General features: G+C 35.8%; 1 protein-coding gene across 1 annotated transcript; it reads right to left on the reverse strand.

The window, feature by feature from the left end:
- Nucleotides 1-264: 264 nt before the first annotated feature.
- On the reverse strand, nt 265-103,150 carry LMBRD1 (LMBR1 domain containing 1). Its single transcript, XM_028509840.2, has 16 exons — nt 102,874-103,150; nt 96,296-96,472; nt 88,417-88,477; nt 69,069-69,166; nt 65,971-66,038; nt 59,867-59,955; nt 56,497-56,570; nt 44,711-44,836; nt 36,517-36,669; nt 28,569-28,633; nt 28,127-28,229; nt 27,489-27,593; nt 25,653-25,802; nt 21,836-21,914; nt 957-1,048; nt 265-821 (listed from the first exon to the last, which is right to left on the reverse strand). The coding sequence occupies exons 1-16, from the start codon at nt 102,946-102,948 to the stop codon at nt 705-707; spliced, it is 1,632 nt and encodes a 543-aa protein (XP_028365641.1). The 5' UTR covers nt 102,949-103,150; the 3' UTR covers nt 265-704.
- Nucleotides 103,151-107,275: the final 4,125 nt, after the last annotated feature.

Here is a 107,275-nt window from a genome sequence, read left to right on the forward strand (position 1 = left end):
TATTCTTGACAATACTTCCATTTATGCTGGGATACAAATTTTGAGGTTAGTTACCTATAACAATGTATATGCCTTATATACTGTAGAGGTAGTAAGAAAATATCTAATTGGTTAATAGCTTTATTGTTATTGATTAATAACAATAAAAATATTACACATCTTGGAATGTCATGGTCTTACAGAACCAAGTAGCTAGACATCTGTTCATAAAATCTATTTGAATGACACTAGTGTTTTAATGTGGAAAATAGAAAACAAGATGCATAGGAGAGAAACATTTATTTATCAGCTATACTGTGAATATTATTTTTAGACAATCAGATATAGACACTTTAAAATTCCACATTACTCAGAGATCCAAAGGCACAGACACAAGTGATTTATTGTTTTTAAAAAGTGACAAAAGGGAATATTAATTCTGAGAGATTTTTAATCAATTTAACACTATTATATACTAGAGAAAAAAATTCCACAAACATTCCCTCACAAAGCTGGTAGTTTTATATTTACATAGTGCTTTACAGCAATTTCAAATGTTTATCTATAATACAATGTTACTTCAGAAAACATAAAAAATATAGTTTTTTTAATAGTCATGCTCCCATTTTTGATGAAAGCTATTCAGTTTATCCTAATGTAGTTTAACACTTTAAAATTGCATGAGATATTGCAGTCAGCTTTATAAATCTGCAAGACAGAGGCTGTCAGGCGGAACAGACAGAGGGCTCATCATCACTTATGTCCGAATCATCTTCATCAACACCTTCAATCACTGATTTCTTCCCTTTACAACAGGATACAATTAATCCGATCAAGAAGACCTGTAAATTTAAATAAACCATACGTTATTTCCCAAATGTAAAGTCATTCAGAGAATACTGAATTTAAAATCCCATGGCATTACTATGCTACGAACAAGCTAAGGGTCAGATAATGCCTGGGATACCCATACTTACCCCAAGAAAGGCCCAGTTACCAAAATAGTAGGCAGCGCTAAAGAACCAGAACTTGTGGAGGAATAGGTAGGTCCGGGTAACAGTACACTGATCTATAAAAGCAAATAAAAAACTATTGTGAATTAATTTCTCTTTTGAAAGGAACTATTAATACTATATCTGAAAAGTTATTAAAACTAATAACCAAGGTCAGTCAGTAAATATTAGAGATGACACTGAAATCGAGGTCTATCTCCAAAGACCCTTCTTTCAATCCCCTATTATAGTTTAAATTACCGACTAATATAGCATATTTTGAAAAACAGATGCCACCAATGTAATCCTGGCTCTTATGTATAAAAAAATTATATTGGCAGTTCAATTTATTTAAAATAGAAACAGCATTTTAACCAAGAGTGTCAGACATGTTCTAAAACAAAACAGGTCAAGTTTTCCTAATGAACATTAAAAGAAAAAGACTATCAGATGTGGTAGTAGTAAGCTGCACTATTCCAATTTTTAGAGCAGCTCAAACCTGAAAAGTTCTTTGAGCTTTTCTTTTTTCTCCTAAAAAAATACAAAAATTATTACGTACTGAACTTTAAGTAAAATTGTAGCTTGAATTAAAAATAAATCATATACTTTTGTCTCCCCCCCCCCCCCCCAAAAATGTACCTCTTAAAGGAAAAGTGGCAGACTGGTTATTTTGATATTTGTGTCAGATGCCATACTGGTTTTACCCGAAGACTTTGTTTCTACCAGGTTACAAAGTCCTCTATGTGTCTTGACATACATCAAGCAAATGATGTCTAAGAAAATACTTGTTTATTAAAACCATTCATAAAGGTCTGGGTGGCACAATATAATGTAACTGACTTGAAATTATATATGCTGCATTGAATATAGGATTCCAACCTCACATATTTCAAAGGGCCTTTATTAATTACAGAAGAAAATCCTTGCTCTGGCTGGTGTGGCTCAGTGGACTGAGTGGTTCAGTGCCTTGTGAACCAAAGTCTTGGGTTCAATTCCTGGTCAGGGCACGTGCCTGGGTTATGGGCTAGGTCCCCCACTGGGGATGTGGGAGAGGCAACTGATCTATGTTTCTCTCACATATCATTGATGTTTCTCTCCCTCTTTCTCTCTCCCTTCCCCCTCTCTCTAAAAATAAATAAAATCTTTTTATTTATTAAAAATCTTTTTTTAAAAAGGAAAAACTAAAAAAGAAAACCCTTATCTTACAAAGCAATTTCTTTTCAGTCTATCAATTACAGAGGAGATTATGATTTCTGCATATTTTTATCCAAAATGCAGAGTGGCAAAACATTTTACATGCAATTAGGAGACTAACATCATATGCTATTGCTAAGAAAATACACTGTTGATTTCTAATTTTATAAACTCTCTTCTTAGTTTCAATAAATAAATACTATTTTGTCTTAAAATGTCAAATTGAAGGGAATTTTGTAGTCCAGTTCACTACACAAAGGATCTAATACACTTTATTTTTTGGCTGTCACATGGTTTTCTGAAAAGTAACATTTAGATTATATTCTCTCAAAATACAAGACTGGCTATGTAAAGCTTTAGATATTATGGAAATATTTAGATACTCTAAATCTTACCTATTCTAACTCCTTCCACTTTACTTCAATATTTACTTCTATTGCTCAATACCAAACTGTACAAAGCAGTTTAATAGAGAAGCAACTTATTCTTTTCATATGCAAGGACCATGGATCTAAAGCTGACCTATTGATACTTCAAGGGCCTCCTTCATATTCTTTGCTCTTTCTCAACAGAAAAATCTAGAATGAATATTCAGGCTCCCTAAGAAAAAACAAAAAGGCTTGATGTAGCAGTGGCTGAACAAATGTTTCCCTCCTCTCCTACAGTGAACAGCACCCAAGATTACACTGGGAGTTCAGTAGAGCGGCAGAGACTCCCAGACAGGACACTCGTTACTCATTTATCCTGCTCTCACTGCATGTTATTCTCACCTCCATTACAGATCTTTCTTCATGGCAATACGCCACTTCAAATAAGCACCTTTTCAATTAGATAAGCCTGTGTATTCCAAAGAACCTATCAGAGTGCCTGACACTCAATTATTATTGAAGCAAACCAAATTTCTAAAGAACAAACTGACAGTGACCAGAGGGGGTGGGTGGGGGAGAGCAGGGGATAATGGGGGAAAGAAGGGGAGGGGTCAGGTCAAAGAACATGTATAAAGGACTCATGGACAAGGACAACGAGGAAGGGGGAGAGGACTGAATGTGGCAGGTGGGCGTGGGTAAGGCAGGGGAGAATAATGGGGAAATAATGAGGACAACTGTAACTGAACAATAAAAAATTCAAAAAGTTAAAATGAAAAAGAAACAAAAAGGGGTATTTTATTTAAAAATTATATTACTAAATAATATATTTTCCAATTCTTTTGACTAAAATCTGACAAGATTCCATGGGTGTCAAAACAAGACATTTGCATGTGTTTCAAAAATGAAAGTATAGTCCTGGCTGGCATAGCTCAATGGATTGAGTGCGGGCTTCGAAGCAAAGTATCGCAGGTTCAATTCCCAGCCAGGGCACATGCCTGGGTTGCAGGCCATGGCCCCCAGCAACTGCACATTGATGTTTCTCTCCCCCTCTCTCTCCCCTGCCTCTCTCTTTCTCTCTCCCTTCCCTCTCTAAAAATAAATAAATAAATAAATAAATACAATGAAAGTATAAGATGTCCAGCATAGTGAAGTCTTTGAAGAGCTCAGACTGTGACAGACTTGGTGTCAAATACCATTTGGCCACTTCTCTGGCCTGTGAGTGGGCATCAGAGTTCCTTACAGGGTCATTCGAAAGAACAAATGAGGCACAGGTGTCCTTTGGTAAACACAGAGGATTGGTTTCAACACCCCTGCAGATACCAAAATCTGAGATGCTCAAGTCCCTTATATAAAATGACACAGTATTGCATATAACCTGCATTTGCACGTAGGCTACAGCAGGGTACACCTACACCTCACTTCAATCACATGGATTCTGCACAGTGCTCACCACATGGCAAATTCAGGTTTTGATTTCAGAACTTTCAATGATATTTTTTGAAAATATTTTTGATCTACAGATAGTTGAATCCATGAATATGAAAACACAAATAAGGCCAACTATATATCAAAACCCTCATGCAAAGTGACAGTTAAGATTAATTTTCTTCTTTATTTCTTTCAGGGTATAACTAACCCATGTTAAAGAACACAATTCTCAAGAGATACTCAAATGTTAGCAAGAAAAACAACTAATCTGAAGATTTTAAAAGTGCACATCCAAGAACAGTATGAAAAATAATTACTTAGGCATTAGTATCATGACTATTTTGTACACATTCATTATTTTTCTTTCTTTAAAATCAAAACAGATACAAATGAATTTATTGAAATTCAAACGTGTATAATTTAGTAACACATAACCTGCTAAATAGTTATATACCTTTAAATAAAAATAACCAATGTGAATGTTTCAAAAATGAAGACAGACTCCATTTTGTTATACAAAAATGCCCATTTACAATTATTTAAAAATCAAGAACAGTATCTCCCATTGTTTAAGCATTGCATTAGCTGCACTACACAAGTATAAACTTGTTTGAAAAAAATCACTCACCCTTCTAAACATTGTTAACACTATAAACTTTAAAAGTAAAATTTTTATTACTCATTTTCATACTTAAAGATATTTTGGAAGTCAGAGCTTGACTAAATTCAAAATTTCAGGGCCAGATCAGGGATTACAAGTAAAAATGGAGCTGGCAGAGCAAGTAAATGCAAGTGATTTTTCCGAGAGGTCTAATAAGCCACTCAGTGACATTTTAAATTGCCTCAGACCCACTGATTCTTCTCCCACCACTCACACATACACACTCACACAAACCAAGTATTTTTTCTATCCCATTGTTTTTCTATCACATGTCCACCATTTTAACATAGATTTAATACAAGCCTTCTAAAATAAAAAGGTGAAATCAAGCCCTGGCTGGCGTAGCTCAGTGGATTGAGCGCGGGCTGGGAACCAAAGTGTCCCAGGTTCGATTCCCAGCCAGGGTACATGCCTGGGTTGCAGGCCATAACCCCCAGCAACCATACATTGATGTTTCTCTCTCTCTCTCCCTCTCTCTCTCTCTCCCCCTCCCTCCCTCCCTCCCTTCCCTCTCTAAAAATAAATAAAATCTTTAAACAAAAAAAAAAGGTGAACTCATTGTTAGTGTTATGCTTTATTGTTGAAAAAAATGACACTAGACCGTAAATCCACACACCCAGTATGTATCAGTTTTTTATAGTTATCTTTATATGTACATATGTTTACATTGAGTATCATGGCCATTGAAGAATTTTGGTTAATAGGTCCCACGCATATATTTTATACTCTGGCAAAGATTCCACAGTGAAAAATGGAGGGGAGCTTCCTCCCTTAGCATCTGCCATCTTCCAGCTGCTTACCTGAATCACATATATCTAGGAGGTGTTTCTACAGTTATCTACAAAAAGTTAAGTGAGTATTTTGAACTTTGACCTTCAAAGTAAATTTAAGTTGCTGGATGTTTCATCTAGGGACTGTGTTCTAAAATCAGAAGTGCTCAGGAGACTTCTGACTCTTGCTTCACAGAACACATAAAAGTTCCAGTTAAACTAAAGAGTACAATTAACAATGGAAAAACTAAAAATAGGAGCTCAGATGAAAAATTTCTCTTCTAGTCACAAGATGGCCATACAAAATAAAATAAAAATAAAAAATTTAAAAGCCTAGAAAATGCACTGCGAGGACACGAATAAAATCAGACTTTTGAATCATGCTACTACTACACTTCCTCCATATCTTCTCACTTATCATCAAACTAGATACGTAACCAAGTGCAAATAAACCATTACTTTCAGGTAATAGTAGCCTTTATAAATATACCTAATGATTGTTATACAGTTCATTTTTCCTTTTAGACTACTAGTATGTCATTGTTGATGTATTCTGATTGCTACTGAGACAGCTTTAGTTATTATGATAAATGCACCTTCTATTTTAAATATATTTTTTAAAAACAGCATTTTGTGGTGATTTAAGCTACAATTAAGTCATCATCATGTTGTATCTTCACTTGAAATCAACTTAGAATTACACTCTATATCTGTGCTTTATTTATAAAATCAATCCTTATATTATATATGCATATACAGAGAGGCACTTGAGAAAACTCATGTGCCAAGGCAAATACATTTTAAAGCAAATATTTTGTTTGACGAGTGACAAACTGGCAGGACGGACTGGACTATTTAGAATGTCACTTCATTTCTCATGCTTGTCCATGATTACGCAAACTTTGGTTTCTCATCAGGGTCTTGCTGCTATCGAATATTTATACTTAACTGTATACTGGCTAAAGAATTTGGATGATATTGTGACATGATAAGAAATTATTTATCAAATAATTTCTGTTTTAAGAAAGGGAATTACATGAGTGGAATGTAGCTTGACAGTGAGCACTAAGTGTAAGAGGTTCACCAAATCAGAAGACACTCCAAATGAAAACACGAGCTGTCAAAATAGAGAGGAAGGTTGGATCCAAACACCATCTAAGAGGTGTTTGGAAGTGAAACCCTAATTAATCATAGGTTTTACTGTCAAATGAGTTTATAGCCTATGAAATATACATACATACAAAGATTTGAGAAACTAGCAATATACATCCAAATAAAAAAAGGGAGGGCAAATAAAAATTAATACATAATAAAATCAAAGTTATATATTTACCTTAACATTTAACAAATGGCATACAGCTAAATCAATGTTTTGCTAAAGCTTACTGCAGAAGCTGGGTAAAAAGAAAAGACTGTTGAACATCAAAAACCATAGAAATTCTAAAAGAAATTTATTATATATGTAAAAATGAAAAATATGTCTTTTATTTTACAGAAAAAAACTCAATGGATTTTTTGGCCACCCAATATAAATATAAAAATTGTATCAGGTCAATAAAAATAGCACTTGCCAGATTTTTTTGCACTAAAGAATGAGTTTTACAGTGATTATTTTTAAGAGCTAGCATAGTTTGTGTTTGGCTCTGAAAGTTAAATTTAAAGTGTTTCTAAAGTGCTGAAATATGTATTGCTTCTTTAAGAAAAAATACTCCTAATTACATCTGTATTACAATTGGCCATCTAAAACTTAGAGAAGGGAGTTACAGAGGCAGGCACTAGCGCCTCACCTATAGAAACAACCACGAACTGTATGAGTGAACTCTAAATTAATGAGACTTATTATTTACTAGTCTAACTGCCCTAGGCCAGTCAAATATCAAACAATTATTTTCTGTTTATCTTTTTTTATAAAATAACAGTAGTTTAAGGGGTTTGGTAGAGAATATTAAAATTAGAAACAGAAAATTGAGATTTCATTCTTGAGTCTGCCACTTATGTACCATGTGATTCTGAGTGAGTCATTAACTTCTAAGTATTGGTGTCTTTGTAGGTGACATTGACACAGTATCTGCTTGTGGTAGATAGTGACAGGATAGACTGACCTTCTGAGAATTAAATTTAGAAAGAAATCTACATGTGATTAAAAAAAATGAAAGGTGGATGTTTTTAAGAGTTAGTAACCTTGAGTAAGAACCTATAAATACGAGTAAGTGGCTGAGAAGTTTCACAAAATTACCTAGGGTGGCTTTGGAAAATCCAGAAAACCTGAAAACTTGTACCTAATTAACTTCACTCTATTGTCTTAGTTGAACTTTTAGCAAAACAATCAAAATGTCAGCTAGCAAAGAACTTCAACACCAAGTAACTTTCTAGATCTCAAGAAAAAGCAGGAAAAATGGTGCTCTGATCAATACTCAGTTTTCTGGTCTGAATGGCAGCAGTGGACACAACACATCAGGCTGTTGCAGCTGGTGGTTCCAGCCAGTATCAGTGAGGCCCTTTTTCTGACTACGTCCCACCTAGAACCTATGGGACAATAAATTTGGCTTTCCATACGTATGCTTTGATGACCGCTGCTTCACAACAGTTAAGCTAACAGCACTGTGTAGAGTGGATTAGAGTGGAGCGCTAGTTGAAAGGTACAGCAATTCATGTGAGATGTAATTCATATGAGACGTAATTCATATGAGACGTGTGGGTTGTTGTGGAAACAGACTCTGCATCCCTTAGACACTGCTGAGGTGTGGAGAAAGAGTGAATGAGGGTAACTGTGCTTTGAAGAATAGTGAAAGAAACAGTGAAGTCAGTAAGTATACTCCAAAGTCATTTTGTGCTGTCTTCCCCAAGAACTATGCATTTTAAACACTTTCATACACACATTGCCAAAATAAGACAAGGCTCTGTGTATTACTTTCATAAGATTGGGCTCATTTAGGGCTACCCCTAGATAGCTAACAGGCTAACATCTTTATTTTGCTTTAGTCCTTGACCATGAGGTAATGTCCTAACCCTACAAACCACATATTACAACTATGTACATGCTCTCAGCTAAAACAGAAACCTAATGAAAAAGTGTGCAATGACCAACGATGGGACTGAGAAATTATTAGGTTATTTTACTAGTTCTCAATTTACAAAGGAATACCAAGAACAAAACAAAGGCCAACAGGCTCAAAATTTTTAAAAAATAGAAAAGAAAGTATAACCTTATTAGCTGCAAATAGATTTTAAGGACAATTATTCTAGATAATATCAAAAGTAGAATGTAAAATATTAAGCAACATTTTCTAATTAAGACTCTAAAAAACACAGCATCTAAACTCTAAAAAACCAGGGCATCACCCTTGATGTCTCTCACGTCCTACCCTAAACCCCTCAGCACATCGTACCGGCTCTACCTTCAAAATACACCCAGAATCTGACCACTGCTTGCCACTTTCACCACTACCATAAGCTCTCCCTGGATACTGCAAAAGCATCTTGTCAACTTACTTTTGTCCTTGGTTTACTATGATCTGTCTCAGGGGTTGGCAAGCTAAAACCCAAAGGGGTAAATTTAGCCTAGCACTTGTTTTTCTAGGTTTTACTGGAACACAGCCACAGGCATCCATAATGTACTGTCTACAGCAGCTTTTGTGTTGCCACGGCAAAGGGGAAATAAGGCTATCAAAAATTATCACAATTCTAACAAAGCTGATTTATCCTTATCTTATAAACTAATCTAACTATCTTTAACTTTCCCATGTCCACCCCCAAATTTGCGGACTATAAAACAAAAGACCACGCAGTACTTTTTAAAGGCCACTGCCCCATGTTCTTGAGTTTGAGGGGAAGAATGATGTACCTTCTCTGAGCTGGACCTTCTTGTTACAAAATTCTAGAAAGTTAAAATTATTAGCTTCACTTAATACAAGGTAGGAGGTATTAAATTAATAATCCACATTTAAACCTGTCTTTTAAACAAACGCAGAGTCAAGGACTGTTTTCATTTCAAATTACCTTTATGGACCATCTACTTGGGCAAATAGGCACCACAGGAGATACAAACAAATACTGTATCACAAAGCACCGATGTACTTTTTAATCTCAATGCTTCAGGTTTAGTTTCTAATGAAACCCCTTGATCACCTTCATTTTTAGCTTGTTAAAATTCACTTTCATTAATATGAAGATTTCAGACAGTTGTTAGGGGTGTGGTTGGGGGGCTGGGTAGGGCAGTAGAGGGACTAAACAAAAAAGAAAACAAAAATCATGGACACGGACAATGGTGTGGTGATTGCTGGGAGAGGGGGAGAGGTGGCAGGAAGTAAAGGAGGGTATAGGGAGGATAACTGGTAACAGGCAGAGGCTTGAGGGGGTGGTGAACACACAACACAATGTACAGTTGGTGTGTTGTGGAAATGTGCACCTGAGACCTGTATAATTTTGTTAACCAGTGTCACCCAGTAAATTCAATAAAAAGGGAAAAAATTAAAAAATAAAAATGTGTAACCTGAAAAAAAGAACATTTTATTTATAACTGTATAAATGAAAAATCAGTCAGCTACTATAGTAACTCCTTTAATAACACTGGTTTTAAATAGAAGTCTCTCCTACAAAACACATTTTTTCAACTTTTTTTTTTTTACTTAGAGGTCAAAGCATGGGTTGGAGAGTAAAAAAAATTAACCTGAATTCATTGTTAGTGACAGTGTTAAGTGCTGGAGTAGTATTGCTTATTTACTTAGATTTCTAAATAAAATTTCCTTGAAACCTCAGAAGTTCAAGTAGAAATATTCCATATTCTAAGAAAAAGATGGTATCAAGAATTAAGAATTTAGTTTTTTCAAAGTCTCAGTAACTATCTGCCAATCCTACTTTCAACAAACTATAAGGAAAAAAGTCCTCTCTAAAGTCAGTATCTGCCCTGGCTGGTGTGGCTCAGTGGACTGAGAACCAGCCTATGAACCAAAAGGTTGCAGGTTTGATTCCCAGGGCATATGCCTGGGTTGCGGGCTGGGTTCTCTGGTTGAGTGCACCCAAGAGACAGCCAATTGATGTATCTCTTGCACACTGCTGGTTTTCTATCTCTTTCTCCCTTCCTTCCCCCTCTCTCTAAGAAGTAAATAAATAAAATCTTTTAAAAAATCAGTATCTATGTGGCAGATGAATGCCACTATCTTATCTCATTTCTTTTAACCATAAAAAGGTCTAACAATGTTTTTTAACTATAAAAACTATTAACAATGAAAAAATACAGTAAATATTTATTTACCTTTACTTCAAATTTCATTTTCCTGAGGTACAGCTAGACTTTTAGATGATTTATGCCACAAAAGCATAAAAAAGAATTAATAAATACATTCTTCCACCTCCTATATATGACATATATATATTTTTATGTTAAAACATATAAAGCTATATCCTTACATATATTGTATGTGGCATAATTTCAAGTATCCTCATCTATGGGTAAACATCCATCCAGTTGTTTCTTTGTGTTTGCTATTTCTGATCTGACCATGATGAGTCTTGGAAACTGGTTAGCTTTTAGAAAAACCAAGAAAGTGTGAATACGATTTCAAGATTTCCATGTAAGGAAATGTTTAAGACAGAGAAAAGGAACAGGACTTCTTCCACCCCCTGATATGAGGATAAGTGGAAGAGGAAAGGAAAGTCCAATCTTGGTTTTGAGGGGTTGCCAGGACATGCACTTCCACACAGCTAAACTAGCTGGCAGTTAGAAAATAAGACAGACATTTAAGATTCTGATATTTGATTAAAATATTGAATTCCCTCTTATTCGGCAGCAAAGTTAGGCTTATTTACTGTCAGCTGTCAATTCTGCAAACCACCACTAGCAATCCTCACTGTTCTGGTGGAGCTAAGCTTATTTAGATGGCAATGAGGGAATATAAGAAAGGGAAAGACAGGGAATAATTATAAGGCTTATAAGGTTGGAGTGGGCTGTGCCACTTTAATCAGTATCTTACAAGGTGGGGAACTGGTTAGAATTGAACTAAATTTACAAGTTTTGGATCGATGGACACAATGTAATGAGATGTCTTGAAACAAGTCTTACTGAGCAAGTAATCTTGATAAGTAAACTATTTTTTTTATTTCCTGGAGTAAGCAGATAAATGACTTTTGCTTGTTCTCAGTATTATTTAACCTATGGGCAGGGAAGTGAGTCTGTGTCCAGAACTGGTCAACATTAGCGACATTATCTTGGTGTCAGTTCCCCACCTTTCTTGGGATTAAAGCATTTTAAAATTTACTGATTGGTATTAGGGAATAGTTTAAGACTTTAGACAGTCTATTAGAAATTTTAAAATATGCTACTTGTCCATATGGAATGGACAATACGGTGGAGTTAACAGAGTAAATCTGGAAAATAACCAGAAAGACGAAATCTAGGTTGCTGACACTATCACAAGAAACTACTTAGATCACAAAATTCACCTGTTTCAGCTCATAGCTTTCAAAGCAAAAGGTTCACATACAATAGAAAAAATGATCTATTGAAAAATACAGGTGAAGAATTTATATAAAAATCTTAAATTGTTTAAGAAAGATGGAGTACATCACCAAATACAGAACACCATTTTGCATTTAAATTGGTGGGTTATTTATTTTACAATATTTTTTAAATTCTTCAGTAAATTTTAAAATAGTATATGCCTTTAGAAAAGAGGTTTAATTTTTGAAGTTTTTAATGTTCTTTGTGGATCTAAACTGTTCTGTATTCCTCAGAATGGAATGTGCCAAATGGATGGTCCAGTGGAAACACAATTCTTGATTTGACTTAAACTTTTGTCAGTCTCTTGTGCCCTAGGCCCTTGAAGTCTGCCCTGCTCATAGTCTGAGCTCCTTCCAGAACAACCCCTTCTGGCTGACCTCAGGGAAAAATATCCACTGATTATCTCACCCTGTAACTAACAGCTGGTTCTTTCTGGCCTTGTTTACACCTTCCTGGAGAAGAAAAGCCCCTTTCTGTCTCATCTTTGAAACGTTTGAAGATGTCATAGTCAGAGAGTTCTCCCTATTGCAATAGTCCCCCTTTTCCTATTGTAATAATATCTTTGAATAGTCTCTCCATTTTCATTTGCCAAACCGCAGCTCTTGAAATAGTTGATCATTCTTCCTTGTGCTTACAGGAAACTACATTAATCTATTTTTCCTCCTATCTCACTGGTTGTTCCTTCTTACTTCTCCTTTGCTAGTTGCTCTTCTTTTTAACCTCTTAACAATGAATAGTCACAGAACTTATTCTTGTACTTCTTCTTCACTTAAACTTATCTTGCTAATTTCTCACCTAATCTCACAGCTTTACTCCCCCATCTTCCCCTGACCAAGCCAGCATAAACTTCTCTGACCTCCACATCCAACCCAACTGCCGATATAAGATATCACCTGATATTTAATGAATGACTCAATCAAAAATATCCAAACCTAAACTCTGTTCTCCCTCAATGCATGAGTTAGGGAAAAAGATATGTAGAATTAAGAAAACATTCATTTTGCAAAGAGACTAAAGAGAACTTAGCCCAATAGCAAGTTTCTGAATGCACTTTAGAATGATCTCATACTAAAAATTACATTTATATGCAACTTAAAGTAATATCTATGTGCTTTTAATTTACAGCCCACTTAACATGTGGCATTCTTAAAATCTATTTAGAAAGCATGGTAAAAATCCCAGACAAAAACTACATGAAGATAAGGAATTTCCCTCATTGTTAAATCTTTTCACTTAATTCTCTACTACTATAGCCCATACTACCCTACTAAAACTTTGTTCTTCGGATATGTCCTCCCATTGTGTGGGTTCTTTTTATTTTGTTGATGTTTTCCTTTGCTGTGCGAAAAGATTTTAGTTTGATGTAGTCCCATTTGTTTATATTTTCTTTTGTTTCCCTTGCCTGGGGAGATATACCCCATAAAATATTGCTATAAGCAATGTCCAAGATTTTGCTGCTTATGTTTCCTTGTAGGATTTTTATGGCTTGGGGTCTAACATTTAAGTCTTTGATCCATTTTGAATTTATTATTGTGTGTGGTATAAGAAGGTGGTCTAGTTTTATTTTTTGCACATATATCTGTCCAATTTTTCCAACACCATTTATTGAATAAACTATCTTTAGCCCATTGTATGTGCTTGCTACCTCTATCGAATATTAATTGGCAATATATCTGATAAGACATTAATATCCTAAGTTTATAAAGAATTTACAAAACTCAACACCAAAAAAACCCAAACAACCCAATTAAAACTTGGGCAAAAGACCTGAATAGACACTTCTCCAAAGAGGACATACAGATGGCCAAGAGACACTAATCATCAGAGAAATGCAAATTAAAACCACAGTGAGTTATCATCTCACACCTGTCAGATTGGCTATCATCAATAAATCAATAAACAATAAGTGCTGGCAAGGAGAAAGAGAAACCATTTTGCACTATTGGTGGGAATGTGGATTGATGAAGGCACTGTGGAAGCAGTATGGAGATACCCCCCAAAATTAAAAATAGATCTGCCTTTTGACCCAGCAATCCCACTTCTGGGAATGTATTTGAACAAACCCAAAACACTAATTTGAAAGAACATAAGCACCCCAATGTTCATTGCAGCATTATTTACAATCACCAAGATCTAGAGGCAGCCCAAATGTCCACCAGTAGATGAGTGGATAAAACAGCTATGGTACATTTACACAATGGAATACTGCTTGACTGGAAAAAAGGAAAATTTTATCCTTTGTGACAGTATGAATGGACCTGGAGAACATTATGCTAAGTGAAATCAGCCAGTCAGAGAAAGAAAAATACCATATGATTTCACTCATATGTGGAATCTAATGAATAAACTGAACTAATGAGCAAAGTACAGACGCATAGATAGAGAGCAGGATGACAGCTGAGGGGTGAGGGGAAGTTAAGGATGGAAAGGACGAGCCAAAAGGAAAAAGGAATCATGGACAAGGACAATAGTGCGGTGATTGCCAGGGGAGGAGGGGAGTACAAGGGGACAAATGGTAATGGAGAAAAATACAATAAAATACAATTTTTTAAAAAAAGCTTCATTCTTAAAGGCTTAAGATTTGCTAGTTGCTAAATCTGTCCTTGAAGCTCTGACACTCCTGACCTCTGGACACACATGCTCTTGGACACTATAATGCTATAGCATTCTGGTTTCTCTCTTGCTTCCTAGACTCTCATGTTTCTCCAATAACCTTGTAGCTTCTAGTTTGCCTTTATATTATCAGTGAATTTCATTCCTTCATGGCTTGAAATGATTACTTCCTTTATATTAAAAAAGAGGTAATGCCATTTTATTTTTTAAAACTTAAAGGACAGATGATGCAAACAAAACACTAAAATGTTAAATGTAGAAAAAATGACACTCAGAATTAGGACACTTGCATTAAAGTCATCTCATACTATCTGTGAACTTTTAATTTCTGTGTTAGGATCTTAGTTTCTGCATCTGACAAAAGGGGGATTAACTATTCAGATGACCTTCTACAGGTTCTGTTTTCTTATTTTCACATTCTAGTTTATATTTTTAAAACTGTTTATAAATTACGTGTCTCTTTATGGCCTTTATTCCCATTTTTACAATTCTTATACAGAAAGTGAGAGGGAAAAACATTCTCTGTCTCTGACATAATATCTTAGATCAATGTTTTCAGAAGAATAGGTTCTAGAGGTTCTGTGGAAACAGGTCCACCTGTTTACTGCTGTCAAAGGTAAAACAGCTTGGCAAACAAGTTTTATTTATAGAGGAATGTATTTTGAATCATTCACAGGCTTGTTTATTCTAGAACTTAGTGTTCAACCATTTTCCAAGACACTGATGTGCATTTTACTTTATTAATTTTTCCTTAACATTAGTTATTTAAAATAATTATCACTTTTCCCCTCTGTACTTCCTCTATATAATTATAATCTTGCACTAGCATTTTAGTTTTCAGTCTGCTTAAATAATTCATGTACTTTAGCTTAACACCTCAGTTTTTATTCAAGCATCATCTACTAACTTGAGTCATCTTAAAAAACATTTGTCCTTGTAAAATTAGATCCTAAAGTTAAAATCTAAAGTTATATATCATTTGATTATTGCTAAGTCTATCTATACATATGAACAAATATACTTCAGCAGAATAACCTCCCCAAAATTAAGTATGATATATACATATCATTTCAATCCCACTTACTTTAATATACAAATAAGAAAACACAAGTTTCTTATTAGGGTGATAACTGTTAAGTTATATAAATGTCTGGTCATCATGTTGTATGCCTAAAACTAATATAAATGTAAGTCAATTATAACTGATAAATTCTAAAAATAAAAGCAATACAAGTTTACTTCAAGAAGAGTTAAAAGAAACAGAACAGGAGAAGACTTTGGATTCATGAATTTTAAAAAATGATCATTCAAAACATATTACCTTGCTTTGTCCCTCACTGTATCCCCCAAATATTTAATGCTCCCGCCACAGTTTACTGTTACAATAACTTGCCAAATATATACATGTCTGTATGCCTGGTTAATGAAGGTTTTTTTCAGCTTAGAATATCCTCAGTGTTTTCAGTTTGTTTACTTAGATTTATCTTATGCTTCTGGGCTCAGTTAAAATGTTCTGGGCAGAATAAATCATTATCCCCTTTTTATTTCCTACAGTATTTTGCTTATAATTTCAACACAGCTTGCTATTTACTTTTCCTGCTATTACCATTATTTATTTTCAGATCCAAATCCATTAAGCTGCATGCTTTCGGAAGGCAGGGGCTGTAAGTGTTGACACTTACACTTTCTCTGACACTTTCCCTCCAAAAATCCACCCCAGTACTTACAATGGCTGTTATGTTTCCCCATTAGGGAACAATGATCTTCCATCTTCCTATTTTGACTCAAATAATTATGCCTATTTATGTTACTCTTAATAACTCTGTTTTTTAAACTATTTTATTCCCATTAACACAGCAGATTAAGTAGCAATTAGAGAATATAAAACTAGAAATGCAAAGATCCTTTTGCTATAATGGCACATGAAATTTAAAATAACTTCTAATTTCCCCAGTTGACTAATTTTTACATATATACTATGCATTACCTGTCAAAAGTAAATTAAGTATTCTCATTTTAAGAGAACTTTGTAAAGACAGTACAATAGGCATTCTTTATAAATTTGCTAAATTGTTCTATTCTTTAAGATGTTATTTTAAATACAACTATTTTTAGGTGAATAATCCTCTTTTGAATGATAAACATTATACACTGAAAACTAGGGTTTCAGTAATCTTTTCCATATGTTTAATAAATGCTAGACAACACCAAGTATTTATATAAACATAATATTACTTAAAATGTACTTAAAATTGATCAATATATGTAGTATTAGAAATCATGCTTTAATAGTTTTCGGAAATAATTTTAAGTATACCACTTAAACTATAAGTGAATTATAAGTAAATTATAATTTTTGTTTCTAAATCTAAAACTGTTCTCCAAAATTATGTTATTTGCAACAGACACACAACAAAGATGCCATCCAGTGCCAGAGGTACTTATATTTATAGCGTCATCTACTCAAATCAAATGTTCCCACCAAAGTGTCACAAACAATAGTGTTGATTTTTATTCTCCACATGCTGAGATTTCCTAGTTCATGTTTAAATAAATATTGTCACACGAGTCCATCACCACACATACCACTCCATCTCCACCCATATATCAAATCTCGTACTTTAATTTGCTTCTTCATTTCTCTCCATCATTATTTTTATTTAAAGTATTCTCTTTAAAAATAATCTACCCTGCCACTCCAAATTCAATGATCATATTTCTATCATTCTCTTCCAACTATGCACAGGTAAAACTAAATCTGGAGATAAGACTGATAACAGAAAAAAGTTGAAAAATATAAATCAAATCCACAAACCTAAAGGGTATGTTCTTGTACTGCAAAGTAACATTTCAAAGGATAAGTCAACTGAAATGATTAAGTATTAAACAGTTCAAAGGAGGTCATTTTAAGCATTGTAAATTAGATTAGACTGAAAAAGAAAAATGCTGAGTGTGATTCATAAAAAAGTTATTGTCAAGTATCACTGGACTAAAGCTTATTGATCCATAATACAAATTCACTCAGCTAAAGGCATTTTTTAAAGCCCATTTTACGTTAAGTGCAACATAATTCTGAAATCCTGATTTTTTGTTGTTGTTCAAGTTTCACTACTACTACAAGAACTTAAACAGAATCTATTTTAGATCTTCAGGATCACTGTCCTCTTACTTCAAAAATCACAAATCAACTCAACAGGAATTTTTTCATTCTATTTGCACTCAGTAAAAATGACAGCCCAAACATTTTAACGATGAACCCTATTTGTGCTGTACGTGTATGCACATTTTAAAGTAAAAAATCAGGGACTAAAATCATTAAAAAGCAGAACTGGAAAGTCAAGTATATTTATATTAGAAATACTTTACTATTATTTCTTCAGGCAAAAAGAGGCATCCCTACCATATCTGTTCTTCCACATCTTGTCCTTTTCTCCCAGTTTCAGCCTCTTCTCTATTTCCCTATACATGGTGGACTCCATGGTTGGTCACTTTATTCCCTACCTCTCACCTTGTCCTTTGCTTTCCATCCTACTTCAATCTTAAGTCACCTTCCTCAGACAACCTACGCACTGATGGAATATAATCATACAGATCTGCTCAACAAAAATATAAATTAATAGTTTCATCTCTGTCCCGATATATTTATCTAGCTCTATTTTATCTTCCTTTGGTCAGATCCCTCTTCCATTCACCTTCACAGTCTATCCAAAACTTTTGCTACTTTTTTCAATTCTTGTGCCCTCTACCCCTTCAGTTTTCAGCAGATGACATAAGCTTAACATTTCACAGAAAACTGAGGCAATCATACAGAAATGCCAACTTCTTGCCCACCCTCACTGAGTTCATTTCATTGCTTCCTTCCTTGCAATCTTGAAAAAGCATTCTCTTTTTTTCCAAGTGTATTTTACTGCTCATGCTATAACAGTTGTACCAATTTTTTCTCTTTATTCCCCTCTGCCCTGTACCCCTGCTCCCACCAGCATTTCCCCACCTTAGTTTATGTCCATCGGTTACACATGTAAGTTCTTCGGTTCTCCATTTCTCATACTATTCTAAACCTCCCCCTGTCTATTTTGTATCTACCACCTATGCTTCTTATTCTCTGTATCTTTTCTCCTATTCTCCCCCTATCCACCTCCCCACTGATAACCCTCCATGTGATCTCCATTTCTGTGATTCTGTTGCTGTTCTAGTTGTTTACTTAGTTTGTTTTTGATTTTGATTTTGTTTTTTAGGTGTAGTTGTTGATAGCTGTGTTTGCTGCCATTTTGCTGTTCATATTTTTGATCATCTTCTTTTTCTTAGATAAGTCCCTTTAACATTTTATATAATAAGGGCTTGGTGATGATGAACTCTGCTAGCTTTACCTTGTCTAGAAGCACTTAATCTGCCCTTCCATTCTAAATGATAGCTTTGCTGAATAATCTAGGATGTAGCTCCTTGCCTTTAATGACTTTGAATACTTCTTTCCAGCCCCTTCTTGCCTGTAAGGTTTCTTTTGAGAAATCATATGATAGTCTTATGGGCACTCCTTTGTAGGTAACTGTCTCCTTCCTCTTGCTGCTTTTAAGATCCTCTCCTTATCTTTAATCTTGGCTGATGTCATTATGATGAGCCTTGGTGTGCTTCCTCTTGGATCCAACTTCTTTGAGACTCTCTGAGCATACTGGACCTGCATGTCAAGTTCCTTTGCCAGACTGGGGAAGTTTTCCTTTATTATTTGTTCAAATAAGTTTTCAATTTCTTGCTCTTTCTCTTCTCCTTCTGGCACCCCTATGCTTTGGATATTGGAATGTTTAAAGTTGTCCCAGAGGTTCCCCAGCCTCTTCTCATTTTTTTGAATTCTTGTTTCTTCATTCTGTTCTGGTTAAATGTTTATTTCTTCCTTCTGTTCTAAATCCTTGATTTGAGTCCCAGTTTCATTCCCTTGTTGTTTCCCTATATGCTTTTCTTTATTTCACTTTGTAAAGCCTTAATTTCTTCCTTTATTTTGTGACCATACTCCATCATTTCTGTGAGCATCCGGATTACCAGTGTTTTGAACTCTGCATCTGATAGGTTGTCTATCACCTCATCACTTAGTTCTTTTTCTGTAGTTTTGGTTTGCCCTTTCATTTGGGCCATATTTCTTTGTCTTGGTGCACCAGTCTGGATGAATGTTTCCTCTTTAACTCCTTCATAGCCAGATTTCCATACTGTTTGATTTCCTGGCAGTTCTGGTTGTTTTTTGTTTTAAAACTGGTTGTTATCCTTCTTTTGGTTGTGGAAAGAAGTGAAATGTATCTACCTATGCCTCCATCTTGGCCTTAACACCTCAGTCTGTGTTAATATTCTTAGTTATCATCTCCTCAAAAAATGAATTATATTGGCCCATCATTCATTCATCCTTTGATATATTTATGTGACCACTCCCACTCCATTAGTTTTATCCTGCCATCCCTAAGTCTCTCGTAATCTTAAAAAAAAAGGCCTTCTATAGTTTCCATCCAATCTCTCTCAATCTCTAGAAAGAATTTCTATGAAAACTAATGTAAATAAACTCAGTCACTACTTTATATTCTTTTTTATTCAGTGCAATTAGTTTTTATCTCCATCATTAACATTTTTTGCACTTTTCTCTGTACCTTCTTTACCTGTTTTGCCCTTCGATTTTCCCCAGACTTCCAATCTTCATGCTCTTCTCACTATCTACCCTCAGAATTCCTTATATACACATCCAACTGCCTATATAAAATCTCCACCTGAATGTTCCCTATGGATCTCAAGTCACATAAGTATTTCTTACACTTTTCTCTGATCTTAGTATGAATTTTTATCTCAGCTTAGAGATACCAAAATTTATCAAACTATTCAGTAACAAGAGGGCCATTCTAGAACCTCCTATATCCCTTGTCACTACTCTAAGCAGTAAGAAATTACTTAAATTAACCCCATAAATTTCTTTCTTCATTTCACACCCTCATAACCACTGTTTACTTCAGGCTCTCAACATCTCTTTTGGGTTATTATAAATAACTGTCCCTGCAAATACCTCCCAGTTGATTTCTATGTTCTGGTCTCAATTCCTCAAATCCATTCTCTACATAACTGTTATAATTAAGTTACTGAAAATAAATCAGATCAGAACCTCTACTTTATTATTTAAAACTATTGGCTCTGAAGTTACTTTCAAAGATCTTTTGCAATCTGACACCTAACTATGCAATCTCATTTCCTCCCTCTCTCCAACCCCCTACCCCCATAATGTAAAAAATGAAACAATATTGTCTTAAATTCTCTTAGATATATACCCATAGAGCTTAAGATCATTTGATCTGTGCATTTTGTTCCTCCACCTACAAGTCTTCTCTTGTTGCACATACTTGGTCAATTCTTTAACCCTGAAAGAATACAGGGGTTAAGAATAAAGATACAGCTCTGGTATCTCTTTTCTGAAGCCTTCTTTCTGACTACCATCCCACAGTGCTCTCCCCTCCAGGCAGAGTCAATTCTTTCTTCTTCTAGGCTATCCCTAAATTCTGTACCTATTCCTGTTACTCCATCATATTCTATAGTTGACCCTACTAAAAAAAAAACCTCAGAATTTATCTTTTTCATACTGACACGCATGAATGATTTATGAAGAAATATACTATATTTGACATATTACTTGACCCTGAAATAAAAGCATTTGAAAGCAGAGTAGGAGAAAACTTTGCAAATTCTGAAAGAATAAATACAGAATCTGTAATCAGGACAAAATATTGTAATACTGAAAGAAAAAAAATAACCTTAACATACAACATATTAGAGAAAAAAGTGATTCTCTGAAAATACACAGTTTAAGAGCACAGGATCACAGAGGTGTTTTCCAGAATACACATGAGATACTTAGCAGAGTGTGTGGAGCACACTTATACATTTTTAAAACTTACTGTTATTATTGCTAACATTATTAACTCAAGTAACTAGACTTAGATGAATTAAAAGTTGTTCTAGGTCACAGATCTTTGATCTTTGTCCTAAAAATTGTAGATTCCACCAAAACTTTTGAGTTTCTCAAGGAAAAAAACAATTCATTTAATAGTGACTTCTTGTACTAGTGAATGTGATAAGTAGTAACTACCTTCATTACTTCATAAGTAACTAATTCTTAATGGCCTTTTCCCTAATTAAAATTATTATGTCACCAAGATATTCTATTGAAGACACTTATCAATTTCTTTTTGCTAAAAGTTCCTTTGTCACATGTTAAAACAAATGCATCAAATGATTAATGGCAAAATGCAAGGCAATTCTTTTCTTACAGAGTAGTAATTTCTAAAACAGTTGGTAACAGTTGCTTTATTTACCTTCAGGGGCATCTGCATCACATCTCTTTGGCACAGAAAGGGTTGAATTACCTTTATGGTCATTGTAAGTTATATTGGTCTGAAATATGAAAATATGGTTAAAATGTAATTATATTAAAATTATATTTTGATTCAAAAGTAATAACATTAACTTTATACTCTGTTTTCTATTAACTTACATCTAACTAATATTCTAAAAGGTAAGTTTTAAGATAAGTTTAACGTGAGGACTTTTTTGCAACAATCTTTGGGTCCTATGTTAAACAACAGAGCTTCTTCCCAGAGAAAGGGCCTATTTATTTTTCCACAGTATATCTTTGTTTTATGCAAAAGCATGATCTTCATTCACAGAAAACTGTTTAAAAAGCATGCCCTAGAGAACTAGGTGCAGGGGATGAAGCAGGAAGAGAGTAAAAAAGGTGTAAGAAGGGAGATGGATTCAGGTGATCTAGCACTGTGGTTCCTGAGCACAGGTCATTCCTATATCTCCATCATGATTGTTCTACCCACATTGTTACCTAACGTTTTTCAATCAACTACTTTTCAATACTTAGCAATATTATGGGTGGTATTAATTGAAGAGTTGATGTGCTAGTTAGATGTTTTTTCTTCCTAATTACATGTTAAAGTAAAAAAGAATGGAGGAAGCAGCACAGATTGAGTCAGATGTGGTCAAAATATTTTAAATTGTCAAAAACCCCAAACTAGCTACCCAGTTACAACTAGGAATCTCAGCTGGTATCTGAAAGATCAGTATCAAGAAATCAGTGTTAGAGGTAAGAGAACACCCATCATGTTAAAAGAAAGCCCAGTTACCCACAAATGACATGTTTATAAAGCATCTCCTGTGAGATTAATGGTACTTATGAACATACATATTTTGCTCACCAAAACTTTTGGGGAACCACATTAATAAAATTCTTAAAATGTTTTTTAAAGGAAATGTTATAAGTTTTAATAAAGTGCTGAGATAATGCTCAGTAGCTTGGCACCATGGGATCTATTTAAAAATTATTTTAATAAAATTCAGTATGTTAGTTTTAAAAAGAATTGGTATGAAACAAATATAAGTATGTTCAAAAGTGGAATGAAAAAACAGCTTTGCCAAAATTAAATTTAATCTGATAAGCTAATATCTTCTGTCAGCCTCCACAAATTAAAAACTGCTTTTAAATATCAGTATCTTTAAAATATCAAAATAGTGACGACTTCTGGTTAGGATGTCACCATAAATAAGCATGGTTCACTTCCTACATAACCACATCAAAAAGACAACTAAAGTATGGAACCACCATCACTCAGAACCATCAGAAATCATGTGAATGGAAGTCCAACAACAACAGAAGTAAAGAAACCACATCCATCCAGACTGGTAGGTGGGATGGAGATGCAGAATGGGCTGGTCCCACATCACAGGTGGTGGAAAGTATTTGGAAGGGATATTCGGAAGCAAGGAACCTTAGCCCCACACCAGGCCCCCTAGCCCAGGGTTCCAAGGCAGGAAGATAAGCCCCCACAACTTCTGGCTGCAAAAAATCAGAAGGGATTGAGTTGGTAGAAGAAAGTACTAGAGTCCCAAACAGTTCCCCTTAGAGAACCCACACACAGACTTATTCAGACTCAATCCCTCTGAGCCCTAGCAGCAGGGTAGCAGCTTGAAAGGCCAACAGTGGTGTGCGTACAGGGAGGAAGTGAAGTGTCTGACATCAAGGTGAGAGCTGGGGGACAGCTTTCTCCCAGACAGAAGGTAGGCAGAGGGCAATGTTCCTTTTCTGAACACTCTCCCACAAAGCTATGGAGCCACAAGCTAGTGCGATTATCTGAGACTCGATCAACCTTGCTAACACTGTTTGCTCCACCCTAGAGATACTCAGAGACTTCCTCCTATCCAACTTACGGGTCCATGCAAGCTACTTTTACATATGAGTGGCTGGTCCTGGCTCATGGTTCACAACTTCCTAAATCCTCTCAAACAATTAAGAACCAGCCTCAGTAAGCCCCCAGACTCCATACTTCTTGCTAAGTGGCCCCAGGTCTGGCACTAGCAGCAACCAGCCTACGTTCACAGCTTGGCTTCACCTGGGAATCTCCAAGCCCAGCACAAAGCATCCATTTCAAACTGCTTTATAGCTGAGGCAGCGTGGCCTGGGAAAAACACAGGTGGTGGCTGACATTCGCCTCTATGACCTGGGAAACCCCAGAGCTTGAGCACGCAGTGGACAGCTACAGACCACGCCAAAACACCTCTACCCTTCATCCAAACAGCTGATCCTCCACAGAGGACAGAGGTTGATGTTCAGTGGTCACACCAGTCCTTGCAGCTGACTGGCCTAGGTAAATGTTTCCCATTGACCTGCCAATGGCAATGAAGACTCAACTTACAGGAGAAAAGTGTACTCAGCCCAAACAGAAGGTGCACCTCAAGTACCCAGCTTGGGTGATAGAGGAGGCTGTGCCACTGGACCCCACAGGACACCTACTACATAAGCTATGCTACTAAGACAGGGAGTCACAGCAGCTCTACCCAATACATACATACAAACACAGGGAGGCTGCCAAAAGGAAGAGACAAAGAAACATGGCCCAAATGAAAGAACAGATCAAAACTCCAGGAAAAGAACTAAACAAAATGGAGATAAGCAATCTATCAGTTGCAGAGTTCAAAACACCAGTTATAAGGATACCCAAGGAACTTAGTGAGGACCTCAACAGCATAAAAAAGATCTGAGTCAGAAATGAAATCCAGGAAGTACAGAGAGTCACAAACAGGATGCAAAGAGGCCCACTCCAAGACACACCATAATTAAAATGCTAAAGGTTAAAGATAAAGACAGAACCTTGCCCTGGCTGGCTCAGTGGATTGAGCGCAGGCCTGCAAATCAAAGGGTTGCCAGTTTGATTCCTATTCAGGGCACATGCCTAGGTTGCACGCCTTGTCCCCATGTAACCAGTGTTACAATAACACTAGTTATAACACTATAACTAGTGTTATTGTAAGGACAATAATGCGTGTGAGGCAACCACACATTGAGGTTTCTCTCCCTCTTTCTCCTCCCTTTCCCCTCTCTCTAAAAATAAATAAATAAAATCTTTAAAAAGAGAGATAAAGACAGAATCTTAAAAGTGGCAACAAAAAAGCAATTACCTACAGGGGACTTCACATAAGAATGTCCGCTGATTTCTCTAAAGAAACTTTGCAGGCTATTGGCAAGCAATATTCAAAGTCTTGCAAAGTGGGGACCTACAGCCAAGATTGCTCTCCCTAGCAAAACTACCATTTAGAATCAAAGGACAGATAAAGAGCTTCTCAGAACAAGAAAAAGACTAATGGACTTCATCACCAAATCATTATTACATGAAATGTTAATGGGTCTTATCTAAGAAAAAGAAGATCAAAACTATGAACATAAAATGGCAATAAATACATATCTACTAACAACTGCATCTAAAAAACAAACTAAGCAAACAAGAAACATAGAGACAGAGTCATGAATATGGAGTGTTTTGATGGTTGCCAGATGGAAGTGGAGTGTGGGGGAATGGTGAAGAGCTAAGGGGATTAAGAAGTACAAATAAGTAGTTACAGAATAGCCATGGGGATGTACAGCAGTCTAGGAAATGGAGTAGCCAAAGAACTTATATATGACCCATGGACATTAACAATGGTGTGCATATTGCCTGAGGGAGTGGGGCGGTGCTGGGTGCAGGTGGGCAAAAGGAGAAAAACTGAGACAACTATTATAGTATAATCAATAAAATACAATTTAAAATTTAAAAGTACAATATAAAAATAATGAATTTTTAAGTTTGCACTTACCTCTGTTAAGTAATTTTGGCTTCCATACATAACATACTGGGGAGCAAGACTATAAATCATGTAACTAGTGTGGAGGACAATAAGCAGAAGTATCATACAGAGAAATAAGAGTGCCTGGGGTCTGGTTCTACCTCTTCTGATTTTATATAGCTGGAAAAAAAGAAGATGGTAACAGCATGTCGGCAACATGTTTTACTAGTAAGGCACACAGTCCTGCTCACGTGTGGGTAGTCAACAGAGTTCAATCAACCATGCCTTTCTTTAATTCAAAATAAACACTGAGAATTCTTAATCATTCCAAATAATTATAAAAATAATAAAGACAATTTTCTCCATGTAAAGCATTTAGGTTTAAGTATGTTTATTTTATAACCATGGCAAAGCATCTATATCCAAAGGAACCTATAAATGATTTCTTAAAAACACAGGACCTAGAGAATATATCAGTATTTACATGGTCTGTTTCCAGACAAATATTCTAAATTTATTATGCAATAGCATCTATTAGAAGTTTATAGAGCTAAGGAGAATTTTGAACTACCTCTAACTCTATCTAAAGATTAGAAGAATTAGTTTAAACTGTAAGTATTATTAATATATTTGTAATCTTATGTAATATTACTGCACAAGAACAGACATATCACATGTTTATATATACTCATATCTATAAAATGCTCATAATGTTCTCATACTGCCATAAAGTCTAGTTATGATAATCTGACTAAATATTTTCCTATGTACCTGTATTAGAGCAAAACTAAAGCATACAGTAACAAAAAGAAGGAACTGGGTAGCTTGCTCCATTTCAATGGCAGAGCATACTTTTACTTTAGCAACTAAGATATCACCTACCTGTTTTATGACTAGATTGCAGTACTATCTAGAGTAACAGAATTCTAATTCTGGATGGGTTGATGATATGATCACCTAAAATTTTACATTCCCCAGCTTCCCTTGCACCTAGCAGTGATAAAATACAGCAGTGATTAAACATCAAAAGAAAAGTTGAAATCCACTGGGGATTTCTCAGTAAGTCTTGCTTTATATACGTGTAACCCTTCCTCCCATCTACCTTTTCCTTTTGTAACATGGACAGGATAAGTGAAGCTGCAGCTGCCAAATTACAGTAAAGAGGGAGAAGCCAAGAGGATTACAGAGATACTACTGGGCTTGACATTTTTGAGCTAATAAAACAATGTTAGATTTTTTTCTATAGCAAGAAGTCATTCATTAGTTCAAGCCACTATTTAAATGGTTTTTCTTTCACTCACAGCCGGAAGTAGTCTCCATTTGATACAGCTTCATTTTAAAATTTTTAATTTATCTCAAAGTAAGCATAAGAAAATAACCCTTTCTCTAAACCATATAGTGATCTTTAACTCTTAGTAGGAAGGACCATCTTTCGAGCTAAAGTGTATCCATTTGTGCTTCACTATGTTTCCATGCAGCCAAGCCCTAAGAAAAATAATATAAATTGTAGACCAGAGTTTCTCAACCTTGGCACTACTGATATTATGGGCTGGATAAGACATTGTCAGACGCCTCCCTGTGCACTATAGGACTTACCCACTAGGTGCCAATAGCACCCCCTAGTATTAGCAAGTGAAAATGTCTCCAAATATGGGCAAACATATCCAGGTGGGCAAAATCACTCCTGTTTAATACTAATGCTCTAGACAAAAGCACTTTTATGTCAGCATACAGTGAAAAAGCTAATTTACCATCACTTTTAGTATCAGGATATTTATAACTTCTATATTATAATTCCAAGATAATTTTCAACAATAAAATTATATATGAAATGATGAAAATAGCAATACTGTAATATATACTTACTCTAATCCAAAAGAACCATATGCCAATATTCCTAATCCCCGCCATTGAAGTAAAAATAAAGTACATAATAATAATTGTTATAAGAATATAATCAAGAGGAAAAACCTGGAAAAAAAATAAAATTAAATTCAATACACAAACAGGGCTCTAGAAGTCATATAAAATTAACTAAAACTTCGTTATTCATTGTTGGCAAATTAATATATCAACCCTGATTCAGATCAGGCTACTATAAAAATACAAAAAAAGGATCCCCCCAAAATGATTACCAAACTATTTCCCAATTGTTTACTCCCATTATCCTAGAAAAATCCTCTAACAAATAAAGCTAAAAATTACATTTAAATATGCAGTAAAAAACTTCATCAAAAATTTAAACCAGGAAATTCTTAGAAAAGCTCACCTTAAGGTTTATATTGTATCGAGTCAAATTACACATAATTCAAGAGTTCAACTAAATATCTACATAGTAAGCCTTAAAGCAACATATCAATGTGGCAGTTACGTATAAGTAAAAAGCCAAATCAGCAGAGGGCACAAGCATATATTGCCAGGTATTAATAGGTTTTTCAACATAATAATTTGACAGTGTGTGAGAATGTTTGCTAGAGCACAAAATGACTTTTTTTTTTACTTACTGTTTGTAGTAAAGGCAAAAGCATGTTCAGCGGATTACTCAGATTAGCTCCAAAAATTACAAAACCAGAATCAATTCCAGCCGAATGAAGAGCTTTATCCAAACTGAATAGAAAAAAAATTATAGAGGGATTTTATATATTATATGACCATACTTTCAATTAGTTTATAACTTAAGCATGCAAATTCAACTGAATCAAAGAAAACCTCAAATAACAAATTAAACCTCACTTAAGTATCTTACAGATATTGTTCAATAAAGAATAAAGAAATACTATCTACTATTGAAACTTTTTAGTCATTCTTTGAGTTAATGCTGTAGAACACTTCAAGTAAAATAGCTCCTTAAGATGAATAGACTACACTAATGGAATTCAGCAAGAAAAATGTGTAATATCATGGGATTTATGTAAGTGCTTTACAAAATATGTCTAATGTACTTACTTTGACAGGAAGAGAGAAATTACAAACAGCAATGCAACTAAGATGAAAAATATTCCCCAAATGATCTAAAAGAAAACATTAAAATATAGTTCTAAAAGTTGATATTAAAAGCATGAAATCATTATGTTCAATACAAATTGCTAGTATATGACCATGACATAACTAAAATGATCTAAGATACATTTAATTTAGTATATAATCTTAGGCATTTGTCATCTAAATTTTCATTATGAGATTCTTTGAGAATATACACAAAAACAGACAAAGCATTCTGAAGTCTTCATTTGTAAATAACCAAATGAGACCCTTTGCTAGGTCAAATAAAAGGTTTACATTCAGTTATATTCATATGTAAGTTTCAAAATTAACTGAAAAGACTAATACGACTATATTAAGCCCTGGCTGGTGTGGCTCAGTGGATTGAGTGCCGGCCTGTGAACCACAGGGTCGCCAGTTTGATCCCATTCTAGGGAATATGCCTGGGTTGCAGGCCAGGTCCCCAGCGTGGGGAGAGGGCACAAGAGGCAACCACACACTGTTGCTTCTCTCCCTCTCTTCTGCCCTTCTCCCCTCTAAAAATAATAAACAAAAAAAAATTTTTAAGACTATATTTAGACTAATATACATATACAAAAAAAACCCCAAGAAACTCATCAGGTTATATTAACTTGTTAAAATATGGAATTTGGAATATTTTCCCACAATATATACACCTATATATGCCATATACATAATACATATTACATATACACCTATCTATACCATATATACTGTAAATGCTAATTAAATATATAAAATTATATCACAGCTCAGAAAAGACTATATAACTGATAATATTCCTGAAATAGAGTACTAGCATCACTAAAGATACTGTCATGTAAAACCATGTTTCTGTGGAGAAATGTGTTAAGTATTGTAATTGGTGAAACACATTTCCTTTTACTATATAAACTTCATATACTAGTGAAGATAGAAAACAGTCAAACTAATTACTGGAACTGGGTCCCTAAGAAATAAAATTTCATAGTAAAAAAGTGGGTAAAAATCTGTTCCTGTAAACCCTACCCATTCTCCCTTGAAATTTCCTCTTCTCTCCACTCTGGTCACTGTCAGCCTGTCCTCTATTTCAGTGACTTTGGTTATATTTTGCTTGTTTCTTTGTTTTGTTGTTTAGGTTCCTGTTAAAGGTGAGATTATATGGTATTTGTCTTTCACTGACTGGCTTATTTCGCTTAGCATAATGCTTTCCAGCTCCGTCCATGCTGTTGCAAAGGGTAGGAGCTCCTTCTTTCTTTCTGCTGCATAGAATTCCATTGTGTAAATGTACCATAGTTTTTTGATCCATTCATTTACTGATGGGCATCTAGGTTGCTTCCAGCACCTAGCTATTGTAAATTGTGCTGCTATGAACATGGGGGTGCAAAGGTTCTTTTGTATTGGTGTTTAGAAGTGGGGAGGGTTGGGTGGGTGGGCTGGAATAGGAGTAAAAGGGAGAAAACTGTACTTGAACAAAGATTAAAATAAAAAAAAGAAAAAAGAAAAAAAAGACAAGAGTTGTTTGTGAAGATCAAGAAAAGGGAACCTTTGTACACTGTTGGTGGGAATGTAAAATGGTGCAGCCGCTGTGGAAAATAACATGAAAGTTCCTCAAAAAATTAAGAGTACAGCTACCATATGAAAAAAATGGGTAAAAATCTATGTTACTAATAACCAAGGCTCTTTTTTTTCTTGACATGTTCCCAAGTTCCAGGGACAGCTAAGCTAATTAGTCCACAAACCCAAGGCCATGATTACTAAGAAAATACGTGTGCTAGGTAAGCCTTGTTCAGGCATGAGTTATACTGCTGTTGGTCGTAAGTTCAATGTTGATGAATCAACCATATTATCTTAAATAAGTTGTTCTTCAACACAAACACACAAAAAACAGGGTTAGGTATTGATCAGCCACTGATATCCAAGTTCCAGTGTCATCACTGGTATTTAACTAGATACTGATAAATAAAGATAGCAAAGGGAACTAGACAATGAACTTAATAAAATGGGAAGCAGGAGCCTGCTTGCTTAGCCAGAAATCTATAGCTTCACACCCCAGGGGATCACAGCTTTGCTCTACCAAAGGAATTAACACTCTTCCCTTCCTATCCCTCTAGTCCCAGATTGATGGTGGGCACAAGGGAAGGTGCTGGACCATACAGGCCTGTCAGTCTAATTAGAGGGTGGACCTATCAAAACCTGCAAAAGTTTGGAAAGTTGATTGGCCATTTTGAGAAAGCATCTGATCTGCCCTAAACCCAAGCTCCTAGTTATATTCCCAGAGGACTATTGCAACAAAGAATCAATCAATCAATCTCTCAATATCTCTCTCTTTCTCTCTCCCCACCGACCTGATGATGCACTCACCTGTTTGTTTCTGCACTCTCTTGCCTGGAACCACACAACTATGTGGGTCTAATAGCTACCAGACCCATAGCAGGTGGTGTGGACTCATAAAGGACTAAGTGCTTGCTCGCTCTTTCTCTCTCTCTTTCCCTCTCTCTCTTTCAGGAACCTGCGCTCACACAGTATACTCACCTGTTCTCTCCATGGCCATGCGGCTCTAGCAAACACGTGGCCCATGGCTATCCAACTCCTCTTGCAGGCTCCAAGAGGGAGCCTGAAATGGACTGCAGCTGGAAACACATGATAAGCTAGCCAGAAAAATAACCATCATACTCAATGGGAAAAAGCTACAAGCATTTCCCTTAAGATCAGGAAAAAGACAGGGATGTCTGCTTTCGCCTCTCTTGTCCAACACAGTACTCAAAGTCTTAGCCACAGCAATTAGACAAGAAGTAATAAAAGGTATCTAAATTGGAAAGGAAGAAGTGAAACTGTCATTATGTGCAGATGACCTGATACTATACATAGAAAATAACAAAGATTTCACCAAGAAATTAATAGAACCGATAAATGACTTCAGTAAAGTAGCAGGATGCAAATTAATATCCAGAAATCAGTTGCATTTTTATATGCCAATAATGAACTAAAATTGAAATAAAGAAAACAATCCCATTCACAATTGCTACAAAAAGAATAAAATATCTAGGAATAAACCTGATGCAGACTCTGACCAGCAGGGTCCATGTGTTGTGAATGTGACAAACAAATTCACACAGACTGCAGAAGTCCTGTGGAGAAAAAGGGACAGCATGGCCACTCTCTGAGTGAGAGAGAGCCCTGACCCCTGCCTGGACAGGGATCAGGTACATTGCTTTTCTCGGTACATTACATTGAGGATGGTCCTCATTTACTATGCATAGGTTAGCTTTAGGTGATTACCTTTTACAGATAACAAAGGAGATGATGTTGCTAAATACTTCAAAGAAAAGGATGTCTGCAAACCCAAGGGGAAAAGTGGTTGAACTGGCTACACTCCATCCTTGGGAGATTTAGTACAGACTTTAGGAAGTTACTTTAAAGATATGCAATAAACATTTGCTGCCTCAATTCAGGGTGAGGGAGTTTTAGCAAAAAGCAAGCCTCAAAGCAGCCTAGGTACAATGCAGGCCTGATTCCCCACAGGAAAACCGATCCATGGGCTCAGTTCCTGTGTGCCGACTGGCTCTTGCCCATTTTCTGAATCATGGGCTGGGCTACATTTGCCACTGCCACGCAGACTGGTTCCCTATATAAACCTAACCAAGGATATTAAAGACCTGTACTTGGAAACCTGTAAGACACTGAAGAAAGAAACTGAAGAAGATACAAATAAGTGGAAGCACATATCACGTTCATGGATAGGAAGAATTAATATCATTAAAATGTCCAATCTACAGATTCAACACAATTGCTATCAAGATACCAATGATGTATTTCACAGAACTAGAACAAATATTTCAGAAATTTACATGGAACCACAAAAGGTACCACATAGCAATAGCGATCTTGAGAAAGAAGACCAAAGTTGGAGGAATCATACTACCTAATATCACACAATATTATAAGGCCATAGTAATCAAAACAGCATAATACTGATATAAAAAGACCCATAGATCAACAGAACAGAATATAGAGTCCAGAAATAAATGCATAACTTTGTAGTCAATTAATATTTGACAGAGGAAGCAAGCATATATGATAAATGGTGCCGAGAGAATTGGGCAGATGCATGCAGAAAAATGAAACTAGACCGTTTCTATGCTACACACAAGAATAAATTCAAAACGGATTAAAGACTTAAATGTTAGACCTAAAATAATAAAAATCCTAGAAGAAAACATGGCTGTATAATCTGACATTGTTCATAGCAATGTAACTCACTAATTGATTAGTGAATTACCATTTCACAACTGTCAGAATGGCTACCATCAATAAATCAACAAACAATAAATGCTGGCAAGGACATGGAGAAAGGGGAACCCTTTTGCACTGTTGTTGTGAATGCGGTCACTGTGGAAAGCACTATGGAGATATCTCAAAAAATTAAAAATGGATCTGCCTTTGGACCCAGTAATCCCACTTCTGAGAATACATCTGAAGGAACCCAAAACATTAATTTGAAAGAATATAAGCACCCCTATGTTCATTGTAGTGTTATTTGCAATTGCCAAGATCTGGAAGCAGCCCAAGTGTCCACCAGCAGATAAGTGGATAAAACAACTATGGGATACTGACCCAATGGAATACTACTCAGCTATGAAAAACAGAAAGAAAATTGTACCCTTTGTGACTGTACAGATAGATCTGGAGAAAATCATGCTAAATGAAATAAGCCAGTCAGAGAAAGACAAATACCACATGATTTCACTCATATGTAGAATCTAATTAACAAACTGAACTAACAAGGAAAATGGGGACAGACTCATAGATAGCAGGATGACAGCTAGTGGGATGGGTGGGTGAGGGAGTAGAGGGATTGAGCAAAAAAGGAAAAAGGACTCATGCACATGGACAACAGTGAGGTCATTGATAGGGGAAGGGTGGTATACGGGGACTAAATGGTCATGGAAAAACATATAATGAAGATTAAATGTAAAAAAAACAGAAAAAAGAAATACTTATAAATTTATCAAAATACTGTATTTGCAAGTCCACCTCACTTAACACTACAAGTGACTGCTGAGAGTAATTTAAGATAACATAAATAAGTGCAAAGATATGTTCATAGACCTGAAGATTCAATATTAAAATAAAAGGGTGAAGGGTGTACAGGAACAATTATAAAGAACATATGGACAACAACAAGGGAGGTGGAAATGGGAGGGGGAGGTGGAGAGGGCTGGAATGGTGGGGAGGGGTGGAAGGGATAGGCAGACAACTGCTTTTGAACAACAATAAAAATAAATAAAATAAATAAATAAATAAAATATCAATTCTCCCCAAGTTTAACCTATCGATTCAAAGTAATCCCAATAAAAATTCCCATGAGTGCTTTGTGAAATTATGAGCTGACTCTAAAATTTACATAGAAATGCAAAGTTTCCAGCATAGCTAAAACAATTTTGAAAAAGGAAAATAAAACTGAAGAACTCACAAAACTGATTTCATGACTGCTTTGAAATCTCCAGTAATCAAGTTTTAATATAAGGATATATAAATCAACAAAACTGAAGACAAAGTCCAAAATTAGACCCTCACATATATATATGGTCAATTAATTTGACAAAATTGCCAAAGAAATTCAATGAGCAAAGGATAATCTTCAGAAAAAAAGTGGTCTGATATCCACATGAAAAATAAAATAAGCCTTTACCCTTAGGTCATACCATCCAGTAAAATTAACTTAAAATGAACTACAAATCTAAACACAAGATCTAAAAGTACAAAATTTCCAGAAGAAAACAGAGGAGAAAATGTTTGCTATAAAAGCTTTAAAAACATCTCTTTGACGTGTTAAGAAAACATAAAACCAAGTCATAAAGTGGGAAACAATATATATTTGTCTCCTACTCTGTATGAATATGCATATTCAAAATACATATATTTGACAAAGTACTTGATCCAGATACATAAACAATTCTTGCAACCCATTCATAAAGTAAATACCTAATTTTCAAAATGGCCAAAGAAGCATTTTAGAGAAGACAAAGAAATAGCCAATAAGAATAGAAGATGATATTCAATATCAATAGTCATCAAGAAATGCAAATTAAAACTATAATGAGATACTGTTACACACCCATTAGGAAAACTATTACAAATAATTACAATATAAAAGTTGACAAGGATGCAAAGAAAGTAGAAATCTTATATTGTTGTGGGCATGCAAAATGGTACAACCACTTTGGAAAATACTTTGGCAATCTCTTATAAACTTACACATATATTAAACATTAGACCTAGCCATTCTACTCCTAAGTATTTACCCAAGAAAAATATGAATGAAATGAAAACATTATCTACACAAATATTTATGCACAAATGTTCACATTGGTATTATTCATAATAGTCTCAAACTGGAAACAAGTCAAATCCACTAACAGGTAAGTGGATAAACAAATTGTGACACAGACACACACTGGAATGATACTCGGCAATAAAACCAGAATGAACAACTTCAAAAAAATGCAACAACATGGATGAATGTCAAAACCACTGAGCTGAGCCAAAGAAGCCAGACAAAGACTATACACTACCCAATAAGTTTTAAAAAGGTTTTAATTCTGTAATTCTATTTATACAAAATTATAGAATACATGAAACTAAAGTATAATGACAGAAGTACATTAGTGGTTTTCTGCAGTCTGAGCTCAAGGAAGTGGGGGAGACAAAGTAGCTTTCTGGGATAATGTGGATATTCTATACATACATACCTATATTTGGTAAAATCAACCTGCACACTTAATAAAGTTCATTTAAAAATCCATCTAAGTATATAATCAGTGAAATGAAGCAGAGAATGTTTAAAACAAGGTAGTTAATGTTATAGACTGGTTATAAATATTTATAAGAAGCTACAAACAATTTAGAATTAAGATAAGGTTGGGGAAGGTTTCTCATACCTTTGGTAATATGATGACAAATCACTTTGGGAAAAGAATTTAGCTAAGTTTTTAAAAAATTATTCTAACAGAAGGTTAAAATATGATACATAGAACTGATCATGGTAAAAGCTCCTTCAAAAGAGGAGCTTTTTGGGGTGAGCAGTCACTGCATTTCCTCGTTTCCTTTCTAATTATAAGAGGAAGACAATGCACCATAGAACTCAACCTGACTAATCTTTGATAGGGTTCTATAAAACACTTTTTTAAAAAATTAGTCAAAGCCCATTTATTAGCTTCATTTTGCTTAACTTTACTCAAACCGGTCTATTCACTGCGCTTTCTGATCACAACTGGCATTGTATAATTACGGTATAAACAATTCTGTTGTTTGAAATGCCAGATACAGAGTGGGCACAGACAAAAGTTTATGGCCAGCGGCTCTAGTTACTTTTTAGACTCAGGGTCATATTACGATAAGCTCAACTCAATTGAGATACTTATGTTTAGAAACCACAGTCCCAAGAATTCAAGGCTAACAAATGATGGCTCCCCCACCCCCCCAAAAGGTAATAGTATTCCATCTCAAATAATACCTTTTTACATAGCTTTAGCCACATATCATCTAACAGTAAAGCAGGTTCTATTACATTTCTGTTAGGGCTCCTAAGTTTTATTATGAGCCCCAGATCTCCTACTTACAGAAAAGTACGACTTGCAAAATATGCCAGCAGCATACTATATTACTTATCTACATTTTGATTTAAATCTTCTAACAACTCTGTCGCTATAACACTTACATTACACATGAGTAAATGAAGTTCAGAATCATGACAGAGCTGTGATTCAAAACTGGATTATTCTGACTCCAAAATCCACATTCTTAAGTACCATGCTGTAATACCTCAAAAGGAGAACTCAACCTCTCTGAGACGTACTATATAAACTTGGAAGAAGAGTTACAGCATAATTTTTAAAACTCCATTTACCTTCAGGGGCCGCAGAGCACCACAAAATTTTGTCCACCAGCTGTTTTCAATGAATTCTAAGTGCCTCCCTCTCTTCCTAAGTGTTCGTAACCTTTCTTCAAGTTGTCTTAAGGTGCGTTTATCCCTTGCTGGCAAAGGTCGACCATCTTTGCTCTGCAAACAACAGAACAAAAATAAAAATTTTTACTATTAAAGTATAATAAAGTAGCCCATCAGATTTAGCAGATGAAGCAATGAAAATTTTTTATGTAACTCCTTGGGAACATTTAAAAATTGAAAATAATTGACAAATTTTTAAAAGGTTTTACTATTTTAATTCAAATTACAACTTTTTTTTACTTTATTGCTATTCAAGTACAGTTGTCTCCATTTTGCCCCCACCACTCCCCACCAGCCCAGTCATCCCCACTTCCCACCCTTGATCCTATCCGCCTTTGGCTTTGTCCATGTGTCCTTTATAGATGTTCCCGAAAACCCTTCCCCATTTTCCCCCCATTACCCCTCCCACCTTCCCTCTGGTTACTGTCAGTTTGTTCGTAATGTCAGTGTCTCTGGAGAGCATCATACTACATAAAATAAGCCAGGTGGTGAAAGACAAATAACATATGATCTCACCTACAAGTGGAGTTAATCAACAAGACAAGCAAGCAAGCAAAATATAACCAGAGACACTGAAATCAATAACTGACAATTTTGAAGTGACAATACACATATCTGAACCAAGATCAGCATCAAAATGTGGGTGTATGTACATTTAATACTAAACTTCCTTTGGTCACTGTTTCCCAAATGTGTGATATAAAGTTATGTGGAAAGAGAGAAATACTTTTAAATAAAACATCTTTTTTATGGAATTTTTCATGTAGTACATTCAGTTACTCTTGCTTGCCTCCAAATTTTTCTGTCCCTTAACACATGTGGCCCCACTCCTTCTCTTTCTTTGGTCAAGTGACTGTGTTGTAGTGTACCTAAACCAATGCTTCTCAGCCCCTTACTCAAATACCAGCAGAGACATGTAATACTTGTATGTGGTATGCAGAGGTTTTTACAATTGCTGAAAATTAGCACTTCCTTGTTCTCCAAGTACATTTGCAAATGAGTCATATTTTCTTTGGTCAACCTAAGCTAATTCCCATCTATTTCTCTGTGATACTTATTGTAAACATGAGCCTACCTTCCTCATAGTGTCTCACAAATAACACTTTCCACTTAACTACCCTGCCCCTAAGTCTCCTTCAACTGGATACAACAATAAACAACAATAATAAGGCAACTGCCATATATAAAAAAGGTGAAATGTAAATTTGTTTGTTTTACCGGAAGGAACAAAAAATATTTATATCAGATTGCATTTTCAAAATGTAAAGAGATTAGATATGAGAATATTAATATCCTTATTAAGGTTAAATAGGTTCTCAGCAGATACATAACATATTGCTATCCAGCATATCCTAATGCAGCCTTCAACTAAAATCATAGATATAATGAAGACAATACCTGAACACCCTTTAATAAAGAGGTCGACACAATTACAATGATCTCCTGACATTGTGGCACTGCCATACTCTTCTGGAACTGGCCATCCTCTTCTATATCTCATCTTACTGCTTTACAAGCTTTATCATGCATATCAATCACCTGACAAATTTGTTAAACACAGATTTCTAAACCTCGTCCCGAAGAAAATATGATTTAGTAAGTCTTAGGTAGGGCCTAAATTTGCATTTCTACCAAATTTCCAGGAGATGCAGCTGCTACTGGTCCAGAGACCATACTTTGCACATACTGGACTATATTTAATCTTCACTCCTTTAAGTCAAGGACATTAAGTATTATCAAATTGTATCCCCCAAAAAGGAACCTTTCAGAAAGGTAGTTTCTGAAGGACAGAGGGATAAAATAAAAACTTCCTTTTAGAAGACAGATCCAGGTAATAATACTTCAGTGGTATGGTATGAAAAGGGCTCAGTACTTTAGATCTCAACCATAATCTCCATTCTATTATCAAAAAAACACCACCAATAAAGTACTATTATTTCACTGCTGGCTTTCAATATGTCAGGAAGAAAAATTAGTAAACTGATTTAAAGGTCCAATATAAACAAACTCAAGTCATTTGCCTACTTAATGAATGCTTCAGTGGAGTGAAGGATGGATGCCCAGTTTGCTTTGGCAACTGACCAAAACAAATACAAGAACAATTTTGGTCAGAGAAACAAACACTAGTACAGAAACCCAGCGGTTAACCAACTATCTAATTTGAAAAGAAAAAAAAAGTGGTTGTAAAGTATATAAATACATACCATTTGTTTAAAAAATAGTAAAGATTCCCTTTAATACTATCTCCAATTACCATTCTCCTTCCCTGTGGTTATCACTGTAAAGCACGCTGATCAGTATCCTTCTAAACATTTTCTATGTATTTATATGCATGCATATATGGAACACACTTATAGTTCTGTTGTAAACAACAGCTAACAGCCCTGGCTGGTGTGGCTCAGTGGTTGAGTGCTGGCCTGTGAACCAAGGGGCTGCCCATTTGATTTCCAATCAGGGCACATGCCTGGGTTGTGGGCCAGACCCCCAATGCGGGGCACATGAGAGGCAACCACACATTTGATGTTTCTCTCCCTCTTTCTCCCTCCCCTTTCTTCTAAAATTAAATTAATAAAACCTTCAAAAAATAGCTAACATTTCTTGAGCATAATTCTTGTGCCTAAAACTGATCTGTTACATTTATTCTCCTTGAATTTTCAGAATATAAGTTTGGGGTGGGTAAAAGTACTATAAAGATGAGATCAGGAAAATAAGGCTCACAGATATGTGCATAAGCTGCTGAGCCAGAACTTGAACTAACATACCCTGATTTTATAAGACGTATTCTTCAATCTGTATATAAATCTACCTCATTCCTTTTCATCACTGCATAGCATGTTATTATTAAAAGGTATGTGTTAGTGTGGATAAGCAATGTCACAACATTCAAGTTTTTTAAAAGCTTAACATTTTATATTCTCAGAGTATACCATTCCTAAATTCTCATTAACACCTGACAAAGGTATACATTTAAGATTTCCAAAGGATAAAGTAAATGTACTGAGTTATTCTATTTATCACATCTCTGATTACAAGGATGACCAGCATCCTGATTTTAGCACAGCAAGTCCCATGTTCTGGAAAACTGCTCAAGTCCTAATATCATATTGAATAAAAGTGGCAATAAAAAGCTTTCTGTTTTTCACCATTGAGTATGATGTTAGTTGTGGGTTTGTCATATATGGCCTTTATTATGTTGAGGTACTTTCCTTCTATACCCATTTTATTGAGGTTTTTATCATAAATGGATGTTGAATCTTATCAAATGCTCTCTCTGCATCTATGGAAACAAAAGTTTATTTCTCACTTTGTTAATGTGGTATATTACACTGACTGACTTGCAGATGTTGAGCTATCCTTGCATCTCTAAAATAAATCCCTCTTGATCATGGTGTGTGATCTTTTTAATATATTGCTGTATTTGGTTTGCTAATATTTTGCTGAGGATTTCTGCATCAATATTCAGCAGAGATACTGACCGATAATTTTATTTTTTTGTGTTGTGCTTGTCTGGTTTTGGTGCAGGATAATATTGGTCTCATAAAATGAGTTAGGAAGTGTATTCTCCTCTTCGATCTTTAGGAAGACTGAGTAAAACAGTTATTAAATCTTTGAATGTTTGGTAGAATTCACCAGTGAAGCTATCTAACCCTGAACTTTTTTTTTGAGAGGGAGAGGCAATTTTTGAATACTGTTTTGATTTCCTTACTAATGATCAGTCTATTCAGAATTTCTATATTTTAATGACTCAGTCTAGGAAAGTTGTACATTTCTAAGAATTTATCCATTTCTTCTCGGCTGTCCAATTTAATGCTATATAGCCTTTCAAAGTATTGTCCTATGGTCATTTGTATTTCTGTGGTATACATCTTAACTTCTCTTTCATTTCTGAGTTTACTTAGAGTCTTCTTTTTTTCTTAGTGAGTCTATTTAGAGGTTTGTCAATTTTGTGCATCTTCTTAAAAAAACAGCTCTTAATTTCATTGCTTTTTTAAGCCTTTTAAAAATTTGTTTTCTATTGAGCTTATTGGGGTGACATTAATTAATAAAGTTATAAGGGTTTCAGGTATACAATTCTACAATACATTATCTGTATATTGTATTTGTTCACCACCCCAAGTCAAGTCTTCTTTCATCACCATTTATAACTCCCTATACCCTCTTCTACCTCCTCCTTTCCTCCATTTCCTCTGGCAATCACCATACTGTTGTCTGTGTCCATGACTATTTCTTTTTTTTCTTTGCTTTGCTTTTCTGCTCTTATTTTTATAATTTCCTTTCTTCTACTTGCTTTGGGCTTCATTTGTTCCTCTTTTCGTAGTTCCATAAGGTCTAAAGTTTGAGATTTTTCTTGTTTCTTGAGGTAGTGCCATTTGCTATAAGCTCCCCTTTCAGTTCTGTTTTTGCTGTATCCCCAAGGTTTTGGTATGTCATATTTTTGTATGTCTCCATGTATTTTTATTTCTTATTTGATCCAATAATGCTTAATCTCCAAATATCTGTGATTTTTATAGCTTTCTTCTTGTAGCTGATTTAGAGTTTCATATTGTAGTGGTCCAAAAAGATAACTGAAACTTGTTTTATGTTCCAACATATACCCTTGAGAGTGTTCCATCTGAAGTTAAGAAGAATGTGTATTCTGTTGCTTTCAGATGGAATATCCTGTACATATCTAATAAGTCCCTATGATCTAATGTGTCATTTAAGGCCTGCGTTTCCTTGTTAACTTTTTGTCTATATGATCAATTCATTAGTGTAAGCAGGATGTTAAAGTCTCCTACTATTATCGTGTGGCTGTCAATTTCTCCATTTAGGTCCATTAATAATTGTTTTATATATTTTGGTGCTCCTAAGTTGGGTGCAAGATTAATGAATATTAGGTCTTCTTGAAGATTTGTCCTGCTGACTATTGTATACTGTCCATCTGTGTCTCTTGGTACCTTTTTTGGCTTTAAGTCTACTTTGTCTGAATAAGTATAGCAACACGTGCTTTCTTTTGGATAGCATTTGCTTTAAGTATTGTCTTCTACTTCTTTGCTTTGAGTCTATGTTTGTCTTTGGACCTGAGATGTGTCTCCTGATGGCAGCAAATAGGTAGGTCTTTTTCTGTAATTCATTCAGCTACTGCGTCACTTTTGATTGGTGAGATCAATCTGTTTACATTTACGGTAATTAGTGATATATAAGGACTTACTACTAATATATTATCTTTTGTTTTCTGATTGCTCTATATCTCCATTGTTACCTTTTATTTGTTTCTCCATTTTAGTTTAGTGATTTTCTATAATGCTTTTCTCTGCCTCTTTTTTTATGTTTTGTCTTATGATCTAGATTTTTGTTTTGTGGTTACCTTGAAATATATATAAAACATCACACAGATAAAATAGTCCTTTTTATTCTGATAACATCTTATCTTCACTTATCTACACAAATTCCATCCTTTTCCTCCTTCCCATAAGTTTCTGTTGTCATAAATTCTTTTTGTTGTGTTTGTTACCAAATTGAAGTAGCTATAATTACTTTTAATGCTTTCCCCCTTTTTAATCTTTATGCTGTAACTATTTAAAACCCTATTCTGTAACAGAGTTGCAGTTTCCTGATTCTGTGTTTACTGCCTTACTCAAAGATTTGCGTATTTTTCACTCTTTCATTTCCAGCAGAAGAGTTCCTTTATATATTTCTTGGAAGGCAGGTTGTATGGTGGCAAACTCCCTCATTTTTCATTTGTCTGGAAAAGCCTCTGTTTCTCCTTCATATCTGAAGGAGAGCTTTGCTGGATAGATTATTCTTGGTGGGCAACTTTTATCTTTCAATATTTTGAATATGGCATTCTACTCTCTCCTGGCCTATAGTATTTCTGCTGAGATATGTGATGATAGCCTAATTAATTTCCTTTGTAGGTCATTGAATTATTCTCCTGGCTGCCTTTAGAATTCTTTTTTTTTTTAATCATTCACTTTTGGCAGTTTTAGTATAATGGTGTCTTAAAGAAGTTTTCTTTCCATTGAGATAATCAGGTATTCTATTAGCTTCTTGTACTTGTTTAAGTTCAAGTCCAGTTCCTTCTCCAGGTCTGGGAATTTCTCACCTATTTTTTTCTTTAAATTGGCTCTCTGTCCCCTTCTCCCTCTCTTTTCCTTCTGGGATACCATTATCTTTATGTTGCCCTTTCTAATGGAGTTGGATAGTGCTTGTAGACTTCCTATGTATTTATTTGTTTATTTATTTATTTTATTCCCTCTCCTCTTTCACTTGAATATTTTTTTATTTCTATCTTATAGCTAGTTAAGTCTCTCTTCCATATTTTCTGCTCTATTTCCAATGCTTTCTAATGCATTATTTATCTCATTTATTCAGTTCTTCAGCTCCAGAATTTGTTTGGTTCTTTTTTTGTTAAAGTACTTCTGTTCATTAATTGTACTCCTGAGCTCACTAAACTGCCTGACTTTTCACTGATTTTCTTCATGACAGCTATTTTGTATTCTCAATCATTTAGATAGCAATCTTCTGTGACTTTCACTTTGGTTTCTGAAGAATTGTCATTTTCTTTTTGTGGTACCAGGTCATTCTGATTATTCATGGTGCTTGATAGATTTGTTCCCCTGCTAGTGCAGGTGAGCTTCATTTACTTTAACAATTCCACAGATAGGTTATTTAGAGGCCTTTCTTTTGTTTTCCGGTAGGTAGCTATACAGAACAAAGTTCTAATTTCCCTTACCTGAGCTGGCTATAGTTATATCCAAGAGCCAGCAATTTCGACCTTCTACTGTATATGCCAGAGGTATTGCAGGTACACTCAACACTGCTGCTTGTGCCTCTGGGGTCACTGGTACCTTGATGCTGTCAGTATCACTGCAATCATGGGTTTTGCTTACAATCATGAGCATCACCAATGGAATCACCAAGATGGCATGTGACCATGATGTTCCAGTCTGGGTGTTGGGAACTGCCACCATGGTGAGGGGATAAGGTGGAGCAGGAGAGCCAGGGTTGCAAGCCCTACCACACTGCTGCCCAGTTCCCCATGGCTGCTGGCATCACTGTGGCCAGGAGGCTGAAGTCCTGTGTATTGCATCCACTGCTGCTATCACACTCTCTGGTGGTTCCAGCACTGCCATAGCAGGGTAAGAGAGCCAAAGTCACACGTGCTAACGCAGCTTCTGCCTCTCTTTTCCTTCTCAGAGTCTGTGGTATGGGGCCAGAGCTGCAGGCTTAGCTGCCATGGCTGGGGAACCAAGGTCATAAGCACAATTCCTGCCATTTTCCTGCTTCCACCTTCCCTATGCATTCAATCCACCCACTTTCAGATGTACAGATGTGTGGATCTCTTAGGCACCCAATGTGTTGAGAAAAGGAATTTTTGTTGAGTTTTAGATGTCCCACTAGTTATAGATTGGAGGGAAGAGGCAAAGCAGGCATTTCACTTTACCATGATACTGATAACACAATTTTCCTTTTTATGTGATCTTATTGTTTGGTTTCTGTATCGGGATTATGCTATTTAGTAGAATTATTTAGAATACTTTCCATTTTCCTTATGTTCTATAAAGACTTATCTGTTATTTCAAGGTGATAAAGGGAAAAACTTTTATTGTATATTTAGACACACATTTAATTGGCCATATATAATCCTATTTTGGTCAGTTATAATTTTTATTTTACTATTTTTATATTTTTTATTGTATTTTTTTCCATTACCATTTATTCCCCTTATACTCTTTCCTACCTCTATCACGCCCCTCTCCCTGCAAATATAATCTTTAGCTTATTCAACTAGTACGTAAAACTTTAACTGACAATAAAATCTGATGCTACACATGAAATCAGCATGCTTGAGAATTAGCAAAGTTTTGGCCTAATGTAAGCAGAACTTTTGCTTTTTAGTTGTTAGAACACATAGAAATTCTCAAACTGACAGTATCTTACATTTTACAGAAGACAAATTTTTAAAAATATGGGCATGGTCTTGAAGTATATGTTGCAAAACAATTCAAACAATGTCAAAAATATGTGTTCCCCAATGTCTAAGTCACATTAGAAAGCAGATCAAAGATAAAGAAATCCTATACCTTCCAATTATAATAAAATACCAACTCACTTTTGATTTAATTGTTTGAATGTGTTGTTCCACTTCTTCAATGTCTTCAGTGTTTTCTAAACGTTCATAAGCAGCACTTCTAGTGCCTTTTATCAGATTTAAAGGTAATGCCGACATGCCATAGGCCTAAAAAAAACCAAAATTAAAATATTATTTAGTAATGTTTAATACTATTATTTAGTAATATTATTTTAAATATACTATACACAGTTTTCACATAAAAATGTCATTAAAGTAATTAGAGAAACAGTAAGCAATTGTAAAGGGGTACAGTCACTGAAGAACACAGTATATGGGAGCGAGTCATGATTATATGGCTTCATCAATGCTCCTGTCTATTTCCCACTTACAGAGCTATAGCTGTAATACTAACAATTCTTGGGATAGGTATATTTATTCCTCAAAGGGCAAGTTGCACAGTTAATGTACATGTAATACTTTATCAAAGAGATAAATTATAAGTTCAGGCTAATCAGAGGTAAAAACAGTGTGAATTACTAAAAACAATTCACAAAATTATTTTCTATGGGAAAAAGCAATGTTCTCCATGCATATATAGTAAATCTGTAGTAAAATGTAAGGATTTTAATAAAAATGTTATTTCATTAGCATACCAATTATCTGTATACACAGCTGTATAAATAATCTATTTAAGAGTTCTAAATATTTATAATCAATCTTTTTGCTAAATATTTTAAATATTCCTACAAGTAATTTTTACTAATATTCAGCACAAAGAACAAACATATTTTATATTACCCAAATCTATATTAGCCATTCCCAAATGATGAGTTTTTTTATTGTACCAATTAAAAACAATGGCAATTGCCACATGACCATTATTTAAGTCATTACTGACCTTAAATCTTTGTAAGCAAAATTGACAACTATTGCATCCTGTTGTAGTGACAGGGTCTGGAGCAGATACAACATTATGTATTGAAATATCTTTCATTTCCTCTGGAGCACACAGCCAAACTACTTTAGCCAGTCTCCCTGGCTTGTTATTCTGTGTTGGATGGATCTGGGTCTCGAAATATACCAACCTGCGTACTCAATACTATTTCCTTAAAAATCTGTTACTCTAGGCAATATTCATAATGTGGCCTTTACCTTTTTAATCTTTTGTATTTGTTAGTTTTTATTTAAAACCTTTTGCAGTTATACTTAACATGTAATATTATATTAGTTTCAGATATACAACATAGTAATTTGCATAGACATTTATGTAACTTACAAAGTGATCACTTCAGTAAGCTATACTCATCTGACACTATGCATAGTTATTACATTACTGATTATATTCCCCATGCTGTACCTTACATCCCTGTGACTGTTTTTATAGCTGGTAATTTATATATCTTAATCCCTCTCCCTTTTTACCAATCTCATCTGGCAATGATCAATATATACTCTGTATCTATGAGCTTGTTTTCTGTTTTGCTTATATTATTTTCTATATTCCACATGATAGTGAAATCATATGGTACTTGTCTTTCACTAACTTATTTCACTTGACATAATACTCCCTAGATATATCAATGTTGTCTCAAATGGCAAATTTCATTTTTTTATGGCTGAGTAATGTTCTGTTCTATATAAGTACCACATCTTGATGGACACTTACTGTATCCATACTTGCTTATTGAAAATAATGCTACAATCAGCCCTGGCTGGCGTAGCTCAGTGGATTGAGCGCGGGCTGGGAACCAAAGTGTCCCAGGTTCGATTCCCAGCCAGGGTACATTCCTGGGTTGCAGGCCATAACCCCCAGCAACCGCACATTGATGTTTCTCTCTCTCTCTCTCTCTCTCTCTATCTCCCTCCCTTTCCTCTCTAAAAATAAATAAATAAAATATTAAAAAAAAAAGAAAGAAAATAATGCTACAATCAATAGGAGTGCAAATGTCTTTTCAAATTAGTGTTTTGGATTCTTTGGATAAATACCAAAAATTGGGATTGCTGGGTTCTATGATAATTCTATTTTTAATTTTTTGAGGAAAACCCCATACTGTTTCCATGGTGGCTGCATTCCTTTGCAAAGTGCATGAGGATTCCCTTTTCTCTACAACCTCCCAGCACTTGTTTGCTGATTTATTGATGACAGCCATTCTGGCAGGTGTCAGGTGATACAACATCGTACTTTTAATTTACATTTATTCCCTGAAGATCAGTGATGTTGAACATTTTTTCATGTATCTATTGGCCATTTCTATGTTCTCTTTGGAGAAATGTCTATAGGAATGTGTGTGTGTGTGTGTGTGTGTGTGTTTTACATTGTAGGAGTTCTTTAAATATGTTAGATATTGACCCCTAATCAGATGTATCATTAGCAAATATCTCCTTCCATTCAGTATGTTGCCTTTTTGTTTTCTTATTGTTTCCTTCACTGTGCAAAAATTCTTTAGTTTGATGTAGTCCCAATTCTTTATTTTTTCTTTTTTTTCTCATGTCTGAGGAGCAAAGTGGCCATTAATTAGAGCCCACTGTCAAATACAAGATCATCTAAATTGTTTCCATTTCTGTTTTTCCATTTCCAATTCTGTTTCCATTTTCTACACTGTTTCCAAAGTGATCTGTCTCCAACACCCAAATCAGATTATGCCATTCCTTTAAATAACATCCTTTAAAATTCCCCAGGACTAATAAGAGTAGTCTTCAGAGTGTGCTGAGTAGGTGTCTTTAAAACCACTACAGAAGAGAGGAAGGCAAGCAGTGTGTGACACAGGGACCTGTTGCTCCTTTTCCAGAGCAAATTTACTTTGTTCATCTACTTTTTTACATAACAGAATTTCATCTAAGATTGTTTGGAAAGTTATTTAACATTGTTTTTCAGTGAAAGGTAAAATTACTGGTCTTGTGAATAGACCAATTATCTAATCCTGGCATACAAACCCCTACCTACCAACCATATGTCATACCTCTGCAACTGTTTGCTGTTCTTAAAACACACCAATTTTATACAACTTCAGGCTTTATCCAGCATCCACATTTTAGTATTGTACATGCAGTGCCCTCATCTAAAATGCCTATCTTCTCAGCTTACTTCATTAGCAAATTTCAATGCCCTTCAGGCTCAGCTTAATTACACCACATCTGGAAGCCTTCCTTGACTTATGTATGTGCCTTACTTATAACTCGATTACAATATACAACATTGTATATCAACATTATTGGTCCAGGTAATTGTTTTATCACTAGATCTACCAAACTTGGCCAATCAGAATCACTTGGAAAGATCTTTAAAATACAGATTCCTCAGCCACACTAGTAACAACTGCAGTAGACAATTTGGTATGTAAGTACTAGGTCTCAATTCTTTTTTCTCCTACCTTTATTCCAAGAACAAATATTTATTAAATTAAAAATAATTTCTCTGAGAAGATAATATTTAATCAAAACTCATTAAAAAGGATTTCTTTATTCATATGAACCTATTTCCTTACATGAAATTTATATATCAGAAAGCTGAACTGGGGACTTCCAGCCAAGATGGAGACATAGGTAGATACACTTTACCTCCTTGCACAACCTAAAAAAGGACAACAACAAATTTAAAAACAAAAAATAACCAAAACTGCCAGAAAATAGAACTGGGTGGAAGTCCGAACCAAGCAGTTAAAGAAATATTCATTCAGACCAGTAGGAGGGATAGAGATGGGCAGCTGGGGTGAAGAGGATGAATGGCAAGGCAGCAGCTGGAGGACCAGTCAGGCAAGGTGGCAGTTGGCAGACTGGGTGGTCCCACGTTTGCATGAGAATATACCAGGAGGAATAACTGGGGAGCAAGACAGTCCGCACAACCCAGGGTTCCAGTTCAGGAAAAGAAAGCCTCAAAACACCTAGCTATAAAAACCTGTGGGGGTTGCAGTGGGAAAAATTCTCAGCTTCACCGAGTTTGTTGGAGAGACAAACAGGGTCCTAGAACGTACACAAACCCACTCACCCAGGAACCCAATTTGCTTGATTGTAGCAGCAGAAGTGACTGGAAACCTGAAAGCCAGCTGTGAGTTGAAGAAGTGGCATTGTTCCCTCTTGGACCCCTCCCCCATATAATAGCACCACCATGCAGTGATGTGGGTTGCCCAGCCTGGCAAATACCTAAGGCTCCACCCCTTACTATGTACCAGATGAGCCATGACAAAAAAATATGGCCCAAATGAAAGAACAGATAAAAGCTCCAAAAATTGAACTAAGTGATCAAGAGATAGCCAACCTATCAGATGCAGAATTCAAAACACTGGTAATCAGGATGCTCACAGAAATGGATGAGTACGGTCACAAAATAGAGGAAAAAGTGAAGGCTATGAAAAGTGAAATAAAGAAACCACTTTATTTTTGTTCAGGGAACCAACAGTGAAGGGAAGGAAACCAGGACTCAAATCAATGATTTGGAACAGAAGGAAGAAATAAACATTCAACCAGAACAGAATGAAGAAACAAGAATTTAAAAAAATGAGGAGAGGCTTAGGAACCTCCAGGACATCTTTAAGCATTCTAACATCTCAATCATAGGGGTGCTAGAAGGAGAAGAGGAAGAGCAAGAACTTGAAAACTTATTTGAAAATATAATGAAGGAGAACTTCCTCAATCTGGCAAAGGAAATACACTTCCAGGAAGTCCAGGAAGCTCAGACAGTCCCAAAGAAGTGGGACCCAAGGAAGCAAACACCAAGGCACATCATCATTACATTATCCAAGATTGAAGAGAAGAAAATCTTAAAAGCAGCAAGAGAAAAGGAGACAGTTATCTACAAAGGAGTTCCCATATGACTATCAGCTGATTTCTCAGAAGAAACCTTTACAGGCAAGAAAGGGCTAGAAAGAAGTATTCAAAGTTATGAAAGGCAAGGACCAACATCCAAGATTACTCTATCCAGCAAAGCTATCATTTAGAATGGAAGGGCAGATAAAGTGTTTCCCAGATAAGGTAAAGTTAAAGGAGTTCATCATCACCCAGTGCTTATTACATGAAATGTTAAAGGGACTTATCTAAGAAAAAGAAGATCAAAACTATGGACAGTAAAATTACAATAAACTCACAACTATCAACAACTGAACCTAAAAAAAAAAAAACAGCCAACAACAACTAAGCAAAGAACTAGAACAGGAACAGAATCACAGAAATGGATACCATATAGAGGGTTATAGCAGAGAGGGGGAGGATGGAAGATGGGGGAAAAGGTACAGGGAATAAGAAGCATAATTGGCAGGTAAAAAATAGGGGGGAGTTAAGAGTAGTACAGGAGATGGAGAAGCCAAATAACTTATATGTACAACCCATGAACAGGAACTAAGGGGGACATGGATGCTGGTGGGAGAGGGAGTGCACAGCAGAGAGGAATAAAAGGGAGAAAAAATGGGACAACTGTAATAGTATAATCAATAAAATCTATTTTTTAAAAAGAAAGCCTAACTGAATTCCTAAATAGCCCAATGTTAATAGCTCAAAATTAACTCAAAGACTTAATTTTACTTTTTAAAAGATTTTATTTATTTATTTTTAGAGAGAGGAGAAGGGGGAGAGAAAGAGAGAGAGACACACACATCAATGTGTGCTTGCCTCTTATGTGCACCCTACTGGGGACCTGGCCTGCAAGCCAGGCATGTGCCAGACTGGGAATTAAACTGGTGACCCTTTGGTTCACAGGCTGGCACTCAATCCACTGAACCACACCAGCCAGGGCTCAATGTAAAATATTTCAGAAAAGAAAAATATGTCCTTGGTAATTAATACCCTCAGGTAACATGGGATCAGAATTCAGCACTTTTGTAAATTTTTAATTGTCTGAAGAGAGCAAGTGAAAGAAAGTAGACATTGTTTTGGTTCCCTAGCTTTTAGCTTGTTTTTGGATTTAATGTTTAAGTTTCAATAATTATCAGGAAACTTAACTATAATATTTAGATTACAATAAGCTTGATATAGCATATTATACAAAACATTTCATCTTCATTGATACAACTTCAAGATCTTGAAACAACAACCTTTTAAATTTAACCACAGAATTCTTTGGGAAAAAAATGTATGAAAATATCCTATTCAGAAAAAAACTTTTATTGCTTACTACTGCCCTCTAGTGAATTACTAGAAAATCAACAAGGCTGAAGAGATGATATTACTTAAAATGCTTTTAAGTTGCCCATAGTCGCCTTCATTTTATGTTTTAACTTCCAAATATAAATCACTACCTGTATTTTAAAACCCAAGATATTTTGAAAGCATATATATATAAACTACAAATATTTGTAATACCTTCTTACACTGTCAAGTTTAACACAGCACCTTTTCCCTACATCTCTCCTCTAGAATGATGGTTTCCACCTATGTGCCTTGGATTATTGCAAAGGAGGAACACCAGGAAATGTCTTTAAACCAAATGTCTTGTATGTCCTTATAACACCTATGATTCAAGTATATCTATGCCAATGGCTAATGAAACAATTCATTTAACATGTACTCAATAAGATTTCCCTCACACATATTTACTGATTCTAAGACATGTATTTTCTCACATTTAACATCAGTGAAATCTGAATGCATCTTATAATCACTGGCTGGGCAGAAGTGTTAATGACATAGTTGTTATTACCTGCACATTTACAAATTTCATCAGCTGGTTATAAAATAGTTACTTCTTTGGTTGAATTACATTCTTTCCTGGTAAAACTACTGCCACTTAAAAAGATTTTTAAGATATTACTATGGTTTGACATTGAAATAAAATGTTAATGTGTGAGGAAAAATGAACAAAAGAGCAAATAATTAAGCAAATATTCACTGGAACAATGAGTATAATTCTATGTTTTCTCACAAAGCAACAGTCAAGAATTTTATGAGCTTAAGAAAGGAAGTTACAGAAAATAGAAGCCATTTTGCTACTTAGGTAAATGCAAAAAGAAAGCTTTTCACATTGCGAAATAAGAAACAACTACAAAACAACAATGAAAAAGCTTAAATTTATACAATGGATATGTTAGCAGCTTCAAAGAAAATCTCAGACACAAGAGCAGAGCTCACAAGAAAAGCTGTGTCATCACTTCTCTGGATAGCATAAAATATAATCTTGTATGATAAATACATGAATAACTAATTCAAAAAAGTGATTCAGAAGCTTCACATTCCAGATGTCAAGTTTTAGGAATACATTTCCAATTTATTTCACTTATATTTTCCTTGTTTTTTATGCAGAAGAGTGATATGATTTTTAAAGTATTCATATAAGTCTAAAAACTCACTAAATATAAAACAAAAATTATAAATTAAAAAAAAAGCATGGGCAGGGATCTTTTCTTTATAGTGATACATAAAACACAGATGCATCTTACAACCCGTATCACAGACTCAGTGAAACACAGTATCACCTGGAAGGCTGAGAAATTTGACTTTTAAAAGGGATTAGCGTCTTCAAAGATTACTGAGAACCACTGCTGTCTTTATTTCTATTTTTGAATCCTTAATGTATCACTTTTTCTTTAATCCACTGATTTACAGTTTATGTAAAATATATATAAACCTACACACACCAATAAAACTCATAAATATCCCAAACTACAGGTTCCTTTTTTTACTGATAAGTGTATGTAATAAAAAATTCAGTAGTCACTGCTTCTGTAAGTACCTCCTTTGGTCCACATATTGCATCTTTTTATGAAAATATCATTATTCAACATTTCCCCACCTGACTGCACCAGAAAATGTAAGTATCTACATAAATATCTGTACCTAACAGGGTTTTTTTTTTATTTAAAAAGTAGAAGATTCTCTTTCAATTTAAACTGAAAATAATAGAAGGGCTAATATGTTTGACATTATTGTTCTTTTAAAATTGTGTGGCCAATTATTTGGCTATTCCTTAAGATATAATCTTGGTAAAATTTAAATAATCAACTAGTTTATAAACTAAACAATATTTATCTAAGAAATTGATATTCAACTGGCATACAATACAAAAACATTTCTAGTTTCAATACTAATAGTTACAGATTCTATAACAGACATGATTTTACCTTTAATAATTAATTCTTTGTACTCAGGGTCAAAATATGTTAAATATTAACTTCCCACTTTGGGTACCTTCATTAAATGAATCCTCATCTACTTCCCATGAATATGTACCCTGTTCCATGATCCACCATGGAAAGTTCAATTCTCAAGCTTTCATTGTATATAACAAGCTAGGAAATAATAATTAGAACTATTAACCACTTATCTATCTATAGTAAAACCATTTACCTATAAACAGTTGATTTTCAACTAGTTTTAAATAAAGTTTACATATTTTTAGCCAATTTTTACAGATGAAGAAGCTGGGGTTCAGATATTCGATTTTACATAAAGACACTCAGGACTAGTGTGCTCAGCTATACACGCCATGTTGCCCCCCTTAAACAGAGTCTCCTCTAGCCTACCCTTCTTCCTCTCTACACATGGGCCAGACTATGGGTTGGTAACAAAACATTCCTCCACTGAGTTTTGGGCATATCTTGCAGTGTTCTTTAAACAATGTTTATCTGTCTTTCCACACATACCCAAGTAACTACCATCCAACTGTGCATGCCTCTTTGACTTATCTTTTCCTAATAAACAGTTTCACTGATCTAGACACAACTGCTGTTAGCATCTGGTTTACTTTATCTGCAAGAGGAAAGAGGTGGGAACTTAACTTTGAACCATAGGGAAAGTGAATGAATATTCAACAATTTGAGCTACTAGTGACTACTAAATGGCCAACAGATTCCAAGACTTGGTGAACTGTTTAATTAAATCTTTACAACCTTATTAAATATTATTCTCATCGTAGCAATGAGTAAATTTAGATGGTAAAGTAGTTCAAGGGACCCATGGACTTAAGAGAGATCGACACTTAAATTTAAGCCTCTCCACTAAAAAGGATGTAATTTTATTCCTTATTAAATATATAACTCCTAGGTAGTTTGATCTTGACATGCTGTTACACTGGCCCCTCTCCCTTGGTTTTAGGTCATAAGTGGCACCTCCCTACCTGGTTACCTCATCCCCATCATAAGATTTTCTGATTGCTTTATCAATGTTCTTCAGCCCAGCCCTCTGCATTCTAGAAAAGTAAAGCTCTTCTAGGGATACCTTGACTAAGTATAATTATTTGGTTCAATTAATTATTTAAATGATAATTTTCACAGTTTCAATTAATATAAATTATAGTATTACTTTGAAATATACATATCTTTACAATGATACTGTTCCTACAAGAAGATCTCTTCCAAAGATTTTTAATAATTTCACATTTTTCTCAATCCCACTTATCACCCACAGCTTATTTATTCAGAGCCACCAGAGTAATACTGTTAAAATTTTAGTCAGAGCCTATTGTTTTCCTATTGAACACCTTCCAATAGTTTCTAATCCCAGTCAAGATAAAATTCAAAATCCTATAAGGCTCTACATAATATGGCCTCTGGTTATTTCTCATCTAAACTCCGGTCATTCTTCCCCTTGGTAACTGAGCTCCAGCACATGGGCTCTGCTTCCTTGCTATTATCTGAATACACACAAGAGCTCACCTCAGGGTCTTGCACTCACTCTTCCCTCGTAGCTAGCTCTTTCATTTTACTCAGCTATCTGTTCAAAATGGTGGAAAAACCACTCCTGATCTTTATAGCAGAATCAGCCTCCACTATTGCCTATCCCCTAATGCTGCCTTATTTTTCTTCCTAGCCATCTACCACTTCACTATAGGGAAGCAATTCTCCATGAGTCTCTCTTTTCTGCACATCTTGCAAGTCAGACACTAATTGCCTATTTTTTTTTCCTGTAATATCTTTTCAAGGATGTTTGTACTGCAAATAGCCTTGGAAGACAAAGATAACATCTTCCTCTGGAGCAAAGAGCAGGGATGTTTACTGTCTATTATAAAAGATTCAGCATCCCTAAACTCAAAGTTCCTTTCTTCTGTGATTGAGAATCACATAAAGTGATTCTCAAATTTTAACTAAAAAAGCTTCATTTGGTGTTCTTCACATTGCCCCATGGGAAAAGGGACAACATGAAGAAAATGCTTATCTTATGGCTCCTGCTGCTGTGATAAGTAATGCAAAGTTCTTTGTTTCTTACATCTTGGGCCAGCATCAATGAACCTGCAGCAGGCTACAAGTAGGGTAAAAACTCAGACCCTTCATACTTCTTGATGTTGACCTTCCATATTGGTTTCCTCTTTTCCATTCTTTTTCCTCTTAATGTTTTATCAACTGCTATATATTCATTTCTCCTTTAGTTTTCAAAGCACTTTTACATACAGTATCATCTGCCCTTCAAAATTCCTGAGAAGCATTTTCTATCCCCATTTAATAGGGAAGACACTGACCTTTTGACCTAATAGGTTAAAAGACAAACCCCAAGTTCATCATAACAACTCTGTCACAGAATAGTAATTACAGTCCAGGTCTAACTTCTGATTTGTTATTAGCTGTTGATTGCTTCTTAAAAGACAAATAACTCAGGTGCTATACACATATTCTGTGACATGGGAGGATAATTACCCAGATAACAGGTGGCAAATTCCTTGTATAATAATACATGAAAAAAAATAAAATTGACAATGAGTAACAAAACTGAGTGCCCAACTAAGCACCAGAAATATATTAACATGCATGTATTTTAGACTTCATTATAAATTATGACACATGATTATGTAAAAAAAAAACTAGATTCTATTATACTAGTAGCCCATTTCTTTTATGTGTAAAGGAAGATATATTAAAATAATATCAAAAAGGAGCCCTGACTGGTGTGGCTCAGTGGATTGAGCATAGTCCTACACACCAAAAGGCCACCAGTTCGATTCCTGGACAGGGCACATGCCCGGGTTGTGAGCTAGGTCCCCTGTTGTGGATGTGAAAGAGGCAACTGATAGATATTTCTCTCCCTCTCTTTCTCCCTCCCTTCCCCTCTCTCTAAAAAATGAAAATAAATAAAATCTTTTTAAAAATATCAAAGAGGTTTTTATTAAAACCAGTATTTTCCATCTTTGCAAGAATCAAGAACATTCTAAACATAAAATCTATTATTCTGAAAAGACTCCAAATAATTCAAAGCTTCCTGTACAACTCTCTTTGGGAGATAGGTAATGAAGCATTTATTACTGGCTTTTCCTCTATAATTTGAGCCCAAAATCTCAAAGAACAGTCTATATGCAAGTTTATCAGGCTATATAATTCTTACCTTTCCATTTCTAGGAAGATTGAAAAGAAATCAGTCTCCGAGAGTGTAAGATTGGATTCCAGAGAAATATCAAGCTATGTCAAATATCTGATTTTAAAAGCCTTATAACCCCCAATCAGGATAAATCTACTGAACCAATAACAGATACTGATCTACAATTCTGAGTTCTAATATGCTTATAAACCACCGAATCTATTAGTGCATAGTATATAACCTTCAAGGTTCATGAGTTATAACATTTGTTTCTGAATATTAAATCTCACAAATACAGATAAAATGATTGTGACTTAGTAGGTAAAAATTAACCCTCTTCTTAAGTAAATGAGAAAAATAAAGAAGGAAGCACTAAAATATTAAAGAAAGAAACAGGAATTAAATTCAATACACAGTGGGGAAAAAGTAGGTTTACAGTTGTTTGTATGGAAAGTATAAAAATAAACAAATAACAATACAAGAAAAAACTTTGTTTCATATACTCTCAACTATAAGCCTACTTTTGCCCCACTCTGTATATGACTAAGGTAAAAATAATTGCTTCATAAAGTGATTCTCAAATTTTAACTGAAAAATCACCATAATATAATACTTACTGTGTAAGTTATAGCTGCCAACATTCCAATCAAGGTCAGAGAACTAATGGAAAATGACAAGGCAGCTAAACCATCTGCAAAGGAAAAAAAAAACCACTTAAAAAAGTAGAGATATACTCTTCAAATGTTTATATGTAACAAATCAGTATAAAAATGTTCAAAAGGTTACACATTTTGAAATAATAAACCCAGGCCCTGGCTGGTGTAGCTCAGTGGATTGAGCGCAGGCCTGTGACACAAAGCATCACAGATTTGATTCCCAGTCAGGGCATGTGCCTGGGTTGCAGGCCATATTCCCAGTATGGGGTGTGCTAGAGGCAACGACACATTGATGTTTCATTCCTGCTCTTTCTCCCTCCCTTCCCCATCTCTCTAAAATAAATAAATAAAATCTTTGGAAAAAAAAAAGAAATAATAAACCCAATACGTAGTCCCTTATCCTTGAACTGCTAAAAGGGAGAAAAGTATTTTTAAAGGGCTCTTCACAAACTGATTTATAAAAGATCTTTCAGACTAAGATTTTCTTTCCTTCACCTCTTAAAATTAAAGAGGAATATTACTCATTTTTGAGCCTAAAGTGAAATTAGCAAAATATTAGGTACTCAAAAGGTAGCAAAAAAATTTTAATTTTCTGGTCTCTTTCAATGGCAGATCATGAGAAATAACATTACAGAAGAAAGCCACTGACCCTGACCCCTCAATCTTGATCCTCCTAGTTTCTTTATTACGAATTGTCATATAAGTGTTTAATATATAGCCTAAAACTAAAATCTTAAAACGTTTATTTCACTTTTTAACTTGAAAGGAGATAACCTACCCACCTGGCAGGAAAACAAACAAACAAACAAACAAACAAATAAACAGAAACTAGAAAAACAACACCAAAACAGAAAAACTATGTTAACAAGTTAGATTTCAGAAATCAAAAGCCAATGAGTGAAGAGCAGGGGTGATACTTTCCAACAAATATACCAAATTATGCAATAAAATACTATGCAAATTTGAATGTTCTTAAATGGGAGTAATACTAATTTTTTGAACTGATCTAGTTAAAATGTAGGCTCTGTGGAACTAAATAAAAATTTGCCTACCCTAGTGAATCAATATGAACCATTTCATAAATAATACTATAAAATTAGAATAATCTATCTACCTTCTTAAAACCCACATTTCAGTTTGTATATAACATTTACAGAGAGCATATTAACACATTCACAAATGATGTGAGGCAAATTTTTAAGTCTTAATTTTTTAAAAACTATACACACTACGTTTTATCAAATCAAAGACATTGATGCTATTATTTTCTTGATCCTACTAGGAATATGAACAGAAGGTATTCATGTGACTATGAGAGGTCTGGCATTTGGCTGATAGCAATTTTAAGACATTTACCATCACATATAAAATACATCCCCAAATGAAGGATATAAAAATGTGAAAAAAATGCATGTTAGACTTGATAAAATGGAGTTTTATGATAACATATTCAGCCAATTTAAAGTTAATGTCACTAATAATGGTAAGCAAAATATACTCTAGGATATGGTGTTAAGATTTAATATTAAAAAATAATGTTAAGACTAAAGAGAATGATATTACAGAAATTATAATAATGCTACCTATATAATCAGTGACTCAAGTTATACTGATACTCAAAAACTAGGATAACTTATAGAAAAATATTTAGGACAGAAGAGTAGAATAACTATTCAAGAGACCTGAAAGAGTTAACTTCAAGAAAAGAAGCAATTTCTCAGCAATAGGATCAGGTGCATAAATCCTGACAATTCGGGATTACTAGATGCCAGGCCTGCTATCCTTATTCTTGCTGGTATCAGCAAGATATTAATGGACCACAATTTACAAGATGAAATCTTAAGTGGAAAGCAAGACTATTAAGAAGTTGTACAGCAAGGACTCCAAGACTTAATTTAATCATTGTTTAATACTGTATCTATATAAAGAAAGAAATGCTGATCGAAGGATGTATGGTGCCTATAAAAAATAAAAAGCAACAAAAATTCTCAGCTTGTTTAGAAAACAAATATTCTAGTTTTCTTTAAAAATAAGTTATTATGTTCAAATGCACATAAAATTCTGAGTAATAAGTACACACTCTTATTTGATATCAGTTTCTAATGCCAACTGTATTTTTCAATGGGTGAACAACTTCCTTAACCTAACCTCCCAAACCTATTTGGCTGTCCTCTAAAACCTCAGGTCATGTTGATTAAGTAAAGAAATCTTCAGCAGGCTGACCAGAGGGGAGGGGGTGGGGGATAATGAGGAAAAGGATGAAGGGTTTACAGGAACAAATATAAAGGACACATGGACCATAACAAGGTGGGGTAGAAACAGGGGAGGGAGGTGGGGAGGACTGGCATGATGGGGGGGAGGCAGAAATCTGTACTTGAACCATTTAAAAAAAAAAGAAGAAACCTTCTAGAAAAGCAACTGCAAAATGTTTTGATGAGGTAAATCAATAAAATATTAATTAATTCACAGGAAATTTCTGCCACTTATAAACGATTACTCAATCATGATCAAACAGCATTATAGGGCTCTTCCACAGGGTTTATAAATATTAAAAAAAAAACAATTATCTAGCACATTTCTTTAAAATATTCTTCTAACCCTGGCTGGTGTGGCTCAGTGGATTGAGCTTTGACCTGCATGCAAACCAGAAGGTCGCAAAAGGTCACCAGCTCCATTCCTAGTCAGGGCACATGCCTGGATGGTAGGCCAGGTCCCCAGTTGGGAGTGAGCAAGAGGGAACCAACTGATGTATCTCTCACACTTCAATGTTTCTCTCCCTCTCTTTCTCCCTTCCCCTCTCTCTCAGAATAAATAAAGTATTTTTCCACATTATCCAAAACGAATTACAAACTGCAAAGTAATTATATCTTCATTGTTAAAATATTTTGAAGATATTTTCTCAACAAAGTAAAATGAAGAAGTCAAGAGATTAGTTACGTAAGAGCTACATGACTAAAAGTGAATCTTAACAACATAAACTTCCTAATTTGTCTAGAATATTTTTGACTACAAATTGAAAAAATTTTCTATTTTTATATATTTTTAAGAATTTATTTATTTTGTAGAGAGAGGAGAAAGGAGGGAGAAAGAAGGAGAGAAACATCAATCAGTTGCCTCTCACATGCCCCCAACTTGGGACCCACCACCCAGGCATGTGGCCTGACCATGAATCGAACCAGTGATCTTTTTGGTATGCAGGCCAGAGCTCAATCCACTAAACCACACCAGCCTGGGCTGAAAAATTCTTAACAGAGCAAAAATAGGCTACTCAAAAAGTCCCAAGGGTTGTGAAGTATGAATTATTATGGATTTCTTTTTAAAGAATACTTACGACTACTTCCAAGTTCTTCAAACAAGAACTTCACTTTTTCCCACTCTGTGGAATTTTTGTTATTGGGAACATTCAGTGGAACAAAAGCACTACAAAGGAGAAAATAGCTCTGTTTAATAGTTTTTAAAAAGATAAAAGATCAAATAAAAAGACATAGTCTGAAACTAAATTTTTAGTAATTTTGTTAAACAAACTTTCCCCCCAAAAGTATTAGCAAACCAAATCTGTACCACATAAAGAGGGTGTGAAAAGTTTCTTACCTATGTGTTTACTATATCACAAATTTGTTTTAATAGTTTTATTACTGAATTCAGTATAGTATCCTTTGTAATCCTATTTAATTTATTTTCCACACTCAAAAATATCTTGAGAAGGAGCCATAGACTAAAGGTGGTCAAAAAGCTCCTTGGCATTAAAAAGATCTCTGTGTTAAATCAGGAAAACAGAATATAAATATATGTAATGAGTTCAATATATTTATATGCATAGAAAAGAATAGAAAGGAAATATATCAAAATAAACAGTAAATATCTCATTGTGAGATTAGGGATGATTTTTACTTTCTTCTTAGTAACTTTTTTTCTGTGTCTTGCAAGATTCTACCTAGTACACAAAATGGAAGTAGTTTCTATTTATTTTTCAATCCACAGGTGAAGGGGGACCATGGTAATAAAACAGATAACTGGCTTCCTAGGATTGCTGTAGGAGCTTAGACTGGGCAAAAATGGAAGGGAAGGACAGAGGAAGATACTATTTTCTAGCTCAGAAACTAGAAGACAGTCACGACATTAAGGTAAAGGGCTAAGTATACCTTAGATTGTAAATGCAGACAATCAAAAAGGAACATAAGAAGTAACTCTAATGCTACCTTTCTTCAACCTAATTTTAATTGTAAGCAAAGCAGTAAGGTCTATCCTCTTCTGTAAAGAGGAAATAATGAATTAAGTTCAACAATACCTTAATGGTTAAGGATTCTCACTATAATAAATTTTGTGTGGTAGAAAGGTATAGATATTTTCTTAATCGTAGTCCTTCTTTAAAAAATGAATAGAGTATCTCAGCTTTCAAAAACACACGTTAGATCAAGATAAGAATTGGAGGCTTATAAAACTATAAATTGCTTTTACACTCCTGAAAATAGTAGAACTGAAAACTACTTAGTAAAAATATTTTACACCCAATCTGACTCAGTGAATAACCTTAATACAGATTATTTCTTCAGGAAGAGACAAAGGAAAGGCTAATAAATTTCAGTAGATATGAAAGTATAATACTTCAAGTATAATAGGATTTTCACCTCCTACACTCAGTCACCAAATCATATTTATCTTCCAAATAGCTTACCTGTCTCTTCCTCTCTGCTCTTTGCAACTACTTGAGTTGAGACCCTCATCACTCACCTGAACTATTACAATGATTACCAAACTGATTAGGTAATGGTTACCTAAATGGTCTTCCTGTCTACCATTTATATTTCACTTCTCCAACTCAGCTCCCAAATGACCCTTTCAATGAATCATTCTTCATAGTGTCGTAACTCTTAAAACAAATTCATATGTATTTACTTTCATGATTCACACTTGAAAATACATACACATCTTCGTTGTCCTTCAACTGCCAAGCAGGATAAAACTCAAAATTTCTTAAACATTATTATGTCATAGTCTGTCATTTGTCCACACAAATGCTTTAATTCTGCACATATTCAGCCTCTGTTACTGTATGTTATGGATTTAACTGGGTCCCTTACTAGCAGAATGCATATGCTGAAGCCCTAACCTCCAGATGGTAGTATCTGGATATAAGGCCTTTAAGGATGAAAAGTTAAATGAGGTCATAGGGTAGGACCTCAGTCTAATGGAACTGGTGCTCTTATAAAAGAAGGAGATACCAGATGGCACTTCCTCTCACCAAGTGACAGCACAGAGAAAAGGTCATCTGAGGACACACTGAGAAGGTGGCTGTCCACCAGCCAGGAAGAGAGCTCTCACCAGATACCCAACTTGCCAGCACCTCTATCATGGACTTCTATCTAGTCTCTAGAACTGTGAGAAAAAAAATGTCTGTTGTTTATGCCAGTTTAAGTGGACTAATACACTATACATGCTATTCATCTTTTTTCTTCTAGTCTGCTAACTCCCACTCCTTTTTTAATCCAAATATTACTTCCACTTAGGTCTTCCCTGATTCTGCAAGGCAGAATTCCTACTGCAAGAGTAGAAACTTACTACTCCACCATAAACACCTGGTATCTATCTCTTATTAGAGCACTTAAATATTGCAACTCAAGTTATGTGCGTCTCTACCCATCATGAACATGAAGGCCAGAGACTACAACCCTAAGACCTTGCCCAACACCCAATACACAACTGCTCTAAAAATGTTAGCTGCACTAGTTAATTAAACCTAGAACACATTTGTGCCATTAAATTACCTTCTGTTTTAGCAAAACTATATCATTTAACAAAAACTAGGAATATGTCACCTTCAAGAAAATTACAGGAAATTTAGTCAATCACTTAACCTAAATGTTTACCTCTTTCAAATATTTACATATGTTAATGGGAAGAACACTATCCTGGATAACCAAAACACTATAATCTTCTATTCACAAACTGCAGACTGTGAAATAAATACAGGAATACACATATCCTCCCCCTGTATCAGTGACCGAGCTGATGCCTCCACCTCAAATACCATTGAGAAAACAGAAGTCAATCAGAGAAGAATGCTCATTAGTACACAAAACCTATGACCTACCTGCACCTTTTTTCATTTTTATCCCTCTTATAACAATAGAGGAAATATCCTCCAACCTGAATCAAAGCCTTGCACCTACATGGGTGCTTTGTATGCCATTCCTTCTGGCCTGTTACATACTGATAACCAACATTCTCACTTCAAGTGCAAAAGGATCCTGGTACTGAGAAAGCCAGGAGGAGATACAGGGAGTAACATCTGGCAATCATTGTCCTATCTCTCATACTTTACAAAACATAAAACTTAGTGTAGATAGATATTGCTATTGGAAGAGCATAGACTAAAATTTGAGTTTCCTAATGCCTGGATCTGGAGACATACTCAGTATCTCTTCCTGAATGCCTATAAAACTTACCATGAACCAAACTAGGCTTTTGATATTCTCCACCAAACCTACTCCTCCTTCAGATTTGCCTATCTCAGGTGATGATGGCTTTGCCCTTCCTACATACTAAATAAAGAATTTGGCCTAGCCTAAAAAGAGGCCTGAATTTTTCCTGTGGTTCTGAGAGTTAAACTGCACCATACCTGATAAGGAGTGTCTTCCTTTAGGGCACAGGCTGGTCACACCCAATCTTAGGTACTGGGACACAAAAACCAACTACGTGATTTAGGGTGGGAAGATTAGATCAAGTGGCATCAGCTGACCAGGAGGCTAAGCTAACCCTGTAGACAATCAATAAATCAGACATGCCTGCATAACAGCATCCTAATAAAAATTCTGAGCACCAAGGCTCGTGTGAGCTTCCCTGGTTGGCACTAGTAGGTGCATATTGTCACAGGTCAATGCCGGAAAGGTGGCACGTGCTAAGAATAAAAAAAGCTTTATATTTGGAATCCTCCCAGACTGTGTCCTATGCATTTCTTCTTTTAGTTGATTTTAGCCAATATCCTTTATCTGTAATAAATAGTAACCATGAGTTTAACTGCCTCCAGTGAGTTCTCTGAATCCTTCTAGAGGATTGTCAAACCTGAGGGTGGTTTTACAAACACCTCAAAATTGCAGTTGTTTATCAAAAGTAAGAAAAGTGTTCCTCAAACTTTGTATTTTGGCTACATCCAGATACATTCCCAATTCCTCTTTCTCTCAGGCCTATCAGAAAATCTTGCCATCTCTCTCTCCAAATTACAGGCACAAACAAATTACGACTGCAACCATCATGGCTTGCCTAGGTTATCACAATAGCTTCCTAACAGATCTCCTGTTTCTACCCTTACCCCATAAAGACAAAATCTCAAAACACTACCCAGAGATCCTTTTAAAAGGTCAGATCATGTCACTCAATTACAAAAACCCCTCCAATAGCTTTCCAGCTCCCTCAGAAAAAAATGTCAAAAGTCTTTACAATGGCCTCCGATACCCTACTAAATTTGGCAGCTCTAGTAACCTCTGACCGTACCTTCAGCTACTCCAGCCTTCATTCATTCCACTCCAGCTACACTAGTTTCCTCACTTTGTTTTGAACATACCAGACACTGTCCTGCCTAAAAGCGTGTCCCTTACTCTTTTCTCTGATTAGAATGCTCTTTCCCACACATATGTTCATGGCTCCCTCCCTTCCTTCAAGTGTCTTCTCAAATACCACCCTCTCAGCATTGTCTTCACTACAATTTCATACCCCAACACAAACTATTTTTTGTTTATTTTCTTTCTCTGCCCCACTAACTCTGTCCTGAAAGTATGCTCCATGAGAAGAGTTGTCTTTTCTGTTAACTGCTGTTTCACCAGCACCTTTTACAGTGTCTGAAACATAATAGGTACACAATAAGTATACGGAAAATAAGTGAATGTTACAGTGCTCAAAATGTCTAGTCAAACTTTTGCTCCTTGTTATTAGTGTATTTGCAAGGAACCATTTGCTTCACTTTTAATATATTGCTTCTAAATAAATAAATATCATCTACAGAATCAGTTCAAACTTACTAGAATTGTGCAAAATGTAAACTTTGTAAATGAGAACTGAAGAGGATTTCCCATTAAAAAAAAAAAGACCAGCAAATTTCAGAATAAACTTCAGTATTCCTTTTGTTTCAGACAGACATTTTAGTCATTGTAAAGATGTATGGTTTTATTAATGGTTCTTAGTCATGCTCTAAATCAGGAATTGGCAAACTACTGACTGCCTGTGTTCACAAATAAAGCTTTATTGGAACTCAAGTCATGTCATTTTGTTTATTTATTGCCTGCAACTACTTTAGAGCTATGAGAGGAGAGTTGAGTAGTAGAGTAGCCACAGATACCACATCAACCTCTAACCTAAAATATTTACTATCTACCCTTAACGAAAAATTTGCTAATCTCTGTTCTAGATAATTTAGGTTTACAGACAAGCGATCTCCACATAACAAAACAAATGAACATAACTAGATTTAATTTTCTTTAAAAGGCCAAAAATGACTTTTAAAAATATATTCAATAGCTAAAATAAGTAGCAAAACCATTAAAAAGTGTCCTTTCAAAAAGTACTTTTTCATGACACATGCAGACAGGCAAAGAACTGGAAATATGCCCTGAGTACAAGACACCAGCATTCCAAGAACGCCTAGAACTACAAAAAGTTACTGCCCAGTTTTATTCCCATCATGGATTGTATTCAATAAGTGAACATTTTCTTTTACTGAAACTTCTAAGACCAAATATTAAACAGAAACTTTAAAAAACTTATTAGCACCTCATGAATTTCCTAACATAAAAAAGAATCAAGACTTATTTTAAAAAGAATAAATGTCATATTAAAAAAGACACGTTTTCCAAAGAGAAAATTTTAAATGTACTAAAAATGTGCAAAACTTTATTAACATTAGAATGAAGTTAAGGAAAAAGAACTAAGGAAAAAACTCATTGAAAGGTTAATTCAACAATTTAAAAACTGATATGTCAAATCTAAAAAGATGCACAGACAAGCATTTTCATCAAAGTATTGTTTATAAGAATGGGACAATTGCAAGCATCATAAATGTGCAAGTAATCACCACTAAAAGATCAAATAAATTGTTATATCTTAAGGAAATGCAACACAGACAAAACTGACAGACCTACATTATTCTGAAAAGATGCCTACCATATTTCAACAAGTAATTATCAAAAATTATATAAAATATAATCACATTTGTGTAAAATTACAACATGGAGGGTATATGTATGGGTGAGGGGCACTTGCATGTACCTTGCCACATAGAAAATGTCTAGATAAAACAATATGAGCAAAAAGGTTATTGTAGTTACTGCTTGGCAGTGCCATAAAAGGTGCTGTGTTCACTTTTTTACATTGTTACATTGTTTTTCTTCTTTTTTTTTATTAAAATAATGCTATTTTTATGCTCAGGGGGAAAAATCGACTTACCCAATTAAAAGAAGGAGTGCACAAATCACAGCAAACCCCAATGTATACTTAAGTGCTGTCTTAATTTGCTAGATGGCAAGGGGGGAAAAGTACACCATTTAGTAAGATCTTTAACATATAATAGCATTGCTACAACATAACAGTCTTTTCACATCAAGTGTATACTTATATTCCCTCTGTAAAGTTTCCCTTGTTAAAAAAATCTTAAATTTTAAAGAAAAATAATGCATATGCCACATCTTAAGTATCTTTGCAAACTACATTGGACTTAAAATCTTTTAAATGGGTAGACTTGTGAAAAGCAGTACACTTATAGCATAATTAATTCTCCAATAAACAGCTTTGTTAAAATTATTAGAATATTTAATAAAATATTCCCCCAAACAGGATGCAATCAGAATCTATAATATCCTCACCCTGTTTGGGAGAATAATATATATGTATGTATACATTATATTTAAAATGTGATCTATATATTTATTTAAATAAAGTATATTTTAAAACATAGAAATGTATAAAACATATTATCATAGTGGGACTGTTCTAAAAACTTTACATATGTTAAGTCATTTCATTCTCACAATAGCCCTGAAATAGATGTTCTCATCCCAACTTAGAGAAGTTGAGGCCCAGAGAGGTTAAGTAATTTGCTGTAAGTCACATTATCTGGTAAGTGATTAAACAAGAACCTGAAACCAAGAACTCATGTCTTTAAAATCTGTGTTTTGCTTGGTGCCCACAATGTAATGCAAATATAAAGAAAAACACAAGCTGAACATTCTAAATATGGAAGAAAAGTTAATCTCAAAGAAGTTGTTAAATCAGTTAGAAAAAACTATTTGTTTCTCAGCCTACTGAAGTCTCTAAAAATGACCTTTTAAAAGTTAAATTCATACCCTGGCTGGTGTGGCTCAATGGATTAAGCACCAGCCTACAAACAAAGAGTTGCTGGTTAGATTCCCAGTCAAGGCACATGCCTTGATGGCAAGCTCGGTCCACATCTGGGGGTGTGTGAGAGGCAACCACACACTGATGTTTCTCTCCTTCTCCTTCTCCCTCCCTTCCCCTCTCTCTAAAAATAAATAAAATCTTTAAAAAATTTTCTTTAAAAAAAAGTTAAATTCATAATTCATGTGATAAATTCTTGTTTGCAGAGGAGTTAAGATAGTCTTTAGGGAAAAAAATCATAAAGTAAAGGTAAGGAGGATATTAAGATCAACTAAAGAGCTGGAGAAGATGCACTTTAGAAAAGTGAATTGAGAGAGTTTATATCTCATGAAGTTTAAACATTAAATGTGTATTCAGTAACTTCACATTACATGCACTGGGTTTTCAAATACAGAGTTGAATGGTTATCTGCAAATAATAATTTTGACTTTCTTTATAAATATTTAAACATATTATTTTTTTCCTCAAACAAATTATGCTGATTACCACTCTGGGGATCATTTAAAATATTATTGATGTACTTGCTTCTGATCTCAATGCAAATGCTTTAAGGTTTTAATAAACATGATTAAGCATAATACTGTCCTTTGAGTCAATATATTTGTTTTTATACTTAAATACAAAACACAAACATGGCATAAGGCAAATTCCTCTAACTCAATAAAAAGACAAAACACATTTTATTCTTTTTATGCTGCTATTCTCCCTTAAATTGGAAAAATGTTCAATTTTGGCAAATACCTTTCCACATACAATTTATTCTTTGATCTATTAAGTTACTATACATTAATAGATGTGCTTCTCAGCTGGTGTGGCTCAGTGGGTTGAATGCCAGTCTACAAACCAAAGGGTTGCCAGTTCAATTCCCAGTTGGGGCACATGCCTGGGTTGAGGGCCAGGTCCCCAATAGGGGGCATGAGAGAGGCAACCACACATTGATGTTTCTCTCCCTCTCTTTTTCCCTCCCTTCCCCTCTCTAAAAATCAATAAATCAAATCTTAAAAAAAGAGAAAAATTAAACTTTAAAAAAATTATATAAATGTGCTAGTTCTAAACCACCCATGCAAACTAGAGATAGGTCCAACTAAGATATACTTTATTAATGTATTTTTAAAATACCCTTGCATTTGATTTGCTAATATTCAGTTAAGATGTTTATACCAATACTTGGTGATACTGGTTTGAAGTTTTGAACATGCAAATGTGCTATATTTATCAGGTTTTTGTTTACAGTGTTTTCCTGGATGAGTGAGAACAATCTGCAAGTGCTCCTTTGTACCCTAGAAAAGGCAGCAGCGAACTACATCTTGTGGGTCACATGTAGCCCACCTCCTATTTTACTGGATCACATCATATTCATTAAGTACCATCTCTGGCCACTTTCACACTACAACAGCAGAGCTGAGTAATTGAGACAGATAAAGACTGAAATACTACCTCACCTTTTACAGAAAAGTTTGCTGACCCCTGCTCTAGAACTGCTCCAAAACAATAATCACAAGTCACATGCATCTACTAAGCACTAGAAATATGGCTAATTCAGCTGGCATGTGCTGTAAGTGTAAAATACACTCTAAACTTAAAATAGTGTGAAAAAGAAATTTAATGTCTCATTAACGTTTTGACTCTAAGTAAAATGATAATACTTAGAACGTATGACATTAAATAGAATGCATCATTAAAACAATTTCATGTTCCTGAGTACTTATTTTAATGTGGCTACTAGAACATTTAAAATTTCACATGTGGCTCAAAATATACTTCTATTATATTAGCCTTGACTGGTGTGGCTTGGTAGGTTGGGTGTCATCCCACAAATCAAAACATTGCTGTTTTGATTCCTAGTCAGGGTACATGCCTGGTTTTTGGGCCAGGTCCCCAGTTGAGGGCATGCAAGAGGCAAGAGATAGATGTTTCTTTCTCACGTCAATGTTTCTTTCTCCTGCTCCTCCCTTTCTCTGAAAATAAAATTTAAAAATATATGTGTGTGCATGTGTGTATATATATATATATATATATATATATATGTATATATTTATATTTCTACTAGATAACATTGCTCTAGAACAAATTCAGTCACATTGATTTTTAAAAAAGGAAAAATAATCATTCCCTCCTCTACAATGAGAGCTCTAAATAATGATACTTACAGTACATTTACCAGTATCATCATCATCCTTTTCTTCATAATAGAAGTAGACAAAGGGGATCCAGAGGAACACACAGAATAATATAACAGAATATAAGGCTGTGGAAAGAAATAATAAACTGAGTTCAACTAAATACATATTAACTTAAAAACTATTTATATTTATATCTATACCTGTATCTATATCCATATATTCACATAGCAAATTCACTCCCCCATCTGACCCCTATACACCTAACTCTATGTGTATATGTAATATTCAAAATACCCTTTTCTGACCACTGTCCCAAGAAATCAGTAACACTATTAGATAACAAAGCATAATTCAAGTAAACTATGGAGCAGTTTTTAACAATAATAATCACAATAATTCTGCCAATAATACTTGTGGCTGCTAACATCTGAGCTCTTACTATGTACTCAACAATACAGTATTAAGAACTTCTTGTGAACCATCTCATTCAAATGAACTTAAACTTTCATATTCCTTCCAACTTAAAATCAAGTACAGCTGACACAACTGTTACAGTTGCCAGTCACTCAAATTAAAGAAACAACTACAATTATACTGTTGTTTTAATAAAAGTAATTTCCCTAATCTAAATTTCAAATATGCAATGTTATGAAACTTATCTTACACAAACCAAGATAGAGAAAAGTAAGTACAACAGAACAGTAAAATTAGATTCAAAGTTAACTAATATGAATTTACTATTTGTCTCTTTTAAAGTGATGCTGAATTTGAGATACTTTCAACCAGCAGCAAATCAAAATATTTCTTTTAAATCATATGAAACTTAAAATTCGAACAGCCAAAGACAGACTATAATTAATAGCATAAACAACTTTTTGAGACTTAACAAACCCACCCAAGAAACCTGTTTTTCAAATCTTCTGTGTACTTAAACGTATCTGCTATACATAAGTTCATGGAAAACACAGCAACAATGTAATTATGTAAACCAAACACAGGATGACAATCATTAAACTCCTTTGTAAAAGAAAGCATTTGTTACTCATGTATAATGAAACATCAATTATTTATTCTCATGAAAGGAATAACTGTATCGGTTATAGAATTTTTAAATATAATCTTAGTACTTACTAACACTGTACCTCATTTATCTGGAGGCCAGTTATAAAACAGCTCTCACTAAATCTAACATAGCTAAAAAACACAGAATGAACAAAGCCGTAAATAACTAACAGAAAGGTCAGAATTCATTTATACTAAGCAATCAGAAAATGACTGCCAGCATACTGAATTTTGCCACTACAGGTATTTGGTGAAATTTGTGCAATCTTTTAATGTTTTGAGAAACTAACATACAGTAAGGCATTAAGGATAAGGAATACTGTTGTTTCTACTATAGATCAGGGAATAGTTAGTACTAACATTTCCATTACAAATCTAAGACCCAATGGAAATAAACACATTCAAAAAAGTAAACAGAATAACTATTCTAAAAGCTTTAAAAAATTAAACATAAAAGAGACAGGACCATAAATTACCCTAAATGTCATACCACTATTATAACTAAAATAAACAAATAATTGGTTTATTTTAATATAAACCCTGAATTAGCATAACAGAGTTTGTGGGCTGATAACCACACGCCAGAAACTTTGATAAACAGATGCACTAAGGTTTGGGTTCAAGGTCAGTATGTCACTTGTCTCTACTACGTGGTGGATTTGGCATTTACCTAGCCAAAGAGCCTAATGACTATTTTATAAACATTCCTATTACCCCTGAAATTATGTGACAAATGATCTTATAACTGTGTAAGTTACCATTGTATTTAATTAGCATAACAAGATATAAAACTCCTGTATGCAATAAAATACAAATAATTATTTTTAAAATGGGCAAAAGACAGATACTTCATCAGAGACGATAAACAAAATGGCCAAAAAGCATACTTTAGAAGGCGTTCATCATCGTTCATCATCAGGAAGATACAAACTAAACTTATAATGAGATAGTACAGACCCCAAGAATAACTAAAATTAACCTTATAATACCAGGAGTTAACAAAAATGTAGAAATGATATTCCCGTACTTTGCTGTAGAGAGTGCAAAATGGCACAACATTCTAGGAAACTGTTTAGTAGTTTCTTAGCAAGTTGAACATGTAATTACCATATGACCCAACAATTCTAATCCTCTAGTACTGAAGTGAAACAACATGTGCAGAGTATTTCTGCACAGAGAAGCTGCCTGAGCTGCAGATTCCAAGGCTTTTATTGGGCACTTGTAATACAGACACATCTGCCTGGTTGACAATCTATGGTGATCAAAAGTACACATCTTGCCAAGAGGCAAAGCAAGTATTCACCATAAATCATGTTTTGCACAATCTAAACAACCTGGTACAGCATAGTTCACATTCAGTTGTACAAAACTACCTTATCAGTTAGAAACATAAGGAACAGCTCAAGGACTAGGTTCCCAGGAGTTAAGCAAGGGTCGGCTACACAAGCAGGCCTTCCTGAAGATATACAAAAGTAACACGTTCACTAGAATGTTCATAGCAGTATTATTCAGTGACAAAAGCTGGAAATGATCCAAATGTCCATCAACAGGTGAACTTATAAGCAAACTGAGTGTTATTTTAATAACTATTACATAACAATAAAAAAGTTATACATACATAAGATAAAGATGAATCTTATAGATCTTATACTGAATAAAACACCAGAGTACGTTTTCTATTATTGAACTTAATGAAATTCTAAAACTGGCAAAACTAACTGATCATGACACAAGTCAAAAAAGTGGCTGATGGGGGCAACAGCTCTCTGTAAAGAGCCATGAGCATGTACAGCAAGCAATGCTCCCGTATGCGCTGGTAGGAATAGTCAGAAAAAGACAGTTTCTAGAAATCAGCATGTGGAAGAAGTGGGGAACACACTATTCTGAGTGACTCTCAGCAGTCTGGGATTCAGAGTAAGAGTAAAACAACTGCTCTCAATCTTTGCTTCTCTGACCACATTCTAAGCTATCTTCCAGACTGTTCTTCCTGACTGTTCTTCCTCGGTGTCCTTTGTAAAGATTTCTGCCTTTAACCCACAAATGTTATACTATAAAGACAAAATTAAGTTAACATTTGTGTCTGTTTCACATCAGTTGGGCTTATATATCTGTAAATGGAAAAAGTGCTGCTACCACTTCCAAGAAACAGAGAAAAGTGTTTCAAGTTCTACTTCAAACTAATAGCTATTTTCAAGGGAAAATTATTCCTAACTCCAGGATATGAGTGATGACACATTCACATCCTGACATCTTTATAAAGTGTGCTTACTTTTAAATGTTTTTGTTAAAAGTCTACTAGTAAATAAAAGATAGACTATTTGGTTTAATTGTTTTGCTGACATCAAAGTAATATGTTAAGAAAAAATTTTAAACCCTCATGACCACAGACATTGGCAAAAATTACACTCATGGGGGCATCTGAGATCTGGCTCCCAGAATATGTGGTCAGTTTGGTTTAAATAAGCCCCTTAAAAAATCCTCTAAAAATTAGACTCACAAAACAAGTTCTTTTTCAAAACAACTTATCGCCCTGGCTGGTGTGGTAGACTGAGTGCCTGCCTATGAACTGAAAGTTTGCCGGTCTGATTCCCAGTTAGGGGCACATGCCTGGGTTGTAGGCCAGATCCCCTACATGTGAGAGGGGGCCTATGAGAGGCAACCAACAGTTGTGTCTCTCACACCACTCTTTCTCCCTCCATTTCCTGCTCTCTAAAATTAAATAAAATCTTTAAAAAAACTTATCAAAAAACTTACATAAACAAGTGAACAGAGAACCATGGAAAAAAGAACATGGACAAAAACTGTAGCAAACAGTAATGTAACATAATATTATGATTTTTTAAATGTACACAAATCAAACAACCTAGCTTTTAAAAACTGTTTATAATTCACATGAAAACTAACTTGGATAAATTAAGCTTTAAACCTTTATACATTCTGTATTCCTCCCAACTACCAATGGAAACAGAAACAAAGAATAACTTAGTCAGACTTTTGTTCAAGATGGTGGCATAGGTAAACAAACTTCGCCTCCTCACACAACCACACAAAAATTACCACTAAAATATAGAACAACCATCACTCAGGACCGTCAGAAACCGAGTTGAATGAAAGACTGATGACTATGGAATTAAAGAAACCACATCCATCCAGGAGGGACAGAGATGCAGAATGGGCTGGTCCCATGTCCACATGTAGTGAATAAAAATTCAGGAGAGGCATTTGGGGTTGAAGAGTCCCAGCCCCACACCAGGCCCTCAGCCCAGGGTTCCAGTGCCAGGAAGATATGTCCCCACAACTTCTGTCTGTAAAAACCAGTGGGGATTGAGTCAGTAGAAGAAAGTGCTAGAATCCCAAGCAGTTCCCCTTAAAGAACCCACATACAGACTTAGACTCAATCCATCTGAGCTCCTGCACCAGGGTAGCTTGAAAGGCACTAATGGCATACAGAGAGGAACTGAAGTGTCTGGCATCAAGGCAGAGCTGGGGGACAGCTTTCTCCCAGACAGAAAGGCAGGCATAGGCCAATGTCCCTTTTCTGAGCCCTCTCCCAGAGAGCCACAGAGCCACAGTGCCACAGGCTACTGCCATATCTGAGATTCCATCAACCTTACTAACACAGTTTGCTTCTCCCTGGAGATACTCAGAGACTTCCTCCCACCCGACTTATGGGCCCACCAAAGCTGCTTTTATATATGAATGGCTGGTCTTGGTTCATGGTTCACAACTTCCTAAATCCTGTCAAACAAGCAACAGCCAGCCTCAGTGAGCCTACAGCCCTTCTACCTCTTGCTAAGTGGCCCCAGGCCTGGCACAAGCAGCAGCCAGCCCAGATTTACAGATTGGCTGTTCCTGGGAATCTTCAAGCCCAGCACAAGTAGCAGCCTTCTCAGATTGCTTTATAGCTCAGGCAGGGTAATCCTGGGAAAACACAGGTGGAGGTTGACCTTGCCCTGCACCTCCCAAGAACCCCAGGACCTAACACAACCAGTGGAAAGTTACAGAATGTTGGACCACCACCACCCTGCATACCAACAGCTGATCTTCCATGGAGGGCAGAGGTTGGTGGTCAATGGTCACAGCCAGTCCTTCCAGCTGACTGGCCTGGGTTAATTCCTCCCACTGATCTGCCAACAGCAACAAGGCTCAACTACAAGAGGATGGTGTCCTCAACCCATATGGAGTAAGCACCTCCCAGCTTGGGTGATAGAGAAGGCTGTGTCACTGGACACTATAGGACACCTACTATGTTAGGCCACACTATCAAGACACAGAGTCATAGCAGCTCTACCCAACACATAGAAACAAACACAGGGAGGCTGCCAAAATGAGGAGACAAAGAAATATGGCAAATGAAAGAACAGATCAAATGAAAGAAAAAGACTAAACAAAATGGAGATAAGCAATCTATCAGATGTGGAGTTCAAAACACTGGTTGTAAGGATACTCAAGGAACTTAGTGAGGACCTCAACAGCATAAAAATAATCCAGTAGAAACTAAGGATACTCTAATTGAAATAAAGAGCAATTTACAGGAAACAACAGTACATTGGATGCAGCTGAGACTCAAATCAATGATTTGGAACATAAGGAAGCAAAAAACAACCAATCAGAACAACAAGAAGAAAAAAGAATCCAAAAAAATGAACATATGGTAAGGAGTCTTTGGGACAACTTCAAGCATTCCAACATTCACATAACAGGGGTACCAGAAGGAGAAGAGAAGGAACAAGAAATTGGACATATATTTTGAAAAAAATAACTTCAGAAAACTTCCTTAATTTGGTGAAGGAAATAGACATTCTAGTCCATGAAGCACAGAGAATCCCAAACAAGATGGACACAAAGAGGCCCACTTCAAGACACATCATAATTAAAATGCCAAAGGTTAAAGATAAAGAGAGAATCTTAACAGCAGCAAGAGAAAAACAGTTAGTTACCTCCAGGGGAGTTCCCATAAGAATGTCAGCTGATTTCTCTAAAGAAATTTTGCAGGATGAAGGGACTGGCAAGAAATATTCAAGGTCATGAAAAGCAGGGAACTACAGGCAAGATTGCTCTACCCTGCAAAGCTATTATTTAGAATCGAAGGGCAGATATAGAACTTCACAGACGAGAAAAAAAACAAAGGAGTTCAACATCACCAAACTATTATTATATGAAATGTTAAAGGGAATATTTTTAAAAAGATGATTAATACGATGAAAAATAAAATGAAAATAAATACATATCTGTCAACAACTGAATCTAAAAAACAAACTAAGCAAACAATAATAACAGAGAGAAAAGCACTGATACAGGGAGCATCCTGATGTTTGCCAGATGGGAGAGGGGTGTACAGGAATGGGTGAACAGGTGAGGGGATTAAGAAATACAAATAGGTAGTTACAGAATAGCCATGGGGATATAAATTGCAATATAGAAAATGGAGTATCCAAATAACCTATACATATGACCTATGGACATGAACAATGGAGTGGGGACTGCTGGAGGGAGTGTGGATTGCTGGGTGAAGGGGGGTAAAGAAAGAAAAATTGGGAAAACTGTAATAGCATAATCAATAAATTATAATTTTAAAAAAGAATAAGTCAATATTTATGATAGTATAATTAATTCTATCAATATTTATGATAGTATAATTCTTAAAAGGCTTTTTGTTTTAGAGGGTCAAAGTATGAAGATATTTTGGGAACTGTAAAAGCCTTCTAAAATTATCCCATTTACTCAGCTGAAGAAATCTGGGTCAAGACTTCTAAAGTGCATATCCAATACCCATTTTCCTTTACTTGGCATTCCCCTTTTTGTCCTCCCCCCTCCTCTTGCTTCCTGACTGAAATGGATACATTATAAACTCGAACCTTTTTGGATTCTGTAGTGACCTTAAGGTGGAAATCACATACTAAGGATAAAAAGCAGAGGCAGAATTAGGACCCTCATGATGCCAAGCGGCTGCCATACCAGCCCTGGACAGCCTATCTCTAGACTTATTTTAAGTGAGACTAAAAAACCACTATACTATTTAAGCCATGAATTGCCAATCTGTTCATAGCAGTCAGGTATATTTCCTGAAACACCCAAATATCCACTCCCGAGCTATCCTGAGCCCGTGGCGGTGCTGCCTGGGAGTAGTAAGTGTAATTAGATCTCAATTAACTTTTGCTAATGAACAGGGTAATCATGAGGTACAAAGAATCCCCTGGTTTCAACATATATTTCTCCTTGTCTCTACTATGTAGTATAGCAGCAACTCTACTTCCCTTAATAATCAGCATAAATCACTCCACCCAATGTGATAACTAGTACTGCCTATTCAGTCAATGGAAAAAAAGGAGGCAAAAATGGTCAGGTAGGAATATCTCCTCATTCATCCTTGCTGGAAGTACTCTCACAAAGCTATGAATTCTAAGCTAGCAGACTTCAGTAGCATGGTAAGAAGCAAATGATTTGTGAGTAGTTTACTAGGAATAATATTACAAACTTCCAGGTTCACTTAGTTATCAGTAATATGCATAGATTATGAGAGGAAGAGAAGCATAAAGTGGTCACTTGTCCACAGTATTCTCTAAAATATAGAAAGAGCACTTCTCAATTCATTGTATGAAGCTAGTAGACCCTTGACAGTCAAATCTGACAAGAGTAAGATAAAAGAAAATTAAGGAACAGTCTCACCTATGAATTCATATTTTAAAAAATCCAAAGCAAGACAGCAGCAAATCAAATCCAGCAAAATGTTTAAATACAAACCCATGCCCAAGGTGTGGCTTAGTTAGTTGGGCTTTGTCCCGAAAGGAAAAGGTCACCAGTTTGATTCCCAGTCAGAGCACATGCCTAGGTTTCAGGTTCAGTCCCCACTTGAGGTGTGTATGAGAGGCAGTCAATGAGGTGAGCTGTTTCTCTCTCACAATGATGTTTCTCTCTCTTTCTCCCTCCATTCCCCTCTCTTTAAAAATAAATAAATAACCAACCCACAATATCAATTACCAATCTGTATATCCTAGGAATGCAAACTTTAAGAACTATCTATCCATGTAATACATCAGTTGAAAAAACAAACAAACAAACAAAACCTCACATAATTATCTCCCCTGATAAAATATATTGAACTCAACAAATATCTACTGAGTATGTTTAAGGTATCATTCTAGGGGTCATGAATATGGAAGAATTGTTCACATATTCTGACTTCAAACACTTTTTTTCTCTTTTAAAGCATTATTGAGATGTAATTTATGTGATATACAAATTACTCACTTAAAGTATACAATGACATTGTTTTCAAAATTTTCAGTTGTATAACCATCAGCACAATCTGATTTTAGAACATTTTAGCGACTCTTCCCCTAAGTCCACTGGGCATCCTTATAACCAATGTTTTGAACTCTACTCTAGTAGACTGCTTGTCTCCATTTTGTTTAGTTCTTTTTCTGGGGTTTTGTTCTGTCTTTTCACTTGGGCCCCGTTTCTTTGCCCCCTCATTTTGGCAGGCTCCCCGTGTTTGTTCCTATGTATTAGGTAGAGCTGCTATGACACCCTGGCTTGGTAGAGTGGCCTAATGCAGCAGGTGTCCTGTAGGATCCAGTGGCACAGCCTCCTCTATCACCCAAGCTGGGAGGTGCTGATACGTAGTATCCAAGCTGGATACTCTAATTGCACCCACTGTGTGGGTCATGTACACTGTCCTCTTGTAGGTGAGGCTCGATTGCTGTTGGCAGGTCAATGGGAGGAATTTACCCAGGCCAGTCAGCTGTAAGGACTGGCTGTGACCAATGACCACCAACCTCTGACCACCATGGAGGATCAGCTGTGCAGGGGCCCATTCTATAGAGCAGTACTTTCTTCAATAAGGATCTGGTGCCCACTGAGTCTTCCCCTTGAGTGTTGTCACTTGTTGAAAAGGTTCCCTGTGGTGCTCCGACACAGTCTATAGCTGTCCACTGGTTGTGTAGGCTTTGGGGCCTTTTGAGAGGTATAGGCCGAGGTCAGCCACCATCTGTGTTCTGTCTGGGGCCACACAGCATAAGATACAAAGCAGTCTGCAGTTGACTGCTACTTGTGCTGGTCTTGGAGGTACTCAATCCACTGAGCCACAACAGCCAAGACTCCCTCCAGATGTTTATGTGCCAGACATGGGTGTGGAACCAGCCTGTTCCATATCTCTGCCCCTCCTACTATTCTCAAAGTGGTTTCTTTTTTAATTCTGTAGTTAGTTTCTTCTTTAATTCTGTAGTTGTAGCACTTCCATTCAGCTCGATTTCTGGCAGTTCTGAATAATGACTGTTTTGTAGTTTAGTTGTAATTTTGATGTGGTTGTACAATGAGGTGAGCTGTTTACCTATGCTGCCATCTTGACCATAAGTCTCTAATATTCAATTTTTTAATTGTGTCTTTAAGGGACAATAATTTTAATTTTGATAAAGTAGAACTTATCAAGTTTTCTATTATCAATAATGCTTTTGATGTTGTATCTAATAACTTTTTCTGTGTCAGCATCAAGAAGGTATGTCTTTCAATTTCTTCTGCAAGTTTTATACTTTTATAGTTTAGATCTATAACTGATTTCTGAGTAAATTTTCTGTTTGATGTGAGGTAAGACTCAGTGTTGTTTTCATTATTGCTGTTGCAGCATGTGGTTATCCAACTTATTCACAATTTCTGATTAAAATGAACTGAATTAAATTGAACTGCCACAGCTGCTGAAAAATCAACTGACCATTAATGTAAGGATCTATTTTTGGTCTCTTAATTCTATGGCTTTTTATACCCATGTCCATTTATGATATTAGTGTGTTGTTTACTGTGTTGTATACTAAGTTTAAAATACCAATTCTGTAATTTTCTAATGTTATTTCTTTTTCAAAAATGCTTTTGGCTACTCTAGGTCCTTTGTATTTCTACATAAATTTTAGGATCTACCTGTGAATTTCTTAAAAATAAATAAATAGAATACTGTGGGTCAATTTGATGGAAAATTGCTATAATTGCCATTTTTACATTATTATGTTTTCTAATCCATTAATATGAAATAAATCTTTACTTATTTAGATCTTCTTTAACTTTTATCAATAATGCTTTTTAGTTTTCAGGCTGTAAGTCTTTTTCACTTCTTCTGTTAAATGTAATCTCAGGTATTTTTTTTACTGTTCACACTCTGTGAATGGAACTGTTTTATTCATTGTATTTGAACTGTCAGTTTCTAATTTTCATACTGATCTTGTATCCTGTGTCCCTGCTAAATTTACTTATTGGTTCTTGTCTTTACATAATTCCTTGAGATTTTCTACCTATCAGATCTCATGTCAGCTGAGAAAATAAGAATCTTAACTTCCCCTCCAGTTTGAACACTTTTATTTTTTTATTTTTAAGTATGTTTTATTGATTATGCTATTACAGTTGTCTTATTTTTCCCCTTTATTCCCCACTGCTCTGCACCCACCTTCACACCCACATTCTTCCCCCTTAGTTCATACCCATGGATAATACATATAAGTTCTTTGGCTTCTCCATATTTCTTATACTATTCTTAACCTCCCCTTGTCTATTTTGTACCTACCATTTATGCTCCTTATTCCATGTAACTTTTCCCCCATTCTCCCCCATCCCCGTACCTGCTGACTACCCATTTCTCTGTTTCTATGAAGCAATCTTCATTTCTGTGATTCTGCTCATGTTCTAGTTGTTTGCTTAGTTTGCTTTTGTTTTTTAGGTACAGTTGTTGATAGCTGTGAGTTTGTTGTCATTTTACTATTCATAGTTTTGATTGTCTTTTTTCTTAAATAAGTCCCTTTAACATTTCATATAATAAGGGCTTGGTGATGATGAACTCCTTTAACTTGACCTTATCTGGAAAGCACTTTATCTGCCCTTCCATCCTAAATGATAGCTTTGCTGGATAGAGCAATCTTGGATGTAGGTCCTTGTCTTTCATGACTTGGAATACTTCTTTCCAGCCCCTTCTTGCCTGAAAGGTTTCTTTTGAGAAATCAGGTGATAGTCATATGGGAACTCCTTTGTAGGCAACTGTCTCTTCTCTTGCTGCTTTTAAGATTGTCTCCTTATTTATAATCTTGGGTAATGTAATGATGATGTGCTTTGGTGTCTTTCTTCTTGGATCCAACTTGTTTGGGACTCTCTGAGTGTCCTAGACTTGCATGTCTAGTTCCTTTGCCAGATTGGGGAAGTTTTTCTGTAATAGTTGTTCAAATAAGTTTTCAATTTCTTGTTCTTCCTCTTCTCCTTCTGGTACCCCTATGATTCGGATGTTAGAGTGCTTCAAGTTGTCCTGGAGGTTCCTAAGCCTCTCCTCATTTTTCTGAACTCTTGTTTCTTCATTTTGTTCCAGTTGAATGTTCATTTCTTCCTTCTGCTCCAAATCATTGATTTGTGTACCAGTTTTCTTCCTTGCACTGTTGGTTCCCTGTGCATTTCCCTTCATTTCACTTTGCATAGACTTCACTTTTTCCTCCATTTTGCGACCATATTCAACCATTTCTGTGAGCATCCTGATTACCAGTGTTTTGAACTCTGCATCTGATAGGTTGGTTATCTCCTCACCACCTAGTTCTCTTTTTGGAGTTTTGATCTGTTCTTTTATTAGGGGCATATTTTTTTTTGTCTTGGCACACTTGTTATATTGTAAGGAGCAGAGTCTTAGATATTCCCCAGGAACCATCAACCCACCAACCCTGTGACACTGTCTGTGAGGGAAGTGTCAGAAAGGGAACAATGCTGCTTGCTCAGCCTTCAGCCAGTTTTCAATCACTTACCCCACTACCCACAAGCAAACTGGGCCCTTCTGGTGCTGATTCCCAGGTGTAGGGGTTTGTGTATATTCTAGGACCCTGTGGGTCTCTCCAGTGAACCCACCTTTGAGGATTGGATTCCTCCCACCACTGCAAGGTTTTTACCACCAGAGACTTTGAGGCTCTATTTCCCTGCCCTATAGTGCTGGAACGCTGGGTTGCATAGTCTGTCTGACTCCCCAGTTGTTCTTATCAGTTATCCATGCACAAATGAGGCACCACTCTGTCTACCATCTGCCACCTCATATACCCAGTTATCCAGCCACCAGCTTGCTTCATGTCCTCTCTGGCCCGGCTTCCCTTCTCCACCTCTCCTACCAGTCTGAATGAATGTTTCTTCTTTAACTTCTTGGTTGTTGGACTTCCACACAGTTTGATATTCTGACAGTTTTGGTTATTTTTTGTTTTTAAATTTGTTGCTGTCCTTCTTTTGGTTGTGCAAGGAGGCACAGTGTATCTACCTATATCTCCATCTTCCAATCCCTGAATGCCTCTATTTTCAGATTTACTGCACTATGTAAACCCCATTATGATCTTGAACACATTAGTGAAAAGACATTCTTGCTTTGTTCCTAATCTTAGAGAAGAAGTATTCTCTTTTACCACCAAACATGTTAGCAGTAGTTTATTCATAAATGAGTGATCTTTCTCAGATAAAGGAAGTTCCATTCTGTGACTAGACAATTGAGGGTTCTCTCAGTACTGGATACTGAATTTTGCAAAAATAGATCATTTTTCATATCTATTGAGACAATTATGTGGTTTTTGTCTCTTATTCTATTAATACGGTATGTTACATCAGTTAATTTTTGGATAGTAAACCAACCTTGCATTCTGAAGACAAATCCCACTTTGTCATGGTATGTAACATGTAATGCTAAATTTAGTTTCCTAAAATTTTGTTAAGGATTTTGTATCTATGTTCATGAGGGTTATTTGCCCGTGGTCTCCTTTTCTTGTGATATCTTTGCCTGATATTGGTGTGAGAGTAATAATAGCCTCCAGAATGAGTTGGGAAATGTGCCCTCATCCATTTGTACAGAATATGCATGTGTAAAGAGTTTATAAAGTATCAGTATAATTTGTTTAAATATATAATAGATTTCAACAGTGAAGAAATCTGAGTATGGGGTTTTCTTTGTGAGAAGATTTTAAATAGCTAATTAACTTTTTTTACTTGCTACAGGGCTATTTCTTTATGAGTCAGTTTTGGTAATTTACATCTTTCTAGGAATCTGTCTACTTCATTAAACTGTTTGATTTGTTGGTATAAAGTTCTTTGTAAAATTCCTTTATAATGCTTTTAATTTCTATAAAGTTGGTGGTAATGCCCCTTCTTTCATTCCTTATTTTATTAATTGGCATCTTCCCTCTCTCCTTCCTGGCTCCCCTTCTCCCTTTCCCTTCTCCCCACCCCTCTTTCCCCTCTCCTCTCTCTCCCTCCTCCCTCCTTCCCTTCTCTCTCTCTTCTCTTTTCCCTCCTCTTTGCCCCTTCTCCTCCTTTCCCCCCAATTCTTCTCCCTTTCTATCAAGCTAAAGTATTTACCAATATTATTATTTTTCAAAGACCCTACTTTTCACTTAATTGACTTTTTGCTATTGCTTTTGTTTATTTCATTGATATCTGCTCTAACCATTATTTTCTTTCTTCTGCTTGCTTAGAGTCCAGCTTCTTTTCTTTTTCTAGTTTCCTAATGCATAAGTTTACAAACTTGAGGCTTCTTTTCTAATAGAGAAATTTAAAGCTGTAAATTATCCTCTAAGCACTGCTTAAACTGCATCTCATAAATTCTGAGGTACTGAATTCTAATTTTTCATCAGTTCAAAACATAGCCAAGTTGGGGAGGAGGGGATTGAGGCAGGCATGGCAAGGAGAGAGGTAACAGACCTAGTCTAAAATACTACAGACTACCACTGTCCTCACCAGTTTTCAAGTATAAACACTTCTCAGATTGTTATATACCGCTGGTTGATTTGCAAACACTAAGTTATTCTTTTATCAATTTTGTCATACTTTGGGGGAGAGGATCTACCAACTTTCTTCCTTGGCCAAGTATAAAATCACACCCCCAGATCATTCCATCTTAACAACACAGAAGTAGTACTCATAAGAAGAGACATGAGAGAACTTGCTTTCTCTCTTTCTGTTCTTTGCCACGTAAGGACAGAACAAGAAGGCAGCCATCTGCACACCAGGAAACAGGTCCCCAACAGATACTGGATACCCTTGATCTTAGACTCCCCAGTCTCCAAAACTAAAAGAAACTAAGACAATAGGGAGAAGTGGTCAGATTCGGGATAAACTTTGAAAATCAAACACAAAAAAATGTCCTGCCACATTTGATACAAAATGTGAATAAAGACTCATGATGACTCCCAAGGTTTTTGGCCTGAGCAACTCCATCCTTCTAGTTGCTGTTCACTAAAACAAGTAACCGTGCACAGTGTAACAGATTGAAGGTCAGCTGTTTTAGAAATGTTAGATTTGAAATATCTTTTACTTCTTGGTAGAAGCTGTCACTGACAACTGGGCACAGCAGTATGATATTCAAGCGAGGTCTGCACAAAGATTTGAATCTAGGAGTTTGGCATATAGATAGTACATAGAATCAAGCAACAATATAATATCACCAAGGAATTAACTGAGATATCTCTATCTCTGATAGCTCCAAGGGTTGGATCCTGGGCCATACAGACATGAAAGAGGTCAGGAAGAAGAGAAGAACCAGCAAAGGCACTCAAAAAGCACAACCAGGAATGCAATAAAGAAAATCAAGGACATCTGTCTCTCTCTCCTGGAGTGTTAAGGAAGGTTTATGATATTCATCTGACAAATTAGTAGTTTGTTTAGAGATAGAATGTACAACACATACTAGTTCCAAGTTCAAGAAAGCACTTGTTTCCTTAATATTTCCTCTTGGAAAGAGATTCTTGGGCCACTAAATCTCAAGGAGTCATTATCCAGAGAATCTCTTGAGCAAATCTAAGCAGAACCACTTACAGAACTCCCCCTGTGGTTAAGAACATTCTTTTAAAAAGGGAGGAGGGGACCCTGGCTAGTGTGGCTCAGTGGACTAAAAAGTGAAGATGGGTGCAAAAGTTACTAAGATGATCACTGGGTAAATTATATAATGTTTAGGTATATACCTGAAACTAATATGTCAACTGTAACTGAAAAATAAAAAATGATTTATAAAAAAAGGGGGAAGGGCATAGAGAAAGTAGGATAGGACACAACTGTTAGCTCATCAAAAAGAACTTTACAGATCTTAATCAAAAAACAAGTCCCAAAATGGTACCAATCTCTCTATCTTGTCTAAAAAACAATGAAACATATTAAAGATATTTCCAAGACAATAAAGGCTCAAAAAGATGTAAAGTTAATGAGATGCCTTCAATATTTTAATTTTTCCATATCATTGCACTGAAAAGATCTTTTTCTTTTACTCTCTTAGCTGATTTGAATTAAACAACAGCAGATAGCACCTATTTAGCACTATCCACACATCTCTCATCTTACACACTCAATACACTATGAAGTAGGTACTATTCTATTGCCATTTCACAGAAGAAATCACAGAGAAATTAAATGACTTCAAGGTCCCATAGTAGTCTTCTCAAATTAAAGAGACTGTAAACCTTAAATTCAATAAAGACTTCAGGTACAGTTTTTGAGCAATTAACCAATAGGGAGTGGGGAGAATCTTAGGTGCTGAAAAAGTCTGGAATAGAAATAAATATGCATACACTTTGACACATAGTAATCTGGGACTATTTGAATAAGTGCACCCATACAATGGAAATCAATGCAACAGACTCTTTTACTATACAAGATCCTCATAGCAGCAGTATTTGAAATAACCAAAAAGTAAACAACCTAACTGATCATCAATATTTGAGTGGATAAACAAACTCTGCTACTATTACAATGGACTATTATACAGCAGTGAGAGTCAACACAGCACTTTTACCTGCAACAATCCCAACGATTCTGATATAATGCTGAGTGCTATTTAAGCCAAACAGAAAACAATACATATTACATAATTCAACTTATATCTACTCAAGAAAACAGTAGTCCTAGAATTGGTGCCAAGAGCAGAAAACATGTCTAGGAGGTAGTGAAAGGACAACTACAAAAGAGCTAAACACAATAGCCTTGAATAATTCCTGCTCATGGTTTGGGCCCTCCTTATTTCTATAATCCCTGCATTCAAGCAAAATCAAAACAGAAGTTAGAAAAAATATTAGGTAAAAGAAATATTCACTTAACAATTTTAAAAAAAGTAGATAGTGAAAGAATTAAAACTAAAAAGTTTAAGGTTTAAGAAAACATTAAAATAAAGTAAACATTTGTAATAAACTACAATAAATAAAAGGTAAGAATCTAAAGGTTAAAATAATTTTGAAACAAAAATAGAACTCAGATAAAATGTTAAACACATACATGGAAGAAAACACATTGAGTAAGAGGCTGATGCATAAGGTCAAAACAGAACCGAGAAGCCCTGGCTGGGTGGCTGGAGCACTGGTGGGAGCATTGCCTCACACACCAAAAGGCTGAGGGTTCAATCTTGGGTTGGGACACATACAGGAGGCAACCGATCAACGTTTCTTTCTCACACTGATGTTTCTTTCTTTCTCTCACTCCCCCCTCACTCTCTCTAAGCACATCCTTGAGTGAGAACAAAAAAGTCAGAGAAACATAGTTCTTTAAAAGATAATATCAGAGAAATCTGAAGACATAGATAAAAAATAAATATAAATATTCAAAAAGAAAAAAGGAATGAGTCCTTAGTGTTTCTGTGGTAGGCAAAACATCCTTAAACGAGGGAGTCTCCTTCTGAGAACAGGGTCCCCATGAGTATAGGACAAAGGTACAGAAACAAAAGACTTTAGTCTCTCTTCCAACACAAACTTAGGAAACTATCTCCTTTGGAGGCACCTTCAGTAAACTGACGATTGTTAGCCAATCAACATCTGGGGAGTATCTGGTTGGTAGAAGTAGCTGTTTGCGTGATTTTTGCAAGCTTTCCAGAAAAAAATCATCCAAGTTCCATTGATGTAACAGAAGTTTCTCAAAAATATAGTTTCCACACCTTAGAATTAACAGAGTTCCTTTCAGGTTATCACAACATGAAAATTATTTTCATAATAATAACACGTTTGCCTTTTCACTAGCAGCTGTTGTATTCTTCACCACCAAGCACTTACCAGCGGGAAGTACTTTTATTCAGGGGAAGTCTCTTTAAGGCAATAGTAATTCTATTAGATGTCTACCCCTGAATACACAACTTTTCAATATTCTGTGTGAAGGGGAGTACACATAAAGTATACTTGTGAGAAGCACTTGTGTTGTTTCAGTGTGAGTTGCACTAGTCACTTTTTCCCCAAAGAATACCATTTTTACTTGAAAAAAGAACTGACAGACATGCAACGGTTGTCCAGATTTGAAGGCAAGACTTGAAGGCAAGACTCAAAGGTAGACTTGTTAGGCAAACTTTCTAACAAATGAATAAAGTGACCCTGTCACTTCAAAGAAATCAGAGTATTTTTTTTGCCAATGATAACACCTGAGCTTTTAAGAGAAAATTAGAATGTTTGAAAAACTTGAATCCACCACCTTGAGCTTTACATCTTTCAAATATAGAAACACTTCTTTAAAAAAAAAAAAAAGAACAGTGAGGATATTAACCAAATGCAAGAGTAAATCAGAATCTCTCTGGATGTAGCACTAGTACTATTTAAAATGCCCCTAAATAATTTTTGAAGTTGCCCTGGGGTTAAGTGCCACTAAGCATTCCTGTAGGTAACACCCCCATAGGTAACATCCCGTAGGTAAAAACTATTTATTAAAACACAATTCATTTAATGACAAGCAGCTCCAGCTTAGGAAATAATATCCACTTTAGACCATGCCACCCACTAATAAGGTGATCTTCTAGGGGGAGAGGGTTATAGGGGACTAAATAGTAATGGAAAAAATATATAATAAAATTAAAAAATAATAAGGTAATCTTTAATATCTCAAAATATCATAGAATTAAACCTGCCTTTGATCCCACGGTCATCAAGAAATCTTCTATTCATAATGTGGCTTTTCATGCAAGTTTCTTCTCTAGATCAGCGTCTCAACTATCCTATTCCAAGGTACTTCGATTTCCCACTACAACTCTCATTCTGCAGAGAATCAAACCCATATCCCTAAGTCATCTACTGTTTATAACGACTAGCCTAGCTCCCATGCATTTAAAATGATACTAGGGACACATTATCCTTAGGAGGATTGAAGAAAACACTCACTAAAATCATTTCCTTTAGGCTTAATTCTTTCTATGAAACCAATAGAAAAGGCTGCATGAATTAAAGGCTGCAGTTTACAAGTCTTTGTAAACTTGGTTATAATAGATCAATCCAGTAGCCTCTAGGTTCAATAAGATATGTTTTATGAACCTGGACTACACCAAGATAAAAGTTGGCTTATCTTGTTATGAGCATAAGAATACTTTAATGTCACATAGGAGACAGCTCTGTCCCCAAAAATTGTTTCCGAAGATGCAATTTATATCCTTCCAAAAGATCTGTACCGAAAAGGTAACATTTCATTTAAAATAGCACCATTTCAAAAGTGTTAACATAATAGGTCAAATTTAAGTTTTATAATATGTATTTATTGTATTCAACAGAAATATAAATTCTATATTAAAATAACATAAAAACATTTCCAAAATCTATATCAAAAGGAAAGAATTTCATGGGTTCTATAGATACATCAAGAAAAAAAGGCAAAGGTTATAGCCAAAGCAGCTAAATTAAAATCCAATAAAACTTTTAAAAAATTATCCCATCAGTAGAAACTTCTGCAGTCATTTTTTAAGTTTCCAATTTAGTATTCTACTAAAATCTTATTCAACATCTTGATTTAGTGCTTAAAAAATAAAACAAGCATCCCTTTCCTAACTCATCATTTAAACGTTTTTATAAAAATTCAAGTCTTATGTTTATTCAAAGAAAACATTTTAGAAACACTTAAATGGTTATTATAAAGCTTTATTAATGCAACATTGAGGAACAAAGAGGGAGGAAGTGAGGGAGAGCAGTACCAATCCACAATAATCCCCTGGATTAAATTTGCTAAATACAGAACAGTAAAGTTGATGCTACGAATTCCTCAGAGAGAATACTTTCTAGTGCCAATATTTTTAAAAATTGCTAGGAATCTGAGAACCTTTAAATCGAGAGTACAGGTGGGAAACTCGTAATGGTAACAAAGGAAGAGATCTGAGATTTAAAGTAATTTGACCGAACTTCCACAATGAAGTGCTACAAATGACCCTGAATAAAGCAAAGTAGGTAAAGGAAGTTTCAGGATTATGAGAATGAATGCTACATTACGTATTCCTGGTGTTGAAGAGTAATCTCTATTGGAATATCAAAATTAAAAGTTTATATGTAGCTTTCTTCTACATTTTAGTTAGCAGACCGGATAGGAAGTGAAACTGAAAGATACTTACTATAGTAGCCATATAATACAGTGTCCTCAATCTGTCTGCTGACATTAGCATTAGCCCAGTCCTAGGACAAAAAGTGAACAACAGAAATATTAACAAAGCACACATTTTTTCACAATTATAATTAAGTTTTAATATAACTCAGTATCACTTACATAAATGTATCAACTCAAACAGGTATGGTCTGTGTCTTCAAGAAGTAACACTCTGAGATAAGATAACGTAGTTCTAGGGAAACAAATATAAACAGGAAGCACCTAACTCAGACTGAAGATCAGGGATGGCATCCCAAAATAACCCCAAACTGAGACCTGAAGAGAGGTCATTCTCAGGAACAAAGAAAACAAAACACTAGGAAGGAGGGAAGAAAGAAGTGAACATACAAGGAGAGTTTGAAGAACTGCAAAAAGGTAAACACGGATTCACCAGAGCTTTTGAAAAGGTAAGAAAGCAGGAAGAGTGAAAGAGGAGGGGATGGACACAGGTTTAAAGGACAAGTGAATCATGCTAAGCACTTTGGGTTTTCTCCTAAAGGTATGGGGAAATTGTGATGAATTTTTATGCAGAGTGACAAATATGATTTGTATTTTAGAAAGACAATATATGAGCATAATATACATTTTTTAAAAATACCTAAAAGAATAGTCAATCTAAGCTTCTTTAAATTCATTCCATACAAATGTTTTTTAAATTAGTAATTTAAATTTAGTAATTTAACTTAGAAAATTCATTCAAATTAATCTTTTCAAATAAAAAATCTGTACATTAATGAATCTGGATTGAGGTATGCAAGTCTTCTTGTTGAATATCCTAAATTTTATGCATATGAAAAATTAAACCTGGAGAGTCTAAGTGACTGGTCATTGCTATTAAGTAGCAAGGCTCAAATTAGTACATGCAGCTCAGTTTTTTTCTTTATACTTTAAGAGGTGAAATCAGTATCAACAAACATCCCCCTACAAGGACTCTTAAGGAAGGGTATCCATATTTAATTCTCCTAAAATAATTTAGGTTTCTTCTTTTCTTCTTTTTTTTTTTTTTTGCTTTTTAACCTATGAATACTTCAACAAAGAACATCTGTGAATTTCTTACTGATAAACACCTAAAAAACCAAAAATGTAGAAAATCCAAATTTAGCACCACAAATGCAAAACCTTGACATACAATGCACAATAAAAATAGTACCTTTCCAATAGCAATTAACTGTAAAACAACTGCCTGGAGGAAAATGGTAAAATGTATTACTGTACAGTCATTAACATGGGCTGCCACATAAACACTGAAAACAATAAAATCTATAGAAAATGGTGTAGATGGACAGCCATGATGTTAGTGTGAGTGGGAGGAAACAAAAAGTTGCAACCAATAGTTTTAACACATGCAGTATTTGTCTAAAAAACGTACTGCAAGAAACACCCATATATGGAAAAATGGAAAGAAAGTGTAGGTAGTGCTTGCCACACTGGAATGGAAAAGTACTGGAGAGAATTCTATCCAATGATTGGAAATTTTTTCATCCATGATTCAAGTATCTAAATGAATATGTACGTAAACAAAGCTTCAGCTCCTAACAGCTGTGTTTCTTTAGTGACTGTTTATATATCAAAAGAGATTTAAAAAGATTTCTGAAACTTGACGATTTTTTGAAACAAGATAATTACATTTATCCCTATGCAAACTCCCTAGCAATTTCCAAGACAACTCCATGAGGTGTTAATGTACTCATTGAGAATCTGTTAAAAGTTAAATTTTGAAATTGAACAAGACCCTAACATCAGAAAAAAAATTAAATGTAGAGAGATTGAGTGTAATTTAAAGCCAAAGATTCATTCAAATTTAGTGTCTTTTACCCTGCAATGCTCTTTTGTTTATAAAAATCTTGTGCCAATAAGAGAATATTACTGTTACTATTTTAAAGCTAAAAATATGTGTAAAGTACACAACATCACTCAAGAACTTTTAGTGTATTTGACTTTTATACACTGTCTTGCCTCCAAGGTATCTGATGTACTGTCAAAAGAGCTTAGTTTATGAAACCTTCCTCCTTCTACATTTTGAGAACCACTATGCCCTTGATACTTTTATAAACTACTGCCTCCCAGAGTAGAGACCAAAAAGAACTTCAGAGTTGTTTAAGACCCAAAGGAATGTAGACAATCAAGAATTCATACTAAATAGAGATTAAAGAACATTCCAAAAGAAAGAAAAAGGGTATAAATTCCACAGGAAAAAAAAGATATAATGGGTCACATATATAAAATTCCCTTTCCCATTCTTCAGGTGATGTTCTGAAACACTCAGCTCAACTCAAAACTATTGTACATTTGACTCTCCTCAATTTTACCTGATAACCTCACCTCAGAAATATTCTCACTCAGCCGTGATTTTGTCTATCCCCCACGGAGCATCTGGCAAGGCCTGGAGACATGGGGTTGTGGGAGGTCAGTATGCTACTGGCATGCAGTGGATAGAAGCAAGAATCTGCTAAACACTTGGAATGCACAGAATAGTCCCCCACAACAAAGAATTAACCAGCACAAAATGTCAATGGTTAAAAACCACTGACTTAGAGATATCTAAAATAATATGACGTCAAAAGAAAAAAGCTTACTCAACTTACTACCAAACCTAAAACCTAGAATTTACCTGTACCCAAATGTTAGCTCTTCCTTCTGTTGGGTGCCCATACTATTTATAGCCAGCCCTTTCACTGTGAGACACCTTTGCCTTCTCAAGGACACTGCACCTGCAGTAATAACCTCTCTCTGCTCTCAAAAATTTCTCCAACTCTATTAAATACTTAAGTACACAAATTCTAGTGATTTCCATTAAACAACAAAGAGATCCACACTCAACTACCACAAATAAAAACACTTACTGACCCAACTCTCTACTCCACTAGGAGACAAAACTCATCAAAAAATTATCAGCATTCCCTATCACTAACTTCCTCACTCCCTGTCCACATTTAACCCACTCCAACCTGACCACCCCACTGCCTCACTGAAATTGCTCTTCCTGCTCTTTTGTTACCACTGACCAAAGCCAACAGTCACTTTTCTACCTCTCTTGCTTCACTTCTCAACATCATTGGAAAAAACTATCATCCTCTCATCATTCAAAAAAGCTATCAGGAGGGAAACACAACCTCCTCCTGAGTGTCATATGCCTCCCTCCTCTGTTTATCTTCCTAATTATTAGACTACAGCCTTTCCCCTGCAGTTGGCCTGTACATAATGGGCACTCCGATCCATGGTCCAATACCTTCTCTGAGTGCTCAGTCTCTTCAGTTACTAGTCAGTCCATAGCTCTAAAGAACATCCATATGCTGATGACTTCCAAATACTTCTCTCCAACCCTAAAGTCTCCCTGAAGCTTCAACTCCCAACCTGACCCCTCCACTTGAATGTATGTAACAGGAATTTTGAAGGTAACTTACCCAAAATACAACTCTTTTAATACATTCCTCAGCGGTCCATGTGCATATATGGGCTGTTATTCCTCCTGGTTTTCCTATTTATTTTATTTTACTTTTTTTATTTTTATTTTTTTAATCTTCACTCAAGGATATGTTTATTGATTTTAGGGAGAGAGGAAGGGGAAGAGAGAAAGAAATGCTGATGTTAGAGAGAAACATTGATTGGTTGCCTCCTGAATGTGCTCTGACCAAGGCTCAAAAGAGCAACTTTAGTATGTGCCCTAACCCAGAGATCGAACCTACAGGATAGGTGTGTGCCCTGACTGGGAACCGAACCCACTGCCTTTTGGTGTATGGGGTGATGCTCCAACCAACTGAGCCACCCAGCTAGGGCCTTATTTCTTTAAAGAGTACCAAAACCTAGGCATCAGTGCTTCAGTTTTGTTTTTCCTTCACCCTCCGTATCAAATCCATCAACAAATCCAAGCAGTTCTATCTCCAAAATATATACCAATTTTAATCATTTTTCTCTACTAGCACCACTGAAATCCAATTCACCTTCATCTTTTTTTTTCCTTCATTAATTTCACATTGCAGTTAGAAGAAAACCTAAACTCATTACATGACTTAAAAGTCATAAACACTCTGGTCCCCACCTTCCCATTGATCTCAGCTAGTACCAAAGCGCAACCCCGAACACCACACTTTAGTCAAATAGGCCACACACATCCCTGCCAAAAAGGCTCTATATCTGCTGATACCTTCTCCCTAAAGGCACTCCCTCTAGCTCTTCACCTGCCTGGCTTCTCCTCACTTACATCTCCAGGAACCTCAGCAGTCTGGCCTACCTCAGCAATTTGGCCTTCGATCCTATCCAAATTACCCACAACTAATTATATTCTCGCATCAATCTACTATATTTCCTCATTGAATTTAGCACTATGTGGTTAGTTTGTTTTGCTGTTTGCTCTTGGTCTGATTTTACAGACAGTAAGCTCCATGAGAGCAGCAGCCTCATTTGTTTTCATTGTTATTCTCCAATATTCACATTTATCAGGTACATATTACATACTTAATAAATATTGAGTGAATGAATGTATTTAGATGCAATGAAAAGTGAAAAGTGCTCAGGATACAACTACCACCATTTGAGAGGAGGACTGAAGCACTAGGAAAGGGTACAATCCAGATATTTACTAACAACAGGTCATGAAGAGATTAATCATTCGGGCAAGAGAGTAAGAAACAAACATTTTAGCTATCAAAACATTAAATGTTTTGATGCCATATTTTAACTACTAATTTTAATTTTACACACTATATAAAATAAAATAAAGAATATCTGCCCTGACCAGTGTGTCTCAGTTCGCTGGGCATCATCTCACAAGCGAAAGGTTACTGCTTCAATTCCCAGTCAGGTTCAGTTCTGTTGGGGCACATGTGACAGGCCACCAATCGATGTTTCTCTCCCTCTCTTTCTCTCTCCCTTCCCCTCTCTCTAAAAACAAATACATAAAATCTCTTTAAAAAATACAATAAAGAATATTTGTTCACATTACTGCCAATTTCTGATTTCCTTTGGTTAGTATACTTTGTGTATATCAAAAGTTATACACAAAGTTGTCCAAAGTTATTGGCCAACTATGCAAGACACTGTAATACACACTTTAGAAGACTAGAGACTTCTAGTTTTTAAAGTTGGTTCTTTTCCATGAAGTTAATTACTTCACACACACACACACACACAGAAAAACTAGAAACAAAAAAATTATTTGGCTAAAATTATTCATAGTGCCATGTGTTGAAAAAAGTCAAAGGAAACAACTCAAACATTATTACAACACAGTCCTGCCAAAAGGAGGAGAGACAGCTAGGAAGGTAAGTACCTAAGACATAACAGAAAATACTGTGAAACTGTCTACAGACAGAAAATCCTGGGCACCTTCTCTGTTCCTCGGCCAAATGTTAGCTATCACTGACATCTGGCTTTTCCAAATAATTATCCTTTATAAGCAAGTCCATAAACAGTTTGGAGGCTTCAATATTTAAGGTGGAAATGGAGAAAGAGAATACATACATCCATTTAGGGATAAAAACATGCACATTGTAAAAATTAGAATACAACATGATGCACCATGAAAAACAATGTCACGTACATTTACCCTAACTAGTAAGGGACAGATACATTAAAGCCATTGTGGCATACTTCTACTCTAAATTTACAATTGTGGCATAAAGACTGAAGGACTAGCTCTCAAATACTTGTGCTTGTCTTTCACTAAGCACCTCACATGAATTCATCAATAACCTTTCAGAGAAATACATTCTACAGTCTATCAAGAAAAGGTTACTGAAAAGTCTTTTCAGTTCTACCTCTGAGAGTTAGCATAGGCCAGCTTCAAATGAAAACTTGTGAATTTCACTAACACCCCACTCCAAAAAAAAAAAAGGATGTTTTAAAATATCAAAAAGAAAGGTATTAAAATATCAAAAAGAAAGGTATTGGGGTAAATGGCATACATTATCTAAGCTCTCAGTTGGCTAAAAACAAACTAAATAGTAAATGACAACTAGTAAATGAAAAGTAGAAAAAAGAGAACATACAATTGCTGAATAAATAATCCCTTAATAATAAAAATGTTTTTTTTAAATGGAGGAAAAAAAACATTAACATGGAATTTTTCCCTTTTAAGTATTGCTGCCACATTTCTCTTTTTTTTTATCCTCACCCAAGGACATTTTTTCATTGCTTTTAGAGAGAGAGAAAAGGAGAGAGGAAGGGGAAAAAAAGAAACATTGATGAGAGACTGAAGCATCGATTGGTTGCCTCCCATACCCCTGCCTAGACTGCAGATCTCAGGCATGCACCCTGACTAGGAACAAAACCCACAACCCTTCAGTTATGGGAGGCTCCAACCAGCTGAGCCACACTAGCCAGGGCATTGGTGCCACATTTAGACTTAAAAAATATAAAATACCTGGCTGGTGTAGTTCAAGGGATTAAGTGCAGGCTGCAAACCAAAAGGTCGCCGGTTTGATTCCCAGTTAGGGCACATGCCTGGGTTGCAGGCCAGGTCCCCCATGGGGGCCACATAAGAGGCAACCACACATTGATGTTTCTCTCCCTCCCTTCCCCTCTCTCTAAAAATAAATAAATAAAACCTTAAAAAAAATTAAAAACTATATAAAATAAGAACTTTGACTACAGTTATGCATTTTCTTAGGGGACATTTAATAAAACAAGTGCTTTAAGTTTTTATAGGTAATACTTTTGCTTCTTTAAGGGACAATACTAAGGGACAAGGGACAATACTAAGCTGTAGATACAGATTAGGATCCTAGTGAGCAAAGAGCTCTGGAGCCAGACTGCAAAGCTTCAAATCCTAGCTGCAGCATTTATAAGCTGTAGATAGGTAATTTCACCTCTCCAAACCTTGGTTTCTTGCCCGTAAAAACATGGATAATACTATTTACCTCATAGGGTTGCTTGGGAGAGTAAAGGCAGTTAATATACGTAAACCATTTAGAACAGGATCTGACACACAGTAAATTACTCAACAGATATTACTTTGTACAGTATTAAGCACATATTAAGTGCTCAATTAAATACTTGCCAAATGAAGACCTACAGAAAATAACTGTAATTTTCACAAAAATCAGAATATATCTAAACATAACCACAAAACAGTTTCAAATTATTTAAGCCCAGTTGGCTGAATTCAGGAACTTATTTTGGATCCATGCTTTACTGAGATAATTGAAATAATATTTCATTCAAATATTTAAGTACCTACATGTGTGTTAGACACTGGACATACAACAATAAATAAGTCACAGTTCCACCTCATAGAATCTTATACTAATAAGAAACTTAAAGTAATTTACATAACTAAAAGGGGAACTAAGAAATCTTCCAGTCCAAAACTCTTCATTTAAAAATGAGAACCCCCTCTGCCAAAAAAGGAAAACTTACAGTACAGAAAAGTTAATTGATTTGGCCAAAGACACATGCCAGACAGTCAAGGGCCAAGACTAAAACTCAGGTTTTGGCATCCACAGACTAGAGGTCTTTTCACTATACCATACTGACTCAAAGTATTCAATATGAAGTAAGGATTATAATGCTGATATGCCACTAACAAAAGCCCTTCCAAATTATTAATTTAGTGCATTAATGCAAACCAAGTCAAATAAACTTCAAGCTATGAGAGGCACCAAAATAAAACCTCCTACAATTAATAAATTTTCAGGTTAACAAAAGGCATTCTTCACATTTGAAGGTTCTCAAATTAGTTCTACGGCACTCAACAGTCTAGTATTCCATTTCAGTTGTCATATTCGCAGCCCCACGCTGCATCTCCATTCTCATTTATTCTGAGACAGCAAGAAACCACAATGTGCACTGTACTGCTATATGAAAACACTTCACTGCCAAGGATGTGAAAGGAATAAAATTGGAGTTACCTTAAATGTACCATTTTGATTTTTCATGTACGACACCAAAAATATATCCACTGGTAGAAGTGCTGATGTGATAAGTGCAATTGCCAGAGAAAAAATTGCTGTTATGGTGGAGACAACTTCACTTTCCCGACGACTTTGGTATTTACGAACATAGATCCAGCAGAATGCCAAAATAGCCTGAAACAGAACAAAAAGAAATGCTTTGTTATTGCCCTATGTATTCTCTAAAGCTGATTTTGAAAGTTCAGAGTTTGAAAGTTCCCAATGGGAGACTTTACATCAAATAAAGTCTCTTCGAGATGTGTAAAAAAGGTCCACCAGCCCTTATAAAATAAGATTGATAATTATCAAAGCCTACCTCATGAATGCAGAACCACCCCACTTACGTGCAAACACACACACAAACAAGTAAAAGTTAACAATAACAGTACTCAGTTACCTACATCCTCACAGAACACAGTGCAACAATTAATGGTTTTACACAATGTCATAGTTATAACTAGCTTTGAATACTTTGTCCCTATAGAGCTCTCCAACCTCAAGGAGACATAACTAGATATTCTGTCAAATTGAAGCATCATTGAATATAACTTGAATTGAAATTAACTTCTGTCCCATTATGACAGTTCAAGAGTCCCATTCAGCTGAAGATTAATTGTCAATAATCACTATGCAACTGAAACATTATAATTCAAACTTTAAAGGGCATTACATACAAAAAAAAGTTCTCACTGAAAATAGATACATGTGCAATGCAAGGACCTTTCCAGTGTGGGGGAAAAAAACACTCAGAGAGGTGCTCTTAATAGTTACCAATGCCTTTCTACTAATTAACAGAGTATAGGAGGACTTCAGTCTCCCGATTCTCTAACTTCAGGTAACATCAGAATCACCTGGAATACTGACTAAAAGCACAGACTGCTGAGCTCTACTCTCAGGTTTCCAGATACAAGAGGTCTGAAGTAGAGCCAGAAAATCTACATGTGTGACAACTTCCCAGGTGAGGCTGCTGCTTGTCCAGGGATGACATTTTGAGAACCTCTGCTCTACTTGGCAATAGGAGATTGCAGATAGATACTGATTCAGTGATTCTCAACCCTGGTTGTGTGTTAGAATCACCCGGGCACTTTTTAAATACCTTTATGCTCTTGCCCCAGAACAATTCAATCAGAACGTGAGGATCCTCCAGGTTCTAAATGCTCGAGGATTCCAATCTGAGCCAAACCTGAAAACCACTCTTCAGAAAGTCTGTAAGAACTCTGGAACAAAGTCATTATTTTATCCTTTCACTCCTTGCAACAGATTCAACTCTTACTTCCTTTCTGAGTATCCCAGTTATCCCACCTAACTAATTTCACAGCTTCCAAATTCTCCTACCCCAGGTCAAGATACAATACTTCCATCAAGGGAAAAATCCCCTTTGCCGCATTAGAGTTGACCCCTCTCTTCAATTTCTATCTCTTGACAACCACTATCTGTTACCTGTCCCTATCACTTCTGCTTTTTCTACAATATCATAATGCACTATATAGTATGTCATCTTTTGAGTCTGGCTTCTCTCACTAAGCATTATGCATGTAATTCCTAATATATTACATTATTCATGTAATTCTTAATATAAGTAATAAAATATTACTAACATTTCAGCTGGTGTCAGAACAGCAGAAAAAAATAAAGTGAGAAGGGAGACTTTAGAACCTGGATATTGGAGGGGAAAAAAATACCTAGGTTCAACTTCTGTTTGAACTATTTACTAATTTTTTAGGAGGGATTATTTTCTGTAAAATGTTATACATTAATATTTTAATGGTTTGTTTTTAAACACATTCACACATGTCTAAAACATTTCTCAAGTTGTTGTGATTTTGTTTGTTTGTTTGTTTGTTTTTAAGTCATAGAAGCTAGGCCTCATCTTTTTATCCTTAGCAGCACCTAACACAAAATATTCAATAAAGTTTTGGTTGGTTTTCAAGCAGATCCACACTTTTACAAAATTTAAAGTGACAGTTTTTACTGCAGAGGCCATCGTTTGTCAAAATCAGCTACATTTCAATTGAAAGAGAAACCCAGACAAAATACTGAATATAGAAACCCAGAAGTTCCAGAACATTTTCCTCTCAGGATCCATTTATAATTTTAAAACTGGGAACCCCAAAGAGCTTTTTGTTTATGCAGGGTAGACCTATCAGGAGTTACTATATTATAAAATAAACCAAACTAAAGCTAAAATAAACCATCTATAAAATAGGAATAAGAATACTTTCACAGCAAGTTAAAAGAATGAAATGAGGTGTAAAGATTTTAGCACAGTTCCTGGCCATTGTAACTGGTTAACAAACAGCAACAATTATTTATTAAGTGTCACATAAAATAATGTCTTAGAGCAATTCATAAAAGAAGCTAACATATAATCTGCTAACAATTATAAGGAAAGGTTTAGAGCAATCCCCAGTTCCTCCTAAGACATTCTGATTTAGATGGTCTGGGCTTTACGATTTTTTAAAACTCCTAAGGTGTTTTTAAAGAGTTTAAATGAGCAGTCAAGGTTGAAACCACTGGGGCAGAGGTGGGAATGAGAACAGGTGTTTGTTACACTAACAACCACACATCCTGCCTGGAATCTTGTTAAACTGTAGATTCGGATACAGTAGGACTGGGGTCTTATGTTTTATTTCTAACAAGTTCCCAAGTGATGCCCTCACTTTTGAATAACAAGAGTAAACCTGCTTTACAGAAATGGAGACTCTCTTGTATCATAATGTAAAATGTAATCTGAAAGGTGATCTAAGCCAAATTATTGAGGATCTTGGGGAGACAAGGTAGAGAAAGAGGGTTTAGATTTGACACAGCAAACACAGATAGATTATCAGCTTGGAGGAACCAGATCTAATAACTCCTTGTGTGGCTGAAGAACCTGAAGTCCATTCTGCTTGCCCAAGATTGCAAAGGTCATCAATCCAAGTGTTCTGATTCTTTAGTAGATAACTGGCAGCAGTTCTTGAAGTGTTAAGTTCCTAGACCCCTGGCAATTCCAAAACCCTGAGAATTTGCAATTTGAAAATAATTCTCCTAACAACACTAAAATGTCATTTGCTTTTTCCACTATGTGGATATTTGCACTCATGGTGCATAAGCCATGGTGGATAAAGCTGCTTGCAAATTGATCATGAGTTCAGATAATGGCACCAAACTGTGCCAGTAGTTATTAAATTCTTCACCATCACACACTCACAGAAGAAAAAAAAAAGGCAACTAAACTTAAGACTGTGCAAAACAAAGCAATAAAAACTAACTTTATTAAACTTCAACCCTTATGTCTTTTTAATATTCTGTGGGAGGAAATGTGAAGTATGTATTTAAGTTCTGCTGTGAACCAAGGTGTAATTAATGGCTGTCTCCAGGAAAGGTGGGTACCTCAATACTAAAGAGCTGGAAGCCAAGCTTAGCACTCTGCAAGGAACATCATTTTTACTTGAAAACACAACTGACTAACTATGATTATTCAAACATGGATATTTGGCAGATTTTGTGGAAATGAACAAAGGGAACCTATCACTTCAAGAAAAACAATTGACCGTCTTTGTTGCCAATGATAAAATTCAAGCTTTCGAATGAAAATTAGAATTTTGGAAAACTTATGACCAAAACTGAACTTGACTGTTTCTCAATACTTATTTCTGGGATTTCTTCTGACAAGATTAATGAATGTGGAGTTTTGATATTATTGGATTGGCCAAAAGATCCACTTAGTCTTTTCCATTAAATAAGACATATTTTTCATTTTCAACAATAGCTTTACCAATTTGGATATTTTGAGTATGTCTGCTATCTCCCACTATTGGCTTCTAGTGGGCAGAGGCCAGGGGTGCTGCTAAACATCTTCCAATGCATAAGAGAGCCCCACAACAAAAAATTATTTGGCCAAAATGTCAATAGTACCAAGAAATTTTGCAAACCACTTGTGACCCATTCAATGAGTCACAGTGCCTTCTCCATACACTGCACAGATCTTTTTTTGCATTTCAGTTGCATTTTTACCTTTCTTGAAATAATAAAGCATAATGAGCCAAAATTGTTGCATATTTTCTTCCATCTTCAATAAGCCATTGAAGCCATTGAAATGGCTACACAAAAATTCACCAATTTTTCTAAGTTTTTTAAATGTACGCTGATATGACAACTGTCAAAATATAATCTAACAAAATTGTTTTGAATTAAGTTAAAGACAATTAAGCACTACTAGAGCCATCACACAGGGAAAAAAAGACTTTTTGGCCAACCAAATGTATAATGAAATATATCCATATTGGAACATTTGCATAACTTAATGAACCAGTGTTTTCTAAGTGACCAAATGCATCACGTTATAAAACCATGCATGATGAAAAGACCCATTCAATGTACAACATGGACCAATGGATCTTAATGAAACAAAATGAAAAGATCATTGATAGGGTTTCAGATTCCATATTACACCTAACTTTAAAAAGCTTCCATCATTGAGTTTTGGTGTCGTATTAAAGAACAACATTCATAATTATCTAAAAAATACTCCTCTGCTTCCAACTACATTTCACTAAAACTGAATTTTCTTCATATAATTCAACTAAAATAACATATCTCAAAAGACTGAATGCAAAAGCAGACATGAAAATCCAGCTCCCTGAGACGGACTCAGATGAACAGCTAGCAGTAGAGAGTGCAATTAAGGGGTGGAGGGATTGAGGAAAAAGGACTCACGGACACGGACAACAGTGTAGTGATTGCTGGGGGGAGGGGAGTTATAAGGGGACTAAATAGTAATGGGAAAACATACAATGAAGATTAAAAAATAAAACAAATAAACAAGAATCCAGCTCTTTTCCAATAAGCCAAGAACTAAAGAGACTTACAGAAAATTAAACAATGGCCCCTATTACTAATTTTTTTCTACTTCCACATCTAGTTTAAAACTCAATTCGTGTCTCATTTTGTTTCTGCTGTAAGAATCACTAACTTAAATACCTTCGCATCTTCATCTATCCAAAGTGTACCTCAACTGCACTTTCTTCCAATATTGTTCTCCATTACTTGAAGTTCTATTTTATAAAATCATACTTTGACTGTCAGTACTTAAAATACCTATTTCGAGAATTTTTGTTTTCCTATCTTCAGGTCCTCATAAAGATCACATTTTGTTTGTTTGCATCCTCCTATAACTTACCTCACAGCTGCTACATGTGAAATGTTTATTAACTGATAACTGCCAAGATATTCCCACTAGAATTTAATACTGGTTACATGCTTGGTTTTCTTCTTAAACAACTGAATATAGTGGTCTGGAAAAGCTAGTGAACTCTCCAAGTATAGGACTGGATGGGTTTTGGAGATCACAGCCGAGCTTTAAGGTTTCCATTTTCTCCACCAAAAGGAGTAAAGCATGTTCTGGTGTAAAGGCAGTATTATTTTCTGTAAAAGCAAATAGCAAGAGAAGCCTTAAGTTTTCACTTTTTTAATTTTTTTGATAGAGTTTCTGGTAGAGTTGCAGCATTTACTACAAAACACATTACACAGGTTGTAGACACTATGTGGCATCTAAGAAGTAGAATTAAACAAGTCAATTTCCAGAAATGAAGTTCAAGGTTTTTTTGGTTTAATTTTTGTTTTTATTTGTTTCATAAAGAGAAGTGTTTAAAACACTTTGGGACAGAAAGCGACAATAGGAACGAGTGAAGACAATGAGTAAACAGTGGGAATGAGGAAGGGTAAAAAGACGATTGAACTCCCAAATAAAATGGCCCAAGGGCTTTAATAATACAGGTAGAAAAGTAAACACTAGGTCATCTGGGCCATTAGGGCCTACGTTTTGCTCTTGGGATAAGCAGGAATAAGGTGGCTGGGAAAGAAAGCAACTGAGGTCAGACAGGGGATAGTACACTGATACCGGCAGTAACAGAGGGCTACAGCTTGCCCCACAGGCTTCTACACCTATCAATAAACTGGAAATGAATGTGAAACCTGAAAGTCAGAAGGAACAACTCACATCACCAAGGCAGAAGCACGCAATGGGCTGAGAAAGTTGGAGACTGAATAACCCCAAGAGCAAAGGGAAGCTGAGAGGCCCCGTTCTGAGTTAAAAACGCTAACGCCCACAGGACTGGCAAAGATCAGGCTGCCCCACCAGCTTGTGCTCCCACTGTACACAGTAGCACAGGCCACTACACCCTTCTCGACCCCAAGGGTCTTCTCAATCCCCAAAGTACACCTGCCGCCAGACCCAAGTCGAGGACGAGGGCAAGAGTTTCGAGAACGGAAACCTGCAATATTAGACATCATTAGGAAAAACACAGCACAAGCTGCCGCAAATCAGTGCCGTGTTCCCCAGCCTCAAGCGCGGGCCCAGTCCCAGGCGCCCAGAGCCGCCCCCCTCCTAACACACACACACACACACACACACACACACACACACACACAGTCCAAGCTAAAAGCGGGGCGGGGTGAGGAGGGTCTACCGCTCCAGGAGAGGCCAGCAGCAGGGTCGACCCCTCCCCCTCTCCGACAATTCTGAACACTGGGAAAACTCCAAGCGCCTCCCATACCAGTAATAAGAGGCCGAATATGCACCAGCCGGTCACCAGCTCCGCTGAAGCCGCGCCAGCAGCGTCCGACGCCATCTTCACTTCCGGCCCCGAAGCGGCCTGCCAAGGGGGTGGGGAAAGGGGAGGGGGGGAAAGGGGAAAGAGTGAGATGAACGCGGCGCCCGCACACCCTAAAGGTTAAAGGGACGGAGTGGGTGGAGCAAGTGGTTGCCAAGGAGACCCAGCCCAAGAGCGTCCCCTGGCGATTGGCTGGACTGGAGGCAAAGCTGCGAGGACCGCTCTGGGGCGGTGCGCGGCGGGGACGCTATGACGTCACCGCGCTGGCAGCTTTTGAAGTGATGCGATCCTGTAAGTGAGGATGTGTCTCAAAGCAACGCAACCTTTTGAAATACTATTTGATTCGGCCTAAGGCGATAGGTTGGAAAAGCCCGGAAACGGCACAAGGGTTGGACCAGGTGTAGCTGGAGATCCAACTTTAGGTGTTTCCACTTCCTAGCAAAAGGAAGTTTGTTTCTAGTTGTCCAGGGTAGAATGGTATGATTAGCAGAACTCCTCACCAGGTTACAGGAATAGCTGACTCTGAAGAAAAAAATTATCATACCAACAACCCAATTGACTTTCTATTTTACTGGCATTGTCGTCTGACCTGAAAAACTGCTTTGCTGGACGCTAAATTATCATGTGATGTTTTGGCCTTTCTAGAGCAATGCATGTCTGTGAATTTCCATGGTGACTTCATACCCCAAAGGTATTTGAATTTGTAAACATATAATAAATTGCAGGTTCTTGTAATATTCATATGCAATCAAAACAAATACATACTGCCATAGGTCCATAATGAAGCAGAAGGAAGTAGTTCCTGGGATGGCACTCCTGGGTGGGTCCACTAGAGTGTGGATACATATTTAACCACTGAATTGAACAAACATAACTGTAATCAAAACACAACTTCATGAGTGAATCCCACCATCTCTTTACAATTTATTATGTGTTGATAAGTTATCCCCTACCTAGGATATATGTCAGGCTGGAATCCTGTAGTAGGGAAAGAATGAAATTGTCTCCCTGTTAGGACAAAATGAGGAGGAAAGAAAAAAAATAGAGAAGACAGCTTTAACATGAATTGGTACCATCATACACTGGATCTGCAAATGTTTCAACCTGATTCTTCTGTGGAATATTCACTTCTCTGGAGACCTCCCTCCTGTAGTTGCCGTGAAGTGAAAGCAACTTCTCCTTAAAGTTGCCTTATCATTGTTTCACCAGCTGCAGAACATACTGTGGTACTTACTTCTGCCTCTACCCCTAAGGTCTCCTGACCCTCTCCTAGAGGCCATCTTGGCTTGGAGAAGAAGTCTAACTTCAGGCCAGTTTTCCCCTGTTCCCCCACATGACCTAAATTCCTTCTATCAGATATGATCATACGTAACCTTGCACCAACAACCTTGAGGGCACAGGCCAATTTCAGTGTTGCTGCATTCTCCAAGTTCTACCATCAAAGCAATCTGCCCTTCTTTAATATCCCTGAGGGAGTCAGCCTGCCCTTCACAGCCAGACATTGTTCTCTCGGCATGAGCTGGGCACCAGCCCTCTGTACCTCTCAGTTGCAAGGACTGTATTTCAGAATCTTCAAGCAGTTCCTTTGAGGCCTCATGTCCTAAGTTAGGGGTTAGATGGTAACATCCCACCCTAATCTCACCCCCTAAACACACATCACTCCTTGGGGTTAGAAGTAGGGGTCCACAGACCAGCAATAATTACCTGAAAGAAATCTCCAGTTTTTCTTCTACTCCAACCCATTTATTGATATTTTATTTGGCTGAAGTGTCCAAGAGTTGTAGAATGAATTCCTCTGATATTCATTTTTAATTTTGCACATACAGAGAATTCATGATCAAGGGTGAGAGAAAGAATTAAAGATCATAATCTTTTACACATTTTGAATTTTATGTAAAATTGGAGCTTTTACCATGACTAAACTGAACCTTTTTAATATCTGATGTACTCTTTATTTATTTAAGACCATTGAATAAAGTGGGTTCATCCTTTTGCTGACTCTGAACACCTAAGCATTGGGGTAACATTGGGCAGTTGCTTAATTACCTGTTGAAATGCCTTACAAACCTGTGTTGCTGATGAAAGTCTAGTTACAAGGAAAGTAGGACTTCAAATCAGGAAAATTGAAAGAGAAAGAAAAAGTGAGGCAACTGGGCAAATACAGATGTGCATATCAATCATTTTTTCATTCTTCTACCTAGTCAGGGTGTATTATTCATTTATACAAAAAAACAGCAAGGACTGAATAAATTCTCCTGAATGATATTCTTAAGTCTAAGAAGTTTCTGATTACCAAACAAAGTTACTTAAAAATAATAATAATCTTTATTGGTTATTTATGATGATAAAAGGAATAACATGCCTATTTATAAAATTTCCAAATATGAATAATTTAGAAACCAAAATGGTCCTAATAAATTGACACAATTCTCCTTACCCTAAGAGCCTCAGGAGCCTCAAGGTTTTGGTGTGCACATTATAATGTATCCCATGAAGATGTAGAAAACCAGTAAATAGTCCTTTCTTGCTCTACTGGTGCTATAGACTGAATATTTGCACGTGCCCCCAACCATCAACAGCTTCATATATTAAATCCCAAAGCCTAAGGTGATGGTACTTGAAGGTAGGATCTTTGGGAGATGCTTAGGTCATAAGGGTGGAACCCTCATGAAGGGTAGTGCCCTTATAGAAAAGACCCCAAAGAGCTCCCTAACCCTTTATTCTATGCGAATCTACAGTGAGAAGACAGCCAGCTACAAACCAAGAAGAGAGCCCTAATCAGACACCTAATCTGTCAATACCTTGATCTTGGACTCCATGCCCTCCAGAACTTTGAGAAATAAATTTCTGTTGTTTATAAGCCAACCAGTTTTTCATATTTTTGTTGTAGCAGGCCAAACAGATTAAGACACATGGAGTTACTATAGCCCCCCACTCAGCAACTCATAGGAAGTTACCAAGATTTCTGTGGACTCTGTTCCATTTTAAGTTCAAAGAAGTTACCATGTATAGCCCATCTCTCCCAAGAGCTTTAATAAGGAGACATTGCAGAAAATCTATCAAAACATAGATCCTTTGACTTCATTGAGATGGCCAGAAGCATTTGGAGGAAAGCAATGTTTGTAAGGGAGCAACTATCCTCCCCTCATTCCTCTGTGCCTCACATTTCAATAGTCCTCCCTAAGCCTATTGGGAAGAGCATATGCCAGAGAATCTCCCATAAGGTTAGAGGGTGTGACCGGAATTTTGGGAGAGGTTCAGCATTTTGCCACAAATGCTGAGGATGGTGGACTCAACAGAGGTACCTGGTGCTGAGCCTGCATAAAGACCTGTTCTGATGAGCATCTTGGTACAGAAAGGGTATGGATTAACTCCTCCCCATCTTCCTCTTCCAGCCTATTAAATTCACCCTGAAAACTTTGGTGAACTGCCCCTGAGAGCCACCCTATCCAGGAGTTTGTGTTCTCATGGAAGGCTCAGGAGAAATCCAACAGCATCTACTGGAAGCAGCCTTCCTAAGAGTTTTCTTAGCCCAGACCAGGAACACATAGACATCAATGACCTACAGGAAGGTCACCTTGATACCCAAATCAGAAAAAGATAAAACAAGCAAACAAAAAAAAACCACTACATGAACACAGATACCAAAATTCTCAACAGAGTTCAAGAATCAAGGACAGTCACTTCTCTTACCTCTAACCACAGTTGCACTCAGGAGGTTACCCTCCATGAGCTTGGGGATGGGAATGGGGGAGGGAGGGGCAGCGTTGAGAAGCATAAAGCCTGAGAATGGTTTCTCATTTCTCTATGCGAGGTGCTGTTGGAAAACCAAAGGTAGGGTTATGATGAAAGAACATATACTTGGAGGTAAATTTTTTAAAAATATTCTTGCATAGGAATTAGTAGGAATATCAAAAAGAAAATTGAAAGTTTTAATTAGTTAAGGGGAAAGAGTAGGCTGGAAGAAAAATTTCTGTCAATGGGACACAGAGGAGGTAAAGAGAATAAGTAAAGGAAATAGGACATAGAGGCCTAACTAGGGCTAGAAGGGAGGTTGAGTCAGATAACACATAAGGGTCAGGACCTAGTGGAGACCCCTAGTGGAGGGGTCTAAAAGAACCCCATAGAAACGACTTCAGAATCTGGTTGCAGAAAACAGAGTTGAACTAACCACATAAAGGGAATTGGACTAGTTGATATGGCTTACATCCTGAAATTACATTTAGACCATAGCAAAGTATAGTTATACATTCAGATTAACTGTGTATATTACGCCACTGGATATTAAAATGTTGTTTTTAAAAATAACCAATTTCGCGGGCTGGGAACCAAAGTGTCCCAGGTT

Source organism: Phyllostomus discolor, chromosome 4 (genome assembly GCF_004126475.2).
Source record: "Phyllostomus discolor isolate MPI-MPIP mPhyDis1 chromosome 4, mPhyDis1.pri.v3, whole genome shotgun sequence".
Classification (NCBI taxonomy): domain Eukaryota; kingdom Metazoa; phylum Chordata; class Mammalia; order Chiroptera; family Phyllostomidae; genus Phyllostomus; species Phyllostomus discolor.

Excerpts from the sequence above, each read along its gene's own strand:
- LMBRD1 (XM_028509840.2), bottom strand. The coding sequence starts at position 102,948 with ATGGCGTCGGACGCTGCTGGCGCGGCTTCAGCGGAGCTGGTGACCGGC. Across the intron at positions 44,837-56,496 it reads TGGCAGCTATAACTTACACA|GCCTATGGCATGTCGGCATT; the intron begins GTAAGTATTATA and ends GGTTTTTTTTAG. Across the intron at positions 28,230-28,568 it reads ATTTCTCTCTTCCTGTCAAA|TTTGGATAAAGCTCTTCATT; the intron begins GTAAGTACATTA and ends TTTTCTATTCAG.